The 144179-nt window shown below is 43.7% G+C and overlaps 2 protein-coding genes across 2 annotated transcripts; one reads left to right on the top strand and one right to left on the bottom strand.

Moving 5' to 3' along the window:
- The first annotated feature begins 28651 nt into the window (after nt 1-28651).
- Nucleotides 28652-32225, top strand: LOC120051919 (DET1- and DDB1-associated protein 1-like). Its single transcript, XM_038998803.1, has 5 exons — nt 28652-28951; nt 29846-29926; nt 30023-30074; nt 30247-30308; nt 30536-32225. The coding sequence occupies exons 1-5, from the start codon at nt 28943-28945 to the stop codon at nt 30638-30640; spliced, it is 309 nt and encodes a 102-aa protein (XP_038854731.1). The 5' UTR covers nt 28652-28942; the 3' UTR covers nt 30641-32225.
- A 5644-nt stretch (nt 32226-37869) lies between these two features.
- LOC120052128 (anoctamin-8-like) lies at nt 37870-95748 on the bottom strand. The gene is made up of 18 exons (XM_038998972.1): nt 95586-95748; nt 67448-67558; nt 66834-66966; nt 61933-62071; nt 61702-61798; nt 61237-61353; nt 59096-59223; nt 55836-55997; nt 53079-53231; nt 52544-52670; nt 50152-50207; nt 49940-50014; nt 47274-47521; nt 46567-47026; nt 41589-41780; nt 40132-40263; nt 38886-38996; nt 37870-38553 (listed from the first exon to the last, which is right to left on the bottom strand). Exons 1-18 carry the CDS (start codon nt 95746-95748, stop codon nt 37870-37872), a joined length of 3288 nt encoding a protein of 1095 aa, XP_038854900.1.
- Between the last annotated feature and the right edge of the window lie 48431 nt (nt 95749-144179).

The raw sequence follows: 144179 nt of genomic DNA, 5'->3' as shown, positions 1-144179 counted from the left end.
GGACCAATATCAGATTAGGGCATTGCCAGATCTATGTATAAATTGTCCATTGCCTCTCCTTACAGTGCCAATATTTGTCAGACACAGAAACTTGCATGAGTTTAAATTTCTTAGGGGTCATACATTTTAAATGGATTAATAATATATTCATAACAGAATTGGATAGTTAGCATGTTTTTCCGGATATTTTCCCATGTTTCAGGAGAAAGGCGGACACCCAAATCATTTTCCTAGGTCATTTTCCTAGGTCACGAACCGTCATTGCTGTCTCTGCCTGGCCGGTTCCCCTCCACTGGGATTCTCTACCTCTAACCCTATTACAGGGGCTGAGTCACTGGCTTACTGGTGCTCTTTCATGCCGTCCCTAGGAGGGGTGCGTCACTTGAGTGGGTTGAGTTACTGACGTGATCTTCCTGTCTGGGTTGGCGCCCCCCCTTGGTTTGTGCTGTGGTGGAGATCTTTGTGGGCTATACTCGGCCTTGTCTCAGGATTGTAAGTTGGTGGCTGAAGATATCCCTCTAGTGGTGCGGGGGCTGTGCTTTGGCAAAGTGGGTGGGGTTATATCCTTCCTGTTTGGCCCTGTCCGGGGGTATCATCGGATGGGGCCACAGTGTCTCCTGACCCCTCCTGTCTCAGCCTCCAGTATTTATGCTGCAGTAGTTTGTGTCGGGGGGCTAGGGCCAGTTGGTTATATCTGGAGTACTTCTCCTGTCTTATCCAGTGTCCTGTGGGAATTTAAGTATGCTCTCTCTAATTCTCTCTTTCTTTCTCTCTCTCGGAGGACCTGAGCCCTAGGACCATACGTCAGGACTACTGGGCATGATGACTCCTTGCTGTCCCCAGTCCACCTGGCCTTGCTGCTGTCCCAGTTTCAACTGTTCTGCCTGCAGTTATGGAACCCCTACCTGTCCCAGACCTGCTGTTTTCAACTCTTAATGATCGGCTATGAAAAGCCAACTGACATTTATTCCTGATTATTATTTGACCATGCTTGTCATTTATGAACATTTTGAACATCTTGGCCATGTTCTGTTATAATCTCCACCCGGCACAGCCAGAAGAGGACTGGCCACCCCTCATAGCCTGGTTCCTCTCTAGGTTTCTTCCTAGGTTTTGGCCTTTCTAGGGAGTTTTTCCTAGCCACCGTGCTTCTACACCTGCATTGCTTGCTGTTTGGGGTTTTAGGCTGGGTTTCTGTACAGCACTTCGAGATATTAGCTGATGTACGAAGGGCTATATAAAATAAACTTGATTGATTGATGGTCAGTTCTACACCGTGGTAAACAGAATATCTGGAATTATTAATGATTTTATAAAGTTGACTAGCTATGTGTCTTTTGGACTTAAAAATGTAAATAAGTTTGTTTTGAAATTCAGTAGACTTTGGAGGGTAGATCTTGTCTCACAGATGTTTTGAAAAAATGAGTAGGAAGTCTTTGTTTAGAAATGTATTCAATTTACCCAATAATCTCATATTGTTGTCAAAGAGGGGCTTGGGGGGATTATATTCCAACAAAGCCCATAGTTTTATGTAAATTGAAAGCAATCTTATGACAGGATTCTTTATCCCTTCCCAGTATTTCGGATTGTACCACTTAGCCTTGAAGAGACAAAGAACATGTGTTCATGTCTAAGACTTCTTGTTCTATGATCTCCCAAGGAGTGGGAGTGAGATCGTTGTTATAAGCCAATTTAAGAGGGTACCTTGCATTAAATGCCAAATAGTATTTCTGAATATCAGGAAGGCCCAGGCCACCTCCATTTCTGTCCATTGATAATTTTGAGCAGCTGACTCAAGGGGGTTTCTCTCTACAGAATAACTTCCTGAATAAAGTATTGAACCTCCAGCAAACATGTCTAAATATTCGGAAATAACTTTAACTTTTTTTTAGAAAGATAAGCTTGAACTGTGCTTGGTGTAGGCTAATTGACTCAACAACAAAATACACATATCTAAGTTTAGCTTTCTTAAGTATCCAGAAAATCTATCGTTATTTCTGGGTTGTTTATTGAAGTTAGCTGGCTAACTCATTGATGCTGCTTTGTAGTATATCCCTCTGCTCTGTGAATTAATTAACCCAGCTGTCTCCATGGAAATGGCAGCCTACACATGATACATTGGGAACAGTGTTCACCTCCTAGCAGACACACTACTGATACAGGGGGAATGTAATCTCTTCATGGATAAACAGTTTCTGAAAAGTACAATTTCAGTAAAAACAGCTAAGTTGTTTCCATTTACAATGGAAAACATTTGCAATTGTAACTGATAAAGCCAATAAATCCCATTGGTTTCCAAACAAGTCTAACAGGAAAATGCAAACTCCCAAAATCTTCCTCTCTCCCTATCCTCCTCAAGCTGACAACTGCTGCTGATGTAGTTTCTATTAATTTTGTTGCTAAGGAACAGTTACCAAGGGTCCAGGTGCCAGAGAGGTGAGACAAGGCAGACTTCCATACATCAGCGGTCACTCAGAGACAGATGTAAGATACCCTGATGATGGCCGATATTCACAGCCGTGTTTCACATAGGCTTACCACAAAAATAATCAAACAGAGCAGCAACATAGGTCTCAAATAAAGTTTAGAAATTCGCTGCAATTATCTTGCGAAGATATTCTGTGATAGATCTATATCAATTTATTCATACAGCATCAATGCACTAGCGAGAAAGAACTGGTAGGTGAAAGCAAATTCTGCATTTATGTTATATATCAATGAGAGGGGACTATTGAGATGCATCACTTCCATCCCTACCTGCCCATTTGTCAACTCCCTCCTCTTCTCCCTCCTGCCCCAGACTGTAATCTCAGCCAACCACCCACAGTTAATATCATCCAAATTATAATCCTACCTGATTTCCAAAGGAATATGAAGAAATGTAGGATGGGACCTGCAGGACTTTTAGCAACATTCAACATAAAATAAAAAAAAATTAGGCTTTGGAAAGATCTAAGGGCAGGTCTGTTTGTAACAGCCCTTTCACAGACTAGTTCACAACCAGACAACCAACCATTCCACTACAGGAGTATCCCCAGCATCCTTCAGGCTGGGATAAGCTTCCAGGGTAACCCTCCATTTTACAGCCTGATAATAGGTAAATACATAGTAGCAAAAACGAAATATGTACTAACAATTTAGTCTTAAACGTAGTAACTAGGAACCAAGCAAGTAAGTACTACATATTTAGTATAGGTAAGTACAAGTACGTACCAGTGAGCCTACCAGATGAGCTAAATGCCTTCTATGCTCGCTTCTAGGCAAGCAACACTGACCCATGCATGAGAGCGCCAGTGGTTCCAGACGACTGTGTGATCTTGCTCTCCGTAGCCGATATGAGTAAGACCATTAAACAGGTTAACATTCATTCGCAAGGCCATGGGGCCAGATGGTATACCAGGAAACTTACTCAGAGCATGCGCTGACCAGCTGGCAAGTGTCTTCACTGACATTTTCAACCTATCCCTTACCTGGTCTGTAATACCAACTTGTTTCAAGCAGACCACCATAGTCCCCATGCCCAAGAATGCCAAAGTAACCTGCCTAAATGACTATTGCCTCGTAACACTCACATCTATAGCCATGAAATGCTTTGAAAGGCTAGTCATGGCTCACATCAGCACCATCATCCCAGACACCCTGGACCCATTTCAATTTGCATACTGCCCCCAACAGATCCACAGATTACAAAATCTCTATTGCACTCAACACTGCCCTCACCCACCTGGACAAAAGTAATAGCTATGTAAGAATGCTGTTCATGGTCTACAGATCAGCTTTCAACACCATAGTCCCCTCACCAAGCTCAGGACCCTGGGACTGAACAACTCCCTTTGCAACTGGATACTGGACTTCCTGACGGGCCACCCGCAGGCAGTAAGGGTAGCCAACAACACATCTGCCATGCTGACCATCAACACGGGGGCCCGTCAGGGGTGTGTACTTAGTCCCCTCCTGTACTCCCTGTTCACCCACGACTGTGTGGCCGTGCACGACTCCAACACCATCATCACGTTTGCTGATGGTAGGACTGATCACTGACGATGATGAGGCAGCCTTTAGGGAGGAGGTCAGAGACCTGGCAGTGTGGTGGCAGGGCAACAAACTATCCCTCAACGTCAGCAAGACAAAGGAGCTGATCGCGGACTACAGGAAACGGAAGGATGAGCACGCCCCCATCCACATCGAGATCCTCAAAAAGTTATACAGCTGCACCATTGAGAGCACTGGCTGCATCACCGCTTGGTACGGCAACTGCAAGGCACCCGACAGCAAGGCGCTACAGAGGGTGGTGAATACGGCCCAGTCCATCACTGTGTTTGAAAGTAACTCCTATAACTTTTCTTACACAAGCTGTATGTGAAAGTAAATTCGGAGTGAGGTTGGGTTCATGTGCTTTTTTTGTTGTTGCCAATCTACAAATAGGTTCCCTTCTTAGTAAGGCATTGCAAACCTCCCAGGTCTTTGTGGTTGAATCTGTGTTTTAAATTCACTGCTCGACTGAGGGACAGATAATTGTATGTGTGGGGTAGAGCGATGAGATAGTCATTCAAAAATCATGATAAACACTATTATTGCACACAGAGTGAGTCCTTGCAACTTATTATGTGTGACTTGTTAAGCAAATTTTACTTCTGCATTTATTTAGGCTTGGCATAACAAAGGGATTAAATACTTATTGACTCAAGACATTTCAGCTTTTCATTATTAATAATAATTTTTAAAAAGCTTTGACATTATGGGGTATTGTGTGAAGGCCAGTGACACACATTTTTGAGGATAAAGTCTAGAGGTGTGAATACTTTCTGAATGCACTGTATGTACATACAGTGCCTTGCAAATGTATTCATCCCCCTTGGTGTTTTTCCTATTTTGTTGCATTACAACTTGTAATTTAAATAGATATTTATTTGGATTCCATGTAATGGACATACAAAAAAATATTCCAAATTGGTGAAGTGAAATGAAAAAAATACATGTTTTTAAAAATGTATGTAGTGGTGCGTGCATATGTATGCACCCTCTTTGCTATGAAGCCCCTAAATAAGATCTGGTGCAACCAATTACCTTCAGAAGTCACATAATTACCAAGGAGCTCTCCAAACAGGTCAGGGACAAAGTTGTGGAGAAGTAAAGATCAGGGTTGAGTTATAAAAAAAATATCAGAAAGTTTTAACATCCCACGGAGCTCCATTAAATCCATTATTAATAAATGGAAAGAATATGGCACCACAACAAACCTGCCAGGAGAGGGCCGCCCACCAAAACTCACGGACCAGGCAAGGAGGGCATTAATCAGAGAGGCAACAAAGAGACCAAAAATAACCCTGAAGGAGCTGCAAAGCTCCACAGCGGAGATTGAAGTATCTGTCCATAGGACCACTTTAAGCCGTACACGCCACAGAGCTGGGCTTTACGGAAGAGTGGCCAGAAAAAAAGCCATTGCTTAAAGAAAAAAATAAGCAAACACGTTTGGTGTTCGCCAAAAGGCATGTGGGAGACTCCCCAAGCATATGGAAGAAGGTACTCTGGTCAGATGAGACTAAAATGTAGCTTTTTGGCCATCAAGAAAAACGCTATGTCTGGCACACACCCAACACCTCTCATCACCCAGAGAACATCATCCCCACAGTGAAGCATGGTGGTGGCAGCATCATGCTTTGGGGATGTTTTTCATCGGCAGGAACAAGGAAACTGTTCAGAATTGAAGGAATGATGGTGGATGGCACTAAATACAGGGGAATTCTTGAGGGAAACCTGTTTCAGTCTTCCAGAGATTTGAGACTGGAGCAGACGTTCACCTTCTCCAGATGACCTGGAGCCAGTGGGTTTGGCGACGAATATGAAGTGAGGGCCAGCCAACGAGAGCATACAGGTCGCAGTGGTTGTAACTGCAGTCTAAGTCGTCCTCCTCCTCAGACGAGGAGAGGCGAGAAGGATCTGAGGACCAATGTGCAGCGTGGTAATTTTCCATTATTTAATTAACACAAAACAAGACACTATACAAAATGACAAAACAAACTATCACAGTCCTAGCTGGTGCAGACAAAACACAAAGACAGGAAACAACCACCCACAATCCCCAACACAAAACAAGCCACCTATATATGATTCTCAATCAGGGACAACGATTGACAGCTGTCTCTGATTGAGAACCATATTAGGCTGGACACAGAAACAGACTAACTAGACACACAACATAGAATTCCCACCCAGCTCACGTCCTGACCAACACTAAACAAGCAAAACACATAAGAACTCTGGTCAGGACGTTACAGTACCCCCCTCCTGAGGTGCGGACTCCGAACGCACCCCTAAAACTCAAGAGGAGGGTCTGGGTGGGCATCTGTCCGCGGTGGCGGCTCCGGCGCAGGACGAGGACACCACTCCACCACTGTCTTTGTCCCCCTCCTTAGCGTCCTTTGAGTGGCGACCCTCGCCCACGACCTTGGCCTAAGAATCCTCCCCAAGGCCCCCACATGATTTAGGAGGTAGCTCAGGACAGAGAGGTAGCTCAGGACAGAGAGGTAGCTCAGGACAGAGAGGTAGCTCAGGACTAATGGCAGCTCCGGACTGGGTGGCAGCTCATGACTGGGTGGCAGCTCATGACTGTAGGGCAGCTCATGACTGTAGGGCAGCTCATGACTGTAGGGCAGCTCATGACTGTAGGGCAGCTCATGACTGTAGGGCAGCTCATGACTGTAGGGCAGCTCATGACTGGAAGGCAGCTCATGACTGGAAGGCAGCTCATGACTGGAAGGCAGCTCATGACTGGAGGGCAGCTCATGACTGGAGGGCAGCTCATGACTGGAGGGCAGCTCATGACTGGAGGGCAGCTCATGACTGGCGGGCAGCTCATGACTGGCGGGCAGCTCTGGCAGCTCCTGACTGGCTGGCGGCTCTGGCAGCTCCTGACTGGCTGGCGGCTCTGGCAGCTCCTGACTGGCTGGCGGCTCTGGCGGCTCCTGACTGGCTGGCGGCTCTGGCAGCTCCTGACTGGCTGGCGGCTCTGGCGGCTCCTGACTGGCTGGCGGCTCTGGCGGCTCCTGACTGACGGACGGCTCTGGCGGCTCCTGACTGATGGACGGCTCTAGCGGCTCCTGACTGGCGGACGGCTCTAATGGCTCGGGACAGACGGGCGGCTCTGAAGGCTCATGGCAGACGGATGGCTCAGATGACGCTGGGCAGACGGATGGCTCAGATGGCGCTGGGCAGACGGATGGCTCAGATGGCGCTGGGCAGACGGATGGCTCAGATGGCGCTGGGCAGACGGATGGCTCAGATGGCGCTGGGCAGACGGATGGCTCAGACGGCGCTGGGCAGACGGATGGCTCAGACGGCGCTGGGCAGACGGATGGCTCAGACGGCGCTGGGCAGACGGATGGCTCAGACGGCGCTGGGCAGATGGATGGCTCAAATGGTGCTGGGCAGGCAGGCAGCTCAGACGGCGCTGGGCAGACGAGCAGTGCAGGCAGCTCAGATGGCGCTGGGCAGACGAGCAGTGCAGGCGGCGCTGGGCAGACGGCCGACTCTGACCTGTTGAGGCGCACAGTAGGCCTGGTGCGTGGTGTCGGAACTGGTGGTACCGGACTGGAGACACGCACCTTAAGGCTAGTGCGGGGAGCAGGAACAGGGCACACTGAATTCTCAAAAAGCACTATAGGCCTGGTGCGTGGTACCGGCACTGGTGGTACCGGGCTGAGGGCACGCACCTCAGGGCGAGTGCGGGGAGAAGGAACAGTGCGTACAGGGCTCTGGAGACGCACAGGAGGCTTGGTGCGTGGTGCCGGAACTGGAGGCACTGGGCTGGAGACACGCACCACAGGGAGAGTGCGTGGAGGAGGAACAGGGCTCTGGAGACGCACTGGAAGCCTGGTGTGTGGTGTAGGCACTGGTGGTACTGGGCTGGGGCGGGAAGGTGGCGCCAGATATACCGGACCGTGCAGGCGTACTGGCTCCCTTGAGCACCGAGCCTGCCCAACCTTACCTGGTTGAATGCTCCCCGTAGCCCGTCCAGTGCGGGGAGGTGGAATAACCCGCACTGGGCTGTGTTGGCGAACCGGGGACACCATGTGTAAGGTTGGTGCCATGTACACCGGCCCGAGGAGACGTACTGGAGGCCAGATATGTAGAGCCGGCTTCATGGCACTTGGCTCAATGCTCAATCTAGCCCGGCCAATGCGGGGAGGTGGAATAACCCGCACCGGGCTATGCACACGTACAGGAGACACCGTGCGCTCTTCCGCATAACACGGTGTCTGCCCGTACTCCCGCTCTCCACGGTAAGCATGGGAAGTGGGCGCAGGTCTCCTACCTGCCCTCGCCACACTACCCTTTAGCCCCCCCCCCCCCCCCCCCCCAAGACATTTTTGGGGTTTCTTCACGGGCTTCCAGCCACGCTTCCGTGCTGCCTCCTCATACCACCGCTCCTGGGCTTTAGCTGCCTCCATCTCCTCCCGAGAGCGGCGATTCTCTCCAACCTTAGCCCAGGGTCCTTTACCCTCCAAAATTTCCTCCCATGTCCAGGAGTCCTGTGTAGTTGGCCGCTGCTGCTGCTGTCGCTGCCCGTACTCACGCTGCTTGGTCCGAGTTTGGTGGGTGGTTCTGTAACGGCAGTCTAAGTCGTCCTCCTCCTCAGACGAGGAGAGGCGAGAAGGATCTGAGGACCAATGTGCAGCGTGGTAATTTTCCATTATTTAATTAACACAAAACAAGACACTATACAAAATGACAAAACAAACTAACCGTCACAGTCCTAGCTGGTGCAGACAAAACACAAAGACAAGAAACAACCACCCACAATCCCCAACACAAAACAAGCCACCTATATATGATTCTCAATCAGGGACAACGATTGACAGCTGTCTCTGATTGAGAACCATATTAGGCTGGACACAGAAACAGACTAACTAGACACACAACATAGAATTCCCACCCAGCTCACGTCCTGACCAACACTAAACAAGCAAAACACATAAGAACTCTGGTCAGGACGTTACAGTGGTTGGTAGTATATGGGGCTTTGGTGACTAAATGGATGGCACTGTGATAGACTGCATCCAATTTGCTGAGTAGAGTGTTGGAGGCTATTTTGTAAATGACATCGCCGAAGTCAAGGATCGGTAGGATAGTCAGTTTTACGAGGGTATGTTTGGCAGCATGAGTGAAGGAGGCTTTGTTGCGAAATAGGAAGCCGCTTCTAGATTTCATTTTGGATTGGAGATGCTTAATTTGAGTCTGGAATGAGAGTTTACAGTTTAACCAGACACCTAGGTACTTGTAGTTGTCCACATATTCTCAGTCAGAACCGTCCAGAGTAGTGATGCTAGATGGTTGAAGAGCATGCATTTAGTTTTGCTTGCATTTAAGAGCAGTTGGAGGCCACGAAAGGAGAGTTGAATGGCATTGAAGCTCGTCTGGAGGTTTGTTAACACAGGGCCAGAAGTATACAGAATGGTGTCGTCTGCGTAGAGGTGGATCAGAGAATCACCAGCAGCAAGAGCGACACGATTGATGTATACAGAGAAAAGAGTCATGCCGAGAATTGAACCCTGTGGCACCCCCATAGAGACTGCCAGAGGTTCGGACAACAGGCCCTCCAATTTGACACACTGAACTCTATCTGAGAAGTAGTTGGTTTGGCAGTCATTTGAGAAACCAAGGCTGTTGAGTCTGCCGATAAGAATGCGGTGATTGAGAGTCGAAAGCCTTGGCCAAGTCGATGAAGATGGCTGCACAGTATTGTCTTTTATTGATGGTGGTTATGATATCGTTTAGGACCTTGAGCGTGGCTGACGTGCACCCATGACCAGCTCGGAAACCAGATTGCATAGCGGAGAAGGTACGGGGATCTGTTTGTTAACTTGGCTTTTCGAAGACTTTAGAAAAGCAGGGCAGGATGGATATAGGTCTATAACAGTTTGGGTCTAGAGTGTCTCCCCCTTTGAAGAGGGGGATTACCGCAGAAGCTTTCCAATCTTTAGGGATCTCAGACGATACGAAAGAGGTTGAACAGGCTAGTAATAGGGGTTGCAACAATTGCGGTGGATAATTTTAGAAAGAGAAGGTCCAGATTGTCTAGCCTAGCTGACTTGTAGGGGTCCAGATTTTGCAGCTCTTTCAGAACATCAGCTATGTGGATTTGGGTGAAGGAGAAATGGGGAGGCTTGGGCAAGTTGCTGTGGGGGGTGCAGAGCTGTTGAGCGGGGTAGGGGTAGCCAGGTGGAAAGCATGGCCAGCCGTAGAAATTATTATTATTGAAATTCTCGATTATCGGGGATTTATTGGTGGTGACAGTGTTTCCTAGCCTCAGTGCAGTGGGCAGCTGAGAGGAGTTGCTCTTATTCTCCATGGACTTTAGAGTGTCCTAGAACTTTTTGGAGTTTGTGCTACAGGATGCAAATTCCTGTTTGAAAAAGCTAGACTTTGCTTTGCTAACTGCCTATGTATAATGGTTCCTAACTTCCCTGAAAAGTTGCATATCGCGGGGGTTATTCGATGCTAATGCAGTACGCCACAGGATGTTTTTGTGCTGGTCAAGGGCAGTCAAGTCTGGAGTGAACCAAGGGCATGCTGTTCTTAGTTCTACATTTTTTGAATGGGGCATGCTTATTTAAGATGGTGAGGAAAGCACTTTTAAAGAACAACCAGGCATCCTCTACTGACAGAATGAGGTCTATATCCTTCCAGGATACCCGGGCCAGGTTGATTAGAAAGGCCTGCTCGTTGATGTGTTTTAGGGAACTTTTGACAGTGATGAGGGGTGGCCGTTTGACCGCGGACCCATTACGGACGCAGGCAACGAGGCAGTGATCGCTGAGATCATGGTTGAAGACAGCAGAGGTGTATTTAGAGGGCAAGTTTGTCAGGATGATATCTATGAGGGTGCCCGTGTTTACAGATTTAGGGTTATACCTGGTAGGTTCCTTGATAATTTGTGTGAGATTGAGGGCATCTAGTTTAGATTGTCGGACGGCCGGGGTATTAAGCATATCCCAGTTTAGGTCACCTAACAGTACGAACTCTGAAGATAAATCGGGGGGCAATTAATTCAAATATGGTGTCCAGGGCACAACTGAGGGGGGTCTATAACAAGCGGCAACAGTGAGAGACTTATTTCTCCTGAACTTATTTCGGCATGCCGTAACGAAGGGTATGAATACTCATTGACTCAAGATATTTCTGTATTTAATTTTCAATAAATTTGCCAAAATTACTAAAAACATGTTTTCACTTTGTCATTATGGGGTATTGTGTGTAGAGGGATGAAAAACAAATGTTTTACTCCATTTTGAATTCAGGCTGTAACACAACAAAATGTGGAAAAAGTCAAGGAGTGTGAATACTTTCTAAAGGCACTGTAAATCCGACCTGTCAGCCCCGTTTCTCTTAAAGATATGTTCTTTATTAAACTCTATTCCTGCATCCCCTTTTCCCTCATACTCATATCTCAGTCTCTCCCTTTCCCTCTCATACCATCCACACTGTATCAGTACATGTTCCGCTGTTTCTGTTTCCTGGCAGTAATCAAACCTTCCAGTTGAATGCTTTCCTATCATAAGGACACAGCTAAGGCTGTGTCCCACCCTTAGCCTTCTAAAGATGGCCTCCTCTCTTCTGTCTCTTCCTGCCGTTCTCCCTGACTTTCCTCTGTACTTGGAATACATGTCTACCTTTTGTGTCTCTGTTCCACTGCTCCTGCCATCTCTGCACCACTACTTCCCATATCAGTCGCTTAGACTCAGCCTTGCTCATTGGCACCTCCACATCCAACTCTCCTAATAGGCTAGTGGCAAGAACTCCAACATTTTGAGATAAGCCTACCCGAGGTATAACAAAACAAAAACATGTTTTCCATATTTCTAATGTCTCCCATATATGAAATGGATGGTTGTGTAAAAATATTTTACTGCAAAGTGGTTAAATTGATAAATATTGTGTTAATCCCCCTTAACTCCCGAATGGCACAGTGGTCTAAGGTGTCATTACAGATACCCTGATTCGAATCCAGGCTGTATCACATCCGGCCGTGATTGAGAGTCCCATAGGGCGGTGCACAATTGGTCCGGGTCTGGCCGGTGTAGGCCATCATTGTAAATAAGAATGTGTTCTTAACTGACTTGCCTAGTTAAATAAAGGTTAAATAAAATAAATAACAAACAAACTGTGGAAAAATGACTGGATGGATTGGGGAAGGGCCACATAAGCTCATGTAACGCAATATTTCAAGCTCTGATATTGCTATTTTTTTTAATACAAGTAGTCAGGTGTCTACCCCACAAACAGAATTAGGATATATTATGAGTTCCCCAAGATGGCGTAGCAGTAGGACGTGTGTATTTGTCTTTGTCTTATCCCGTGTAAATAGCCAGTCTTTTCGTATATATCTTAATCTCACATTCTATTTACAAACTAAATATACTTTCCTGCAACCCGCCTCACCCAATGTGGTACGGATCTGCTATTTTTATTACTTATCACTGGAACTTCCATCATGAGCTCGCCAGCTAACTAGCTACTAGTCTTTGTTAGCCACGGCTAGCGGTCTTCACCGTTTTCTGCACAGCGCGATATCAACCCAGAGCATATCGGACTGCTTCTCTCTACCATATCACCGGATTCCTTTCGCTCTGGATCATTACACCAGATCATTGCAGCTAGCTAGCTGCAAACGAGGTGCTACTGTTAGCTAACGCCTCTGTCCCGAAGCAAGCACCAGCTAGCCTTGAGCTAGCCTCAAACTAGGCCCATATACCAGCTAATTCTAGGTCTACAATACCTAATTTGCCAATTGGCCTGGACCCTTTAATGTCAACCTGGAACCCGCCGATCCATCATGACTGGACTGCCAACGTGATTGCCCGATGTGGTCTCAACAGGCTATTCTGTTACGATTTTGCCGAAGAACCAGCTACTAGCCCCGGACCGCTAGCTTTTCTGAACGCTGTGTCCCCTGCTCGCCTAGCGTAGTAGTGACTACCGAATGGCACCCTGACTCAATTATTGCTGCTCTTTTGACCCTATGATCACTCGCCTACACAGCTGATGCCCCCTGGACTGTTTCAATAACACGGTACCTCATTTTGTTTACCTGTCAGCCCCAGTCTCGAACTCAGGTCCTGAATGTACCTAACTGACTCGCTCTGCCCATTCATCACCATTTACCTGATGTTGTCTTAGCTCTCCTGATCAACACCTGTGATTGCTTTTTACCTCTCTCTAATGTCAATATGCCTTGTCTACTGTTGTCTTGGCTAGTTCTTATTGTTTTATTTCACTGTAGAGCCCTCAGTCCCGCTCAAAATACCTTAGATAGCTCTTTTGTCCCATCCCACACACATGCGGAGAGACCTCACCTGGCTTAACTGGTGCCTCCAGAGACGAAACCTCTCTCATCGTCACTCAACTCCTAGGTTTACCTCCACTATACTCCCATCCTACCATACCATTGTCTGTACATTATCCCCTGAATCTATTCTACCATGCCCAGAAATCTGCTCCTTATATTCTCTGTCCCCAACGCACTAGACGACCAGTTCTTATAGCCTTTAGCCGTACCCTTATCCTACTCCTCCTCTGTTCCTCTGGTGATATAGAGGTTAACCCAGGCCCTGTAGCCCCCAGTTCCACTCCTATTCCCCAGGTGCTCTCATTTGTTGACTTCTGTAACCGTAAAAGCCTTGGTTTCATGCATGTTATCAGAACCCTCCTCCCTAAGTTGATTTTATTCACTGCTTTAGCACACTCCGCCAACCCTGATGTCCTAGCTGTGTCTGGATCCTGGATTAGGAAGGCCACCAAAAATTCTGAAATGTACATCCCCAACTACAACATTTTCCGGCAAGATAGAACTGCCAAAGGGGGTGGAGTTGCAATCTACTGCAGAGATAGCCTGCAGAGTTCTGAGGGCATGAGACAAAATAATGTGTAGTTTCAGTGGAGAAAGTTGTGTGTGTTAGTTGTGGGGTTGCCCATGGGGCTGGAGCTCAGAGGTGTCCGGTGAGAGAAAGGCAGGTTGAGGTTGCTAGGGTCAGATTAGTACAGAAAGTGTTGTATGCTGAAGCAGTGAAGAGAGTGGTAGAGGAAGATGGGTACAGGGTGAGGGACCATGAGAGAATTCCTGTGAGTAGGCAGAGACTAATAGAGAGTGATGGGAAGAATATTTGCTTCAGTAAGGTAGGTTTCTTGGCAATCATAGCTATGGTTGTCAATTGTACTGCAGAAATTGATCAAAAGTCACAGAAAATAGAGGTTGTCTTGAGATTGTGGCAGCAGCAGAGAAATACTTGGGATTGTGAAGTTTTACTGCAGAACAGTTCAGGGGGTGTTGAGTGGTAGTGTTCTGTCCTCCCAGACTGTTGGGCTGGAGTAGGATTAGATAGGGTAAATAATGGAGTGGTGTGTGTTTTTTTTTTTTTTTTTTTTTTTTAGATAGGGCTAATAGTTGGCATGATCATTTTTCCTTTTCCCCAATTGTATAGTACTGTACCACAAATAATTTAATGTCAGTAGGCCGTGAATGGCGTCACACTCCAGTACATTAGGGTGCGGTGTATGCACCTTAAATTGGATGCGATCCGCGAACACAATCTCAAGACTTTCTCCAACTGCTAACATCAGTGGAATCTAAGGACGATTGCTGAGACGTGGGTTGATCGGCGCTCCGGTATCAATCGTTGATAAACAAACCATCAAACTTTTCTCTGTGTGGCGGCGGTTCGGCACGGCTGTGCTGTGACTGGGTCAGAGATGGTATGAGATAGTGATAAAGAAGAAAGTCAAGCAAGTATGGACCAAAGGGGTACAAGGGGGGGATTAGGAAAGAGAAAAAGAAAGCGGGAGAGAAAGGGAGTAAGGGTTTTAAGGGGAGCGAGAGGTTTATGGAGGCAGAAAAATAAGTTTGATGAGAGCAACAGTTTCCAACACTAGCGGCAGTTTGGAGGCAGAGCGCAGAGGGGAGCGATTCTGAGTTTAGGGAGGAAGGGGGAGTTGGGTCGATGAGTCTGATAAGGTTGACGGCAGTGAGAAAATAGTTGATTGGGAAAGTTATCAATGCTAAAGAGATGGGAGCTTGTTGGTGTTCTGTAAGGACATGGAGCAGAGGGAAAAAGCTCTCAATGTGAAGCAAATAGGGAAGTGTAAGGTGGTGTTGAGCTGCTGGAATGTTCAAGCAGGGAAGCAGTGGATTAAAGGGGTGATAACAGGAATGCCTGTCAGCGTTAGCACTAAAGAGGTTAGCAACAAATTGAGAGGAGATGTTCTCGTGAATGTTCAAAGATTGCAAGCAATAAAGGGGTGGAATTAGGGTAGACAGCCTGTCTATTCTGTTACACTTCAAGGACAGGGTACTGAAAAAAAAGTAAACATAGGATATGAGTTATTATGAGAGGGCGTATGTACCGAAGCCTTTAAGATGTTTTACTGCCAGAGATTTGGGCATGTGGCAACAGCTTGTAAAGAGAAAAAGAGGTGTGCCAGGTGAGGAGTGGAGCATGAGCATGGGAAGGGTGGGGATGGTGTATAACCAAAGTGTTCCAGCTGTGGGGGTGCTCATAGTGTGGTATATGGTGGGTGTGGGGCAATGAAGCAGGCAGTGGAAGTGTAACAAGTGAGAGTGGAGAGAAGGGTGTCATATGCTGAGGCAGTGAGGGTGGTCCAGGGAGATACAGGTTCAAATGAGAGATGGGTAGGAGCGTCTAGACAGAGGATTACGGGGCAGGTGGACGGCGATATGGCATACATAGATAGGAGAAAGCTGTTGACGGTCATAGCAGGAGCAATCAATAGCACTGCTAAAATAGAGTCTAAAACAGAGAGGATTCAGCTAATAGTGAACGCGGATGGGAGGCGTCTGAGAATGACAGGGTTGACATGGGAAGAGGTCAGAGATTACCTCAACTACTGGATATAAAAGCGACGTCAACTTACCAACATTACGATAAGGAATACGACTTTTCCGAAGCAGATCCTTTGTTTGGACCTCCACCCTGGACATGGGATCTTATCACAGAGGCCAACCCAAAAGAACGCGGTCGCCGCAGGAGTGGTAGACGGAGCAGTCTACTGGTCAGACTTAGAAGGCGAGCACACCATCCACTGCTTCCGAGCATACTACTCGCCAATGTCCAATCTCTAGACAACAAGGTGGACAAAATTATGGCACGAGTTGCCTTCCAGAAAGACATCAGAGATTGTAACATTCTCTGTTTCACGGAAACATGGCTCACTTTGGATATGTTCTCAGAGTCAGTACAGCCACCCGGTTTCTTCACGCATCGCGCCGACAGAAACAAATATCTCTCTGGTAAGAAGAAGGGCGGGGGTCTATGCCTTATGTGTAATGACTCATGGTGTAATCATAACAACATACAGGAACTCAAGTCCTTTTGTTCACCTGACCTAGAATTCCTTACAATCAAATGCCGAACGCATTATCTACCAAGAGAATAATCTTTGATTATAGTCACAGCCGTGTATATCTCCCCCCAAACAGATACCTCGACGGCCCTGAAAGAACTTCACTGGACTTTGATGTAAACTGGAAACCATATATCCTGAGGCTGCATTTATTGTAGCTGGGGATTTTAACTAAGCTATTCCGAGAACAAGGCTTCATAAATTCTATCAACATATCGCATGCACGACACGAGCTGGTAGCATTCTGGACCATTGCTACTCTAACTCCCGCGAGCCTATAGACAGAAACTAAAACAGGAAACGCTCGTGCTCAGGTCTATCCAAGGCTGGTCCGACCAATCGGATTCCACGCTTCAAGATTGCTTCGATCACGTGGACTGGGATATGTTCCGGGTAGCCTCAGACAACAACATTGACGTAGACACTGACTCAGTGAGCGAATTTATTAGCAAGTGGGTCGGTGATGTTGTACCCACTGTGACTATTTAAACCTTCCCTAACCAGAAACCGTGGTTTGTTGGCAGCATTCGTGCAAAACTGAAAGTGCGAACCACCGCTTTTAATCATGGCAAGGCGACTGGAAACATGACTGAAAACAAACAGTGTAGCTATTCCCTCCCCAAGGCAATCAAACAAGCGAAGTGTCAGTATAGAGAAAAAGTAGAGTCGCAATTCAACGGCTCAAACACGAGACGTATGTGGCAGGGTCTACAGTCAATCACGGATTAAAAAAAGAAAACCAGCCCTGTCGCGGACATCGACGTCTCACTCCCAGACAAATTAAACAACTTCTTTGCTTTCTTTGAGGAAAATACAGTGCCACTGACACGGCCCGCTACCAAAGCCTGTGGGCTCTCCTTCACCGTGGCCAACGTGGGTAAAACATTTAAACGTGTTAACCCTCCCAAGGCTGCCGGCCCAGACCGCATCCCGAGCCGCGTCCTCAGAGCATGCGCAGACCAGCTAGCTGGTGTCTTTACAGACATATTCAATCAATCCCTATCCCAGTGTGCTATGCCCACTGCTCAAGATGGCCACCATTGTTCCTGTTCCCAAGAAAGCTAAAGTAACTGAACTAAATGACTATCGCCCCGTAGCACTCACTTCTGTCATCATGAAGTGCATTGAAAGACTAGTCAAGGATCATATCATCTCCACCCTACCTGTCACCCTAGACCCACTGCAATTTGCTTACCGCCCCAATAGGTCCACAGACGACGCAATCACCATCACACTGCACAATGCCCTATCCCATCTGGACAAGAGGAATACCTATGGAAGAATGCTGTTCATTGACTACAACTCAGCATTTAACACCATAGTACCCTCCAAACTCGTCATTAAGCTCGAGACCCTGGGTCTCAACCCCGCCCTGTGCAACTGGGTCCTGGACTTTGATGGGCCGCCCCCAGGTGGTGAGGGTAGGAAACAACATCTCCACCCTGCTGATCCTCAACACTGGGGCCCCACAAGGGTGCGTTCTCAGCCCTCTCCTATACTCCCTGTTCACCCATGACTGTGTGGCCATGCACACCGCCAACTCAATCATCAAGTTTGCCGACGACACCATAGTGGTAGGCTTGATTACCAACAACGACGAGACGGCCTACAGGGAGGAGGTGAGAGCCCTCGGTGTGGTGTAAGGAAAATAACCTCTCACTCAACGTCAACAAAACAAAGGAGATGATCGTGGACTTCAGGAAACAGCAGAGGGAGCATCCCCCCATCCACATCGACGGGACAGTAGTGGAGAAGGTGGAAAGTTTTAAGTTCCTCGGCGTACACATCATGGACAAACTGAAATGGTCCACCCACACAGACAGCGTGGTGAAGAAGGCGCAACCTCAGGAGGCTGAAGAAATGTGTCTTGTCACCTAAAACCCTCAAACTTTTACAGATGCACAATCGAGAGCATCCTGTCGGCTGTATCACCGCCTGGTATGGAAACTGCTCCGCCCACAACTGCAAGGCTCTCCAGAGGGTGGTGCGGTCTGCACAACGCATCACCGGGGGCAAACTACCTGCCCTCCAACAACCACCCGAGCCATTGCCTGATCACCCAGCTTCCATCCAGAAGGCGAGGTCAGTACAGGTGCATCAAAGCTGGGAACGAGAGACTGAAAAACAGCTTCTAACTCAATGTCATCAGACTGTTAAATAGGCATCACTAACAGAGTAGCTGCTGCCAACATACACTCAAATCTCTGGCCACTTTAATAAATGTTATAAATTGATTTAACAAAAGGTATCACTAGTCACTTTAAATAACGCCACTTTAATAATGTCTACATATCCTACATTACTCATCTCATATGTATATACTGTATTCTATACAATCTACTGCATCTTGCCTATGCTGCACGGCCATCGCTCATCCATATATTTATATGTACATATTCTTATATTTTCCTTTACATTTGTGTGTATAAGGTAGTCTTTGTGAATTCGTTAGATTACTTGTTAGATATTACTGCATCGGAACTAGAAGCACAAGCATTTCACTACACTCGCATTAACATCTGCTAACCATGTGTATGTGACAGGAAACATGTCTCAATCCGACTATGGAGGGATATGTAGGGGTTTCTAGGGACAGATATGGGGGGGGGTGAGCCACCTTCATAAAGCAAGGACTTTATGAAGGTGGCAAAGGTATTGAACAGGAATATGTGGTGGTGAAGGTGTGGTTGAGACTGCGAGGAGGGGGCTAGTAGTAGAGAACTACTATAATCTTTGTCAGATATTGGACTGGGAAGTGCTGGAGGGGGTGGAAGGTCAGGATTTAGGATTGAAGTAAGGTATTGTGGTGTGGGGATTTTAATGGATAAAATGGCCAAGTGATGTAAAATATGATAGTAATTAAAGATATGGTGTGCCTGAATGATGGCAGAGGAACCAGGATCTATGTAGCCAGAAGGAAAGAGTCTGCCTTGGACCTCACTCTGGTATCTAGTGCGATGGCAGGAATCTGTGAGTGGGAGGTATGGGAGGAGTCGACAGTAGGGAGTGATCATTTCCCCAGAGTATGCACAGTAGGCCGGAGGGAGGAGGAGGTGTCAGTGGATGTACTCAGGTGAATAAGAGAGGGGATGTGGATAGAATGAATAACTTGGTGAGAACAGCATTAGTGGGGGAAGCTACTGGGGCTATACCTAAGAGTTCAGGGAGGAGGAGGAGGAAAGCAGTCCCATGGTGGACAGAGGATTGTGGGGCAATGGTGAGGAGTAGGAACAAGGCATTTAGAGTACTGAAAAGGACGCATAACGTCCAACATCTGATTCAGTATAAGCAGGCCCAGGCCTTGGTGAGGAGAACTTTCCGTCAGGCAAAGGGGTCATGCTGGCGTCAGTTCTGTGACACCATTCGAAGGGCAACACCTGTGGGAGAAGTGTAGGGGATGATTAAGAGGATGAGTGGGGTCAGAAGAGAATGGGATTATCCAGTGTTGACACGTGGGAAGGATGTGGCAGTAACAGATGAGGAAAAGGCAGAGATGATGGCAGAGTTGTTTGTCCAAGTGCATAGCTCGGCAAATTTGTCAGAGGAGGGCAGAGGGGGAGAGAGAGAAAGAGAGGAGCACCCTGGGGTGCTACAAAGGAGGGATGATGTAAATTATGCGTTGAATGCACCATTTACTATGGCAGAGGTGAAAAGGACAATAGATAAGCCTCGGGTAACTTCACCTGGGAAAGATGAGGTGTGCTATGTTATTTTGGCCCATCTTTGTGATGAAGCACTGGATAAGGTATTGTTGTTGTACAACAGAGTGTGGGAGAAGGGGAAACTACCAGGCAGCTGAAAGGAAGCAGTAGTGGTACCAATCCGGAAGCTAGGGAAGGACCCAATGCTACATCAGAGTGGGTTCAGGAAGGGTAGGGGAACTATAGACCCAGTGCTCTGCTTAGAAGCAGATGTCAGTAAGGCTCAGGTGAACAAGAAGACCGTTGTAGCTGTCTTTTTTGATGTGGAGAAGGCTTATGATATGATGTGGAAGGAGGGATTGTTAATCAAGCTTGATATTATGGGGGTAGGAGGAAGACCGTACAAATGGATAAAGGATTTCATGTTTGGAAGATCTATCCAGGTGAGGGTGGGGACGTCTCTATCAGGCAGCTACCTGGTGGATAACGGTACACTACAGAGGAGGATGATTAGTCTCTGTTGTTCTCAATCATGATCAATGATGTTTACTCTCAGGTACGGACGGATATTGGTAGGTCGGTATTTGCAGATGATGGGGGCTTATGGAAGAGGGGAAGAAATGTGCCATACATAGTCAGGAAGGTACAGGAAGCAATTAATGAGGTAGAGCGGTGGGCATTCATGTGGGCATTCAGGTTCTCTGTAGCGAAAACTCAAGACAGTGTTCTTTACCAGGAGGAAGGTGGGAGATTAGATATGCGGGAGATGAGGTATGCTTGAGGTTATATGGAAGAAACTTGGAGAGGATAGGGTCCTTCAGGTTCCATGGGGTATACTTTGACACCAGACTGACCTGGGCAGAACACATTGAAAGTGTGGTGGGAAAGTGTAAGGTGCTAAATGTGATGCGCTGACTAACGGGAAAGGAGTGGATAGTATGGGACTATGTATGTTGCATTGATCCAAAATATATCCTTTTTCGATGCAGACTAAAAATTAAAGCAAAAACAAGCAAGTTTTATAGCCATACTATGGTTCACATTTTGCATATACAGTATCTGTACATTATTAGGTTATGTGGCATATGCTGCTCTACAATGATTCAACTGCTTTGTATTTCGTTAGTGTAAATTCAAACAAAAGCAACTAGCTAAAACATTACTGTTATTCAGCAAATACAAGTTAATGGTTTAAATGCAGTTTCTGCTTTTTTAACTTTGTTCTGTGGGGTTAACATGGAGTCAAGTGAATACTGTTTTTTGTGCTTTAAAAATTTGGTTAATAATAAAAAAATAGAATAAATAAATAATCCACAAAAATGAGAGTTGGTCCGGGTGCAAAGTCAAAGGTCAGATATATTATCCTCATGATGCCCATACGTCAGTGTTTCACATTTACTTGTGTGTTTTGTATATTTCTGTTTTTGTGAAGTGTAATATACTATGGCAGTATAGCGTATGATTCGGCAGCCCAGACCTCATTGGAAAGGCTAGATGTCATACATGGGCAAGGATTCAGAATATGTAGTGGGGTGTTTCGGACCTCCACACTGGCTGCACTACAGGTGGAGATGGGGGATATGCCATTGCAGATTAGGAGACAGCAGCTGGCAATGAATATTATTGGGTCAACCTACAGGGACATGGGGTGTCTCATCCTGCGAAAGGGATTTTACAGGCATGCTGGGAACATGAGCGAGAACAGATCACAAACTTTGGGTGGTTGGGCGAAGGAGATGGGACTGTATAGAAGGGAGTTTAGTCCAACGATAGCTATTCCTGTAAATCCACCATGGCCAATCCCACCTCCCGTAGTTGATCTGTGTTAGAAATGTTGGAGAGATGTTGGTCCATCTGATTTGTTTAATAGACATCATGATACTCTGAATCAGGATTTTGTGGCCATTTACACAGATGATTCAAAAGATCCAAGGACAGGACGCACTGGGTCAGCATTTGTAGTGCAGGAATGTGGGGTGGCGGGCAGGAAACATATTACAGATCATCTGGCTGTATATACGGCAGAGCTGATGGTCATACTGTTGGCCTTGCAGTCGGTGGAGGAAGTCAAGCCAGACAGAGAAGTTATTTGCTCTGATTCATGTGCAGTGTTGAGGAGTCTGCAGTCCTTTAGCTCACGAAGCAGACAAGACCTGCTTTATGAGGTACAAACCCACTACAAACCCATTGCAGGATCAGACAGATGGGTATACAGATACGATTTACTTGGGTCCCAGCCCATGTGGGGGTGGAGGAGAACGAGGCAGTTGATGTACTGGCTAAACAAGCACTTAGTAGTGGGGATGTTGATGTTGTAGTTTCAATGAGCAAGGGAGAGGCAAAAAGCCTGAAATTGACAGTGATGGTGCAGAGACGACAGGAGCAGTGGAATAGAGATACTAAGGGCAGGCATTTATTTCAAGTACAGAGGAAAGGGTAGGATGGCAGGAAGGGAAAGAAGAGAGGAGACTATTTTTAGAAGATTAAGGGTGGGACACAGCCAGTTGAATAAGACTTTAAATGTGATAGGAAAGCATCCAACAGGAAAGTGTGATTATTGCCAGAAAACAGAGACCGTGGAGCGTGTATTGCTACAGTTTGGGCAGTATCAGCGGGAAAGAGAGGATGAGATCTAGTATGAGAGAGAAGGGGATACGGGAAATTAGTTTATAGAGTATATTAAGTAGCAAGTAGGATTTAGTTTCTCCGTGTCTGCCCCACACTCCAGTACATTAGGTGGTGGTAATGCACCATAACGTTGGATGCCAACCACCGATAAAACCCATCGAAGAACACAAGAACACAAGAACGCTAAAGACTTGGCCACGAAGCTAGCTAGGCCGTTTACTTGTATTATAGCCATGACCATGTGCCTTACTGTAGATTGTGACAGCCGGTTAAATGGCGTCCCTTGAGAAGGCAAGAACAAGATGTATGTCAGAAGAAGTGCACTATTATCATAAGGATATGTATATTTGGAATATGGAAGAGGAATGGAGGGAAAAAGAGAGGCAGAGGAGGTCTAAGAGAGAGAGGGTGGAAGAGGGTGAGCTTGAGTCAGTAAAACATTGCGGGGAAAAGGGAGATGGTTTGTTAAAGAAGAATGGTAGAAAGTGTAAGCAGCATGAGCTGAAGACAGGAGGAGAAATGGAAGTTAATGAGGGCGAAGTATTGGAGGTGGTAGGTGTGGTGAAGTTCTCGGAGCCCGATGCTTGCAACAAGGGTCATGAGTCTGTGACAGTAGGAGTGAAGTTTAGAAAAAGTGGACCCTTGCCTTTTGGCTAATCCATTTGTGATTTCAGGGTGGGTGAAAACAGAGATGGGTGCTGTGGAATTGGTGAGGGTAACAAGAAGTGGTCTTGTGATAATTGTTAGTGTTTCTGCTGGTCAGAGGGAGAAGGCGCTCCGTGTTAAAAGAATGGGGGCAAGAAATGTGAATTGTTTTGCTCTCAAGAAAAGAGCGCCATTGAAAGGAGTGATTACTGGGGTAGCAGTACATGTAAAAGTTGACCAACTGAAGGGGAAGATTCCCGGTGTTTGTGGGTGGCGTGATTGGTGAAACAGAAGAATCATTGTCTGTTCTTTTGAGTTTTGGTGTTGAGTCTGCCCAACAAAGTGATGTTAGGACCTATGATTTATCATGTACGAGCTTTTATGCCGAATACATTACATTGTTACAGGTGTCAAGCTTATGGGCATGTGGCAGCAGTGTGTAGGAGGGAGGTTCCTAGGTGTGAGAAGTGTGCAGAAGGGCATGAGACAAAGGAATGTGTAGCATTGGGTAAAGTAGTGGTATCTGTTCGTTGTAGGGGTGCCCATGGAGCTGGGGATCAGAAATGTCCCGTAAGTAAGCGACGAAATAGGCGCCCTTGTTATTTTCGGTTCCACCAGGTCTTGTTTGTGACTACGTCACGCATTTTCATATCTGAGCGAGGGGCCCATCCTGCGGACAGGCTCATCCCCTCAAACCCCAGAGGCAAGAGACAGTCCTCTGACATGGGAGTCCAAATACCAAAGTACTTTCCCACTTTGGTTTACTTTATTATCGTTCTTGAATTTTCGTTCATTTTTAGGTTCATGATAAGCAGGCAGAAATGGTGCACAGTTTTTTTTATTTATATCGATGCATCATCGGGAATTTAAGGTCATAAGTCTCAATGTAAACGGACTGGGGAGTGCCATCAAGAGAAGTAAGGTAATAGCAAAGATGAAACGGGAGAGAGTTGACATACTATTCTGGCAGGAAACTCACTTATCCACACCTGAACACGAGAAACTCAAGAAAATGGGATATAGGAACACTTTTTTTTCTTCTTACAAAATGGGTAGAAGGGGAGTTGCAATCTTGATCCCAAATTCAGTTAATTTTGAGTTTATATCAGAAATAAAAGACAAGGAGGGTAGATTTATACTTGTTATATGTAAACTGGATAACAAGGAAGTTACATTATTTAATGTATACGCACCCCCAGGGAGTGACATGGTCTTCTATAGGAAGGTGTTTGATTTAATTGACACAGAAACCTCTGGCACTCTTATCTGTGGAGGGGATTTGAACACAATTCTAAACTCAAAATTGGACAGCACAAATCAAAATAGGAAAATGAGCCTAGTTGCCAAAAAGATCAATAGGATACTGCAGGATCTAGGACTGCTCGATGTATGGCGTGACACCCACAAGACCAATAAGGAATATACTTTTTACTCAGCCCGCCACACTGAATACTCCAGGTTAGAATACTTTTTATGTACAGTGCAGATAGACACAGGCTTAAGGATTGTAGGATCGGGCAGAGTGACTTATCAGATCATAATGGAGTTTACCTCACTCTACACCTTGATAGCAAACCAAGAAATACTATATGGAGACTTAATACAAGCATGCTGAATGATCCAGCATTCAAGGAATCAATAAAGACAGAATTGAACATCTATCTGGAGAATAATGATAATGGGGAAGTATCTCCTGCTATATTGTGGGATGCAGCTAAGGCGGTTATTAGAGGAAAGATCATAGCCACATCGTCTCTCAAGAAAAAGATTAAAGCACAGAAACTGCTGAAATTACAGGAAACCCTAAGAAACTTAGAACGATCTCATAGTCAATACAAAGACCCTCTTATATTACGAGAGATTCAAAAGGTAAAACAGGAAATTGACCAGATTTATAGAGAAGAAGTAGAGAAAAAGCTTAGGTTCCTGAAACAACGATATCATGAAGCAGGCTCAAAGGCAACCAAATTACTAGCATGGAGACTCAGGAAACAACAAGCACAGAATACAATTTTTTAAATAAAAGACCCCAAAACAAAAAAGATCACATGCAAATTAGATGAAATACAGAATGCATTTGAATCATATTACACAAATCTGTACAAGCAACCAGAGAAGGCAGATGCACAGACAATAGAGCACTTTTTGAACTCACTTGATCTCCCCTCAATTGGGACAGAGCAAAATGATAGACTAACTTTAGAAATATCCACCGAAGAAATTAATAAAGCAATATCTCAACAAAAAGTCAACAAGTCTCCAGGCACTGATGGCTTCCCTTCAGAATGGTTCAAGACCTTCAGAGAACAATTAGCACCTCTACTTAAGGCCTGTTTTAACTGGACTCTGAGGGAGGGGGGTCTCCCACCGTCATGGAGAGAGGCCATCATATCTGTAATCCCAAAAGAGGGTAAAGATAAGAAAGAATGCAGTTCATATAGACCTATCGCAATTCTTAACACAGATTATAAACTATATGCATCAATAATAGCCAAAAGAATGGAGAACATAATCCCAGAATTGATTGACGGAGATCAAACTGGTTTCATACAAAATAGGCAGACACAGGACAATATAAGGAGAACACTACATGTCATGGACCCCATTACTCAGAATAAGACAAGTGCAATATTAATCAGTCTAGATGCAGAAAAAGCATTTGATTCAGTGAGATGGGATTACCTATTCCAAGTTATGGAAAGATTTGGTTTCAACAAAGAAGTGATACAGTGCATCAAAACACTATATTCATGTCCGACCGCTAGAATAAAGATAAATGGACATTTGACACCAACAATAAAATTAGAGCGAGGGGCAAGACAAGGCTGTAATCTTTCACCCACGCTCTTCTCCTTGTACCTCGAACCATTAGCACAGGCAATAAGACAGGACCCAACCTTAGAGGGAATAACAATAAGAGATAGTGAACATAAGATATGCATGTATGCTGATGACGTTCTGTTATTCCTTAAAGACCCAGGCTCAAGCGTACCTAGATTGATGGATGTTCTACAAACATTTGGAACATATTCAGGGTATGTGCTTAACGTACACAAGACCCAAGCCCTAGTATATAATTATACCCCACAGGAAGAGCTGAAGAGTAGGTATAACTTCACCTGGACCTCTTCATCCATTAAATATCTTGGAGTATACCTACCAAAAGATACACCCAAACTTTATTGCATGAATTACGATCACATCAACAAGAAAATATATGATGACCTAGACAGGTGGAACTCGCTTCCCTTAGATCTTAGTAGTAGAATTGAAACAATCAAAATGAACATCCTGCCAAGGTTACTGTATTTGTTCCAATCACTGCCCATAGAAATCCCACCTAAATAGTTTAGGGAATGGGATAAACAGATATCAAGGTTTATCTGGAACAGTAAGAGACCAAGAACTAGATATACAACATTACAATTACCAAAAAACTGTGGGGGTATGGCCTTACCAAACCTAAAAGATTATTATGTGTCAGCCCAATTGAGACCTCTGGTTTGTTGGTGCAATTCAGAATACGAATCCAAATGGAAAGACATCGAGACTACTTTGACAGAGATACCCATACAGTCAGTTTTGGGAAATAAGGACATGGTAAAAGAAATATACAATAGACAAAATCAGTGGATTAATTTCACTCTGAAGACATGGTTTATGGTAGTTAAGCAAAATAATTTAGACAGAGAGATTAAACTGCTGAGTTGGCCCGCATACGACCCCAGCTTCATCCCTGCAACTCAGGACAGCAGATTTAAACAATGGACGCAGAAAGGTATCACATCATTCAGTACAATTATAAGGAATGGGAACCTAGATAACTTCCAGGACCTAAGTAAAAAACATGGCTTGGATAAACAAGATTTTTACAGATACCTACAAGTCCGACACTATTTCTTAAGGGAGATAAAAGTGACTGACCCTCGAGCACCTCCAAAACTAATCCAAGTATTCACTAACGCATACAACTTGGGGAGTAACAAAAAAACGATTTCAAATCTCTACTTGGGTATTCAATCCTCAAAGAAACATTCTACAAACTATATTAAAAAGAAATGGGAGGAGGAACTTAACATTGAAATAACTGATGAAACATGGTTGAACATATTAGAGACTCAACAAAGCTCCACCAACTCAAGATCATGGAGAGAATTATGTTGGAAGAATGTTATACGTTTCTTCATAACACCTAAACTGAAATCAAAACAGACTGGCTCACCACACCCTTGTTGGAGAGAATGCGGTCTATTGAGGGCGGACCACTCTCATATCTTTTGGTCCTGCCCCGCAATCGAAACTTACTGGGGAGAAATAAGATCTAACATTGGAAAAATAATGGGATTTGACATAGAACAAACATTCATTTCTTTGTACTTGGGTGAAATACCTTACACAATAGAGAAAAGTACCTCTTGAAGGTCCTACTGGCAGCCAGTAAAAAGGCTATCACTAGGAAATGGCTAAAAAAAGACCCTCCCACAGTGACACAATGGATAGACATTGTAGAAAAAATACACCACATGGAGCGTATGACCTTTGCTTTAAGAACTCAACAGGAGAGAGGTCAGGAATACTGGGAGAAATGGGTTTCATACTTGGAAAAGGTCTAATTCAAAGATGCTAATGTAACTAATATGATGATGAAGGTATGAAGTGCACTGTAACTGCCATATCTTTTTTGTTCTTTTATTTTACTTTATTTGTACTTTCTTTGTGTTCCTACAATAAAAACAAAGTATAAAAAAAAGAAGAAATGTCCCGTGAGAAAGAGGCAGGTTGAGGTTTCCAGGGTTAAGGTAGTGCAGCATATGCTGAGGCAGTGAAGAAAGTAGAGGAAGATGGGTCAAGGGGGAGCGATCCTGAGAGGAGTGGTGTTTGTAGTATATATGTACCAGCACAGAGGGATAGGCCAACAAGTGATATATGTTTCAGTAAGATTGGATTTGAGCATTTATAGCAATGGTTATCATCTGTACTGCAGGGATGGAAAGTAAAGTCGCAGAAAATTGAGATTGTGGTGGCAGCTGCAGAGAAGTATTTGGGTGTGCGAGACTTGATATCAGAAGAGTTACAGGGTGTGTTAAGTGTTGGTGTCCCATCCTTTCAAGTTGTTGGTCTGAGGTAGGACTAGATAGATTTAAATAGTGGAGTAGGGTGGTGTTTTATTATTTGATTTATTAATAATTATTTTATAAGTTGTGTAGATGATCGTTTTTTTTAAAAGCAAAGTATAAGGGAGTTCTACTCCAGTCTAATAGGTGGCGGTAATGCAAACATTTTTTGGATGCCAACCGCCGTTAACCCTAATCGAAGAAGTGCCTCACTGTACTTGTGGTTTTTCATGATTACAGAAGATAAAGTTGAACGCAAGAATGTATACAACAGCGTGCTTCAAATAACAAGTGACTGTGGAGCATTTCATAAACATTGGCTAGTAGGCTGGAGAGCAGCTAGCAATCTAACTAGCTAAAACAGCAGTCTAACGTTCGCTGGCTTGATAACGTGAACTGTTTTAACTTTACCTAGCTACCTGCCACATTATCTATCCAGCTGCAAGATATTGTGCAAAGCATTCTGCGTTTCGTCTTGCGACACAAAAAGGGAACATCATGGACAAGGTAATTTACCGGCAAAACATTTTGCTTAGAGAAAGCAGCTACCTAGCTGGCAGCTTAGCAAGATAACGTTAGCTAATGTCAGTTCAGTGATCTCATCATATGGCTGTTAATTTTTCAGTTATTTAATTGTATGATCTGAAGTAGCTTGCTCGTTATCTGTCTTATTGGTAATGTTCATGTGTTGCCATTAAATACTTAGTTAGCTAGCTTGTATCACAGAACAATGAGACAGATATTTCACCAGATGTATAAATGTGAAGCATCCGGTTGGCGTTTCCACTCACTATCAAATATGGTAGTGAGAGGAAGCCCAGTGGCCGGCAGTGGGAGAAGATGGAACGAGATGGATTTTGGCTGATATTCTGCTAATATACTAATCGATGAAACATTTGATCTCAATACTTTTCTGCAACCAAAACAAAAGTCTGTTACAAACAGAGTGGGCTTTTTTGTAGACTTTACCCTTTTAAAGTGTTTTAATTTTTTTAAATTGCGTTTAGACGGGGTGGAAAGGCGACTTGAGCCAATTGGATCTCGCTAACTCGTGCTTTTGGGTCTTCCCACCTTGCTTGTTCTGCCCACTATGGCTCATTTGTTCCCATTTGAAACGACAGACCACAGCCTATCTTGTTTTAGTTATACAAATCTATGCTTGTATCTCACCTGCCACAGATAGAATCCTCCACTTGTTTCGACCATATGACAGGGAACGCCCAGGGTGTCAGCCACATGGCATCAGCCCCGGTTTCAGGCAGAGGTGTACCCCACCCCATGGTGTCTTGGAGGTCACTTATTCCAGAACATACAGTCCTTTGTTTCTCTGTAGTTTTTAATAAAACGTTAATTAAATACAACCACCTTGGCGCTAATGCTCTGAATAATATTTTTCTACAGGCTGATTTCTTAAAGGGTCTCCCTGTTTACAACAAGAGCAATTTCAGCCTGTTCCATGCAGACCCTGTGTGTAAAGCATCGGTAAGCACTTACTCATCTATCAGAACATTTGTAATATGACAGATGAACATCATCAGTCTTGCCCCACCTGAAACGCTTTTAAATTACTTTTTACAGAACCGAAGACCGTCCGTGTACCTCCCGACATGCGAGTACCCCTCAGAACAGAGTAAGTTCCTTCATCCTTACTGGAGAGCACAGACTTCATCGATAGTCTTTATTTGCTTTGTCTTGGGAAACATGTACTGCTAGAAATTTAAAAATGTATTTTAAACTCAAGCCATTTACCCTTCCAAAACAACAAAATTATTCTTCATAAATGGATTTCTTTTACTTCCTAGTCATTGTCACGGAGAAAACAAATATCCTCCTTCGCTACCTTCACCAACAGTGGGACAAAAAGGTGAGTTGGTGGGGGCTTCCCATTCCTGAATGAATAGATACATTTATGAATAGCATGGTGTCATGTTGTAAATGTAAGGTGTCATGCAAGAGTAACAGGTGACCTGTAACAGACCAGGAACTGCTTAAAGCATGGTCAGCCATGCTCACTCAAACTGGAACATCAACTTTGTTCCAGTTGTCAATCAGGTGAGTGAAAGCACTGATTGTCCTCCTCTGTTGGAACAGAATGCAGCAAAGAAGAGGGAACAGGATCAAGGAGAGGGAGGGAGTCCAGCACCTCCACACAAAATTGCAAGGACAGATAGCCAAGAGATGAACGAGGACTCTTAGGAGTGTGTGTACGGATGCGTGCATCTGGAGGAAGTACAGGCACACAACAGACATGACTATAAAGACATACGAGACACTCACACTTTGACAAACAACCTGAGAAAATGTCCACCCTGGTTTGGGAAAATGAAAAAAGTGGCTTTTTTTTTGTTACCTTCAAAGAGTTTCCTGCCTTGTCTAGTGCCCTGTTTTCAGCTTCACTGGCTAGCCCTGACCACATGGGGCGCTGCAACATCTTTCCACACAGTTTGCTTCAGCAGACCCAATACACTGAACTTCTGCCTGCCACAGGAGGGGAGGATTCCAAGGGTGTATATAAACCCTGGATTGATGATGCACTGTATTGGCCATTGAGAGGCTTTGAAGCCACTGGTCTGCCATATTGGCACTCTCCAGTAGAAGCAGTCCGCCGTAGGAATTAATGGAATTCAACAGTATTTCAATTAAATGTTTGAAGAACAAAATTACATGCATTTCATGCTTTTTTTGCTGTAATGGGGACAGTAACCCTAGTACTCACATAATATAATTTAAAAGTATGCATTCAAGTGTTTAATAGAATAAGTGTCAAAAACAAATGTGGCTTCCACAATCTTTTTTTTTTACAATGGAGGATTACCAAGATGGCTGTGCTGAGGCTTCAATACAGTGCCCCGTCAGTCATCCAGGGTTTATACACATCATTGGGAAGAACCCTCCCCCTGGACATAATGTTCAACGTGCATTATCTTCCATTCTGCTCTGGATTTGTTTGTGTTTGAAGTTTGCTGCTTTGTTTTACTGTCAATTTTAGTTCTGAGATGTTTACTAGGACAAGTCAGTTAAGAACAAATTCTTATTTACAATGACGGCCTACTCCGGCCAAACCTGGACGATGCTGGGCCAATTGTGCGCCGCCCTATGGGACACAGCCTGGATGACAAGTGACTCAACAGTTTACTAGCTTAGTTTGAATGTTTGCTGCTTTCTGGCAAAGTATCCCTGTTAAAAAAAAAAAGTATAATGGAATGTCAAACCAAATTGTTTTAGTCACAGGTGTTGACTACTCAGTTTGCTAGAATTGCTTTTCAATTTGTTTACACTGCAATCGATGGACCCATTTAGGTATTTTTGTGAAACTCAAAAGTTATAGCACCGGTAGAACAAAGAATAGTAGCCTACATCAATATGAGGGGTAGAGAGAATGTTGTATTCAGTATGAAGACCTACAGTGCCTTGTGAAAGTACACACCCCTTGCACATTCTTCACATTTTTGCTGCCTTAGAATCAAATCTAAAAACGAATGAAATGGGATTTTTTTTCTCTACCTTGTAGATCGGTTGGAAAATAAAATGTAATCCTGTGTTGTCTTTTTTTTTTTTTTATAGCAAAATGTGAAGACTGCAACGGGTATGTAGACTTTCACTAGCGACTGTATGTAAATATAATAGCCAGTGCCTGCTGTTAGATATTAAGGTCTTGGCTTGATATTTATCAAAAATAACTGACTTTGAATCTGCCTTTTGTAAAATGAATACATGTAGCTACATGGATATTATACTAGATGCTGTTATTAAATGTTAAGAGAAGCACTGCTACCCAATGTTTGTGATCTTGTATAAAAAAAAAAAAGTCAAACTTCCTGAGCTGGGGGGGGGGGGGGGGAGATGTGTGGAGAAGAGGATAAAGATGGTATGAGACGTAACAGACCACTTGCCATGGAATGCAAAAATAGGTGCAGTCGCCAACCTGCCTTGTTCCAGAGATTTAGTTGGTACTAGTACTGGTAACATTCACATCATTGAAGATAAGATAGTAATGAAAAGAGATGACATGATTAATATCTGCTCTAGAGGTCGACCGATTGATTAATTAAGGCCTTTTTGGATGCCGATTACATTGCAATCCACGAGGAAACCGCGGCAGGCTGACCACCTATTACGCGAGTGCAGCGTCAAAAGGACCTTGTGGCTGCAAGAAGCCAAGGCAAGTTGCTAGCTAGCATTAAACTTACCTTATAAAAAACAATCTTCACATAATCACTATTAACTACACATGGTTGATGATATTACTAGTTTAACTAGCTTGTCCTGCGTTGCATATAATCAATGCGGTGTCCTGTTAATTTATCATCGAATCACAGCCTACTTCAACTTTGTCAAATGGGTGATGATTTAACAAAAAAACTATTGTTGCACAAATGTACCTAACCATAAACAGCAATGCCTTTCTTAAAATCAATACACAGAAGTATATATTTTTAAACCTGCATATTTAGTTAAGAAATTCATGTTAGCAGGCAATATTAACTAGGGAAATTGTGTCACTTCTCCTGCGTTCAGTGCAAGCAGAGTCCGGGTATATGCAACAGTTTGGGCCGCCTGGCTTGTTGCGAACTGAGCTAATTTTCCAGAACCTTACATTATTATGACATTGAAGGTTGTGCAATGTAACAGCAATATTTAGACTTAGGGTTGCCACCCATTCAATAAAATACCGAACGGTTCCGTATTTCACTGAAAGAATAAACGTTTTGTTTTCGAAATGATAGTTTCCGGATTTGACCATATTAGTGACCAAAGGCTCGTATTTCTGTTTATTATATTATAATTAAGTCTATGATTTGATATTTGATAGAGCAGTCTGACTGAGCGGTGATAGGCAGCAGCAGACTCGTAAGCATTCATTCAAACAGTACTTTACTGCGTTTGACAGCAGCTCTTAACAATGCTTGATACACAGCTCTGTTTATGACTTCAAGCCTATCAACTCCCGAGATTAGGCTGGCAATACTAAAGTGCCTATAAGAACATCCAATAGTCAAAGATATATGAAATACAAATGGTATAGAGAGAAATAGTAGATGCGTCATAATTCCTACAACCTAAAATTGGTCGATTAATCGGTATCGGCTTTTTTTGGTCTTCCAATAATCAGTATCGATGTTGAAAAATAATAATCGGTCAACCTCTAATCTGCTCTATATAATACATTTCTATACATTTTCTGTAACGTTGCACCCTTCAGAACAGGCCCCAGACCTTTGTTAATATTTACACTGCTCAACAAAATCACTGCAAATGTATTTTCCAGATGCGCAATCGAAGTGAGTTGACTGTTGTCAGTGATCTTCCTTTTGTAGGTATACTTGCCATCCTCTGACTTTGAAGCATAAAGACATGTTATGCTTCTACTAGACTCGTCAATATACACGCTACGCCTAGCCCTGTTTTATTGTGTATAGATGGGTTGGCTGACATCATGAAAATTATGTGCATCGATGTGGCCGGAAGGTGCACGTTATGATTGTGAATAGTCAGATAGATTGCAACACTGAAAAGAAGCTGCCTTGTGGGGGATCGTAGGTGGCTTGTTTCAGTTCATATCTTGTTATTGAAACCATGTCTTGTTTTGACTGATGTCTATGCCTATATGGCAAAAATTCGCTAGCTAGCGAACCAACAACTGTAAACATGTATTTGAGAGACAAATGCTCATTGTGCAAATGTATTTGTTTTCAATAAACATTTGGAGATTAAATATAGTTTACATGTAAACAGTCTAAGCCCCATAGTTGCGTATGTGTCGAAACAACCAACCTATGTAGGTCAAATGTTCTTTTCAGCTTCGCTCAAATATATTTTTTTTTTATTGAAAAGTAGACCGCTGCTGGAAACTAAGACATTGCAGTGCTTGAGGCATCTCTACAGACCAGGGTTCGATCCCAGGCTGTGTCGCAGCTGGCCATGACCGGGAGACCTATGAGGTGGCGCACAATTAACATGGACACCGTTAGGGGAGGGTTTGGCCAGCCAGACGTCCTTGTCCCATCGCGCTCTAGCGAATTCTTGTGGCGGGCCGGGCGCATGCACGCTGACTTCGGTCGCCAGCTGTAGGTGTTTCCTCTGACACAATGGTGTGGTTGGCTTCCGGGTTAAGCGAGCAGTGTGTCAAGTAGCAGTGCGGCTTGACAGGGTCGTGTTTCGAGGATGCATGGCTCTCGACCTTCACCTCTCTCGAGTCCGTACGGCGATGGGACAAGACTGTAACTACCAATTGGATATCTCAAATTGGGGAGAAAAAGGGAGTAAAAAGTACCCAAAAATTATAATACTTTTTTTAAAAAAGTTGTTTCCGTTATGTAATTGAAACAATGTAAATGTACATTTGTTTCATACTTTCATGTTTCAGTGAAGAAAGAAATGAACATTTCAGTTTACATTTGTTTTATTATCTATTTTCAAATCTTACAAAAAATATGACAAAATAAAATAAATAATCCCATTTCCCAGTATTATATTTTTCTTGAAAATAAAGTTTTTTTTTGTACAGTGGTACATTGGAAGAGAACATGATGTCTTGTCAGTTAGTGAGGCTGTTGTGAATATGTTTTTTAAAAATTTAGTTAAGAGGTTTAAGGGAAGGGTTCTACATACTGGTAGCTGTACAGTACATCTCACCTCCACTTCACGGCATCATCAGCACTCCTCCCACAAGTCTCCAGAAAACGTATGTTTTGGGAACGAGAGGGACCTTTTCTTTATAAAGTTGGAGGAAATACATTCCTAGCGTAAATCAGAGAAACTCCATTTAGTATGATATGTTATGTATCGTATGGTATGAATTAATTTGTGATGTCCATCACCAACTTTGTATGATATGTTACAAATTACAATTCGTATTATATGTTAGAAATTTGCAAAACGTACAATATGTTACGAATTTGCTAGATGTATATGTTACGAATTCTAGCTAGGTGTCTAACATTAGCTAGGCTAGGGGTTAAGGTTAGGAGTTAGGTTAAAGGGTTAGGGTTTGCTAAAAGGATTAAGATTAGGGGAAGGGTTAGCCTAAAGGGTTAGGGGAAGGGTTAGCTAACATGCTAAGTAGTTGCAAAGTAGCTAAAAAGTAGTAAGTAGTTAAAGTTGCTAATTAACTATAAATTGTCCATGATGAGATAAGTAACCATACTAAACATAATATATCATACTAACTTGAGTGTCCCGGATGTACATGTACTATGTTATGTCTAGTCTATGAGACCAGGGTGAAATACCATATTGAGTCTCATTGCAGAAGCATGACATTATTCTGTAGCTTGTATAGTTACAGCTAGGCAATCCATGCAAAATGAAAGTTTATGCATGTTTTTTTGCCAAAATTCATATTTGATAGGCATTTTAGGTAACCTCTTCTCCTATTTAAAGCACAGAGAGAGATGAAAAGAAGAGTGTACCAGGGAAGCTTCCTTAGATTAGGTTTCCTATTTCAGAAGGGAGACCGGTGTGTGTCTGGTTCAGCCCAGATGGAGAGAGGAGAGATGGGATGTTAATACCCACACTGAGAAGCCAGGTAAGGTGGAGATCGAAATATTTGGGTAGTGGAACTAGAGATGCAGTTGGCTAAGGCACGGACCAGTAGAAGACTAGTGTATATGGCTGTGCCACTATGTCCCTCCAATACTATATTATTGCAAAGATCCTAGCCAAATAGGATGACGCAGAGGTGCAAAGTTAATGTTTACTGCATGTCTCTGTGCTGAATCTCTGCTGTGAAGTGCAGTGGTTCGTTCTTCTTTTCAATGAGGAAGACTGGATGTACTATGAGTTTATAGGCACAGATCTAATATCAGATTACCTTCCCCAAATCCAAAACTTAACAGTAGGGGTGGGGGACACACAACTGACTGCTGATCAGTATCCAAGGACAATGCCATCATCCTCTAAATTAGAGACGTATAAACCACTTTCTTGTTCTCTGGCACCATCCTCTGGCCACATTATAGAAAATAAAGATGGTTGATTAATCCCTTTGGATTTGCTTATAAAAAGGAATTTAGAAATCTGGGATCTCGAGAAATGTAACTATGTTCTCACATGCCAGTGTACTCAGAAAGGTACTGGTTTGGCAACATCCCAAATGACATATATCCCAAAAGACACAAGGGGAAATAAAATATATGCCAGCTCTCGAATGATTGGGAACAGCAGCCATCCAGATGAAATAACAACAGCATCAGCATAAGATACTAGCGATAAGAAAAGCAAGTGTTTGCATATGTTAGGTTGTGTTATGAGGCAGGCTGGTATGGTCCTTCCTTATACCTGCAGAACAAGCTCTGCTTGTCTCAGTGCAGGACTTCGGGGTTCAGTGCAAATGCTCTCTCTTTCTATCTCACTAATCTAGTCAGATCTTTGTGTTGAAATGGAGTGCCATGATTAGTACACTGTCTATAATGTGTCTCTCTGCAGGCTTGAATGGGGAGAGATTAGAATGGCACACAGTAACCCAAACTCTCCATAGCACATACCGTATACTGTCTACACACACATCCATGTCAACATCCTGTGGCATCTTCCTTCATCGGACTCTCAGTTTCCTGGGCAGGCATCAGTCAAAACAGCTGTCATTCTCTCTCCCTCTCTTTCTTTTCCTCTCTCCCTCTCTCTAGAACACATACTGATACGAGACAGTATGTGTTGTCTTTTATCAAACGACTTTCATCTCTGCATTACACAACATCCACTCTCACTGTCAGACATACACTTCAGATATTCCTGTTGTTTTCTTGGGAGGTATATACTAAGCTCGGGTGGTTCTTTTTGCTTTGTAAATAAAGCTCATGGCACTTTATGTATGTCTTTAAAATGGGAGATTAGGCTGATGAGAATGAACTTCACGTGTTTTGCAGTACTGCTCAAATTTTAAACACCGATTGATATTGCACGGCTAGCAAAGCCGCTTCGTTTAAGTAGAAAAGCTGATAGGCCTTCAGTTACAAATGTGTATGAGATCAGGCGACCATTTTGTGGATGCTACGAAAGGTCTCGTTATGCGTTTGATTCACACACACCAATAAATGTTTTTTCTTCTCTCCCCCAAAACCAGGCTATTATGTTTCAGTGGCAAGATGGCCACCAAGATGATTTCAATTTTCAGATGAGAATAAATCAAGATAAACTGCTCTCCCTTTTTTCCCGAAAAGTTTTAGAAACACAGCTCATGCATGTCTATATGTATTGCAGACAAAAGTGAGGTATGTGTGTCTCTATACGCGCACGGTTATGTTTTCATCATCATTACCATCAGCCCATTCCCCTCACAGCCTCTAGGCAGGGTCTACATACACAACCTCAGACCCAGACAGCATGGAGAGAGGCTTGGCCTTTTCACCCCACTTATTTTTCCTTGTAGTAGATATATCAAGTTAAGTTCTCACAGCAGTTTGTCATCTCTTTCCAAAGAGAGACTAGACTATACGGTCCGGGGAGTCTGTGTGGTGTTTGTTCTCCCCTGCGTCCCCTCCAGGTGAACGGCTCTCGTCCGTCACCCCATTCAGGTTAGACTTGGTGGGCTGTTTGTCAGATGCCTGGGACCCCTCTCCTGGTCGGGGTATCTGGGTCCCATTCACACAGGAGCCCCCCTCCGACTTCCCAAAGTTAAACAGTTTCCCCGGGTTGAATGACTTGCTTGGCGACTGAGACCACTCCTGGTTACCACTTGGGACGGTCGCAGACATCGTGGTATTCGTTGCCGTGGCTGCCGCTTCCTTCTTATTCTCGGGCGACTTGAGGAACTTGAAGCTAAGGAACCCGGGGAGCTTGGGTTCGTTTCCGGTGGGAGACTGAGGGGAGCGCACGCTGCTTGAGGAGCACTTGTTCTGTAAAGGGATGATCTGTTTGAGCTTCATCACGTTGTTGTTGGCCAGGAGGGAGCTGGGCCTCTTGGGCTTGTCCCCCCCTCCACCCCCCCCAGTGCGGGACTTCCCCCCATGGCTCTTGTCGTGGTGGTGGTCTCCCCCGGAGGAGTCCTTCCCCTCATCTCTCTCCCTTTCCCTGCGAGCCTGGTACTCCGCCTGCCTCTGCCTCTCCTCCTCCTCTCTCTTCCTCCTCTGTAGCTGTTGATAGTGTTGCTGTGCTTGCCGCTCGTGCCTCTGTAGGGAGAGAAACAACCGTTACAACAACTCATTCAATCACAGTCTGACAGAATTGTGCACACTCTGAACCGAGAAACTATCTATTCACTCTTAACCTCTACCAGGTACAGCCAGAAGAGGATGGTTTCTTTTCTGGGGAGTTTTCCTACCCAATGTGCCTCTGCTTGCTCTTTGAGGTCTAGGCCGGGTTACTGTATCACTTTGGATTACTGGGTCACTTTGTGACAACTGGTGATATAAAAAGGGCTTTCTAAATCAATTTGATTGATTATTGATTGATACAATGAACTCCTCACAACATCAATGTGATTCAGGCATGGACAATTTACCTTAAAGGCCTCCCTGCGTTGGTACTCCAGTTTTGCTATCTTCTCTCCTACCCAGCTGGGGACATCTGGGATCGCTACGTGAATGATGTACTTCAGCAGGATGGCAAAGTGCTGAGAGAGAGCGAGCAAGAGAGAACGTGATAACATTTAAAAGACCAGGCTGGTCAGGCTGTTTGAGTTAGCAGGCCAAGCCAGAGAGCTGTTCACCTGTGAGCTGTTTACTGGCTGCAGTGCTGTGTTGTGTTTATTTAGTATGTTGAGACTCTCCTATTCTGTCCACCCCCCCCCCCCCCCCCCCCCCTCCCTTTTACACCTCACCACCAGCAGTGTGACAGAGTGGTGGAGATGTCCAGAGATCATGTAACACTTGAGCTTTCTTACAGGTACGTACAGTCTCTGGCTGGGAGTAGGGTTCACATCACTCACCACACATCTGCCCTGTCAACAATCACAGAAGTAGCCAGGAATGATCCGCCTCATTTCACACTTTATAATTTTTACTGCTATGGGCACTTAGCTGAAAGCTGCCTCAGAGAAGAATACATTTCATTGAGGTAGCTGTGGTTAGCGTTAAAATAGTATTGCCTGTTTCTAAGCTTTCATAGGGGCTTAAGACACACCTGCTGCTGACTAGTGAGCAAGACTAGCTTCAACATGGTAGATACCATTCTAACGAAAATCCCTTCTCTGGGATGTAAAACAACTTTGACATCTTTACTTACGAAAGATTTAAAGAAAGGAGGAGGTTCATATGAAATTGCAAATGACATGCCCAGCAGTCTCCAAAATATTTGTCATATTTATTATTTTGACCTCATTTTAATCTCATCTGAAAGCCTGCTAGTATACTGCACACTGAGGACGGCTTGATGCCAAAACGCATTGGTGCAGCTGCAGGTCACAATAAACATTTGAAATATGTCTTGGAAGACACTACTATGACCACAGCTCACCGAGGTGACTTTTAAAGAGACAAGTCTATAAGGCCTGCTGGGCTGCTGTCAGTTTGAGAGGTTGAGCTGCTCTGAGATCAGTTGACCAGCCATATATCCTCCCCTCAACTATTAGAAGACGTCAATCAAATCTGACTCTGGATCAGTGCTGAGAGTTAGTCTACCACCTACAAAATCCCTATTTAAACCCTGCCAACACTGAAACAGAGTGAGACTCAAAACCCCATCAGCCAACTGAGCTAAAGCCTAGGCATTAGCTGATGTCAGGTGTGTGACTGTAGTAGAGTCTGTACTTCGAGGATGACAATGGAGATGATGGCCATCTCAGGGCTGAGCCAGGGGAAGAGTCGCTGCAGCTGACCACACTGACCAATCAGGTAACAGTTGACTATGATGGCGATTAGACCCATGGCTTCCATTGCTGTCTGCAGAGAGAGACACACACACACACACACAACAGACAGGCTTACTGTATTTACATGCAGTATAACACAAAACCTCATGCTTTCAAAGCTTACACAAGGTAAATTCATGATTAGGTTTATACTAAAGGACAGGGCTCTGTTTATGAAATATTAGTGCTGGGCTGCAAAAAAAGCCTGTGAACACTGTGGCCTTCCATAACCAGAGTCCCCCGTTCCCACTGCCGGTCTAAGAACTGTCCTTTAGTCCTACCTGTCACTGGCCCTTAGTCCAACCTGTCCTTGTCCTACTTGTTATTGTCCCTCAGTCCTACCGGTCGCTCAGTCCTACATTCCACTGTTCGTCCCTCAGTCCTACCTGCCACTGTCCCTCAGTCATATCTGTCACTGTCCCTTAGTCCTACTTGTCATTGTCCCTCAGTCCTACTTGTCATTGTCCCTCAGTCCTACTTGTCCTGTCCAGTAGTCCTACCTGCCACTGTTCCTCAGTCTTACCTGTCCATGTCCCTCAGTCCTACCTGCCACTGTCCTTCAGTTCTACCTGTCCCTCAGTTCTACTTGCCACTGTCCCTCAGTTCTACTTGCCACTGTCCCTCAGTCCTACCCGTCCTGTCCCTCAGTCCTACTTGTCCCTCAGTCCTACCTGCCAGTGTCCCTCAGTCCTACCTGCCAGTGTCCCTCAGTCCTACCTGCCACTGTCCCTCAGTCCTACCTGCCACTGTCCCTCAGTCCTACCTGCCACTGTCCCTCAGTCCTACCTGACACTGTCCCTCAGTCCTACCTGACACTGTCCCTCAGTCCTACTTGTCATTGTCCCTCAGTCCTACTTGCCCTGTCCCGTAGTCCTACCTGCCACTGTTCCTCAGTCCTACCTGTTCCTCAGTCTTACCTGTCCATGTCCCTCAGTCTTACCTGTCCCTCAGTCCTACCTGCCACTGTCCTTCAGTTCTACCTGTCCCTCAGTTCTACCTGTCCCTCAGTTCTACTTGCCACTGGCCCTCAGTCCTACCCGTCCTGTCCCTCAGTCCTACTTGTCCCTCAGTCCTACCTGCCAGTGTCCCTCAGTTCTACCTGCCAGTGTCCCTCAGTCCTACCTGCCAGTGTCCCTCAGTCCTACCTGCCAGTGTCCCTCAGTCCTACCTGCCAGTGTCCCTCAGTCCTACCTGTACTTCAGTCCTACCTGCCACTGTCCCTCAGTCCTACCTGCCACTGTCCCTCAGTCATACCTGTACTTCAGTCCTAACTGCCACTAAGTATCATTTCTACTTTTTTTTGTAAGTTCTTTCAATTTGACATATTAAGTACTGAGCTTGAACAGACTGTTCTACCTGCCACTGTCCGATGCTCTCCACCCTCTGACCAAAGGGCCTCTGCAGGCCGGTACAGAGCTTTAAGGCGTCGCTGCGGATCTCTATGATGTTGTTAATGAGAGCACACATGGCCGCCAAGGGGAAGGCTGAGGAGAAGAGAACCACATAGCCAAACTGGACAAACATCTCCTGGTAGTCCTGGAAGGTGTCCTGGAAGGGACAAAATACATAACAGACACTGTCAGCACTGTGACATGGATAGATGATTATCACAGTGTTTAATATCTTTATTGTTTCAGTAAGGGCCAGAACAGAAGTTGTGTAAATGTAGTTGTACATGTATGGGAAGTTAGCTAGTCATGGCTAACTTTGCCTCGCACAGTGACGTCAAAAGACCTAAAGTAATATCTTACTGATTCTGAGTGCAAGATACAGATACCATGTATTTACTTTTCTTGGTGGTAATACATACTGTATCTGCACTGTAGGGTTGTGCCACGAAAAGAGTGCCTTTTGCGTCCCTTTGATATTTTAATACGAAATTGTGCACCAATATATTGCATTTTAAAAGCTAGTTATATTAGGGGCCACCCAAGTAGCGCAGTGATTTAAGGCACTGCAGTGCATCGTAGTGCTATCGTATGGACATTTCAGTCGGCGCATTGCGCTGACAGAAACAAACATCTCTCTGGCAAGAAGAAGGGTGGGGGTGTATGCCTTATGATTAACTTTTTGTGGTGTAATCATAACATACAGGAACTCAAGTCCTTTTGTTCACCTGACCTATAATTCCTTACAATCAAATGCCGAACGCATTAACTACCAAGAGAAGTCTCTTTGATTATAGTCACAGCCGTGTATACCCCCCGCATTCTGGATCATTGCTACTCTAACTTCCGCGACGCATACAAAGCCCTCCGCCGCCCTCCTTTCGGCAAATCTGACCACGACTCAATTTTGTTGCTCCCTGCCTATAGACAGAAACTAAAACAGGAAATGCCCGTGCTCAGGTCTGTTCAATGCTGGTCCGACCAATCGGATTCCACGCTTCAAGATTGCTTCGATCACGTGGACTGGGATATGTTCCAGATATCCTCAGACAACAACACTGATGTAAACGCTGACTCGGTGAGCAAGTTTATTAGCAAGTGCATTGGTGATGTTGTACCCACGGTGACTATTAAAACCTTTCCTAACCAGAAACCGTGGATTGATGGCAGCATTCGCGCAAAACTGAAAGTGCGAACCACTGCTTTTAATCATGGCAAGGCGACCAGAAACATGACCGAATACAAACAGTGTAGCTATCAAACAAGCTAAGCATCAGTATAGAGAAAAAGTAGAGTCGCAATTCAACGGCTCAAACATGAGACGTATGTGGCAGGGTCTACAGTAAATCATGGATTACAAAAAGAAAACCAGCCCTGTCGCGGACACTGACGTCTTGCTCCCAGACAAATTAAAACAACTTCTTTGCTCACTTTGAGGACAAGACAGTGCCACTGACATGGCCCGCTACCAAAACCTGTGGGCTCTCCTTCACCGTGGCCAATGTGAGTAAAATATTTAAACGTGTTAACCCTCGCAACGCTGCCGGCCCAAACGGCATCCCTATCAGCGTCCTCAGAGCATGTGCAGACCAGCTGGCTGGTGTGTTTACGGACATATTCAATCAATCCCTATCCCAGTCTGCTGTGTCCACATGCTTCAAGATGGCCACCATTGTTCCTGTTCCCAAGAAAGCTAAGGTAACTGAGCTAAATGACTATCGCACTGTAGCACTCACTTGTGTCATCATGAAGTGCTTTGAAAGACTAGTCAAGGATCATATCACCTCCACCCTATCTGATACCCTAGACCCACTCCAATTTGCTTACCGGCCCAATAGGTCCACAGACGACGCAATCACAACCACACTGCACACTTTCCTAACCCATCTGGACAAGAGGAATACCTATGGAAGAATGCTGTTCATTGACTACAACTCAGCATTTAACACCATAGTACCCTCCAAACCCGTCATTAAGCTCAAGACCTTGGGTCTCAACCCCGCCCTGTGCAACTTGGTCCTGGACTTTCTGACAGGCCGCCCCCAGGTGGTGAGGGTAGGAAACAACATCTCCACCCAGCTGATCCTCAACACTGGGGCCCCACAAGGGTGCGTTCTCAGCCCTCTCCTGTACTCCCTGTTCACCCATGACTGAGTGGCCATGCACGCCTCCAACTCAATCATCAAGTTTGCAGACAACACTACAGTTGTAGGCTTGGTTACCAACAACGACGAGACGGCCTACAGGGAGGAGGTGAGGGCCCTTGGAGTGTGGTGTCAGGAAAATAACCTCACACTCAACGTCAACAAAACAAAGCAGATGATCGTGGACTTCAGGAAACAGCAGAGAGAGCATCCCCCCTATCCACATCGACGGGACAGTAATGGAGAGGGTAGAAAGTTAAGTTCCTCTTCATACACATCACGGACAAACTGAAATGGTCCACCCACACAGACAGTGTGGTGAAGAAGGCGCAACAGCGCCTCTTCAACCTCAGGAGGCTGAAGAAATTCGGCTTGTCACCAAAAACACTCAAACTTTTACAGATGCACAATCGAGAGCATCCTGTCGGGCTGTATCACAGCCTGGTACGGCAACTGCTCCGCCCACAACTGCAAGGCTCTACAGAGGGTGGTGCGGTCTGCACAACGCATCACCGGGGGCAAACTACCTGCCCTCCAGGACACCATTACCCGATGTCACAGGAAGGCCAAAAAGATCAAAGACAACAACCACCCGAGCCACTGCCTGTTCACCTCGCTATCATCCAGAAGGCGAGGTCAGTACAGGTGCATCAAAGCTGGGACCGAGAGACTGAAAAACAGCTTCTATCTCAAGGCCATCAGACTGTTAAACAGCCATCACTAACATTGATTGAGTGGCTGCTGCCAACATACAGTCTCAAATCTCTAGCCACTTTAATAATTCATAATTGGATGTAATAAATGTATCACTAGTCACTTTAAACAATGCCACTTTATATAATGTTTACATACCCTACATTACTCATCTCATATGTATATACTGTACTCTATACCATCTACTGCATCTTGCCTATGCCACACGGCCATCGCTCATCCATATATTTATATGTACATATTCTTATTCATCCCTTTACACTTGTGTGTGTATAAGGTAGTTGTTGTGAAATTGTTAGATTACTTGTTAGATATTACTGCACTGTCGGAACTAGAGGCGAAAGCATTTCGCTACACTCGCATTAACATCTGCTAACCACATGTATGTGACCAATAAAATTTGATTTGATGAAGGCATGACCTGAGTAAGCATGGGGTAAATCAAGGTCCATGGTAACAGGAATCCATGCTCAGCAAGCACTTGATCAGCTACACATGGCCAGCTACGTTACTCAGTATGGCAACGCAAATAGAACTACAGCACTGATGGGGTTTGCTTCTCTAGTTGGTTTAAGTCCCATGGATATATGATGATGGAATAGTCTATTTAGAGAGTTGGCATTGTTGACATATTTCACATAGTGAGTGAGCATGTTCATTAGTTAGTTTGTGTGTGTGTGCATGCGTACATACAGTTGAAGTCAGAAGTTTACATACACTTAGGTTGGAGTCATTAAAACTCATTTTTCAACCACTCCACACATTTCTTGTTTAACAAACTATAGTTTTGGAAAGTCGGTTAAGACATCTACTTTGTGCATGACAAGTCATTTTTCCAACAACTGTTTACAGACAGATTCATTCACTGTATCACAACTCCAGTGGGTCAGAAGTTAAATACACTAAGTTGACTGTGCCTTTAAACAGCTTGGAAAATTCCAGAAAATGATGTCATGGCTTTAGAAGCTTCCGATAGGCTAATTGACATCATTTGAGGTGTATCTGTGGATGTATTCCAAGGCCTACCTTCAATCTCAGTGCCTCTTTGCTTGACATTATGGGAAAATCAAAAGAAATAAGCCAGGACCTCAGAAAAAAAAATTGTTGACCTCCACAAGTCTGGTTCATCCTTGGGAGAAATTTCCACAAGCCTGAAGGTACCATGTTCATCTGTACAAACAATAGTACGCAAGTATAAACACCATGGGACCATGCAGCCGTCATACCGCTCAGGAAGGAGATGCGTTCTGTCTCCTAGAGATGAACGTACTTTGGTGCAAAAAGTGCAAATCAATCCCAGAACAACAGCAAAGGACCTTGTGAAGATGCTGGAGGAAACAGTTACAAAAGTATCTATATCCACAGTAGCCTATATCGACATAACCTGAAAGGCCGCTCAGCAAGGAAGAAGCCACTGCTCCAAAACCGCCATTAAAAAATCCAGACTACGGTTTGCAACTGCACATGGGGACAAAGATCGTACTTTTTGGAGAAATTTCCTCTGCTCTGATGAGAACTGTTTGGCCATAATGACCATTGTTGTGTTTGGAGGAAAAAGGGGGAGGCTTGCAAGCCGAAGAACATCATCCCAAAAGTGAAGCACGGGGGTTGCAGCATCATGTTGTGGGGGTGCTTTGCTGCAGGAGAGACTGGTGCACTTCACAAAATAGATGGCATCATGAGGGAGGAAAATTATGTGGATATATTGAAGCAACATCTCAAGACATCAGTCAGGAAGTTGAAGCTTGGTCGCAAATGGGTCTTCCAAATGGACAATGGTCCCAAGCATACTTCCAAAGTTGTGGCAAAATGGCTTAAGGACAACAAAGTCAAGGTATTGGAGTGGCCATCACAAAGCCCTGACCTCAATCCCATAGACAATGTGTGGGCAGAACTGAGGAGGCCTACAAACCTGACTCAGTTACACCAGCTCTGTCAGAAGGAATGGGCCAAAATTCACCAGCAGGGAATTTTTTACTAGGATTAAATGTCAGGAATTGTGAAAAACGGAGTTTAAATGTATTTGGCTAAAGTGTATGTAAACTTCCAACTTCAACTATATCTATGTAAGTGTTTGTGTTGTCCTACCTCATAGGTCTGCATGCAGCTCTCAATCTCAGCCTGTGCCAGAATCGTACTCTCCTGCTCCTCTGGCGGGTCGATCCACGACTCCCTCTTGGTATCAGAGTCTAGTCTCTCCAAACTCCTCTGCCGTCTGTGATGACGCACCCTCACCGTGCTCTCCTGCCCAGAAGGCAGTGGGGCAGCCGCCACACTTTCATTGGCCGAACCATCCGTTTCCTTCATCTCATTGTCATCGGCATCATCATACGTCTCGAACACCGAGGCCGGGTCCATCCCCTTCTCCACCATGGTGGGGCTGCCATCCTCCAGGAAACTATCCTCTATTGTGGGGACGCAGCCCCCTCCAGATGACTTCCTGTCCACCTTCTCTATGAAGCTAACCTTCCTCAGCTTCAGGCCACAGTCTATCAACTCCTCGTTCTCTCCCTCACTGAACCTCCCGCTGTCTCCCTCCTCCCTCTCCCTTTCCTCCTCGTCAGGCACCCCACATCCACCGTTCAGACATTTCTTCTCCCTATAGAACAGCAGAAAGGTTAGGCTTCCACTTACTTTAGTCTAATCAACACTATTGTATCTAATAATGTGAATAGGTCACACATCCTCAAACAAATCAAAATATAGACTTGTCTATACTCAAAGAAACATGCCCTAAAAAAAAGCTCTAATTTAACTTATTCATGAATGAATATAAGCCGTTGTGTCAGCATTACCTGGGGTCAGGCTGTCCCACCCCGGATCTGGTTCCCCTCAGGCCGTGGCCCGGTACGGCCTGGTCAGTGGGTGAAGCATGGGCCTTTCCTGCGGCCAGCCGGCAGTACTTGAGCAGGGTTGAGAGGAGCAGGTCCCAGACGCCGCGCAGGGTGAGCTCGCCCAGCTTGTGGCGCTCGTACAGGTAAGGCTGCAGCACCTCTTTCACGTTCTGGACAAACTGCCGGGTGATCAGAAGGGTGGCCAGCATCTGACAGGATCAAGGGTTAAATAAAGTAGAGGATCAAGGCTTAAAGGTCAGAGTTGTCATGATCGGTCACTGGGTTTAAATACCATCGGTGGAGCTTTCCATAAGTAGGCACCACACTAAACAAATAAAATGGTAAAAAATATAATTTCTTTGCAGAAATACACTGAGTATACAAAACATTAAGAACACCAGTCCATGACATAGACTGACCAGGTGAATCCAGGTGAAAGCTATGATGTCACTTGTAAATCCACTTCAATCAGTGTAGATGAAGGGGAGGAAACGATTTATACATGGATTGTGTTTGTGTGCCATTCAGAGGGGGATTGGGCAAAATATTTAAGTGACTTTCAATGGGATATTATAGTAGATGCGAAGCGCACCGGTTAGTGTCAAGAACTGCAACGCTGCTGGGTTTTTCATGCTCAACAGTTTCCTGTGTATATCAAGAATGGTCCACCACCCAAAGGACATCCAACCAACTTGAAACAACTGTGGGAAGCATTGGAGTTAACAAGGGCCAGCATCCCTGTGGAACGCTTTCAACACCTTGTAGAGTCCATGCCCTGACGAATTGAGGCTGTCCTGAGGGCAAAACTCAATATTAGCAAGGTGTTCCTAATGTTTGGTATACCCAATGTATAATATTCACTCGGTACTATATATATGATGGACTGAAAACAATCCTCTATATAAACCGCAAGCAGTTCACGCCCATTCAAATACAGTAGATACACACACTACTCTGTATGCAGCCTAGTCAAATGTGCTACATCAAAACCATGACATGTAAAACTACTACTGCAGGAATAACTACAGGGCATTGTGCTCAGGCCCAGAGGTAAGACCCAGGACACAGACACAGTGTCCTTTCACTGCAAACCATGACCAAGTCAAAGCACAAACCACAGATAGCACATTTACAGACAGCCTATAGTCAGTCCATCAGTTTACACAAAGGCTCACTCAGTGCTTATACATGTTCCTTAACACGAACAGAAAGTGCAGTATGAAAACATATCCCAGACATTTTTGGCTTTCAGAAATAAAACACTGAGAATATACAGTAAACACCCAAAGACAGTAATAACAGAGTGGCTGAACGAAACCTAACCTAAACATATAAAAGCTTTCTATGCAATGCCAACGATGCATAAAGATGCTACAGACTACAAGCACAACAAACGAACAGACTACAACTCTAAACAAATAAGCACGGGTGAAAGTAAGGTGGTTCGGTACGGCGTCCTGGCAAAACATGAGCCTATCACAGTAGTGGACACATAAAATCTGGCCTAATGTCAATCGGCAAATGGCATGACACTTTTTGGTGTTTTGTGTAACAGATGTCTCTTTCCATTCACCAGTGTTTGGAGGCTGGAAATATGTTGCGAGTGGATGAACATGCGTGGGTAGCCTAGTAAAGGAGCCCGTTGAAGTGAGTGATTGACAATCATATGAAAAAGCATGATGGGTTGTGTTTATGCCACAATAAAAAGGTAATAATTTTAAAAGTTAAAGACAAATCTTCACTACTAGGCCCACAGAGATCATATTGAATAAATAGGGATTCTATATGTAATTCTATGATTAGGCCCATAGAAAATATGGGGTGCTGGGCAGGTAATGTCAAGATGACTCTAGAGACAGCAGGAGCGGTAGAGATACTCTGAATGATCGGCTATGAAAAGCCAACTGACATTTACTCCTGAGGTGCTGACCTGTTGCACCCTCTACAACCACTGTGATTATTATTATTTGACCATGCTGGTCATTTATGAACATTTGAACATCTTGGCCATGTTTTGTTATAATCTCCACCCGGCACAGCCAGAAGAGGACTGGCCACCCCTCATAGCCTGGTTCCTCTCTAGGTTTCTTCCTAGGTTTTGGCCTTTCTAGGGAGTTTTTCCAAGCCAGCGTGCTTCTACACCTGCATTGCTTGCTGTTTGGGGTTTTAGGCTGGGTTTCTGTACAGCACTTTGAGATATCAGCTGATGTACGAAGGGCTATATAAATAAATTTGATTTGAAATACATTTGAAATTTGATTTGATGACTAACCCCTGACCCCACGGTGGGGGGCGAAGTCATACTTTGGACCTAAAAGAGGCCCTGATGACCCAGATGGTGAAGACCAGCAGCTGGATCTTGAGAAAGAGATATGGCAGCACATTGTCCTTCAGCTGCCCGAGAAGACTCTGGCCCAGTGAGAACACCAGTAACATCTAGGACCACACCACAAGACCAGCACCAAAGACCCACACAACATAGAGACAGATGGAGAAATAGGCAGAATGGAGAGAGAGCAACATGTGAAGAAGGTAGTGGGATTAAGGAAGGAAGACCAGGGAGGTGAAAATGGTTTGGGTAACTTTTGGAAGGAGAGGAAACATGGTGGGATTTCAGTCGCTTTTACCTCTTTCAGACGCTCCATGTCTCTGAGGTAGAATCCAATGTAGAAAAGACTGAGGTAAGAATTTACAAACTGAAACTGCAGATAAAGAAACAAAACATGTGAGTTGAAAAACTTGAGAGAAAGTATAAGTGTGGATTCTGTATTTCAATCATTTGTCATGTGAAAAGTGAGTCCAATTTCCATGTAATAAGGAAGAAGATGACACCACTCACAAGAACCATTTTGATGATGAGATTTTTCTCATAGGCACTCTGGAGTCTGTAGTTTTCTGTGGGGGAAGAAATATAATGTCAGCATTCACAGAAATAATCATCATCACCTGAATAAAAACAAATATATATATATATAAAAGAAACGTCCTCTCACTGTCAACTGCGTTTATTTTCAGCAAACTTAACATGTGTAAATATTTGTATGAACATAAAATTCAACAACTGAGACATAAACTGAACAAGTTCCACAGACATGTGACTAACAGAAATGGAATAATGTGTCCATGAACAAAGGGGGGGGGGGGGGGGGGGGCAAAATTAAAAGTAACAGTCAGTGTCTGGTGTGGCCACCAGCTGCATTAAGTACTGCAGTGCATCTCCTCCTCATGGCCTGCACCAGGTTTGCCAGTTCTTGCTGTGAGATGTTACCCCACTCTTCCACCAAGGCACCTGCAAGTTCCTGGATATTTCTGGGGGATGGCCCTGGCCCTCACCCTCCGATCTAACAGGTCCCAGACGTGCTCAATGGGATTGAGATCCGGGCTCTTCACTGGACATGGCAGAACACTGATATTCCTGTCTTGCAGGAAATCACACACAGAACGAGCAGTATGGCTGGTGGCATTGTCATGCTGGAGGGTCATGTCAGGATGAGCTTGCAGGAAGGGTACCACATGAGGGAGGAGGATGTCTTCCCTGTAACGCACAGCGTTGAGATTGCCTGCAATGACAACAAGCTCAGTCCAATGATGCTGTGACACACCGCCCCAGACCATGACGGACCCTCCACCTCCGAATCGATCCTGCTCCAGAGTACAGACCTCGGTGTAACGATCATTCCTTCGACGATAAACGCAAATCTGACCATTACCCCTGGTGAGACAATACCGAGACTCGTCAGTGAAGAGCACTTTTTGCCAGTCCTGTCTGGTCCAGCGACAGTTTGTGCCCATAGGCGACGTTGTTGCCGGTGATGTCTGGTGAGTACCTGCCTTACAACAGGCCTACAAGCCCTCAGTCCAGCCTCTCTCAGCTTATTGCGGACAGTCTGAGCACTGATGGAGGGATTGCGTATTCCTGGTGTAACTCGGGCAGTTGTTGTTGCCATCCTGTACCTGTCCCGCAGGTGTGATGTTCGGATGTACCAATCCTGTGCAGGTGTTGTTACACGCGGTCTGCCACTGCGAGGACGATCAGCTGTCCGTCCTGTCTCCCTGTAGCGCTGTCTTAGGCGTCTCACAGTACGGACATGGCACATCTGCAGTCCTCATGCCTCCTTGCAGCATGCCTAAGGCACTTTCACGCAGATGAGCAGGGACCCTGGGCATCTTTCTTTTGGTGTTTTTCAGAGTCAGTAGAAAGGCCCCTAGTGTCCGAAGTTTTCATAACTGTGACCTTAATTGCCTACCGTCTGTAAGTTGTTAGTGTCTTACCGACCATTCCACAGGTGCATGTTCATTAATTATTTATGTTTCATTGAACAACCATGGGAAACAGTGTTTAAACCCTTAACAATGAAGATCTGTGAAGTTATTTCAATTTTTACGAATTATCTTTGAAAGACAGGGTCCTGAAAAAGGGACGTTTATAAACGCACTACCGGTCAAAAGTTTTAGAACACCTACTCATTCAAGGGTTTTTCTTTATTTTTACAATTTTCTACATTGTAGAATAATAGTGAAGACATCAAAACTATGAAATAACACATGGAATCATGTAGTAACCAAAAAAGTGTCAAAATCTAAATATATTTAATATTTCAGATTATTCAAAGTAGCCACCCTTTGCCTTGATGACAGCTTTGCACACTCTTGGCATTCTCTCAACCAGCTTCACCTGGAATGCTTTGCCAACAGTCTTGAAGTAATTCCCACATATGCTGAGCACTTGTTGGCTGCCTTTCCTTCATTCTGCGGTCCAACTCATCCCAAACCATCTCAATTTGGTTGAGGTCGGGGGATTGTGGAGGCCAGGTCATCTGATGAAGGACTCCATCACTCTCCTTCTTGGTAAAATAGCCCTTACACAGCCAAATGTGTTATTTCATAGTTTTAATGTCTTCACTAGAAAATAGTAAAAATAAAGAAAAACCCTTGAATGAGTAGGTGTTCTAAAACTTTTGACCAGTAGGGTGTGTGTAATATAATATAATATATATATATATATATATATATATATATATATATGTTGTTCTGCCTTAGTACTCAGGAATCAACTGTCAAGCTTGACAGATGAGTGCTCTGCGTGTGTGTGTGTGTGTGTGTGTGTGTGTGTGTGTGTGTGTGTGTGTGTGTGTGTGTGTGTGTGTGTGTGTGTGTGTGTGTGTGTGCGCGCATACATGTGTGTGAGTGCATACGTGCGTTCATGTGTGTGTTTGCCTGCGTGTTCTCACCCATGTTGTTGAGCCAGCAGGCTATCTTCCGGTACACCTCGTCACAGGCGGTCACAGTGATGGCCAGCATGATCTTAGGGATGAACCTGGCCAAGCGAGGTACCTCCTTGATCCCCATCACAAACTCCTGTGAGACAACAACAGCTGCCTAATATTGTTGCAATATGAGCCATGTTACGATTCCCACCAAGTGGGATAACTCTATTGGCACTATGCATAGGGTGTTGACATTTCATGGCAGCGACCCGTTACAATCAATTCCACAGGTATATTTCCCTTCAAATCCTTTCTGCGGTTGAAGGAAATGTTATTTTGTAGGGTTGTTAAATTCAATTCAACTTTCTCAAAATTCCCAGGTTTTCCAGAAATCAGAGTTGGAAGCTTTCCTGGAATGATGAAGGAATAAGCACAAAATCCGCAATCCTCCAACCAGGATTCTTGGAAAACCTGTGAATTTTGGGAAAGCTCCCTAGACACTAGGAAGGCAGTTATGTAGGTAGAGCAGCAGCAGCCAGAAGGAGCAGTACTGACATACCTGCAGCTCGAAGCAGATGAGCATGGCCAGGAAGACAAAGCAGAGACAAAGGAGACAGATGGGCAGGCTGACCAGCCACCTGAACATCCTCCTCCTCCACGGAGGGTAGTATAACTCCTCACAGCCTGTTATGGGACTGCACCGCTTCACGCCCTGCAGGGGGGAGGGGGCGAGAGAGGAGATGGAGGGGATGGGGCAAGAGGGAAAGGGTGAGAAAGAAGGTAAAGGGTGGGAGGAGAAAAGTGGAGGGAAATGGAGAGGGAAGAGAAAAGCAAGAAAGGGTAGAGCTGCCGCTTTCAAGGAGCGGGACTCTTTTTTTATTTAACCTTTATTTAACTAGGCAAGTCAGTTAAGAACAAATTCTCATTTACAATGACAGCCTACCCCTGACGTGCTGCTGTGCGCCGCCCTATGGGACTCCCAATCACGGCCGGATGTGATGCAGCCTGGATTTGAACTTGACTGCTGCGCCACTCGGAAGCCCCTAAAGCTTATAACCCGGAAGCTTATAAGAAATCCCGCTATGCCATACGACGAACCATCAAACAGGAAAAGCGTCAATACAGGACTAAGATCGAATCGTACTACACCAGCTCCAACGCTCGTCGGATGTGGCAAGGCTTGCAAACTATTACAGACTACAAAGGGAAGCACAGCAGAGAGCTGCCCAGTGACACGAGCCTACCAGGCAAGCTAAATTACTTCTATGCTCGCTTCGAGTCAAGTAGCACTGAAACATGCATGAGAGCATCAGCTGTTCCGGACGACTGTGAGATCAGGCTCTTTGCAGCCGATGTGAGTAAGACCTTTAAAAAGGCCAACATTTACAAGGATAACCAGGACGTGTACTCCAAGCATGCGCTGACCAACTGGCAAGTGTCTTCACTGACATTTTCAACCTCTCCCTGTCTGAGTATGTAATACCAACATGTTTCAAACAGACCACCATAGTCCCTGTGCCCAAGAACACTAAGGTAACATGCCTAAATGACTACCAACACATAGCACTCATGTCTGTAGCCATGAAGTGCTTTAAAAGGCTGGGGTAGTGCATACGGTCCAGTACATCACTGGGGCCAAGCTTCCTGCCATCCAGGACCTCTATACCAGGTGGTGTCACAGGAATGCCCTACAAATTGTTAAAGACTCCAGCCACCCTAGTCATAGACTGTTCTCTCTGCTACCGCACGGCAAGCGATACCGGAGCGCCAAGTCTAGGTCAAAGAGGCTTCTCAACAGCTTCTACCCCCAAGCCATAAGACTCCTGAACAACTAATCAAAGGCCTACCCAGACCCCTCTTTTACGCTGCTACTCCTCTCTGTTATTGACTATGCATAGTCACTTTAACAACACCATTATCCCAGAAACCCTAGACCCACTCCAATTTGCATACTGCCCTAACAGATCCACAGATGATGCAATCTCTATCGCACTCCACACTGCCCTTTCCCACCTGGACAAGAGGAACACCTATGTGAGAATGCTACTCATTGACTACAGCTCAGCGTTCAACACCATAGTGCCCTCAAAGCTCATCACTATGCTAAGGACCCTGGGACTAAACACCTCCCTCTGCAACTGGATCCTGGACTTCCTTACAGGCCGCCACCAGGTTGTAAGGGTAGGTAACAACACATCCGCCACACGGAGGCCCCACAGGTGTGCATGCTCAGTCCCCTCCTGTACTCCCTGTTCACTCATGACTGCACGGCCAGGCACGACTCCAACACCATCATTAAGTTTGCCAATGACACAACAGTTGTAGGCCTGATCACTGACAACGACGAGACAGCCTATAGGGAGGGAGTCAGAGACCTCGCCGTGTGGTGCCAGGACAACAAACCCTCCCTCAACGTGACCAAGACAAAGAAGATGATTGTTGACTACAGGAAAAGGAGGACCAAGCACGCCCCCATTCTTATTGACGGGGCTGTAGTGGAGCAGGTTGAGAGTTTCAAGTTCCTTGGTGTCCACATCACCAGCAAACTAACATGGTCCAAGCACACCAAGACAGTTGTGAAGAGGGCACGACAAAACCTATTCCCCTTCAGGAGACTGAAAAGAATTGGCATGGGTCCTCAGATCCTCAAAAGGTTCTACAGCTGCACCATCGAGAGCATCCTGACTGGTTGCATCACTGCCTGGTATGGCAACTGCTCGGCCTCCGACCGCAAGGCACTACAAAGGGTAGTGCATACGGCCCAGTACATCACTGGGGCCAAGCTTCCTGCCATCCAGGACCTCTATACCAGGTGGTGTCACAGGAAGGCCCTAAAAATTGTTAAAGATCCCAGCCACCCTAGTCATAGACTGTTCTCTCTGCTACCGCATGGCAAGCGATACCGGAGCGCCAAGTCTAGACAGCTCAATAGCTTCTACCCCCAAGCCATAAGACTCCTGAACAACTAATCAAAGGCCTACCCAGACCCCTCTTTTACGCTGCTACTCCTCTCTGTTATTGACTATGCATAGTCACTTTAACTCTACCTACATGTACATATTACCTCGACTAACCGGTGCCCCCACACATTGACTCTGTACCGGTACCCCCTGTATATAGCCTTGCTATTGTTATTTGACTGCTGCCATTGAATTATTTGTTACTTTTATTTTCTATTTCTTACTTAACACTTATTTTTCTTAAAACTTCTTAAAGCATTGTTGGTTAAGGGCTTATAAGTAAGCATTTCACTGTATTCGGCGCATGTGACAAATAAAATGTTATTTGATTTGAAATGTTCTCATGTCCTCCTCACCATAAACTGTGTCCGTGGTTCCTCTAGGGACTCGTTAGGGGTATCCAGCGTACCCCACTTATAGGCTAGCTCCGCACCCCTCCTCTTCCACCTCTCCAGGAACAGCGTGGCCCACACCACGTTGAAGAGAGCAAACACTACACAGCAGATATCACGACTTGTCTGAGAGAACACACAGAGAATACACAGGTCAATCTTTAAATAGGAAACGTGTAACCTCTATAACACCTGTGTAAAAACTAAAGGAGTACTGGAGGAAAAGGAAAACGTCTTAGGAAGAAATGGGATCATCATATCTGAGGTTACTTCGAAACACTTTCTACATTTTCAAGTGTCAACAGTTCGATATCTCACTCTGTGATTCAGTTGAAAAGGCTTAACATTGTTAGAGAACGGCATAAGTATGTTAGAGAGCAGATGAGTGTATCACAATTAACATCTGTGTGTCTATGTCCTAAACGTGTTCCAGACAGTGCACTTGAAAAGTAAGTGGTAAGTAAGCCTTGGACAAGTAAGGTTTGTCCGAGCCAGAACTGCCCATAGGGGCAGAATCTTATAGTGCCTTCAGAAATTATTCATACCCCTAGACTACCATATTTTGTTGTGTTACAGCCTGAATTCAAAATGGATTATACACGCAATACCCCATAATGACAAAGTGAAATCCAGGGGTTGGAACCGGTTCAGGAAACAGAACAGAAAACCGTAAAAGAACAACATTTTTCCAGTAACAGAAACGTAACCTGAAACGAAAGTGATCCATACTGTTCCCGGAACAGAACCGTTAATTTTAAAGCATGGGAACCGGTTAACAACATTGTTTTACGTTTCAGACATTTTTTCTAGTCCCACAACAAAATACAACGAAGCACCTATGCAAAGCCCTCCCTCTGTCACTCAGAAACTTATACCAGTGTGTCACGTCTTGATCTGTTTCACCTATCCTTGTGATTGTCTCCACCCCCTCCAGGTGTCGCTGATTTTCCCCAGTGTATTTATCCCCGTGTTTCCTGTCTCTCTGTGCCAGTTTGTCTTGTATGTTTCCAAGTCAACCAGCAGTTTTCCCATTCTCCTTTTTCAAGTCCAAGGGTTTTGACCCTTGCCTGTTTCTGGACTTTGTAACTGCCTGCCTGACCATTCTGCCTGCCTTGACCACGAGCCTATCTGCCACTCTGTACCTCCTGGACTCTGATCTGGTTTTGACCTTTTGCCTGTCCACGACCATTCTCTTGCCTACTCCTTTGGATTAATAAACATGTTAAGACTCCAACCATCTGCCTCCTGTGTCTGCATCTGGGTCTTGCCTTGTACCTTGATAAGTATCTGCCTGCAAGCTGAAAATCTTTGCCTGTGCGTGTTTAGGCTACCTGCTCCTCCCCCTTCCGAAGCATAGGCTACTATACTTATACAAGCTTGATTCAGAAGATAGGGAGAGATATTTGTAATTAAGTAGAGAAAAATGGATTCACTTTTTCAATATTAGTTAAGGATACAATAGGTCTATTTATCACATTGGATTTATTAACTAAAAAAAGGTAAGACGTGTTTTTAATTCTTGTGCTGGTCTGCACACACAAGCTTGTTAGTTAGCTAGCTCAAGCTTGTAAGCTAGCTAGCTCAAAGGACATTCAAGGTTCCTCCATAGAAGCCGCTCCTTCTAGGTATAATTCATATAATGCATGTCATAACAAGATGCCCAGCGATTCAAACCTCCTCCTCAATCCTCATTCACTCTCTCCCCACCCACAAAATTTAAGTCGCATATTGCAGCATAGGCTACACTTGTCTGTCCATCATGTATGTAAACAACTAGCTTGCCTGCTCTATCCGCACGGATTGAAGTAATTTAATGAGCTAAATGTAAAAACCTGTTGATTTCACAGGTTAAAAAAGGAACAGAATGGAACAATATAAACGGGTACTTTTTTGGGGTCGAACCGGTTCAGGACTTTATTTTGCCTGTCGGAACAGTGGAACGAACCCCCCAAAAATGGTGGTTCTGTTCAGATCAAAACAATTGAAAAATAATTTTTGTTCCAACCCCTGCTAAAAACGTTAGATTTTTTGTGTGCACATTTATTGAAAAATAAATACAGCAATATCTAATTTACATACGGTATGTATTCACACCTCAATACTTTGTAGAAACACCTTTGGCAGTGATTACAGCTGTGAGTCTTTCTGGGTGAGTCTTGAAGAGTTTTCCCACACCTGGATTGTGCAACATTTGCCAATTATTATTTTCAAAATTATTCAAGCTCTGTCAAATTGTTTGTTGATCATTGCTAGACCACCATTTTCAGGTTTTGTCATAGATTTTCAAGTAGATTTAAGTCAAAACTGTAACTTGGCCAATCCAGAACATTTATTGTTTTGTTGGTAAGCAACTTCAGTGTCGATTTGGCCTTTTTTTAGGTTATTTTCCTGCTGAAATGTGAATTAATATCCCAGTGTCTGGTGGAAAGCAGAATGAACCAGGTTTTTCTCTAGGATTTTGCCTTAGCTTCATTCCATTTATTTTTTATCCTAAAAACTCCCCAGTCCTTAACGATTACAACAATATCCATAACATGATACAACCACCACTATGCTTGAAAATATGGAGAGTGGTATTCAGTAATGTGTTGTATTGGATTTGCCCCAAACGTAACACTTTGTATTAAGGCCAAAAATGTAATTGCTTTACGATTTTTTTGCATTATTACGTTAGTGCCTTGTTGAAAACAGGATGCATGTTTTGGAATATTTTTTATTCTGTACAGGCTTCCTTCTTTTATTTCTGTCAATTAGTTTGGTATTGTAGAGTAACTACCATGTTGTTGATTCATCCTCAGTTTTCTCCTATCACAGCCATTAAACTCTGTAACTATTTTAAAGTCACCATTGGCCTCGTGGTGAACGCCACTGGCCTCCTCTCCGGCAACTGAGTTAGGAAGGATGCCTGTATCCTTGTTGTAACTCTGTATTGATACACCTTCCTAATTGTAATTAATAACTTTACCATGCTGAAAGGGATATTCAATGTCTGCTGTTTTTTTTTTACCCATCTATTAATAAGTCCCCTTCTTTGCAAGGCATTGGAAAATCGTATCGTGTGAATCCATTTTAAATCAGGCTGTAACACAAGAAAATGTGGAAAAAGTCAAGGGGTGTGGATACTTTCTGAAGGCAATGGATCTCCTGTTTCTGTAGTGAGGCAGCTTGATATACAAGTACACGCCGTGGACAGGATGCTAGAAAAGGCCCAGTGTGAAAGTCACCTGATCAGACTCCGTCAGAATCCAGAGCACAAAGCCTATGATAGCAGGATACAGCATAGATGTGGTGTAGAATCCCAGCCAGGCAAAGTACATGGCTATCTTCACCCCAAAGTAATCATGAATATCATCTAGTTACACCACAGAGGGAACGAGGGAGAGAGACAGTTAGCAATGAAACATTTATAATTCAAATCAAAATACAATTATGTGAGTGAAGAAACTTTTTCTGGTGAGTTTTGGCCTCGGTTGACCTTTAAGGTCAGGTTTAAGGTCACATGAACCACATATACAGTTGAAGTCTGAAGTTCATACACCTTAGCCAAATACATTTAAACTCAGTTTTTCACAATTCCTGACATTTAATCATAGTAAAAATTCCCTGTCTTAGGTCAGTTAGGATCACCACTTTATTTTAAGAATGTGAAATGTCAGAATAATAGTTCAGAGAATGATTTATATATCAGCTTTTATTTCTTTCATCACATTCCCAGTGGATCAGAAGTTTACATACACTCAATTAGTATTTGGTAGCACTGCCTTTAAATTGTTTAACTTGGGTCAAACGTTTCGGGTAGCCTTCCACAAGCTTCCCACAATAAGTTGGGTGAATTTTGGCCCATTCATGACAGAGCTGGTGTAACTGAGTAAGGATTGTAGGCCTCCTTGCTCGCACATGCTTTTTCAATTCTGCCCACACATTTTCTATAGGATAGAGGTCAGGGCTTTGTGATGGCCACTCCAATACCTTGACTTTGTTGTCCTTAAGCCATTTTGCCACAACTTTGGAAGTATGCTTGGGGTCATTGTCCATTTGGAAGACCCATTTGCAACCAAGCTTTAACTTCCTAACTGATGTCTTGAGATGCTGCTTCAATATATCCACATAATTTCCCTTCCCCATGACGCGGTCTATTTTGTGAAGTGCACCAGTCCCTCCTGCAGCAAAGCACCCCACAACATGATGCTGCCACCCCCGTGCTTCACGGTTGGGATGGTGTTCTTCACAGCTCCCCCTTTTTCCTCCAAACATAACGATGGTCATCATGGCCAAATCGTTCTGTTTTTGTTTCATCAGACCATAGGACGTTTCTCCAAAAAGTACGATCTTTGTCCACATGTGCAGTTGCAAACCATAGTCTGAATTTTTTATGGTGGTTTTGGAGCAGGGGCTTCTTCCTTGTTCCAGGTTATGTCGATATATGACTCGTTTTACTGTGGATATAGATACTTTTGTACCCATTTCCTCCAGCATCTTCACAAGGTCCTTTGCTGTTGTTCTGGGATTGATTTACACTTTCGCACCAAAGTACGTTCATCTCTAGGAGCCAGAACGAGTCTCCTTCCTGAGCGGTATGACGGCTGTGTGGTCCCATGGTGTTTATACTTGCGTACTATTGTTTGTACAGATGAACGTGGTACCTTCAGGCGTTTGGAAAATGCTCCCAAGGATGAACCAGACTTGTGGAGGTCTACAATTTATTTTCTGAGGTCTTGGCTGATTTCTTTTGATTTTCCCAAGATGTCAAGCAAAGAGGCACTGAGATTGAAGGTAGGCCTTGAAATACATCCACAGGTACACCTCCAATTGACTCAAATTATGTCAATTAGCCTATCAGAAGCTTCTAAAGCCATGACATCTTTTTCTGGAATTTTCCAAGCTGTTTAAAGGCACAGTCAACTTAGTGTATGTAAACTTCTGACCCACTGGAATTGTGATACAGTGAATTATAAGTGAAATAATCTGTCTGTAAACAATTGTTGGAAAAATTACTTGTGTCATGCACAAAGTACGTGTCCTAACCGACTTGCCGAAATTATAGTTTGTTAACAAAAAAATGTGTGGAGTGGTTGAAAAACGAGTTCAACTGTACATCATGAAAGATTCACCCAGCACAGCCTGACTGCACTCACAATTCACTTACAGCAAACACTAGTCTATCAAGACGGAGGAAAAGAACACAACCAGTTCTGTGTGTGTGAGAGTGTTAATTGGGGAGAACGGGCTTGTGATAATGGCTGGAGAAGAAAAAGTGGAATGGTATCAAACGCATGGTTTCCATGTGTTTAATGCCATTCCATTCACTCCATTCCAGCCTTTTTTATGAGCCGTCTTCCCCTCAGCAGCCTCCACTGGTACTGACCTAGTGGCTGTTTCTCACACACGGCCTGCACCCAGGACTTCATCAGCTGACTGAGGATCCTCTGCTCGTGGAGCGGAAACACCTTCTGGATCACGCCCCGCACACTTAGCTCTGGGACTGGTGGAACACACATACAAACATGAATTCTTATTTTCAAACACACAGAGTACAAAGTGGTACACATAGAAGCATTCAGGAGCACACACACACACACACACACACACACACACACACACACACACACACACACACACACACACACACACACACACACACACACACACACACACACACACACACACACACACACACACACACACCACACACACACACACACACACACACCGGTATACAGTATTAAGTATGTTATTGGGATTAACACAGTGCTGGGTATAAACAAGTTACACAACATTATTTACTTCACAGTGACTAACAAAGGCAAAACAAACAACAAATGCTGCTCACTGATTGGCTGTCCCTCCAGGAACTGTATGTTGTGAAGCACCTCTCCATTCTTGGCACGTAGATTGTCGAGCCAGTACTTGATGATGCTTTGCCTCTCCTGAGGAGAGATAGGGACCGACTGGTCAGACAGAATCAAATCTTCAGGTTCTCAGACAAGGTTATTTATCACACAAGTCTGTGTGTGTGTGCGTGCGTGCCTGCGTGGGTGCGTGCGTGCGTGCGTGCGTTGACCTGTGATGTGAAGAAGCATAGTTCACTCTCAATGTTCTCATAGATGTAGTCTTCTTCACAGGAGAAGCTGCGTGTTCCTCCCCCAAACTCTGGCTTCACTGATTTCCTCAGACCCATCTCCTCTGCCCCACGCAACAGACTGAGACACAGGGAGAGAGAGTAAGAGGGAGAGAGTTAGGGAAACACACACAGGCTTCCACAGGCCCACAAGGCTGGAGCAGAGTTGGGATGGAGAAACACACACTCACAAACCAACAGAGGGGCACAGAGTGACAGACAAGCAAACAGACAGGTGTTAGACACTCACACACACACACACTCACACACATACAATAAAAACAAGAACATACACACAAAGATTGGAATACATGGTCTAATGTGAATAAGACCTGGCCTGGCATGCCACGCATCTGATAAGAATTCCATATGACACATCCCATGATAGATGCACATGAAGGGACCAAATAACACTGAACAGAGCAGCAAAGGAAAGCCTGAGTAAACTCTGAATGACAGCATTCTAGAATGACAACAGTATCTATTCTAGGTTCTACTTCGCCTCTCCTCTCCTCCTCCTATCTCTAGAGGCTGACTATGCAGTTGTGCTCTGTTCTCTCTGCAGAATGATAAGCCCAACTCACACAGCTACACACACACACACACACACACACACACACACACACACACACACACACACACACACACACACACACACACACACACACACACACACACACACACACACACACACACACACACACACACACACACACCTGAGTGAGGCCACACTTCTATTAGCTGGCATTTACCAGCACACATCTATCATACTGTTATGGCCCTCTCGGGTCGTGAATGAAACAGCTTTACAATATAGTCCATAGTACTGAACTCAACAATGACTGAAACCGATCAACGATCTAAGAAGAAGGATTATATCTATTTATAGGGTAACACAGACTGCATTTACTCAAATCCACAATTTCTTATCCAGATGAAGCCAGTATGTTTTAGAGAGGTATCCTGCTACTGCCAAGACTCTTTACGAGGGGTCGTGACTGAACACGTCCAAGCACCCAAGCTTCTATTGGATTAAAAGTTAAAATAGCCTTATTTTCCTTTCAATTCAAGAAGTCTTTACCTGCGTGTAGTGTCCCGTTGTCATTGGCCACTGCTAACCTGGGTTAAATAACCAAGTCTAATACTGCTGAGAGGGCTAGCCTAGCCAGTTGTACTCTATACAGCTTGCTCTATGCTAATTTAGACAATAATATATCACCAGTAATGAAAAATCCAGCCCTGCTTGCGGGAAAAAACAGCGAACTCAGACCTAGTGAATGGATTGATGAATGTTGCCATCTGCTAGAAGATAAATACGATAAGCAAGAATTTCAATAAGCATTTTTCTATGGCTGGCCATGCTTTCCACCTGGCTACCCCTACCCTGGCCAACAGCTCTGCACCCCTCGCAGCAACTTGCCCAAGCCCCCTCCCCGCTTCTTCTTCATCAAAATCCAGATAGCTGATGTTCTGAAAGAGCTGCAATATCTGGACCGCTACAAATCAGCTGGGCTAGACAATTTGGACCCTCTCTTTCTAAAATTATCTGTCAAAATTGTTGCAACCCCTATTACTAGCCTGTTCAACCTCTCTTTTGTTTCGGCTGAGATCCCTAAAGATTGGAAAGCTACCGCGGTCAGACACTCTAGACCCAAACTGTTACAGACCTATCTATATCCATCCTGCCCTGCCTTTCTAAAGTCTTCGAAAGCCAAGATAACAAACAGATCACCGACCATTTTGAATCCCACCATACCTTCTCCATTATGCAATCTGGTTTCAGAGCTGGTCATGGGTGCACGTCAGCCACGCTCAAGGTCCTAAATGATATCATAACCACCATCGATAAAAGACAGTACTGTGCAGCCATCTTCATCGACCTGGCCAAGGCTTTCGACTCTGTCAATCACCGCATTCTTATCGGCAGACTCAACAGCCTTGGTTTCTCAAATGACTGCCTCCCCTGGTTCACCAACTCCTTCTCAGATAGAGTTCAGTGTGTCAAATCGGAGGGCCTGTTGTCTGGACCTCTGACAGTCTCTATGGGGTGCCACGGGGTTCTCAGGCCTACTCTTTTCTCTGTATATATCAATGATATCGCTCTTGCTGCTGGTGATTCTCTGATCCACCTCTACGCAGACGACGCCACTCTGTATACATCTGGCCCTTCTTTGGACACTGTGTTAACAAACCTCCAGACAAGCTTCATGCCATACAACACTCCGTCCGTGGCCTCCAACTGCTCTTAAATGCTAGTAAAACTAAATGCATGCTCTTCAACCGATTGCTGCCCACACCTGCCCGCCCGCCCACCTAGCATCACTACTCTGGACGGTTCTGACTTAGAATATGTGGACAACTACAAATACCTAGATGTCTGGTTAGACTGTAAACTCTCATTCCAGACTCACATTAAGCATATCTGTAACGGCTGTCGTCTTCCTCGTCTGAGGAGGATAAGTTAGAAGGATCGGAGGACCAATGCGCAGCGTGGTAATTGTTCATCTTACTTTAATAAAGGTGAACACTCAAAATACAAAACAACAAAAGTGACAACCGAAACAGTTCTATCTGGTGCAGACACACAAAGACTGAAAACAACCACCCACAAAACCCAAAACAAAACAGGCTACCTAAATATGGTTCCCAATCAGGGACAACGATTGACAGCTGCCTCTGATTGAGAACCATATCAGGCCAAACACAGAAATAGCAAAACATAGAAATACAAACATAGACTGCCCACCCCAACTCACGCCCTGACCATACTAAATAAAGACAAAACAAAGGAAATAAAGGTCAGAACGTGACAATATCCAATCCAAAATGAAATCTAGAGTTTGCTTCCTATTTCGCAAACAAAGCCTCCTTCACTCATGCTGCCAAACATACCCTCGTAAAACTGACTATCCTACCGATCCTTGACTTCGCCGATGTCATTTACAAAATAGCCTCCAACACTCTACTCAGCAAATTGGATGTAGTCTATCACAGTGCCATCCGTTTTGTCACCAAAGCAAAATATACTACCCACCACTGCGACATGTATGCTCTCGTTGGCTGGCCCTCGCTACATATTCGTCACCAAACTCACTGGCTCCAGGTCATCTATAAGTCTTTGCTAGGTAAAGCCCCGCCTTATCTCAGCTCACTGGTCTCCATAGCAACACCCACCCGTAGCGCGTGCTCCAGCAGGTATATTTCACTGGTCATCCCCAAAGCCAACACCTCCTTTGGCCGCCTTTCCTTCCAGTTCTCTGCTGCCTATGACTGTAACAAATTTCAAAAATCACTGAAGCTGGAGTCTTATATCTCCCTCACTAACTTTAAGCCAGCTGTCAGAGCAGCTTACCGATCACTGCACCAGTACACAGCCCATCTGTAAATAGCACACCCAACTACCTCATCCCCATATTGTTATTTATTTGCTCCTTTGCACCCCAGTATCTCTACTTGCACATCATCATCTGCACATCCATCACTCCAGTGTTAATGCTAAATTGTAATTATTTCACCACTATGGCCTATTTATTGCCTTACTTCCCTAACCTTACTACATTTGCACACATTGTACATAGATTTTTCTATTGTGTTTTTGACTGTACGTTTGTTTATCCCATGTGTAACTCTGTGTTGTTGTTTGTGTCGCACTGCTTTGCTTTATCTTGGCCAGGTCGCAGTTGTAAATGAGAACTTGTTCTCAACTGGCCTCCCTGGTTAAATAAAGGTGAAATAAAAATAATTTAAAAAAATAAGTGAACGCGTATCATTTTCTTTGAACCTTCTATCTCACGACTATTAGCATTTCCATATCACTTTCATGGTTCAACACACGTTTAAATCGTTTCAGCAGCAGTAAATGAGATTACATACATTAGCTTTTCTATCACATTCATTTGGGTGATCCAATACACCTGAGATTGAGCGTGCAAGTATGTGTGACTGTGTGTATGTGAGATTGTGTGCACACACATGCTGGTACAGCCATCTGCCTTGAGCATTTCTTCAGTAACGCACACTGACACACTTACAGAAAGCTCTCTCTCTTTCTCTCTACTCCGTTCTCTTGTTAAGAGGTGAAAGCCACCCTTAAATCACTCGGGATAGCATAGTCAAGAGCCCTTGAAAACAGATCAGTCAGCACAGCAGTCTGTCAGCACAGCAGACATCATCTAACACAGAGTGAACAGCATTGTGGGGTAGTGTGGCTAATGCCCTCTGCGCTGTTACTTTGGTTGTTGAGTATTTACCCAGAGTCATCTCTAAATCCCCTGGTATTTACCCAGAGAGGTAAGATACAGCATAATAGTATCATGTACAGTACAGCGTTTAGAAAGAGTTGAAGCTATTGTAGAATGTAAGTCCTTCCAACATTCTACAATGAAATTCTTGTAAACTTTCCCCAAATTCCCTGGTTTCCCAGAAATCCTGGTTGGAACATTCCTGGAATAATGAGAAATTAAGGAGGTAATCTGGGAATCCTCCAACCAGGAGTTCTGGAAAACCAGGGAATTTTGGGAAAGTTACCAAATCTAGGTCCAGATCTCTTAGCAGTGGTTGTAATACACTCACATACAGCAAAGGGAGGCCACACTAGTATTGCTAATACACTAACTAACCTTCTGCTGTTGATGTAGGAAATGTTCTATTTATGGTCAGTCAAGACACTAATTCAAACAGGTTTACTAAAGCCTCGGTAACTACCCTCTATCCCAGGATCCATTTAGATGCTAACAATAATAAATGACAATTATTTCATACTGCAGCACACAAGGTCATTGTCTATGCTGTACATTAGCTGGCCATGCCCCCCGCCCCCCCCCCCCCCCCCCCGGGGTTCTTACTTCTCATAGGTTGCCGTAACGAAGAAGGCATGGACGCGCGTGCGTTTGTGATGTCGGATCTGGATGTTGAGTTCTGGAATGCCCAGACGCAGGTGGTTCAGTAGCCATAGCAACGTGTGGTCATCTGTCTGGTCTGTCACAGGAAAGCAATAGAATGGAGATTAAACACACACAGTACATGCATGTTTAAAAAAAAAATACAATTATTTGGTTACATCATCACAATAACGGTTTTAATGAAAATTCCAACCTTCGAGATATTAACAACAGTTTTACTGTGAAATTGTTCCACATAAACCAACACAGAAACACTGTTTTTAATTAAACTCAGACGTAGCATCATTATCTCAAAAGAGTAAATAACCCATATTAGTATCATTACTTTCACACTAGCCTGGAGCGATGAATGCGTGTTGTCTAATGAGCATTATGTTCCAGTAATGACTGAGAAGAGTAGCACAAGCATATCTATGTACTGGGATGGCTAATGTTGCTATTACACTATCACCATTCATAAAGTCAGGCCACAGAGACCAACATGAAAAATGACTTCTGCTTTTCAAAGTGCATGGATGGCCGTGCAAACGTGTAGGTAAACAAAAACAAAGAGACACCTGAGAAAGTCATGAGGATGTCACAGTTCTCAGTGGGCACGGTCTTCATCCAGGACTTATGAGACATTATGTACCTCCCAGCCTGCAGCAGCCGCTTCCCAAATAACTTATCTAGAGAGGAGAGAGAAAAGAGACATAGAGAGAAAGAGAATCACAACGACAGTCACCTTTCAATAGTGAAGCAGACAGACAGATTAGGACACTTCTTTTCGAACTGTCAGTCAGTGCTTCCCCCCCCACACACACACACATCCTTTCCACACACATCCTTTTCCTCTACCACACACACATCAATTTCCTCTACCACACACACACACACCCTATCTGCCAAACACACAGTGCATTTGTAAAGGATTCAGACCCCTTGACTTTTTCCACTTTTGTTACATTAAAGCCTTATTCTAAAATGGATTAAATATTTTTTTCCCCTCATCACTCTACACACAATACCCCATATTGACAAAGCAAATACAGTTTTTTTATGTTTTATGTTTTCAGAAACACATAATTTACATAAGCATTCAGACCATTTCCTATGAGACTCGAAATTGAGCTCAGGTGCATCCCGTTTCCATTGATCATCCTTGAGATGTTTCTACAACTTGATTTTTAGTCCACCTGTGGTAAATTCAATTGATTGGACATGATTTGGAAAGGCACACACCTGTCTGTACAAGGTCCCACAGTTGACAGTGCATGTCAGAGCAAAAACCAAGCCATGAGGTCAAAGGAATTGTCTGTAGAACTCTGAGATCTGGGGAAGGGTACTAAAAAAAATCTGCAGCATTGAATGTCCCCAAGAACACAGTTGTCTCCATCATTCTTAAATGTAAGAAGTTTGGAACCCCCAAGACTCTTCCTAGAGCTGGCCATACGGCCATACTGAGCAATTGGGGGAGAAGGGCCTTGGTCAGGGAAGTGACCAAGAACCAGATCTTCACTCTGACAGAGCAAAATAGTTTCTCTGTGGAGATGGGAGAACCTTCCAGGACAACCATCTCTACAGCACTCCACCAATCAGGCCTTTATGGTAGAGTGGTCAAACGGAAGCCACTCCTCAGTAAAAGGCACATGACAGCCCGCTTGGAGTATGCCAAAAGGCACCTAAAGGACTCAGAAATTCTCTGGTCTGATGCTGTGGGGAATTTTCCAACAGGACAACAACCCTAAGCACACAGCCAAGACAACACAGGAGTGGCTTCGGGTCTCTGAATGTCCTTGAGTGGCCCAGCCAGAGCCCGGACTTGAACCCGATCTAACATCTCTGGAGAGACCTGAAAATAGCTGTGCAGCGACGTTCCCCATCCAACCTGACAGAGCTTGAGAGGATCTGCAGAGAAGAAGGGGAGAAACTCCCCAAATACAGGTATGCCAAGCTTGTAGCGTCATACCAAAGAAGACACAAGGTTGTTATCGCTTCCAAAGGTGCTCCAACAAAGTACTAAGTAAAGGGTCTGAATACTTATGTAAATGTGATATTCCGAGCTGACAAGGTAAAACTCTGTCATTCTGCCCCTGAGCAAGGCAGTTAACCCACTGTTCCCAGGGCGCCGATGACATGGATGAAAATTAAGGCAGCCCCCCGCACCTCTCTGATTCAGAGGAGTTGGGTTAAATACGGAAGACACATTTCAGTTGAATGCATTCAGTTGTACAACTGACTAGCTATCCCCCTTCCCATTTTCACTTTATTTCCTTTTTTTTGCTATAAATAAATAAAAATAACTGTTTTTGCTTTGTCATTATGGGGTATTGACAAAGCAATTGAATCCATTTTAGAATAAGGCTGTAACGTAACAAAACGTGGAAAAAGTCACGGGGTCTGAATATTACGGCATTGTACACCCGTCCCCTCTCTATCTGCCAGAATTAAATGTCACCCTACTTCCGTCTGCAAAATAAGAGCGAGCGAGTCAAACTTAACCCCTACCTTTCTGGGAGACATTGTCAACACTCTCTTTCTCCTTCTACATTGTCAACACTGACTATCTCTCTCTCTATTACTGTGTATGTGTGTGCGTGTTCATGCACATACATGCGTGCATGCATTCATTCCTATAAGTGTGCCTGCATGTGTGCGTGAGACCATACACACACAATGTGTGGCAATTTGCATATACTCCAGAATGTTATGAAGAGTGATCAGATGAATTGCAAAGTCCCTCTTTGCCATGCAAATTAACTGAATCCCAAAACAACATTTCCACTGCATTTCAGCCCTGCCACAAAAGGACCAGCTGACATGTCAGTGATTCTCTTGTTAACACGGGTGTGAGTGTTGACGAGGACAAGGCTGGAGATCACTCTGTCATGCTGATTGAGTTCGAATAACAGACTGGAAGCTTCAAAAGGAGGGTGGTGCTTGGAATCATTGTTCTTCCTCTGTCAATCATGGTTTCCTGCAAGGAAACACGTACCGTCATCATTGCTTTGCACAAAAGGGCTTCACAGGCAAGGATATTGCTGCCAGTAAGATTGCACCTAAATCAACCCTTTATCGGATCATCAAGAACTTCAAGGAGAGCGGTTCAATTGTTGTGAAGAAGGCTTCAGGGAGCCCAAGAAAGTCCAGCAAGCGCCATGACCATCTCCTAAAGTTGATTCAGCTGCGGGATCGGGGCACCACCAGTGCAGAGCTTGCTCAGGAATGGCAGCAGGCAGGTGTGAGTGTATCTGCACACACAGTGAGGCGAAGACTTTTGGAGGATGGCCTGGTGTCAAGAAGGGCAGCAAAGAAGCCACTTCTCTCCAGGAAAAACATCAGGGACAGACTGATATTCTGCAAAAGGTACAGGGATTGGACTGCTGAGGACTGGGGTAAAGTCATTTTCTCTGATAAATCCCCTTTCCGATTGTTTGGGGCATCCGGAAATAAGCTTGTCCGGAGAAGACAAGGTGAGCGCTACCATCAGTCCTGTGTCATGCCAACAGTAAAGCATCCTGAGACCATTCATGTGTGGGGTTGCTTCTCAGCCAAGGGAGTGGGCTCACTCACAATTTTGCCTAAGAACTCAGCCATGAATAAAGAATGGTACCAACACATCCTCCGAGAGCAACTTCTCCCAACCATTCAGGAACAGTTTGGTGACGAACAATGCCTTTTCCAGCATGATGGAGCACCTTGCCATAAGGCAAAAGTGATAACTAAGTGGCTCGGGGAACAAAACATCGATATTTTGGGTCCATGGCCAGGAAACTCCCTAGACCGGAATCCCATTGAGAACTTATGGCCAATCCTCAAGAGGCGGGTGGACAAACAAAAACTAACAAATTCTGACAAACTCTAAGCATTGATTATGCAAGAATGGGCTAACATCAGTCAGGATGTGGCCCAGAAGGTAATTGACAGCATGCCAGGGCAGTTTGCAGAGGTCTTGAAAAAGAAGGGTCAACACTGCAAATATTGACTCTTTGCATCAACTTCATGTAATTGCCAATAAAAGCCTTTGACACTTTTGAAACGCTTGTAATTATACTTCAGTATTCCATAGTAACATCTGACAAAATATCTAAAGACACTAAAGCAGCAAACGTTGTGGAAATTAATATTTGTGTCATTCTCAAAACGTTTCTGTTTCTCAAACTAGACAAACTAGCAACGGGTGTGGCTGAAATAGACGAATCCACTAATTTGAAGGGGTGTCCACATACTTTTGTATATATACTGTATCTTCTATAAATCATATATCATGAGTTGAACTAGATACCACAGCCCTATAATCACCTGCCACATTAAAACACTTCTTCTCTGACCAGTCCACCGTGACCTCTAGCCACATATCTGATTTATACCAGCACTAGTCAAACAGTCAACTAAGCTAATCACCAAGCCCTTGACCAGTTGAATTATGTGGTCTAGAGTGTATATTTGGAATATATACAAAATATGTTGAATAGCTAGGTGTCCCCATGGAACTGGTTTGAGAAATACACTGTTCAGCTCTGTGTGGTTCTGCTTCCTGGAACAGACTGAGGATGAAAGAGGGGCAGAGTAGGACTACTTCCTGGAAAGAATGCCCAGGGGGTGTTCCAGAGAAATAAAAATAGCCCCATACTGTCAAGGTGTACATAGCAAAGGTAAAATAAGGTTCAGATTGTTCATCTGTAACACTAGATAACCTTCATGCATGCATCACTTTGATACATAGGCAGTCTGAACATGCAGAGTTGAATTTGGAGTTCTTACAGAGATAGTTAAGGAATTTCATCCAACTGGGCACACTGGTTGAATCAACATTGTTTCCACATCGTTTCAACGTGGAATAGACGTTGAATTGACATCTGTGCCCAGTGGGATTTTGTTTCAGGATGTTATTCTATTCCAAATAGTGATTTAACAAATGAAAACAATAGAAACAAAACGTAAAAAACATTTATGTTTCAGTTTCATCTTAAGAGTTATTATTCACAGTCTCTAAATCCATCCTGTTCCCCATGCAGTTGCAGTTTGGCAGAAAAAGAACAGCCTGACAAGCATTCTAATGAGGCCTGTATTCACTGCTCTAGACACACACACACACACACACACACCTTCTGAAAGCCAACACCTCCACAATACCTCGATTTATGAACCTCACTGACAGGCACACTGCTGTGCATCTTACGTGTGTGTGGGTTTTAGTGTGTGTGTTCGTCTCTGTGTTTGGGTAATGCTCATAGGAAAACCCATTTCACACTGGTGGTGTCTCCATTTTTATTTAACTAGACAAATCAGTTAAGAACAAATTCTTATTTACAATGACGGCCTACGCCGGCCAAACCCGGACGACGCTGGGCCAATTGTGCGCCGCCCTATGGGACGCCCAATCACAGTCGGTTGTGATACAGCCTAGAATCAAACCAGGGTCTGTAGTGACACCTCTAGCACTGAGATGCAGTGCCTTAGACCGCTACGCCACTCAGGAGCCCCCATTTGCCCAGACATTGCCCATCAGGGCTTAAGTGGGGACATTTTGCCGGTCCCCACAAGGAAAAAGGTTAGGCTTAGGGGTTAGGTTTAGGGTTACAAGTAGGGTTAGGGTTAGATTTAGGGTTAGGAGTAAGGGTTAAGGTTAGCTTTAGGGAAAATAGGATTTTGAATTGGAATCAATTGTTTGTTCCCAACAAGGATAGTAAAACAAATGTGCGTGTGTGTGTGTGTGTGTGCTCTGCTCACGTGGCTCCCCTGCAAGAGGAGGTCGTAATTTCCACCAAAATACCATGGCGAGACAAGCGCACCTGACACCATGCTGCTGAAGAGACAGAGGAAAATACAGTCCCTATCAACAGACCCAGGGTCAGCAGTCACAGACAAACTCAAGCATTTTACTGGGAAATCACTGTTCTAGGAACAGGGCTTATCTAGCGACAGCTAGGCCAAGGCACCTGCTCTGTTATGTGTACTCAAGTATGGGCTCCACTGATCTCTCACCTTTCCGGTATTGTTGAATAATATTACATACGGTACCAGTCAAAAGTTTGGACACACCTAATCATGCAAGGGTGTTTTCTTTAGTTTTACTATTTTCTACATTGTAGAATAATAGTGAAGACATCAAAACTATTAAATAACACATATGGAATCATGTAGTAACCAAAAAAGTGCTAAATCAAAATATATATATATACACATTTTAGATTCTTCAAAGTAGCCACCCTTTGCCTTGACAGCTTTGCACACTCTTGGCATTCTCTCAACCAGCTTCACCTGGAATGCTTTTCCAAAAGTCTTGAAGGAGTTCCCACATATACTGAGCATATTGTTTTTCCTTCACTCTGCAGTCCAACTCATCCCAAACTATCTCAATTGGGTTGAGGGATTGTGGAGGCCAGGTCATATGATGCAGCACTCCATCACAGCCTGGAGGTGTGTTTTGAGTCATTGTCCTGTTGAAAAACAAATGATAGTCCCACTAAGCGCAAACCAGATGGGATGGCGTATCACTGCAGAATGCTGTGGTAGCCATGCTGGTTAAGTGTGCCTTGAATTCTAAATAAATCACTGACAGTGTCACCAGAAAAGCACACCCACACCATCACACCTCCTCCTCTATGCTTCACGGTGGGAACCACACAGGCGGAGACCATCCGTTCACCTACTCTGCATCTCACAAAGACACGGCGGTTGGAACCCAAATCTAAAATTTGGACTCATCAGACCAAAGGACAGATTTCCGCCGGTCTAATGTCCATTGCTCGTGTTTCTTGGCCCAAGCAAGTCTCTTCTTCTTATTGGTGTCCTTTACTAGTGGTTTCTTTGCAGCAAATCGACCATGAATGCCTGATTCACGCAGTCTCCTCTGAACAGTTGATGTTGAATTGTGTCTGTTACTTGAAGCATTTATTTGGGCTGCAATCTGAGGTACAGTTAATTCTAATGAACTTATCAACAGCAGAGGTAACTCTGGGTCTTCCTTTCCTGTGGCGGTCCGCATGAGAGCCAGTTTCATCATAGCGATTGATGGTTTTTGCAACTGCACTTGAAGAAACTTTAAAAGTTCTTGACATTTTCTGGATTGACTGACCTTCATGTCTTAAAGTAATGATGGACTGTCGTTTCTCTTTGCTTATTCGAGCTGTTCTTGCCATAACATGGACTTGGTCTTTTACCAAATAGGGCTATCTTTTGTATACCACCCCTACCTTGTCACAACACAACTGTTTGGCTCAAAAGCATTAAGGAAAGAAATTCAACAAATTAACAAGGCACACCTGTTAATTTAAATGCATTCCAGGTGACTACCTCATGAAGCTTGTTGAGAGAATGCCAAGAGTGTGCAAAGCTGGCATCAAGGCAAAGGGTGGCTACTTTGAATAATCACACAAATAAAATACATCTTGATTTGTTTAAAACATTTTTGTTTTCTATATGATTCCATATATGTTATTTCTTAGTTTTGATGTCTTCACTATTATTCTACAATGTAGAAAATAGTAACAATAAAGAAAAACCTTGGAATGAGTAGGGGTGTCCAAACTTTTGACTGGTGCTGTGTATATATATATAATAATATATAGATAGAAACAATATAATAATAGAAAAGCAAGGCATAGGACTAAATGGAATATAATGTATTATTGTAAGACCTCACGAGGAAAGAGCTTTTTTTTAGGGGGGGGGGGGGGGGTAATGCTGAAGGAAATGCAAACAAACATGTAAATTCACTAACCTCAACCTCCCCCCACCTCCCACTGCTACAGTAAATTCACTTCAAACAATGGTTACATAGACTACAGTAGTTTAAAAAGGCAAATGTTGAGGCCTAGGCCTACATGTAAACAAGTAGGATCGTTTACATGTTAGCTAAGCATCTTGCAGTGACATCAGCCAAAGTAATTCACTTTTCACTGAGACTTTAAATACTATCACTCTCTGAGCACTACAGCTCAGGTTTCTGTGGTTTAGCTGTATTCACAGACACTTCAGAGTATATTAAGTGGTTGAGAGCATCATATTGAATCCTGGGGGTCGACTCAGGGGGTGGGCCAGTACATGTGAACAAGCTTTAGGGGTGCTTTCATGGTGTCTATATCCAGAGCGTGATGCGCTGTGCAACGCCAACATGTCACATACTAAATTACTGCATACACAGGACAACACAGATGGGATGTCAACTTTGACTAAACAGACCTGGCACTAACTGCTTAATACACATTTATAACAAAATTCTGACTACATAAATGTGCGTTCACGAACCAAGAACTGTTCGTAACATGTTTATTACACATTCATAACAGCATTCATAAACTACAAATAGGTTCTGCTGGGACTTTTTCCAAGTACATGTTATGTAGTGACCCCCAAAAAATGTCTCCTCTGTCAATACATGCTGACCACACCACTCGCGTTACATGTGTGTGAGCGTTGCAAAATACATTTACACATGCATGTTATTCAATGAATTAATCCAAACTGCTCGCACGTGTTTGCGTAGTTAGGCGATAAAATAGAACTTTGTTCCATTTTTTACGCTTTAAGCCCCGCCTCTCCCATCTCCTCATTGGTTTTTAGGAGCATATACCCACGTGGGAGATTGAAAGCTGAACTGAGGTCCACACTCCAGTCCAGTTGGTGGTGGTAATGCACCTTAAAAAGTCCACAGAAGAAGAGATCATTAGAAACTAACTAAGTTTCCCCTTTTATCTGTGGATTAATTGTTGGAGTAGAGAACACACCTTTTTTTGTGTGGGTCAAAATTCTACAAAGATCAAGGGAAAAAAGGACCTTGTGCATTTCAGGTAAAATAACAACCCAATGTTTATATCCCAGGACAAATTAGCTAGCAACAACAAATTAGCTAGCAACAGCAAACTAGCTAGCTAAATGTCCATGAATGTTTCATGTTTTTCTACCTGTCCCCAAATGAAATAGTTGGTTCAGAGTTCATTTTGATATTTCAACCTGCGTGTCCTGATCGTGTCTGGTGTGGTTGGACAAAATCAACAAGCCTTTTATGGCGCACGCGCGTGCCCAGTGTAGTCGGCATGTTAGTGTTCTTTCTTATCCCATATTCCCCCTAGCAACAGGGACTGTATTACCTCACAGGCAGACCAGGGGGAAGGGAGTGTGTGGAACTGCTTTGAGCGGCACGTGTTTCTCATGGGCTGGTTTTTAGAGGAATGACATATCCCGAACCCCATTCCCTTTAGGCACTACGCTGAAGATCTGAAAGAACTGGACAGCTGCCCATTGATTTGGGATTCAGCACTACCCTATGTACTAGCGTGATTCTGTATGACTGACAATCATGTCCACAGCCACAATACCAGTACAGTGTAATAGCAATGATCCCATTAAGAACATCTGCTCTGTTTCTGGGCCAAATTATCTAATCATGCTCATTTCTTCAATTAGAAGGTCTTCTGTTCCTATAATTCCTCTCTCGCTCTCTCTCTCTCTCTCGCCCGCCCCTACTCTCTCGCTCCCTCGCCCGCCCCCTCTCTCTCTCACTCAGTCACCCGCCCCCTCTCTCTCACCCCCTCTCGCCCCCTCTCTCTTGCTCGCCCCCCCTCTCACGCTCCCTCTCCCCCTCTCTCTCTCTCCCCCTTTCTCTCTCCCTTGCTCCCTCTCTCTCGCCCGCCCCCTCTCGCTCTCTCTCTCTCACCCCCGCTCTCTCTCAAAATGTGGGGCTCTTAAGGTTTTAAAGCCTTTCACTAATTTGTGCTAGTTCAACAACAGTATATTTTGTCAATAGAAAATGGGGGTTCAAGAACATAACTGAGTGTGACCTTCAACACGGTATATTACACTGTATAAAGAGTGGGCTAGATCAGACAGTGAAGAGCAGCAGTATAAGGTGGAGTCTGAACAGTAAAGTGCCAGAGCCACAATGCCTTCTATTCATCCAGGTAACAATCATCAAAGAGTGCCAGTGTGGAGCGGAGCCCCTTTCACACAACTCCATACAGACTTCTTCCCAGATCCACAGACTGCTGGTTATCTAACTGGCTGAATTGGCCATTGTGATGAAGGGGGATTAATAAGCGAGTGGCTCTGAATATAGTTAATGAATAGCAGCTTTTGTGTGTCCAACTCCAACGGACAGCCGTGTTCCATAGTGGTCACAGCGAAAGCCCCCAAACACAAGAGGAAGATCCTCTAATGACCACAGCAACAAAGGGATACAGGATTTACCAGACCAACAGTACAACCATGACGATGCAAGGCCGTTTGGGCATTGCAAGATGTAGCACAATTTTTTGTTACACGCCTATAGACAAATCACTGGGGGAGATACCTGATTGGATGGGGTCTTAACTATTAAGTCTGATGTGATAACCCTAACTCAAGAGAGGGAATTTACAGAAGGGAAAAGTCATGAGATATAACCTACAGTTGAAAACATTTCCATAAAAAGGAGGTATAAGTTTTTGATGTGTTTCTCAAACAAAAAAACGTAAGGAAACCAAAGGGTACCGAAGGAGGTGAGCAGAACTAAACCAAGCACAAGCAGTCTTTCAGTAAGATGCTTAGAGAGAGAGGGCATTAGTGTTGGAGGCACTGACCCACTTCAGACTGACACCCCACTGGGCAAAAACTGGTTGAATCAACATTGTTTCCACATCATTTCAACCCCAAAAGAATCTATGACGTTGAATCAACGTAGAAAACTGATTGGATTTGCAAAAAGTCGTCAACGCAAGGGCATTTCATTTTACCCAACTTTTAATCTAAATCCAATGACACGGTGAGATTTGTTGTTGACTTCAAATATAAATCAAAACTAGATGTTGAACTGAGGTCTGTGCCCAGTGGGACTATTAACAATGACCAACTATTTCAGGAAATAAGGGATTTAAATCTATTTCCATTTTGAGGCAAAGATCTACTAGTGTATTATCTGTATAAAGAATTGAAAAACTCAAGTCCATTTATATTTCTCTCTCTATTATTAGGTTACAGTGAGTAAAAAAAAAACACAATTACAATGCACCCAGCTAGCACATTTAGTTCCTTGGAAGTTGTGTGAACGTACGTTTTTGGTTTCCCATTGGTTCTGGGAACGAAGCCATACATTTCCTGATTGGTAAAACGGAACGTTATTTAAATGTTCTGAGAACGTTCATTTTTTAGGTAGCAGGGAGGTTCTGAGAATGTTTTAATATGATTCCCTGAAAGTTTTCCTGGGAGATTTTATTAACATTCTGAGAATGGAATTGATATATATATATATTTTTAAGTAATTAAAATAAGATTTTTAATAACACTGCTAGCTTAGTTTGGATGAACTGCTTTGAACTCTAAGCACAGATGGGACACATGGAAATTCATTTGCATGAGCATTAATGATGCAAACATTGTTTTTATTATTGTGGCATCAGGGAGATTTGAACCTATGATCTTCTGTTCTCTATCAATGAAAGTAGTCCACTGCGCCATGTTTTTTTTAATTCACACAAAGCTGATAATTTTTGTCTATTCAATCAGCCCCGCTTTCAAAAGGAAACAAGCACTGATTAAGATCAGCTGTGGCCAATTAGTAAGTGCGGCCACCACACCTGAACACACTTACCAAGATAGAGGACAGAGAGAGTTGTGTTAATGCTGCAAATGGAATGTATATGCTTTTAAATAAATTCTTATAATGTTCTTTGGACGTCAATGTTTTGTTGTGTTTTTATAGTCCCGGTAGGTATTCACACAATAATAAGGAATTCCCCTCGACCACGCCCACAAAATTGGGCAAAAAACAACATTCTTTCCTATTGACCCCTACTGTAAAAGAGGCAGCTTCGTTGTTTCTGGTTATACAGAAATAACAAAACATGTCGAGAAGCTGCTGTGTTGTTCAATGTACAGAAACTGATTTATAAAAAATAAAATATCACATTTACATAAGTATTCAGACTCTTTACTCAGTACTTTGTTGAAGCACCTTTTGGCAGCTATTACAGCCTTGAGTCTTCTTGGGTATGACGCTACAAGCTTGGCATACCTGTATTTGGGGAGTTTCTCCCATCCTTCTCTGCAGATCCTCTCAAGCTCAGTCAGGTTGGATGGGGAGAGTTGCTGCACAGCTATTTTCAGGTCTCTCCAGAGATGTTAATTTGGGTTCAAGTCCGGGCTCTGGCTAGGCCACTCAGGTGACTTGTCCCGAAGCCACTCCTGCATTTTCTTGGCTGTGTGCTTAGGGTGGTTGTCCTGTTGGAAGGTAAACTGTCGCCCCAGTCTGAGGTCCTGAGCGCTCTGGAGCAGGTTTTCATTAAGGAACTCTGTACTTTGCTCCGTTCATGTTTGTCTCAATCTTGACTAGTCTCCCATTCCCTGCCGCTGAAAACCATCCCCACAGCATGATGCTGCCACCACCATGCTTCACCGTAGGGATGGTGCCAGGTTTCCTCCACATGTGACGCTTGGCATTCAGGCCAAAGAGTTGAATCTTGGTTTCATTCAACCAGAGAATTTGTTACTCATGGTCTGGGAGTCCTTTAGGTGCCATTTGGCAATCTCCAAGCGGGCTGTCATGTGCCTTTTACTGAGGGGTGGCTTCCATCTGGCCACTCTACCTTAAAGGCCTGATTGGTGGAGTGCTGCAGAGATGGTTGTCCTTCTGGAAGCTTCTCCCATCTCCACATTGGAACTCTAGAGCTCTGTCAGAGTGACCATCGGGTTGTTGGTGACCAAGGCCCTTCTTCCCCGATTGCTCAGTTTGGCCGGGCGGCCAGCTCTAGGAAGAGTTGGTGCTTCCAAACTTCTTCCATTTAAGAATGATGGAGGCCACTGTTTGCTTGGGCACCTTCAATGCTGCAGAATTGTTTTGGTACCCTTCCCAAGATCTGTGCCTTGACACAATCCTGTCTCGGAGCTCCATGGACAATTCCTTCGACCTCATGGCTTGGTTTTTGCTCCGACATGCACTGCTGACTGTGGGACCTTATATAGACAGGCGTGTGGATTTCCAAATCATGTCCAATCAATTGAATTTACCATAGTTGGACTCCAATCAAGTCGTAGAAACGTCTCAAGGATGATCAATGGATTCAAGATGCACCTGAGCGCAATTTCGAGTCTCATAGCAAAGGGTCTGAATACTTATGTAAATAAGTTTATTTTATTTTATACATTTGCAAACATTTCTAAAGACCTGTTTTTGCTTTGTCATTTTGGGATATTGTGTGTAGATTGCTGAGGATATTTTTTGTTTTATCCATTTTAGAATAAGGCTGTAAAATGTGGAAAAAGTGAAGGGGTCTGAATACTTTCCGAAGGCACTGTACATCTAGCCAGGTCAAAAATAACTGACCTACGGTTCGCAATTCTCCCACGTAGGGAAATAGAGCCTGCGAAAAGAGTTAGGCTATTCGTTTGAGAGAGTGGGAAATGTGGGGACGCTGTGTCCAAGTAGTCTACACGTAGCTATGTGTATAGAAAACATTTAATCACAGGTAAGACATTTAACTTGTTTAGTACAGTCTGTTTGTAACTCAACTCACTACTTGTAGGTGTATAGTCCGTTTGTGTTGTTGATCTTGGCTAGCTTAATGTTCCGGTCGGTAGCCATCTAGCACTCACTCACTCAAGTGGCTGCTAGAATCATCATGAAAAGGGGTATGAGGGAAGCCCAGTGGTCGCCAACCTTTTCTGAGTCAAGATCACTCTCCGAGTCAAAATCAAATTAAGCCCAATCAAATTGATGTGGCTTAAGCATTGTTGTGGACTTTTTTTTTTCTATTACAAAAAAGTATGATTTTGAAAGTGAAAATCCACAAAAATCTGTGAAAACTTGTTAAAAAAAATTTGGAAAACATATGATTTTCACACAGGGTGCCTTTCCTTCACTGGGTGGGCCGTTTGGGAACTTTTTGGCAAAATTAGAGTACTCCCACTTCTCCAGGCACCAATACACCACTGCATAGGGCCGATGGAAAGACAGCAATCACACAGAGCATGATGTTGAAGGATATACATACAGTAATAAGCCAGTAGGTCCCAATCATAAGAATACAAAAACACAACCATTAAGCATTTCCCAATAAGAATTTACATAATTACTTCATTGCAAAAAACATGTCACCTTTAGCACACAAAATAATTGGTGACCTAAAGTTTGAATGCAACAATGTTTCACACACATAAGTTATTTTCAAAGAGATGGCTAACAGCTAGCGAGCTGCATTTTTTTTTTTTAAACACAGTTCCACTCACCAGATGATGATAATTTGAAAATTAACTTTTTGTTTTAAGTTATTCTTGAAAAGGGAGAAGCTAACAAATTAGCAATAACATCCTCTTTGATAACACCTGCTACAGATGCTGAAAACTAGCCAACAACAAAAACTAGTTAACTAGACCATGGGAAAACTACTGCTAGTTTATTGCGCAGAGACCGGTGGCCTTCGAGAAGGCAGAAGTATCCATACGTTTTTGTAAAAACGGTCCCATCCATTAAGTCAAAATGTGATTGGTTGATGTCCCAGTCACTCCAAATTGTTGCCCTATTACAGTTGAATGGAAAATGACTTCTATCTAGCTTCTGATGGCCTAGCCAAAGGCTGACTAGATTTAGCTCCCCAGAGACTAGCAAAGAAAAATCAGTGTTAACCCTTTCCTTTCCAACAAAAACTGAAGAGATTAAATCAGAACATTGAAAATATTATTATTGTTATTATTTTATAAATACTTATCCCTTCACTGAAGGCGTAGAAGCCCCATTCTTCCTCACTTTGGGTTAGTAATAATTTGTATATTGGCTCTACTTTCCCTCAGAATGCACTTTTTCACTATTATGAATGTCTTAAGAATTCATATGTTGTTCTGAAATATGAACACAGAAATACTGGACAATTTGACAAAAGTACAATCATGGTCTTGAGTTTTTTTCTGGTCTCGGTCTTGACTCGGTCTCGGACCCCTTGTCCCCCTCCCGGTCTCGGTCCCCCCTCTGGACTTGGTGTTGACTCCAAATCTATTTGTTCCTGTCTTGAAATCTCTCTTGCTTTAAGTGGTCTCGAACACAACACTGCTTCAGACACATGAAATGGTTCAAAATGGGAACACTTTGCCCGGCGTGCAGGGCAGCTGATCGACCGGTTGATGTCCTACAATATTATGTTTTTCTAAGTAGTGAGAACGCTCGGGAGTAGGCAATGTTGAAAAGTAATCTTTAGACATGTTGTACTTTTTTTAAATGTAGTTTTGTAATTGCTAAAACAAGCAGACAAGAAAATTGCATTTGAAAAAGGTAACGTTCTATGTAATACCGACTGAGTCTATGGAACGTTTTCTTTTTGTTCTGAGAACATTACTTTAAATACAACGATGAGGAAACGTGATGCTAATGTATTGAAATTCCCACAGAATAACATTATTTCTTAGCGTTCTCTGAAAAATGTAAGAACGTTACTTCAAATAGAACCATGAGGAAACCTGTAGGAAACGTTAAGCTGAAGTACTGAAATTCCCACCTATGAAAGATATGGTTCTCAGAACGATATGTGCTAGCTGGGTATCCTGCATCATTCCCAGATTTTTGTGCGAAGGTTGTATGCTAAATAAATATAGGACAACCACACTCTCACCAAGCTCCAAGAAACATATGGTTCTCAGAACATTATGTGCTAGCTGGGCATTGTTTGTGTCCCTCATTTCACCTCTCTCATTTCACATCTCATCGGTTTACTTCTCATAAGGTCAATAAGAAATCACATAACTCTTATTACTACAATATTACATATTTACACCCTTTACTGCATTTTCATGTGTATAGCCCATGGCTCTAACAGTCAAATAACATGGTACATTTTACTCACTATGATGTAATGTAATACTATGGTAGACCAGCGATGAGATGACAGACTGTCTAGTAGTGACTTAATCCAGATTCGTTACATTTTTATTTCTGTCTAAGAGAAGAGAGAACATTTCACTTTCACTCTCCTGATGAATTAGTTAAAATTGCCAAACTACTGCTGTGCTCTGTCTCTGAGCAACGCTCATCTCCATACTGTACAACCACACTGATGACAGAATATCTATTTATAGAAAGTCATTCTAGATCTAATTTCCGCTTTTAACTCGGACACACTATCACACATACTATAGTCACGCATAGTATCATACTGTATATCCAGCAACCCTAACCCTCATATCCGTGCTGAGACTGATGCCCTATACCGTAGTAATGATATCCATGTGACGTCTTTGAGGATGTGGGTGTCAATAATAATGGCAGTGGGACACTACAGTCAGTAATTGGACTGCTGATCTCAAGCCCTTATCGCTGCTATTATAGGCCTGGGTTTTATCTGTAGAAAGGTCCTATTGTAGTGGTAGATACAGTACATGTTCATGGACGGTTCCCAGGCAGATCGATACCCTGAGGATGTAGAAATTACAGCCCTTAGATCCACTCGCAGTCGCAGTCGGCGTTCCAATTCACCACAAATTTGTTTGATGGGCTTGAGGTCAGGGCCCTGTGCAGGCCAGTCAAGTTCTTCCACACCGATCTCAACAAACAATTTTTGTATGGACCTCGCTTTGTGCACAGGGCATTGTCATGCTGAAACAGGAAAGGGCCTTCCCCAAACTGTTGTCACAAGTTGGAAGCACAGAATTATCTAGAATGTCATTGTATGCTGTAGCGTTGGAACTAAGGGGCCTAGCCCAAAACATGAAAAGCAGCCCCAGACCATTAGTCCTCCTCCACCAAACTTTACAGTTGGCACTATGCATTCGGGCAGGTAGCGTTCTCCTGGCATCTGCCAAACCCAGAATCATTCATTGGACTGCCAGATGGTGAAACGTGACTCATCACTCCAGATAACTCGTTTCTACTGCTCCAGAATCCAATGGCGGCGAGCTTTACACAACTCCAGCCATCACTTGGCATTACAAATTGTGATCTTAGGCTTGTGTGTGGCTGCTTGGCCATGGAAACCCATTTCATGAAGCTCCCGATGAATAGTTATTGTACTGATGTTGCTTCCAGAGGCTTATAGAGAGTTTGGAACTCGGTAGTGAGTTCCCATTTCCACAGAGGAACTCTAGAGCTCTGTCAGAGTGACCATCGGGTTCTTGGTCACCTTCCTGATCAAGGCCCTTCCCCCCCCCGATTGCTCAGTTTGGCCGGGCGGCCAGCTCTTGGAAAAGTCTTGGTGGTTCCAAACTGCTTCCATTTAAGAAGGATGTAGGCCACTGTGTTCTTGGGGACCTTTAATGCTGCAGAAATGTTTTGGTACCCAGATCTGTGCCTCGACAAAATCCTGTCTCAGAGCTCTAAGGACAACGACTTCGACCTCATGACTTGGTTTTTGCTCTGACATGCACTGTCAACTGTGGGACCTTATATAGACAGGTGTGTGCCTTTCCAAATCATGTCCAATTAAGTTGTAGAAACAGCTCAAGGATGATAAATGGAAACAGGATGCACCTGAGCTCAATTTCGAGTCTCATAGCAGATGGTCTGAATACTTACGTAAGGTAGCTCTGTTGAATTATTTTTATAAATGTGTAAAAATGTCTAAAAACCTGTTTTCACTTTGTCATTATGGGGTTGTGTGTAGGCTGATGAGGAAAAAACTGTGACTTGGGTGACTGGAGTCTTTGACAATTGTCGGGCCTTCCTCTGACACCACCTGGTATAGAGGTCCTGGATGTCAGGGAGCTTGGCCCCAGTTGTGTACGGATGCCGAGCAGTTGCCATACCAAGCGGTGATGCAGCTAGTCAACATGCTCTCAATAGTGCAGTTGTAGAACTTTGATGATCTGAGGGCCCATGCTAAATCTTTTCAGCCTCCTAAGGATGAAGAGGCGTTGTTTTGCCCTCTTCACGACTGTGTTGGTGTGTTTGGACCATGATAGGTCCTTAGTGATGTGGACACAGAGGAACTTGAAGCTCTCGACCATCTCCACTACAGCCCCGTCGATGTGAATGGGGGCGTGCTCAGCCCTACGTTTCCTGTAGTCCACGATCAGCTCCTTTGTCTTGCTGACGGTGAGAGAGAGAGGTTGTTGTCCTGGCACCACACTGCCAGGTCTCTGACCTCCTCCCTGTAGGCTGCCTCATTGTCGTCCGTGATCAGATCTACCACCCTCGTGTCGTCAGCAAACTTCATGGCGGCACGCAGTTGTGGGTGAGCAGGGAGTACAGGAGGGGAAGCACACACCCCCGAGGGGCCCCGCTTTGAGGGTCAGCGTGGTGGATGTGTTGTTGCCACCCCTCACCACTTTGGGACGGCCAGTCAGAAAGTCCAGTATCCAATTGCAGAAGGAGGTGTTTAATCCCAGGGTACTTAGCTTAGTGATGAGCTTCGAGGGAACTATGGAGTTGAACGCTGAGCTGTAGTCAATGAACAGCATTCTCACGTAGGTGTTCCTTTGTCCAGGTGGGAAAGGGCAGTGTGGAGTGCAATAGAGATTGCTTGATCTGTCGATCTGTTGGGGCGGTATGCAAATTAGAATGGGTCCAGGGTGTATGGGATGATGGTGTTGATGTGTGCCATGACCAGCCTTTCAAAGCATTTCATGGCTACAGATGTGAGTGCTACGGGCTATAGTCATTTAGTCAGGTTACCTTGGCGATCTTGGGCACGGGGACTAGGGTGGTCTGCTTGAAATATGTGGGTATTACAGACTGGGTCAGGGAGAGGTTGAAAATGTCAGTGAAGACACTTGCTAGCTGATTAGCGCATGCTCTGAGTACGGGTCCTGATAATCCGTCTGGCCCTGCAGCCTTGTGAATGTTACCTGTTTAAAGGTCTTACTCACATCGGATACGGAGAGCGCAATCACACAGTCGTCCAAAGTCGTGCTCTCATGCATGGTTCAGTGTTGCTTGCCTTGAAGCGAGCATAGAAGGCATTTGGCTCATCTGGTAGGCTTGCGCTACTCAGCAGCACGCGGCTGGATTTCCCTTTGTAATCCGTGATAGTTTACGAGCCCTGCCACATCTGACGAGTGTCAGGATTCAATCTTAGTAGTAGGATTCGATAAGACAAAAACACTTAGACACATTTCTAAAGTGGAAATGTCGGGTGCAGAATCAGGGTATAGAGAAGGTGTTGCACTGCATTTTCCTGACAGCCTATTTATGAGAGGTTCTCATGCAACACCGCACAGTGGCAGGCGACCCTTTTGTTTTGCTGACTTGTACCAAGTGGCACAAGAACCACAGTGTCACGACTTCAGCCGAAGTCGGCTCCTCTCCTTGTTCGGGCGGCGTTCGGCGGTCGACGTCACCGGTCTTCTAGCCATCGCCGCTCCACTGTTCATTGTTCCATTTGTTTTGTCTTGTTTCCCCGCACACCTGGTTTACATTCCCTAATCACACTACATATATATTCCCTCTGTTCCCCCCATGTCTTTGTGTGGAATTGTTCTTTGTTACGTTTTGTGTGACGCGCCAGGCTGGTTCACCCGTAGTACCGTGTTCACCCGTAGCATGTTGACTAGCTGCATCACCGCTTGGTATGGCAACTGCTCGGCTGACGCGCCAGGCTGGTTCACCCGTAGTACCGTGTTCACCCGTAGTATGTTTAATTGTTAAAAAATGTTGCTTCATTTGTGAATTTGTCGCGCTTTACACTTTTGCTTTTGGCTGGAGGTTTGTTTGATGCAGTTGCGTCGACTGTTGTTTGCTTCTGCCAAAAAAGTGTGCGCCTGATCACAACCTGACTTCTACACCAGTAGCGCACAACCTGACAACCAGCAAGGAATTTGGTTAGCAACTGTGTTTTAATCACATTGCCTATGCACCGAAAGAGAACTAATATGATTGTATGTTATCGCTCTAACTAGGGGCCAGAGATTTATGTGTCCAAATGAGAAGAGATGAGATTAAAGTATGTGTTTTTTTTTTATCTCCACTGCTCATTTACCACAAATATAAAATGTATTCAGAACTGAAACTGTCATCTATTTTTGGAATAACCAATTAGGAAAAGAGGAGAGGGTGATGAACTGGTGCTGAAATACTAATGCCTGAAAATGGACCAGAAAGTGTTCCTCTCCCCTGTAGGCCAACTAAAAAGCCCTTCGGTAGAGGGGCTGATCTGGTGATATTCCTCATGTCATGACTGAGGCTAAAAACAGTCTTCCTCTGCATGGCTCCATGGCCATTGTACTTCTACTGGCCTTGCTTAGCAACAACAACAAAAATCCCCCCCTGCTCAGTACACAGGGAGGATAAAGGAGAGGGATTCTCCGTTTCCATGAGAATTGCAATATCTATGACACACACCAAAGTACAGCAGTATTGACTCTGCAGGCAGCGATCACAGGGTGACATGCTCAGGAAAGACATTCAAAAGCCTCTCTGTATTGGCAAGGGGGATGTTTATAGATGAAATGCAAACATTTCTCATGTCTAGAATAGACCTAACTTCTAGGAACAGAGTCCACATGCATCCACAAGCCAGTCAAAATCATAACCACTGGCTCTTGAGTAAGAGGCAGGCTGACTAGATTTCACCCTCAGACATACACGATAAATGTAGGACTAGTACCACTCTTGCATTTTTCATCTCTGGAAGAACGATAGAAACACAAGACAGCAACTTGAGACAGAGAATGGGCATGTATAGGTAGAGACTGCTGGAGGGCCCCACCAGGTTGCGCACAAATACTCTCATCATCCCTAAATATGTCCCGTAGACTACACAGCAACTGCTATCTTTAATCTACCTGGTCTTTGGGTCGTTCCATGTAATTAATGCCCTTTGCTTCCCTTTGATACTTGTAAGTAGAAATTGTGCACCAATATTGAATTTTAAAAGCCTGTTTTATTCAATGAAGTGCCCTTTAATGTAGACATAAATGTTAACCTAAGTATACCTCATAATATCTATAGCTACTTCATCATGGATTTAGCCCAAGTGTAATCTACACACACTATGCAGGCTAGTTTGTAGGCTCTTGTTACCCTGACAATATATGATCACTTCTCATAAGACATTGTAACCAGGTTGTGCAATGGACTGGCTGTTAAAATATCAAAAACATCACTGTGCTTCTCCTATAAAGCAGTAGTCTATGGTGCTATGAGAGGAGAAGTCTGTTAATAGGTCGTTATCAATAAAAACGTCACAATAAGGCACAGTGTTCGATTTGCCTGCTGGGGGGCTAGGAGACCCTCAATTGGCGACTGCACATCGTTTAAGCGATTGTTAAATAAATATGAACTATTGGGTTATAATATCATCATCTCTTGAAGAGCGTAGTCAGAACTACAAATTTCAGATTATTCCAAATTGAGCACTATCATCAGAGTTACACAGCAAGTAACTGCATGCTTTTCATGATCAGTAAACATCAATTGATCATGTCATTTCAGATGTGTGAGTAGCCTTAAGATATCTCTCAATATTGGCCACCATTCAGATACGCGAGAGTAGAACATTCTTATTATATCTCAGTGGGGTCTCAATATTGGCGCATTTGCCGATGTACTGTTAGCTGATGTTTTATTTGCAAGCTACTGGTAGAAACTTTGTACAGTTGGTTTAAAATAGTGGTAATTATACCTAATGTACTTTTTTCTCCAACCAACATAGGCCTACCTAGCGAAGTTAGCTAACATTATCCCCTTGTCAACATTGTTTTTAAGAGTGTTTAATTATGATTGCTGCTGACAGACATGATATACTACATTGAGTGATGGACGATGTCAAATTAGCTAGCTAACTAATAACAGATCACGTCAATATGGCTGGTTAAGAAGCTAACTTTCAGGGGATAAACTAGATGGCCAGCTATTTCCAAATATAGTTTTATTTGCTTGCCATCTACAGTGGTGATGACAGAAGTCCGACTGACAACTTTACCAGGACGAGGATTTACCGGTGTAAATGGATAGGTTACCCTCACGTATCTTAAATGACATGATCAATTGATGTTTACTGATTATGAAAAGCATGCAGTTACTTTATGTATAACTCTGATGATAGTGTAGTTCTGACCATGCTCTTCAAGTGGTGATATTAAAACCAAATAGTTAGCTATAACATTTATTTAACAATCCTTTGAAAACAGCACATAGTTGTCAATGGTTTTTTGAGAAGCTGGTGGTCTTCTTGCTCCCCAGTAGCCAAATCGAATACTCTACACCGTATTGTGACGTTAGAATAAAATAGGATCAGATAGAATTGAATAGAGTAGAATGTCTACAGTAAAAAGTGTAGGCTCTTGCTTCTACAAATGTGGTGGTGAGTTTGATACTTTTGCATAAATTGCTTTGCCTTTCAGTGCTGTCACAGAGGGCTGGTGTACACTACTAGAAAAAAGTGTTCTTCGGCTGTCCCCATAGGAGACATTTTTGATTCCAGGTAGAAACCTTTGTGGTTCCAGGTAGAACCGGTTTTAGTTCCAGGTAGAACCCTCTGTGGAAAGGGTTACAACTGGAACCAAAAAGGGTTCTTCAAAGGGTTCTCCTATAGTCCTAAAACCCGGAAATAAGTTAGCTCTGGTTCGTTCAGCCATCCCTATGGGACAAATGAATGGGGAAAGAATAGGGTTTTGGAATAAATGATGAAATTGAGGTCCTGAGCGCTCTAGAACAGGTTTTCATCATGGATCTCTATGTACTTTGCTCCGTTCATCTTTCTCTTGATCCTGAATAGTCTCCCAGTCCCTGCCACTGAAAAACATCTCCACAGCATGATGCTGCCACCACCATGCTTCACCGTAGGGATGGTGCCAGGTTTTTCCCCAGACGTGACGCTTGGCATTCAGGCCAGAGTTGAATCTTGGTTTCATCAGACCAGAGAATATTGTTTCTCATGGTCTGAGAGTCCTTTAGGTGCCTTTTGGCAAACTCCAAGCGGGCTGTCATGTGCCTTTTACTGAGGAGTGGCTTCCGTCTGGCCACTCTTACCATAAAGGCCTAATTGGTGGAGTGCTGCAGAGATGGTTGTCCTTCTGGAAGGTTCTCCCATGTCCACAGAGGAAATCTGGAGCTCAGTTAGAGTGACCATCAGGTTCTTGGTCACCTCCCTGACCAAGGCCCTTCTCCCCAGATTGCTCAGTTTGGCTGGGTGGCCAGCTCTAGGAAGAGTTGGTGCTTCCAAACTTCTTCCATTTAAGAATGATGGAGGCCAATGTGTTCTTGGGGACCTTCAATGCTGCAGAAATGTTTTGTTACCCATAGTCCTATCTCAGAGCTCTACAGACAATTCCTTCGAGCTTGGTTTTTGCTCTGACATGCACTGTCAACTGTGGGACCTTATATAGGCAAGTGTGTGCCTTTCCAAATCATGTTCAATCAATTGAATTTACCACAGGTGGACTCCAATCAAGTTGTAAAAACATCAAGGATGATCAATGGAAACAGGATGCAAGTGAGCTCAATTTCGAGTCTCATAGCAAAAGGTCTGAATACTTATGTAAATAAAAGGTATTTCTGTTTTTATATTTTATTTCTAAAAACCTGTTTTCGCTTGGTCATTATGGGGTATTATGTGGAGATTGGTGAGGAAAATAAATAATTTCAGAAATTTTAGAATAAGGCTATAACGGAACAAAATCTGGAAAAGGGGAAGGGGTTTGAACACTTTCCGAATGCACTGTACAAAGTAAAAGTGCTATACATCAAATTCCTTGTATTAAGCAAACCAGACTGCACGATTTTCATTTTTTCATTTTTTATTTACGGTCAGCCAGGGGCACACTCCAACACTCTGACATAATTTACAAACACAGTATTTGTCTTTAGTGATTGCACCAAATCAGAGACAGTAGGGATGACAACGCTTTATATTGATAGGTGTGTGAAATGGACCATATTTCTGTCCTGCCCCCGCATTCAAAATGTAATGAGTACCTTATGAGTACTTTTTGGTTTCAGGGAAAATGTATTGGAGTAAAAAGTACATATTTTCTTTAGGAAGTAAAAGTAAAAGTATTCAAAAATATCAGTAGTAAAGTACAGCTACAAAACAAAATACTTAAGTTGTGCTTCAAAGTATTTTTAATTTGTTACTTTACACCACTGCAAAAATATAATGACATCACTGTGCTTATCCTATCAACCAGTAGTCTTTGGTTAGGCTCCCTTACCTACTCTGGCTGGCTATGGCCCCTCTCCAGACAGCCAGGACACACACACTACATCATTCTGCAGCAGGCAGCACAACCATTGGGGGAAGGACGCTGTCTGTGCTCTGCTCTCTCTGCGGGCCCTCTGCCCAGACATATGAAAACAACTCTGTGCAGCTGATGCTGTTCCCCAAATCTCCAGTTCTGGTTCTAACATGCAGTCAGGACTGTATCCACAAAATAACACAGGCCCGGCGCCAATTGCAGAATATGACTGATGTTGCAAATTCAAAAACAGGTTATTCCTGCTATGAGTAGGCTATAGGCTACCCATGCCAAATTAATTCATAAGTCCCACTGGGCACAAACTGGTTGAATCAACTATTGTGGAATCTACGAGGAAAAAACATTGGATTTGAAAAAAGTAATCAACGTAAACTGTTGTTTTGAGGGTGAAATTTCAACCATAGGATTATGTCATCATGGTAACCAAATTTCAACATAGTATAAAATATGTTGAATTTGTTCCTTTAAAACATCAGGTCTTCAACATTATACCCACTATCAGAAGAAAAAAAACAGTCTGGGCAGCACCTACTGGAAAATGTATCAATCTACAGCAGTGGCGGGTCAGTGCCGTTTCAGATGAGGGAGGACGATTCGCTTTTCATGAGCATGGCCTTATTTCTATTACAGTATATTGGATGACTGTCATTCATATTCCATTCACCCAGTTTAAATGTAACAGCGATAGGTTTAGGCTACTACATGATACTCAATGTTCCCTATAACCATCATGAGGTTGCTACAACCTAGCCTATGAATGAAAGTTTACAACGTAGGTGCACACAGGTCGAGAGACAAATTTGATGTGACAGGCAGTGACACATGGTCAGACAATGACATTCAATACCGCCTGGCACACTTTTGCCTGCATCTAGCTGATAGTGGGTGTAATCATTAGTCCAACAGTTGCAAACGAGAGTCTATTGGACAAATTCAGGTATGTTTATCCCCATTTTGTTCCGTTTGCTTCTGTTTAAGAAATGTTTTTCAACAGAATTGGCAGAATGAATACACCCCTGATCACACAAACACAGTTTCATAGCAGCCACGTTGAATTCCTTCTCACATCTACATTATGCACTCTCCTCCTTTCACCTCTTCCCTTCGCTTGTGGGAAAGATGCACAACACATCAGCTGTATGTGACAAGGTGAAAAAACCTTTCCAAGCTAAACCGCTACACATAGCCTACATCGTTCTCACCATATTAGCTAAAGTAACGTCATAGTCAGCATAGCTAACAGAACTAACGCATTAGTAAACCCGCTACAATCATGCAGTAATGTTACAGTGTACAGTCAGTAAGTAGTTACACCGGCGGGCCCCAGTGGCAATAAAAGCTTACCTTGACTTGGAAGAGTTCCAGTGTTGTGTTGGATAGTCATAGCCAGCTAGCTAACATAACATCCCTCGGTTTGAGCAGGGTGTTTCAGTAGGCTAAACTAGCTAGCTGCATTTAAAAAAAGCTAAAAGTCTATTTCTCTTGCTTCTCCTTCATTTAGGAATAAATGAATTTGTTCAAAGTCATTCCAAAGGGCAGGTTTAACAGAACAAATCATGTGACCATACTTTTTCACTCATATATCATCAATGATGCGTTGATTCCGCCTGCACTGATCGGTCTTTAATGGGATAGCTCGAAAGTAGTTTGGCTACAATGAGTTTTCATAACATTAGAAATATAGTACCTAGGTGACATTGCCTAATGAACCCAATTTCACCCTCAAATAGTCCAAATTAATATATGCTAAAACAATAAATCCGTAATTGATTGTGAAGTTTTTTTTGCTGAGGTAGTCTTAGTTGCCTACATCTAGCAAAGAAGTTTGGTGCTTGACAAAGCAGTATTTCTGGAGTTCGACAATGTGCACGACAACTAGCTTACATTTTTCCATTAGGTTGTTAACGTAGCTCTAAGCCAGTCACTTCATATGAAATTAATAGGAAGCTAACCTAGAGCACACACACTCAATGCTGAACACCAAATGTTTCCTCCACAAGCTAGCTAGTTAGCAAGCTACTTTAGCAACAATATTTTATCACAATTGATGAGTTTTGAAGAAGCTGCTAGCGCTGCCTGTTCTGCAGTGAGATCCTCCCGTCAGCTCAGCTTGTGCTGCACTCAGCTGATCCCAACGATCGCAGAGAAACACACTGATCTATGGACTGATTTCTGACAACAGTCACTCTTAACCTCTACTGGATCGGTATTCACCTCTGAAGGTAAATAATGTCCTTACATTCAGTAATCTTGCTCTGATTTGTCATCCTGAGGGTCCCAGAGATAAAATGTAGCATAATTTTGTTTGATAAAATCAAATTTTATATTCAAATGTAGTAACTGTGTTCTACAGTTTGAACCCCTGCTGTGTAATAATTTAGCTAGCTATTCTGCATATTTCATAGAGTCATACAAAAGTGCAGTGATATCAAAGATTGGGAACTAAGTTTACATTTTTGAATAGGGGATGCTCGGGAATCCTAACATTTTAGGATGAGTCCCACAAGACAGATCGGATAAGGGAAGAGCGTTGCGTAGGAGTGATGCCATCTGACATAAGACAATGGGCCTATATAGCGTTTGCAAAATCATCAAAATCTGTTTCAATTCAACCCAGAATTTAACTAAAAATAGACAATAAAATAGGCCTAGGGTTTCAAGCTCTGGTTGATTTCAAATTTAATATATACTGATATTGAATTGTGTTTGGTTGTCAACACAACCAAATATCAATATTTGAAGGAGATGTATCTTCTGCTTGGATAGTTCCATCTGTGACACTGACTTAGTCTGCCTTTAATTCCAGTTTGTCTAGAGATTAATAATTGATATGTTGGATTCAAGTCTCCATCTCAACCCAAAATCATGGTAAAAAATAGGAATAATTCGAACTTTATTTAAAGTGCATTTTAAAAAGTTTGATTTGATTTAGTCCCGATTCTTTCACTTTTTGGGGGGTTGAGATGGAGACATGAATCCAACATATCAATTATTAATCTCTAGACTGGAAGTCTGTGGCACAGATGGAACCAACTATCCAGGCAGAAGACATATCTCCTTCAAATGTTGATATTTGGTTGCATTGACAACCAAACACAATTCAATATAATTTTGAAATACAATAAATAGCCTATTAAATTAGACAAGTTAACAAACTATATGTTGGATTCATGTCTCCAACTCAACCACAAATAAAAGTTAAAGAATGGGATTAAGACAGTGGCTCAGATGGAACTATCAAAGCAGTAGATACATTGCCTTTAAAATGTTGATATTTGGTTGCGTTGTCAACCAAACACAATTAAATATTACTTTTTTTAATACAGTAAATAGCCTAAAGTTAAGGCTAACATTCCACATTAAAATGTCCACATTGAGGTTACTGTAACTATAAATGTCTTCTTAGGTAATTATATAAAGTGTGCATGTTCAAGATTGCATATGTAGGTCGTAGCAGGTCTGTGGAGATCTTCACACTTGCTGTAATAATCTGCGCAGAATCTCAAACGGTATTGATGACTTGCACTCTTGTACTTTTATGTAATCTCAACTGCAATCCAGGCCACTTGGTTCTGCTATTAACACATTGGTAACACAATAAAATGTTGTATAAATAAACAAAATATCTGACATTGTATTCCTTTAAAGTGGTTGAAAGCACAGTGATGGACATTTGGGTGACTAACTAAACCAAAAATCAGATATTGTTTTTCCATTGGAATGAGTTTGTGCTTTTAGATGGTTGAAAGCATAGTGGTAACACATTGGACATTTTTGAATGGGTGAAAAAATATTGTAATCTCATTGATCAACATCTCAACCAAATATTGCCCAATTATCCACATTGAAATAATGTGGTGTGCCCAGTAGGTTGATAGAAGAAGGGGGCACAATGCCAAAGATTCTAGACAAAATACTTCATTTAAATAACAAAATATTCAACTGTCATAGTGGGAAATGCGTTTTAGTTTAAACAGGCTGTGTAGCGTACGTCTTCGTGGTAAACGGTTAAAACCAGACCATTTGAAAACTCAGTAGCCCTAATCCATAAAATGCTTTCAACGTCTAGTTTTTAATTTACTTTTAGTTGAGTTGTCACCTAAGTGAAATCAAGGTGAAATCAACAAAACATCCCACCATGTCATTGGCTGGATTTAGGTTAAAAGTTGGGTGAAAAATAAATGCCATTATGTTGATTACTTTTTACAAATCCAATCAGTTTTCCACATTGATTCAAAGTCCTCACGTTTATATTTTGGGGGTTGAAATGACATGGAAACAACGTTGATTCAACCAGTTTTTGCACAGTTGATGGTAATTCCAGGATGTTGCTGGATATTACAGGCTAAACGACCCACATGTCAAACCTACAAAACACACATATGGAGTGGGTGTTAGTAGGCTAGCCGAGAGAGAGACAGCGACGATGATACTGTGACATTTAAGGACAAAGACATCCTTCTATAAACAATATAAGATGTGGGCTGTTTCTATGGTGGCCATGTGCCTGAAAGGACGGTGCGGCGCCGGTCCTATATTGTGATCCCATGCTCGTCTCGTTTCTCGTCGCGTCTACCCGTCCTATCCGCCCACAAGCCAAACGGACCCTTTGAAATACGGGCTCACCCAGTACACCGGAGGACGTTTGCTGCGAGGAGGCAGCACTTGGATCTGTCTTTTCTCCCTCGCGTTGCGATCGGTGTCTGTGCCAAAAGCCCTCGGTGCCGTCTCTGCCGTCGGAGGAGCTGATACTGGCAGCTGCTGCTCCTGTCGCCCCGGTCTCAGGCATGCTCTTTCAGTGGGGCGTAACGGACGATACTCTCTGGGAAAAGGGAGAACGAAATCGCATCTCAGGCAGGCAAAGCAGGACCGCGACCGACCGGTGGGTCAGAGAGACAGAGGTTAAATGAACGTGAAGTGATGGTTGTTGTGCTGGTGGCTCATCCTGGTTTGCAGCAGAATGCGAGTAGATGGATAGCGCTCGGTTGATTCTTAAGTATCGAGGAGGGACAAAGAGAAAAGGGGAGACAACGCGTAGACTACAGCCAGCCTCATTCACACAGACACATGCACGCTGGAAATAAAATAACGTGATTTTCCTCCTTCCCCTCCAAGAGAGAATTTCAATAAATACACCTTTCACTTTCTCTGACCTCTGCAAGCAGCCAGAGAGCAAATTGTTTTTATAGAACCACTACCCGAAGCAGAAGCGCCACCACCGATCTGATATCAGTCAAAATACTAAACGTTTTATATTTACGTTCCAATCCCACTGGTCACGCTGTCATTTCAACGTAGATAATTGGGTACTATTTGGTTGAGACGTTGATCAATGAGATTACAACCTATAGTCACCCACTCAAAAATACAAAAGTTAGTAAAACGTCCAATGTATTATCATGAAGCTTTCAACCATCTACTGTAAAACCACAACCAAATTCCAATGGAAAAACAATGTCAGATTGTTGGTTAAATTGTCACCCAAATGTCTGTCACTGTGCGTTCAAACATTTAAAGTCACAGCAAAGTTCAAATGGGAATACAATGTTAGATATTGTGTTTATTTATACAGCAGATTAGTGTGATATCACTGTGCTTCATCTAATAGCACAACCAAACGATGCTGGATTGCAGTTGAGATACATTACCGGTACTATTTACTACCTTTCAAGATTTTGTGCAGATTATTACAGGAATTGTGAAGATCTCCACTGACCTGTGATAACCTATGAGTTCTATCTTGAACATGCATGCTTTACATGATTGCATAAGAAGAAATGTAGTGTTACAGTAACCTCAAAATGTGGCTCATTTTCAGGTTGAATGTTACAGTTTATAGCCTTAATTTTAGGCTATTTACTATATTACAAAAGTAAGGCTTAAAAAACAAAATATAGATTTATCAATAATGGCTGTTAATGCCGAAAAGGCTTCGACCATCTTGAATGGCCTTTTCTATTCAAAATTTGGAAGCTTTCAACTTTCCAGCTGGAATAATAAATGTCATAAAAAAATTATATAAATGTCCTTAAGCAAAAATATACACAAATAATACATTATCTGATGAAATTGCTTTAGAAAGTGGCACAAGACATGGTTGTCCTCTCTCCCCATCCTGTTTTCACTGGCAATTGAACCGCTTCCAGAAAGAATTTGACATTACCCAAATGTAACAGGTACAAGTATTGGTAAGCATGAATATAAACTAATCTTATTTGCAGATGATCTCCTGATATACCTGACCAATATCGAAAACTCAATGCCCCACTTGTTAAAAATATTTTCAAAATACTCTAAAATCTCAGGATATACAATGAACGTGAAAAAAAACACGAAATAATGGCAATCAGAAAAATAAAAAGAATAACTCATGATCTACAGCAATCCTTTAAGTTGAGTTTGAGTTTATTTTTACAGGGACAGTGCACATTAATCAACGTTTCAGTAAAAGTGCCGGTTTTAGCCAGCCGGCTAATTTTCAACCGCAGTCCCTGGGCAGGTTATTAAAAACAATTACAATATAGACAATAGCAACATAGAACAAGACATAGCATACAGACATAGCAACATAGGACAAGCAAGACGTAGCATACAGACAGAGCAACATAGAACAAAAAGCAGCAAGACAAAATTCATAAAAGCAACAAAGTGTTTCCACACCTCACAAGTTACAGACAACAGACATGGAAAGCGGCAACACACAGCTAGGGACCATGTTCACAAATCTGATTGACCTTTAGCCATGTCTTCAAGCATTTTGTGAAAGTGTGATATGTGGTGCAGTTATGTGTGTCTGATGGCAGTGTATTCCAGACATGGGAAGCTCTCACAGAAAAAGCGGATTTACTAAAGGTGCTTTTCCTTAGGGGAACTACACAGTCACCTCTCATGGCAGACCTTGTGGATCTGCTGCCATATGTTTGGGTTTTCTGTTTAACAAAAATACTGAGTGGAGGGGGAGCCAAGCCATTTAGGATCTTGAATACAAGACATGCATCGGTGTATTGCACAAGATTTTCCCAACTCAGGAGCTCATGCTTTCTGAGGATGTGACAGTGATGATGGCTATTGGGCTTCCTATCAAGCACTTTGAGAGCCTGTTTGTAGACAGACTGAATAGGTTTTAATGTTGTACAGCAAGCTTGGGCCCAACTAGTCAAGCAGTATGTTAAGTGGGGGAGTATCATAGATTTGAAGTACAGTTTTGCTACCTCTGTAGTCAAACAATTTCGTATAAATCGGAAATTAGCTAGGTTGAATTTGGTTATTTGAATTACCTTTTTCACATGCTTTTTAAAAGAGAGGTTGGAATCAAGTATGATGCCAAGGTACTTAAAATCAGATACCACCTGTAGCTTCTCCCCTGACACATAGACATCTGGCTCAGTAGCATCTGTTGCCCTCTTTGTGAAGAACATGCAAACAGTTTTTTTCACATTGAGATGCAAACACGAGTCACTGAGCCACTTTGTAACCTGGACCATTACAGTAGTGAGTTCTTGTGCAGCTTGTTGTTTGCTCTTTGCATGCACATATATCACTGTATCATCTGCATACATTTGAACTTCAGACCCAGTACAGACAGAAGGCAGATCATTAATGTACAGGCTGAACAGGAGGGGCCCCAGTATTGACCCTTGGGGCACACCCACATCATAGCTAAGAGTGGGCGACAGCTCATTGCTCACTCTGACACACTGAGTTCTGCCTTCAAGGTATGATTTCATCCATCTCAAGGCATCGGGGGAAAAGTTGAACTTGGACAATTTTGTGATGAGAATCTCATGGTTAACAGTATCAAAAGCCTTCCTTAGGTCCAGAAACACAGCCCCAACAACACCCCCTTTGTCCATCTTGGACTTCACATTTTCCAGAAGAAAGCAGTTGGCCGTTTCTGTGGAGTGTTTCGCTCTGAAGCCAAACTGCATGGAATGTAATGTGAAGGGGCTGTTGTTGAGGTGGGCAATCAGTTGTTCTGCTACACACTTTTCAACAACCTTTGACACCACAGGTAGTATACTAATGGGCCTGTAGTTACTCACGTCAGCAGGGTCGCCTGATTTAAAGATGGCCGTTATTATGGCCGACTTCCATACCCTTGGAAACACCCCGAGACCAATAGATGTGTTGGTGACCTTAGTAATGGGGCCAATGAGTGACTCTTTGTAGTTTTTAAGAAAGGTAGAGTCCATCCCAAACACATCTTTGGCTTTAGAGTTCTTTAGTGAGCTGATCACCTTGTCCACCTTTGACTCAGAAACCTCCCTTATGATGAAGACAGGTTGAGCATCATTTACTAGCACTGAGCCCAAGAAACCAGTGGAGGGGTTCTGTGTCAGTACCCTGACAGAGTCAATAAAGTAGGAATTGAAGGCTATTGCTATTTCGACTGCATCCTGTGTTAGATTGTTATTCACCATGATTTCTAGTCTTTTTGCAGTGTTACTATGGTCTTTCCCTGTTAACTTTTTTAGATTCTCCCAGATCAGTTTAGAATTTCCCTTTGCTTCACCAATTATGTTAATAAAAAAGTTTGCCTTGGCCTGTCTGATTTCTTTCATCACCTTATTTCTCAACATGGTAAACCTACGTCTGTCATGCTCTAATTTGGATCTTAGGGCTATTTTTAGATAATAATCTCGTTCTTTCATCAATTTCCAGATTTCTCCATTTAGCCAAGGAAGAGTGCTCTTTTGGCCAGGTTTGGATTTGATTTTCTTTAGGAAACCATTTAATGTAGTCTGGATTGTGGATAGAAAAACTTGACTATCAGCTTCCACGTCTGCATAGGACAAGAGATCATTCCAGTTAATTCCCTTAATTGCGTTTTCAAAATAGCTTAATTCACTCTTAGGTATTCTTAGTTGATCAGGCTTTCTAACAGTAGAGAGGTTAAACCTGCTCTTAGACAGCTTTCTGGCTATAAGTGTCAGATTATGATCAGATAGCCCAGTAACCATATTGAATGATTTAGTCACTCTCTCTGGTTTATTACTGAACACCAAATCAATCTGTGTTTTAGAGCAACAAGTCACCCTGGTTGGCCCTTTAACTAGCTGTGTAAGGTCAAAGGTATTAGTGATCCGTTTGAGGGTTTTCCTACAACACTTGTCTTCATAATTAATGTTAAAATCTCCCATTAAGATGACCTCTTTCCCAAAATCACATTCCCTAAGCATGTTATTAAACTGATCAAAAAACACACTTTTGGTGGAAGGTGGCCTATACATTCCAATGAGGGTAAAATACATTTGGGGAGACAGTGTAATGTTCAGGCCAATACATTCTAGTTCATTATCACATGACCACTCAATTTGTTTACATCGGATATGTTCTTTAATGTAAATCATCACACCCCCTCCTCTTCCTTCATTCCTGTCTCTCCTGAAAACATTGTAGCCAGGCACAATCAAAGCAGCAGATGGAGAGTTTTTATGGAGCCATGTCTCTGAGAGGCAGAGAAAGTCAAGGTTGGAGTCTGTGAGTAGATGTTGAATTTGATCACTTTTTGGAATGACACTACGAATGTTCAAGTGCCCCCCTAGTAGTCCCTTGGGCTTAGCTCGTGGGTCCCAGATGACTCGAGAGTGATTGACACATTGAAAAAAGTTAAATTTTCTGTGTTTTCTGACGGCTGGGTTTAGGCCGTTTTGTTTCGTTTTGATTAGGGGCAGTTCGGTAACGCAATTAACAATCCCTCCCGCCTGCACTGGATGCGGGGAACTAATTAAAACAGCTTGCGTACCAGAAGCAGAGTCAGGGATCGCATATAGCGACTTTGGTATGTTTGAAGAGTCTTCTGTGGGACACAAAAAAGATCAAATACTTAGGGTGCTAAATAAGTGACAAACAAATATATAAAGAATACTAACCCATTACTCAACAATATGAAAACAGATGTATTTAAATGGAACAATCTCCCCATACATCTTACAGGAAGGTAGAATAAACCTCTTCAGAATGGTAATACCAATTAACCCACAGAAGACATCCTTTAAAAAAGTATACTCTGTCATGAAATACTATATAAGGGCAAATATAACTAATATAATAAAATGAGAGTTTTACATCTTGCTAAGTCTGAGGGTGGTATTAACCTCCCAGAATTGTAATTGTATCAACTCACCACCCAGGGCTTTGACTTGCAATTGATAGGTAAATGTACTAAAGAGGAACAATGTGTACATATTGAAGATGCGCAAGCGCATCCCTAAAATCTTGTCGATTTTCAAAGGATAAAGCAAAGAACATTGACAATTTCATAATTAAGAACGCTATAATATGGAAGAAAATTAAACGTATTCTACAATAACTAATATCACAACCCTATTGAACAATCCTTGGATAACGTTTCAGAATTAACTGATAAACTGGTCCACATGGAAAACTGGCCTAAGGCATAGTAAGACTTGATAATATGAAATACATTTTTTTCCATGACAGAATTAAAAAGGAATTTTGGACTGACCAATATAGATATTTTCAAATATAACTAATATAATAAACAGATTTCCACATTTGGGATGACATTTGTTTTTTCCCTCATCAATCTACACACAATACCCCATAATTGTAACGGGTTTCGTCCTCTTCGTCTGACGAGGAGTAGTAGGAAGTATCGGAGGACCAATGCGCAGCGTGGTAAGTGTCCATAATGATATATTTAATAAATCAAAACGAACACTGAACGAAAATAACAAAAGTACAAACAACCCGAAACAGTCCCGTATGGTGAAAACACTAACACAGGATACAACCACCCACAAAACACAAAGAAAAACAGGCTACCTAAATATAACGACTGACACCTGCCTCTGATTGAGAACCATACTAGGCCAAACAAATAGAAACAGACAACCTAGACATACAACATAGAATGCCCACCCACATCACACCCTGACCAAACAAAACATAGAAACATACAAAGCAAACTATGGTCAGGGCGTGACAATAATGACAAAGCGAAAACAGGTTTTTTAGAAATACCTTATTTACAGTTGAAGTCAGAAGTTTACATACACCTTAGTCAAATACATTTAACCTCCGTTTTTCACAATTCCTGACATTTAATCCTAGTAAAAACTCCCTGTCTTAGGTCAGTTAGGATCACCACTTTATTTTAAGAATGTGAAATGTCAGAATAATAGTAGAGAGAGTGATTTATTTCAGCTTTTATATCTTTTATCACATTCCCATTGAGTCAGAAGTTTACATACACTCAATTAGTATTTGGTAGCATTGCATTTAAATTGTTTAACTTGGATCAAACGTTTCGTGTAGCCTTCAACAAGCTTCCCACAATAAGTTGGGTGAATTTTGTCCCATTCCTCCCGACAGAGCTGGTGTAACTGAGTCAGGTTTGTAGGCCTCCTTGCTCGCACACGCTTTTTCAGTTCTGCCCACACATTTTCTATAGGATTGAGGTCAAGGCTTTGTGATGGCCACTCCAATACCTTGACTTTGTTGTCCTTAAGCCATTTTGCCACAACTTTGGAAGTATGCTTGGGGTCATTGTCCATTTGGAAGACCCATTTGCGACCAAGCTTTAACTTCCTGACTGATGTCTTGAGATGTTGCTTCAATATATCCACATAATTTCCCTTCCTCATGATGCCATCTATTTTGTGAAGTGCATCAGTCCCTCCTGCAGCAAAGCACCCCCACAACATGATGCTGCCACCCCTGCACTTCACGGGTGGGATGGTGTTCTTCGGCTTGCATGCTCCCCATTTTTCCTCCAAACATAACGATGGTCATTATGGCCAAACAGTTCTATTTTTGTTTCATCAAACCAGAGGACATTTCTCCAAAAAGTACGATCTTTGTCCCCATGTGCAGTTGCGAACCGTAGTCTGGCTTTTTTTATGGCGGTTATGGAGCAGTGGCTTCTTCCTTGCTGAGTGGCCTTTCAGGTTATGTCGATATAGGACTCGTTTTAGTGTGGATATAGATACTTTTGTACCTGTTTCCTCCAACGTCTTCACAAGGTCCTTTGCTGTTGTTCTGGGATTGATTTGCACTTTTCGCACCAAAGTACATTCATCTCTAGGAGACAGAACGCGTCTCCTTCCTGAGCGGTATGACGGCTGTGTGGTCCCACTGTGTTTATACTTACGTACTACTGTTTTTTTTACAGATGAACGTGGTACCTTCAGGCATTTGGAAATAGCTCCCAAGGAGGAACCAGACTACTGGAGGTCTCCAATTTTTTTCAAAGGTCTTGGCTGATTTCTTTAGATTTTCCCATCATGTCAAGCAAAGAGGCCCTGAGTTTAAAGGTAGGCCTTGAAATACATCCACAGGTACACCTCCAATTGACTCAAATGATGTCAATTAGCCTATCAGAAGCTTCTAAAGCCATGACATCATTTTCAGGAATTTTCCAAGCTGTTTAAAGGCACAGTCAATTTAGTGTATGTAAACTTCTGACCCACTGGAATTGTGATACAGTGAATGATAAGTGAAATAATCTGTTTGTAAACAATTGTTGGAAAAATCCACAAAGTAGATGTCCTAACCGACTTGCCAAAACTATAGTTTGTTAACAAGAAATTTGTGGAGTGGTTGAAAAACAAGTTTTAATGACTCCAACCTAAGTGTATGTAAACTTCCGACTTCAACTGTACATAACTATTCAGTCCCTTTGCTATGAGACTCGAAGTTGAGCTCATGTGCATCCTGTTTCCATTGCAACTTGATTGGAGTCCACCTGTGGTAAATTCAATTGATTGGACATGATTTATGAATAAATAAATAAGTGAATAAATGAATAAAGCTCACAGTTCATTAGAAAGTGCATCGGCGATGTCGTACCCACAGCAACTATTAAAACATTCCCAAACCAGAAACTGTGGATTGATGGCAGCATTCACGCGAAACTGAAAGCGTGAACCACTGCTTTTAACCAGGGCAAGGTGACCGGAAACATGACCGAATACAAACAGTGTAGCTATTCCCTCCGCAAGGCAATCAAACAAGCTAAGCGTCAGTATAGAGACAAAGTAGAGTTGCAATTCAACGGCTCAGACACAAGAGGTATGTGGCAGGGTCTACAGTCAATCACGGATTACAAAAAGAAAACCAGCCCCGTCGCGGACCAGGATGTCTTGCTCCCAGACAGACTAAATAACTTATTTGCTCGCTTTGAGGACAATACAGTGCCACTGACACGGCCCGCTACCAAAACCTGCGGACTCTCCTGCAGCCGACGTGAGTAAAACATTTAAACGTGTTAACCCTCGCAAGGCTGCAGGCCCAGGCGGCATCCCCAGCCGCGTCCTCAGAGCATGCGCAGACCAGCTGGCTGGTGTGTTTAAGGACATATTCAATCAATCCTTATCCCAGTCTACTGTTCCCACATGCTTCATGAGGGCCACCATTGTTCCTGTTCCCAAGAAAGCTAAGGTAACTGAGCTAAACGACTATCGCCCCGTAGCACTCACTTCCGTCATCATGAAGTGCTTTGAGAGACTAGTCAAGGACCATATCACCTCCACCCTACCTGACACCTTAGACCCACTCTAATTTGCTTACCGCCCCAATAGGTCCACCGATGACGCAATCGCAACCACACTGCACACTGCCCTAACCCATCTGGCCAAGAGGAATACCTATGTGAGAATGCTGTTCATCGACTACAGCTCAGCATTTAACACCATAGTACCCTCCAAACTCGTCATCAAGCTCGAGACCCTGGGTCTCGACCCCGCCCTGTGCAACTGGGTCCTGGACTTCCTGACGGGCCGCCCCCAGGTGGTGAGGGTAGGTAACAACATCTCCACTCCGCTGATCCTCAACACTGGGGCCCCACAAGGGTGCGTTCTGAGCCCTCTCCTGTACTCCCTGTTCACCCACGACTGCGTGGCCATGCACGCCTCCAACTCAATCATCAAGTTTGCGCACAACACTACAGTGGTAGGCTTGATTACCAACAACGACGAGACGGCCTACAGGGAGGAGGTGAGGGCCCTCGGAGTGTGGTGTCAGGAAAATAACCTCACACTCAACGTCAAGGAGATTATTGTGGACTTCAGGAAACAGCAGAGGGAGCACCCCCCTATCCACATCGACGGGACAGTAGTGGAGAGGGTAGTAAGTTTTAAGTTCCTCGGCGTACACATCACGGACAAACTGAATTGGTCTACCCACACAGACAGCGTTGTGAAGAAGGCGCAGCAGCGCCTCTTCAACCTCAGGAGGCTGAAGAAATTCAGCTTGTCACCAAAAGCACTCACAAATTTCTACAGATGCACAATCAAGAGCATCCTGTCGGGCTGTATCACCGCCTGGTACGGCAACTGCTCCGCCCACAACCGTAAGGCTCTCCAGAGGGTAGTGAGGTCTGCACAACGCATCACTGGGGGCAAACTACCTGCCCTCCAGGACACCTACACCACCCGATGTCACAGGAAGGCTATAAAGATCATCAAGGACAACAACCACCCGAGCCACTGCCTGTTCACCCCGCTATCATCCAGAAGGCGAGGTCAGTACAGGTGCATCAAAGCAGGGACCGAGAGACTGAAAAACAGCTTCTATCTCAAGGCCATCAGACTGTTAAACAGCCACCACTAACATCGAGTGGCTGCTGCCAACATACTGACTCAACTCCAGCTCACTTTAATAATGGAAATTGATCAAAATGTATCACTAGCCACTTTAAACAATGCACTTTTATGTTTACATACCCTACATTACTCATCTCATATGTATATACTGTACTCGATACCATCTACTGCATCTTGCCTATGCCGTTCTGTACCATCACTCATTCATATATCTTTATGTACATATTCTTTATCCCTTTACACTTGTGTGTATAAGGTAGTAGTTGTGGAATTGTTAGGTTAGATTACTCGTTGGTTATTACTGCATTGTCTGAACTAGAAGCACAAGCATTTCGCTACACTCGCATTAACATCTGCTAACCATGTGTATGTGACAAATAAAATTTGATTTGATTTGAGCCTGTCCTGTCTAGGAGGATTACCTACATTATGATTGATTTATCATTGCAAAAAATGTCTTCACGGATATGGGGTAGCAGGTGGTGGTTAGAGCGTTGGGCCAGTAACTGAGTGGTTGTTAGATCGAATCCTCGAGCTGACAAGGTAAAAATCTGTCGTTCTGCCCCTGAACAAGGCCGTTAACCCACTGTTTCTAGGCTGTCATTGTATGCCTTGAAGCATATTTCTTGGTCTTCATACGTTTTCCATGTAAACACTGTAATAAATGCCATTCTCTTTCGCAAAGCCAAATGTTCTCTAGTTTGTAAAAGCATAAAGGTGAATCGAGACCTAATTTATTTACTTTGTCAAACCATGTCAACATGTGGAGCACACTGTGCAACTCAGTTTCAATATACTCAAACTGTACTTGTCAATAGACAGAGAATTCCTGAAAAACAGCTTCAAAACAAATATTGATGTTAGCCGAATCTTTAACACATATTTTTAAGCTAACAATTATTTCAGGTACCATCCCCAGGATCTGGAAGGCGGCCCATATACTCCCCCTTCAAAGATGTTGACCTAAATAATTATCGCCCCATTTCCAAACTCTCTTGCCTAGCAAAAATTCTAGAATTCTAGAATCCCTCAACTTATACCTAACAAAAATATAAACGCAATATGTAAAGTGTTGGTACCATGTTTCATGTGCTGAAATAAAAGATCCCAGAAATGTTCCAAATACACAAAACCCCTATTTCTCTCAAATGTTGTGCACAAATTGGTTACATCCGTGTTAGTGAGCATTTCCCGTTGGCAAGATAATCCATCCGACTAACAAGTGTGGGATATCAAGAAGCTGATTAAACAGCATGATCACAACCTGGGCAGGGTCGAAGATTCGTTTTGGCCAGTATTCGTTGACGTTTCACATATGCTTTATAGTGCAGATTAGGGTACCAAAAGCTCCAGGATCCGGATCATACATAGATACACTATATATATACAAAAGTATGTGGACTTCCCTTCAAATTAGTGGATTCGGCTATTTCAGCCACACCCGTTGCTGGCAAGTGTATAAAATCGAGCACACAGCCATGCAATTTCCTTAGACAAACATTGACAGTAGAATGGCCTTACTGAAGAGCTCAGTGACTTTCAACATGGCACCGTCATAGGATGCCTCCTTTCCAACAAGTCAGTCTGTCAAATTTCTGCCCTACTAGAGCTGCCCCGGTCAACTTTAAGTGCTGTTGAAATGAAGTGAAGTGGAAATGTCTAGGAGCAACAACGGCTCAGCCGTGAAGTGGTAGACCACACAAGCTCACAGAATGGGACCACCGATTGCTGAAGCGTGTAGAGTGTAAAAAAATTTTGTCCTCGGTTACAACCGAGTTGCCTTTGGAAGCAACATCAGCACAAAAACTGTTCGTCGGGAGCTTCATGGAATGGGTTTCCATAGCGAGCAGCGGCACACAAGCCTAAGATCACCATGCGCAATGCCAAGTGTCGGCTGGAGTGGTGTAAAGGTCACTGCCATTGGACTCTAGAGCAGTGGAAACGCGTTCTCTGGAGTGATGAATCACGCTTCACCGTCTGCCAGTCCGACGGACGAATCTGGGTTTGGCAGATGCCAGGAGAACACTACATGCCCAAATGCATAGTGCCAACTGTAAAGTTTGGTGGAGGAGGAATAATTGCCTGAGGCTGTTTTTCATTGTTAGGGCTGGGCCCCTTAGTTCCAGCGAAGGACAATTTTAACGCTACAGCATACAATGAAATTGTAGACGATTCTGAGCTTCCAACTTTGTGACAACAGTTTGGGGAAGGCCCTTACCTGTTTCAGCATGACAATTCCCCCGTGAACAAAGTGAGGTCTATACAGAAATGTTTGTCAAGTTCGGTGTGGAAGAATTTGACTGGCCTGCAGAGAGCCCTGACCTCAACCCCATCAAACACCTTCGGGATGAATTGGAACGCTGACTGCGAGCCAGACCTAATCGCCCAACATCAGTGCCCGACCTCACTAATGCTCTTGTCGCTGTATGGAAGCAAGTCCCCGCAGGCTTCTAGTGGAAAACTTCCCAGAAGAGTGGAGGCTGTCATAGCAGCAAAGGGGGGACCAACTCCATATTAATGCGCATGATTTTGGAATGAGATGTTCAGCGAATAGGTGTCCACATACCTTTGATCATGTAGTGTATGTGAAACTGCCCAGATTACATTTCATAGTTAAAAAATTATCTACCTAATGTTAACTGGCTAACAAAAGTTTAATGACCAAAAGGAAATAACAAATATTGATTGTGTTGCAACTATGTGTTAACTAGCTTAATTCGCTAAATTAGCTAAAATACAAAAAAATGTGTTCAAACAAGGGCAAAGGGGCGACATGGACTGTCTGTGAAACTAAGACATTACTGGAGATCTGGGAAGATGAGAGTATCAAGGTGGAACTGGCAAACACCCACAAAAAGTACGGGTAAATTTGCGAACGTATGGGGGAAAAAGGCTACTCAAGGAATGCAGAGCAGTGTTGGACATAGATTTTTTTTAAACAACTCACAGTACATTTCAGTTAGGGATGCACTTAGGAAGCTTGGTGGATGAAAAAGACAATGGTCAAAATTTTGACATGATTGACCCTATCATTGGCTCACGACCAACAAGAATCCCAATCGGAACTGTGCATACATTGTCATAGATGAGTCCTGTGCCTACTGCTGCAAATCAAAGTCCAAACCAGACACTGAACAGTTCATCATCTGAAATTGACGATTCCTTCCCTAGTGGTAAATTGACAGAAGGCTATGCATAGCAATGGTAGGTTAACGTGAGCTAGCTAGCAAAATAATTATAACAATGTTAGGCCAAGTAACATTAGTCTACGATTAGTCCACTGATGATGCACACGTCCATTGCTTACAATAAGTAGGCTATGTGAAGCAATGATACATTGTAGCAATTATACACTGTAACAATGGCAATGGTGCAAAGCAATGATACACTACTGTAAGTTACTGGTAGCTAGCATTTAAAATAATAACAGTAGGCCATGGCTTGCCTGTGAATAGTCCCATTGATGATGCAAGTCCGTTGCTTACAATACATAGACCTTTTATTTAACCAACTAGCCAGCTCAGTCACATTTCAACTTATTTTGGTTACAGTAATCAATACTGCAAATGTATTCAAGTATTTCAGGTGATCCTGCTTGTGCTTCAAGGGACATTATCCAGCAAGCGGGGACCTGTACCATCAGTGAGAAAGAGGAAAAGGAAGGCACCAGACACACACAGCACCATGGCAGCAATTGCGGACACAGAATTAACAATTTGAGGAGTGTGTGAAGTTGGAGACTGATCGCCTCTTGAGAGAGAATGAGCAGGTAAATAAAATGGTGGCATGGACAGCAAATGAGGAGAAGAATAGCGAAAGGCAGGTTCAGCAAATGGATGAACTCCTCAGCGAGAATAAGAGCTTTGCTACTGTGTTTCAGCAGCTGTTGTAAAGGACGTCACGCTGCTTGCTTACCGAGTTCCACTTCCTCTTCCTTGCTAGCACACTTGACTGCTCTCCGGAAGCTTCTTACCAGTCAGCGCCACGCGAAAGCTAGCTATTCGTTGGTGCAAGTGGAGACACTTCAGGCTGAGGAGTAAGTTTCACACATCCGCATGTGCTACAGTACATTCACCCCTCAAACTTACTCAACAGCGACCCCAGCATTGTAGATCCGAGTTACTCGGCACCCCTGTAAAGGACGTCATACTGCTTGCTTAGCGAGTAGCACTTCCTCCCGATTCGGCCCATACCTGGCGCAAATGCGGAACCTCTGCCTTGCTAGCATACGTGACCGCCCTCCTGAAGCGTCTTACCAGTCGGCACGATGCGAAAAGCTAGCGATTCGCTTGCGCAAGTGGGGACACTTCAGGCTGAGGAGTAAGTATCACACATCCCCATGTGCTACATTGGCAAACACATTTGAATGTGTGGCAGGAGCCCTTGTCCCACCTCATGAAAGCTGTCCCCCAACAACACAAAGCAGGCCCAAAACACAAAGTGGTATCCCCTTCACAACTCTATTTGGAACTTCAGTGTACACAGCCTCAGATGTGACTCACCTAGAATGCCTTCAAAAAGTATTCATAACCCTTGACTTATTTCACATTTCATTGTGTTACAGCCTGAATTCAAAATTGATCAAATATTGATTTTTTTCACCCATCTATACACAAACTAATAAAAAAGGCAGACATACATACACACACACACACACACACACACACACACACACACACACACACACACACACACACACACACACACACACACACACACACACACACACACACACACACACACACACACACACACACACACACACACAAAACCTTTCCCTCAGCCATCACATGCAGAAACAGTCAGAAAAGTTGGGGGACTTTTATTTGTATTGCTTTTAACCCATAATGACATGAAAACATGTTTTCAGACATTTTGCAAATGTATTGAAAATAGAATCCAGAAATAACTCATTTACATAAGTATTCACACCCCTGAGTCAAAACTTTGTAGAAGAACCTTTGGCAGTGATTACAGCTGTGAGTCTTTCTGGGTAAGTCTCTAAGAACATTTCGCACTTGGATTGTGTAACATTTGTCCGTTATTCTTTATAAAATTATTCAAGCTTTTGTCAAATTGGTTGTTGATCATTGCTAGACAACCATTTTCAGTTCAAGTGGATTTAAGTCAAAAGTGTAACTCAGACACCCAGGAACTTTCACTATATTCTTGGTAAGCACCTCCAATGTATATTTAATGATTATAAGCATACCCATAATATGATGCAGCCACCACTATGCTTGAAAATATGGAGAGTGGTACTCACTAATGTGTTGTTATTTGCGCCAAACATAACAATTATTTTTCAGGATAAAAAGTGAATTTATTTTCCACCAAAAAAAGAACATATTATATATTGTATATTGCGGTATTGTGTGTTTAAATTCAGGTTGTAACATAACAAAATGTGGAAAAAGTCAAGGGGTGTGAATACTTTCTCAAGGCACCGTATACATAATTGACAACGAGCCATCAACATCCACCACAACCACATATCGTCATCTGTAGCCATCCGTTGCAGAAATGTTGTCTGATTTGATCAAATACATCTAAATACATCATTCTAATTAGTTCCATTTTGGTTTTTAGACAGTAAATAATATATGTTATTTATGTGATCAGATTTAACATACATCAATTAATGCAAATGTTTATTATATACAGTAATAATAATATGTTTATGTTACATAATAATAGCATGTTATGTTAACAATGTTGCAGCCAATGATTGCCATCTTGAATAGATAAGGCCCCTGTAGCCTAGTTTATGAACATTGATTACTTAAATACGTTGTTTTTCTAACACAAAAAAACAAGACCAAGCCAAATAAATATTTTGTTCATTTATTTCAATTGATTGTTTGCACAGCCTACACATATTCTATGCTTGATTGTTAAAATACGGGTTCATCGTAATGTACAATGTGAAATTCTATTTGACAGTTTTGCTTGTCATAACAATGAACTTCAGCAACTGATGATTCCATGCTTTCCATGTTCTATTTTGAAGCCTGGCAAAGTATGAGGCGAGTGCATCTCTGACGTCACTGCTGCTGTGGCACCTGGCCCTCCCTTCCAGTTGCATTGCTGAGAATTATTTGTTGTTATACTTCATCCTACTCAAAAGTCTCATTATGAATTTAAAAAAAATGATGCAGCACACAGCATGGTGTAATCAGCTTGTTTATTATGTCAATGTGAGTCATTGCGTTTAAGCAAACACCTCCATCTTTCCTTCAGTTGACCAAAAACCCTCTCTACAGTAATGTGAGAAGTACTGGGCCTCATTAACGTTGGTCTGCACAGGTGTGATTCCTCCTCTCTCTGAGTAGGGCTTCATCAGCGACCGAAGAAGTTGGTAGGCAGATTCTCCTAATAATACATTTGGTGCATTCACTCCATGAAAGGTCTCAATCCATCTTGGGAGTAGTCTGCCCTCCTGACTCTTGGTAAATAGTACTGAATTGATCAGGACATGGGCATCACGAACTGTACCAGCCCAACCAATGTGGATGTCCCAAAACTTACATTTGTGATCTATAACCCCTTGTAGGATCACAGAGTAAAACCTCTTTCTATTATAATAGTCCCCCTTGTCTTGTGGTGCTAAGATGGGTATATGAGTGCCATCGATTGCTCCACAGCATTGAGGGAATCCTGGTTGACGGTCATGGAATCCGTTTACTATGTCTCTGAACTCAGCCTCCGTTGGTTCTCTTGATGTAAACGTTTAACATTTTCTCCCGGGTGAGACCAGCAGTTTGATTAGTGACTGTACATGCAGTTGACAAACCTACACCAAACAATAACGAGATGGTTTCAATCAATCAAATTTATTTATGAAGCCCTTTTTACATCAGACGATGTCACAAAGTGCTATACAGAAACCCAGCCTAAAACCCCAAAGAGCAAGCAATGCAGGTGTAGAAGCACGGTGACTAGGAAAAACTCCCTAGAAAGGCAGGAACCTAGGAAGAAACATAGAGAGGAACCAGGCTCTGAGGGGTGGCCAGTCCTCTTCTGGCTGTGCTGGGTGGAGATTATAACAGTACATGGCCAAGATGTTCAAACGTTCATAGATGATTAGCAGGGTCAAATAATAATAATCACAGTAGTTGTAGAGGGTGCAACAGGTCAGCACCTGAGGAGTAAATGTCAGTTGGCTTTTCATAGCCGATCATTCAGAGTTAAAGACAGCAGGTGCGGTGGAGAGAGAGAGTTGATACTCTATATTAGTGGCAAGTCTCCACAGATAAATGGCAACACGCTGCTCCACAGACAGTGCTTTCCTGTAATGACACTGTTGCTGGACAAGAGAAGGACGAAGAATATCACATAGACTGAGGAATGTTGTCTTCCTCATCCTAAAGTTCGCCCTCCACTCTCTGTCAGTCCAGTTTTCAAATGCAGTCAGTCACCACTGTGCCTCCCTTGGAACAGCCCATATACTCATGGTAAAAGAGAAATACATGGCTGAGGCTTACTACTTCAAATTGTAAACCTGAATGGTAAGCTACAATATAGCAATTCTAGACAAAATAATATGTATAACAAATAATAATGATAGATCTGATAGTGCATGCATGTCAATATCACTTATTTGAAAACAGAATATAAAACAAATTAAATGATATATGCATTCCATCATGTCATTTTGGCTAGTGTTCTTCAATGATATTAGATGGCTGGTGCCATCTAACGGACAACATTGTAACTGCACTTGTGGGTCAATTTTCGGGTCATGGCTAGAAGGAATCCAGCTTTTATCAGAATTGACTTTTCGTAGCAGGTTTTGGAGAATTTACGCGGCAGGTTAGGAGAATTAGGTTAAGTTTAGGAAAAGGGTTAGGTTTAGCGCAAATGTATATAAAAACAATGGACAAAAGCTGAATCAAATCTAGACATGACACAATTTGTGACTGTTATTATAGGCTACAGACAAGTTGCGCAGAAATATCCAGGCATCTTTTTACTCACCATGTTGCATGTTATTGGATGAGTACAGTATGCTGAGAAACATTACATTTCATTAACTCTTGATTCATCATTAAAAACGGTTGGCCTTGGCGTTGTTGTGTGAGCCTCCTGTGTCGGTTTAGGTGGATAGTTTGCTATTGTACTGCTGCTTTTACATAGTTCAATAAATGCATAATGGTCCCGACATTTTGGCAACACTTTTTAACTTGGTTAAAGGAAATCATAAGAGGAAGTTGACATTTTTAGTAAATTCATTCAGGTTATTGACTATGGCGATATCGTCTATATGAATGCAGTTGCCACTGTACTGAAACCATTTGACACAGTTTATCATAGCGCATTGTGCTTTATTACGGGTGATAGGTTCAGTACACATCATTGCGTTTTGTATCAGAAAGTAGGCTGGCCCTCCTTCAAGTCTCATAGATCAATACATTGCACTCTTTTTGTCTAAAAAGCCCTCTTGCATAAACTTCTGCCATACCTTACCTCATTGTTGACCTTCACACTTACAGTATACGTTACCAGACCCGGACTCAAGGATGGCAATATCCACCGAGTTAGGTAAATCTTCTTTTAGTTTTTTTGTGCCTCATGTGGAATGATCTTCAAAAGTCCTTAAAGTTGGTGGACTTGGTGTCTCTATGGCAATTCAGGCGGATGTTAGCTATAATAAACCGTGTCAAATGGTTTCAGTACAGTGGCAACTGCTTTCTTTTTTACTGAAGAATGTGTTTGTTTCATATGATTGTGTTTTGCTTTTCATGTATTGTGTAATTGATGTGTATATAGATATGTATAGTGTAATTGTTGTTTATTGATGTAACGCTCGTCGTTAGGTGGAAGAGAGGAGGACCAAGGCGCAGCGTGGTAAATGTTCATGATGATGAATTTTAATGCGAATCCAACAAACAGAACACTAACAAAATACAAAACAATAAACGAAGGGAACAAACGAACGAAACAGTACCGTATGGCGAACAAACACTGACACGGCAACAAACACCCACAAACCAAAAGTGAAACCCAGGCTGCCTAAGTATGATTCTCAATCAGGGACAACGAATGACAGCTGCCTCTGATTGAGAATCATACCAGGCCGAACACAAAAACCCCAACATAGAAAAACACACATAGACAGCCCACCCCAACTCACGCCCTGACCATACTAAATAAAGACTAAACAAAGGAAATAAAGGTCAGAACGTGACAATTGATGTGTTGGATAGGTCGTCATTGTAAATAAGAATGTATTCTTAATTGACTTACCTGTAAAATAAAGGTAAAAAAATCAAATAAAAAAATAACCATCTCCACACGTGACAAACTCCCCAACCTGTTATCTGTTGTGTGTGTATGTAAGGTGCGCGTTTCATGTTCCACTACAGTGTATACATCAACATTATGACTGCTGTTACTACACATACAGTCAGAGGTACAGTATGAAGACAAAGACTTGGTGCTGATGGCTCAAGTAAGGTGACAGCTGTCCTCTATGGAGCCCACTGAATAATTAAGTACACAGGTTAAATATTGTCCCTCCCCCGCCTTAAGCAATAGCTGCTGGGCACAAACTGGTTGAATCAACGTTGTTTCAATGTCATTTGTTAGATGTATTGTGATGTGGAATCTATGTGGAAAATGCATTGGATTTGAAAAAAGTCATCAACCTAAACTGTTGTTATGAGGGTGACATTTCTACCACAGGATTATGTTATCATGGTAACCAAATTTCAACATAAACAAACCTTGTACGAAGTATGTTGAATTTGTACCTTTAAAACAATGTCACGTCTTCAACGTTATTCCCACTATCAGAAAAATAACTATAGACTGGGCAGCACCTCCTACTGGAGAATTGATCTATCTACAGCTACCCTTTGGTCTCCCATCCAGGGTCTTAACCTAATCAAGTCCAGCCCTGCTTAGCTTTGATATTTGTCACTGATTATTACCAATATGCTGTCATGAGAATGATTTTTGAGAGATCTCCACTTAAAAACGAAATAGATTCACTGTTAATATCATCAAGATATATTGTTTCAATTCAAAACAGGATTAAAATAAGAATAGACAATACATATATGACTGGTTGATTTCAATAATTCTATTTTAGTCATATTGAATTGTGTTTGGTTGTCAACGCAACCAAATATCAACATTTGAAGGAGATGTATCTTCTGTTTGGATAGTTCCATCTGAGCCACTGACTTAGTCTGCCTTTAATCCCAATTTGGCTACAAATTAATAATTGATATTCATGACTCTTTATTTAAAGTGCATTTAAAGTTTGATTTGATTTAGTCCTATTCTTTGACTTAGATTTTTGTTTGAGATGGAGGTGTGAATCCAACATATCAATAATTAATTTGTATTCAAACTATAATTAAAGTCATACTAAGTCAGTGGCACAAGATGGAACTATCCAAGGAGAAGATACATCTTCCTTCAAATGTTGATATTTGGTTGCGTTGACAACCAAACACAATTTAATATTACTTTTGAAATACAATACATTTAGCATATTAACTTGTCCACAAGTAACAAATGATATGTTGGATTCACATCTCCAACTCAACCAAAAATACAAGTTAAAACCTCTTAAGGATCCGTCCAGATGAGTCTGACGACGCGCAGGTGCGCGTAACAATGGTGACAGGTGTGCACCATAACGAGCAGCCTGGTGACCTAGAGGCCGGAGAGGGCGCACAAATGACAGTTAGGGCCTATATAAAGCTGTCCAAACAGCAGGATTAGCCCCTGTCAATTTTCGCCTAAAATGACACACCCAATCTAACTGCCTGTAGCTCAGGACCTCAAGCAAGGATATGCATATTCTTGATACCATTTGAAAGGAAACACTTTGAAGTTTATGGAAATGTGAAAGGAATGTAGTAGAATATAACACAATAGATCTGGTAAAAGATAATACAAAGAAAAAAACAACCGTTCTTTTGTAAAATAAATTAAATGCCATAATGTATTATTCCAGCCCAGGTGCAATTTAGATTTTGGCCACAAGATGGCAGCAGTGTATGTGCAAAATTTTAGACTGATCCAATGAACCATTAGATTTCTGTTCAACATTTTGTAGCAAGACTGCCCAAATGTGCCTAATTTGTTTATTAATAACTTTTCATGTTTAAAATTGTGCACTATCCTCAAACAGTAGCATAGTATTATTTCACTGTAATAGCTACTGTAAATTGAGCAGTGCAGTTAGATTAACAAGAATGTAAGCTTTCTGTCAATATCAGATATGTCTATGTCCTGGGAAATGTTATTGTTACTTACAACCTCATGCTAATTGCATTAGCCTACGTTAGCTCAACCGTCCCGTGGAAGGGACACCGATCCCAAAAAACATAGCTGATATGGCTGACTTGCTTAAACAAATGTGGTTTCTACTGACAATTGAGATGTACAAACTATGGCATAAGGGAACGATGAGCAGATAAGAGGCAATAAATAATAATAAGATAATAATAAGAGGCGTAATTCCGATTAAGACATTAATGAGCGAGCTAAGACAGACGTAGTCAATATAACTATTTGTTCAGCACTTTTGAAATGTGCAACGACAGATTTCAGAACAAGGGCCATTCTTACTGTATTCTCCAGGTACACCAAGATAGAACTGTAGGATAAGTAAAGGTTAAGCAGACAATGAAAGCGCTTACAAGATTTGATGAGGACATTTCTCTAAAACAGGCTATAGGCTACATGTGCATCACCAAGTCAGACCAGTAGGCTAAGTTATGAGGGGGAAAGGGACCAAATTAGTATTACTTTCTTAGATATGGTATACATATCTCCCTGGCATATTACATTATTTATACAGCAGCATACAATACTTTTTTGGACTCACCTTGTTGTGCTGTGCTCACTTGAACAGGAAGGTGGTCCTTCTTGTGGGTTAAATTTGGCATCAAACTTCGTCCTCAAAGTCTGGCATTCCCTGGATTTATGGTGCTTTCAAGACAACTGGGAACTCGGAAAAAAACAAGGTTGAATCATGATGTTAGTGATCTTCAGGTCGGAGCTCTAGAAAGAGTCCCGAGTTCCCAACTTGGAATTCCGAGTTGGATGACCATTCAAAACGTATTTTCCTAGTCGGAGCTCGTTTTTTTTGTTGAGTTCCCAGTTGTTTTGAACTCACTGAAGTTTGAGATTTCCCAGTTCTGAGTTTCCAGTTGTTTTGAACGTGGCAGAAGTCATGCTGAAGTTAACCTTTTCTGGCCCATAGTGTTGAGTGTGAATGTTTATCCTTTTAAGCTTGGAAAAGAGACCCTTAGACACAGACTTGTACCACACATCCTCTCCACTGAATAGCAAGCAGGGTAAGCAAAATCAGGATTGCGCTTGCAGTTTGCCACTGATTCCTTTCAAACCACTCATTGTTGAATTTGCGATTTCCAACTTGTTGTGTAATGTTCATGTCCAATGGCCGATGAGAACCGACACGTTTTATCTATAATTTCTCTTCATATGACAAGGTTTGAAAAGGATTTGCCAGTAGATTGTCGACGTGATTCATAATGATGACTGCTTGTCTAGCTTGCTAGCTAATATTTTGAAAGTATGATGTTGTCATGATCAGTCCAATCAAAGCTACGGTAGATATAATGTGATTTGTGGTAATTTTACCTGTGACCAATGACCTTGAGCCTTCTTGGATAGGCACTTCTAATGTAAATGTATGGCAGCACCCAACGGGGCTTGAGCTTTCAAGCTCTCCCTGTAGATTTTGCGGTAAGGTAGTGTTGCCATGAGAGCCAATCACGGTGCTACTAGAGAAGATTACCAACCCCTACGCTCTGTATTTTCCGCTGGCTGCCAATCCACCACAAGAAGCACTGAGCTACGCTGAAACACTTGCATTCATGAGTTGCCTTACTCAAGAAAGCAAACAAGAGGCTGTTTGTATGCAGCTTTATATATATGATTATATTATATTATTGTTTGCAAACTGATATGTGACACGTATTAATGCCATAATAACAGGCTCTGCCCCACCTGCCCTGAATGACGGGTCGCTACTGATTGAGACACATCCAATGCAAATAACCATATACAGTATATTTAGCTTAAACTGACAGATTTTTATTGGGATTTTTTATTATGTTAACTGATGTTTGTGAGGGTGCGGACATCGACTCTAATGGCTAATTGTAACGCTCGTCCTCCTCCTTGGCTGAGGATGAGCATGGATCGGACCAAAACGCAGCGTGGTTTGAATACATACTTGTTTTATTAAAGAAAGACGAACACGAAAAAACACTTGATAAACTACAAAACAATAAACGACGTTAACAGACCTGAACTTGAGAACATATAACATGAACGCACGAACAGGAAGGAACAACCGGATGAAATAACGAAACGAACGAAAACAGTCCCGTGTGGCACAAACACTGACACAGGAACAATCACCCACAAACAAACAGTGTGAACAGCCTACCTAAATATGGTTCTCAATCAGAGGAAACGTAAAACACCTGCCCCTGATTGAGAACCATATCAGGCTAGTTAACAACCCTAAACATAGAAACAACTAACATAGACTGCCCACCCCAACTCACGCCCTGACCATACTAAACAAAGACAAAACAAAGGAAATAAGGTCAGGAACGTGACACTAATAAGTGACAACACACAACATATATATAAATATAAATTAATCCCATTACTCAACAATATGAAAGTAGATCTATTTAAATGGACAATATTCCCATAAATCTTACTGGTAGAATTAACCTCCTCAAAATGGCATGGCTCCCAAAGTTTTTAGATTTATTCTTGGTAATACCAATTACCCCACCAAAGATATTCTTTAAAAAAGTATACTCAGCCATAACAGACTTTTTATGTGAAAATATAACTCATAAAATAAAAAGGGAAGTTTTATATCTCCTGAAGCCTGAGGGTGGTTTTAACCTCCCAGACTTGGAATTGTATCAACTTGCCACCCAAGGCTTTTACGTGAGACATATTGTTAAATGCACTAAAGAGGAACAATGGGTACATATTAAAGATACGCATTCTCACACCCAGAATCTTTTCATGTGTCTATTTTCAAAGGATAAAGCTAAGCACATTAAGAACTTCATAGTTAAAAGCATTATAACAATATGGAAGAAAATGAAACAGATTATACAAGAATCAATATCACTTCCAAAAACACAACACTATGGAACGATTGTAACGCTCGTCGGAAGGAGACCATGTTCATGCTTCTTTATTAAAAACCGAACACCAAACAAAAACAACAAAAGAACAACGAACATAACGTCTTGAAGGCTCACCAGAGCTAACAAAAACAACATCCCACAACCTAAAGTGGCAAAACAGGCTGCCTAAGTATGATTCCCAATCAGAGACAACGATAGACAGCTGTCCCTGATTGAGAACCATACCCGGCCAAAACATAGAAAACCAAAACCTAGAAATAAAGAACATAGAATGCCCACCCAAATCACACCCTGACCAAACCAAAAAGAGACATAAAGAAGACTCTCTAAGGTCAGGGCGTGACAACGATCCTTAGATAGCTTTTCAGAATGCACCGGATTAGCTGGTCCATATGGAAAACTAAGGCATAGAAACCATAAATGACTTACACGGAACCCAAACCGTCTGTGCGCCATCGTGCGCCATCGTGCATAAATGTATTTTGTCCCCCCACACCAAATGCGATCACAACACCCAGGTTAAAATATCAAAACAAACTCTGAACCAATTACATTAATTTGGGGACAGGTCGAAAAGCATTAAACATTTATGGCAATTTAGCTAGCTAGCTTGCACTTGCTAGCTAATTTTTCCTATTTAGCTAGCTTGCTGTTGTATAAACATTGAGTTGTTATTTTACCTGAAATGCACAAAGTTCTCTACACCGACAATTAATCCACACATAAAACGGTCAACCGAATCGTTTCTAGTCATCTCTCCTCCTAGGCTTTTTCTTCTCTTGACTTTATATTGCGATTGGCAACTTTCATAAATTAGGTGCATTACCGCCACTGACCTCGTTTGTCTTTCAGTCACCCACGTGGGTATAACCAATGAGGAGATGGCACGTGCTTCTATAAACCAATGAGGAGATGGGAGAGGCAGGACTTGCAGCGCGATCTGCATCACAAATAGAACTGACTACTATTTTAGCCCTTGGCAAAGCAGTTGGCGCGCGTGAGCAGTGTGGGCGCAATAGTTGAATAATATAGATTTCAAAATGTATTTTGCAACGCTCGCGCACGCGACGCAAGCGGTGTAGTCATCCTGTTAGTAATAGGAAATACTGTACATTTATTTCCATGACAGAATTAAAAAACTATTTTGGACTGACCCATGTAGATATTTTCAAATACATGCAACTTACAAGTTTCATATCACGAAATGTGGATTTAAAATCTTTCGGACATTATAACAATCTTGAAGGAACCTTGCAGACAGTCTATTCAACTGACAACCTCTTAGGAAAAAAATGTAAACTATTGGTACCAAGACTTAAAAAGAACTGATATTGGCACAAGATGGAGGGACTTTTGGAACATAACTAACTAAATTACAGGGAATGAAAACTCACGCTCAATCCATATATACTAATGTATAGAATATATTATACTAGAGCCAAAATTCACAAATTCTACAGAACAACAACAGAGTCATGTCTTTAAGTGTAAAACTAACAATGACTCAATAATCCATGCCTTCTGGGAACGCTATGAAGTCCAAAAATGATGAGCGGGGTTAGAAATTTGACTGTCAGAAGTATTACAATGTAAATGTACTTTTAATCCGCCTGTCTGCATATTTCAAGACATGTCATGTGTTGGAGCAGTGAGATCCCCGATGGGTTGGACAATACTCTTCTCGTAATTGTTTACTTAAAAACTGTAAATAAACCAATCCTATATCATTAAGTCAATGGAAAAATCATATGCTTCATTATCTGAATATTGAAAGAGCGTGGGCGACGCAAAGTAACAAAATGGTGCAATTTGAGGACATGCGGCGGAGAGTAGTGCAGGCACTGGAGATATGGGTGAGAACAGGTGGGTCTGGGCAGGAGGGATGTTGTTGATGTTTGTGTGCATCTGTATGTTGTCTTTTGTATGTGTATGTTTTGTTTTGTACTGTTAGATAATATATATACACTGCTCAAAAAAATAAAGGGAACACTTAAACAACACAATGTAACTCCAAGTCAATCACACTTCTGTGAAATCAAACTGTCCACTTAGGAAGCAACACTGATTGACAATAAATTGCACATGCTGTTGTGCAAATGGAATAGACAAAAGGTGGAAATTATAGGCAATTAGCAAGACACCCCCAATAAAGGAGTGGTTCTGCAGGTGGTGACCACAGACCACTTCTCAGTTCCTGCTTCCTGGCTGGTTTTGGTCACTTTTGAATGCTGGCGGTGCTTTCACTCTAGTGGTAGCATGAGACGGAGTCTACAACCCACACAAGTGGCTCAGGTAGTGCAGCTCATCCAGGATGGCACATCAATGCGAGCTGTGGCAAGAAGGTTTGCTGTGTCTGTCAGCGTAGTGTCCAGAGCATGGAGGCGCTACCAGGAGACAGGCCAGTACATCAGGAGACGTGGAGGAGGCCGTTGGAGGGCAACAACCCAGCAGCAGGACCGCTACCTCAGCCTTTGTGCAAGGAGGAGCACTGCCAGAGCCCTGCAAAATGACCTCCAGCAGGCCACAAATGTGCATAGCCCGGCTTTTTCTTTATATTAGAATAATAGCGAAGACATCAACACTATGAAATAACACATATGAAATCATGTAATAACCAAAAAAGTGTTAAACAAATCAAAATATTTTTTATATTTAGATTCTTCAAAGCACCACAGGGCTTCCTATCCGAATAATAGATGTCTTTATTAGACTCCAAATAAAGTCCTGTTATTGTTTACTATTGAGCTTTGTCTTTCGTGGGGACTGACTCATGCCCTTAGCTCTGACACCGATTAATGACTGAGACTGGCTGTCAGTTGTTTGGCTGGGCAGTAGGGAGGTAGGGATGCTACCATATAGTACTTTACACTATGTACGTATAGTTTGTCGGACTAAAGCTGAATTAAGCCATGTGAGTCTGGATGAAAATATCCCATGGCAGAAGACGGTTGATGTGTTTGTCGATTATCTTATTTTGACATGTTTCCAAGATGATGAAATAAGATAGATATGGGATATAAAAAATATCTAAAGAATGCTTTCGGTTTCCTTATAGATGCGAATTTCACCGTTGCGAAGCAAAAATGAGATCCTTAGAGATGGCTTAGTTCTCTCTCTTTCCCTCTCTATTTGTATCTTAATCCCTCTATCTCACTCTCTCTCTCCCCATCCCTCTCTCCCTCATCCCTCTCTCTCCCATCCCACTCTCTCTCTCTGTCATCCCTCTCGATCTCTCTTCCCATCCCTCTCCCTCATCTCTCTCTCTCTCCCCCACTCCTCTCGATCTCTCTTTCAAGCCCCCTCTCTCTGTCATCCCTCTAGATCTCTCTCCCCATCCCTCTCACTCGTTGCAGGGACCACCAGGGACGTGGTGGAGACCACACTGGACATTGTGGGGTTCCCTGTCCTCTTGAGTGTCACTGCGGGGCTCAGAGACAGCCTAGACAGCGTGGAGAGAGAGGGGGTCTGCAGCGCCCACCAGAGGTACTGTATAGTAGGTGCTTATCAATCAATCAAGCAATCCATTATTATCAACATATATATATAGTACACCACATAATATATGTTGCACAAGTCTTTATGGTCAAAATGTACGTTTCATTTCAAGTAATTGAATATCTTTGTTATGTAGTTCACCTAAAATGAATACACTTCATTCTTATCTGAGTGAAATCCAGCATACGTGGTGTAATTGGGGGCAATGGGGTTCACATTCACAGATCCGCTCTGTGTGCCCACTCCCCTTGGTTGACTCAGGGTAAGATGGAGTGAGGGGCTAAAAAACAGGCCTTAAACAAAGGATTTCCTGAGAACAGTAGAGGCTCCTTCACCTGTAGCTCTGTCATCCATCAGACACAAGCAGAAAGGAAACTCACTCCTATGCAGTCCAACCAAGATTTATAGTTAGATACAAGCACCTTCAATTAACTATTATGCTCCTCCAAGTGGTTGAATATTATTATGCTCTAGATTCAAATTACCACAACCTTCTGAAGAAAGTCACCATAAACATGGGCGATATATCCTATTTTAAGTTACCTGGTATGGATCCACATACGGTATGGATTTTTAGAATACAGTCTATAACAATGTTTTGATACAGTGCTAAATAAATGAAAAGATTTACAAATTGGACTACTTCACTATCAGTTTTGTCCTAGTTTGTTTGAGTATAAAACAATCAGAATGGAGAAAGCCATTAAAACGACGTAGAATTCATTTGTTGCTATACTGTCATTTTTTTTGCCAACATTCTACACAAAATACTATTTCAAAGTGGAAGAATAAAAAAATTATACAGTACCAGTCAAATTAAATAACACATGTAATACCCTTGTTAAAACCAAGTATAGAGTTTATTTGTTATAATTAATTTGTATTAGATTTAAAAGGTGATCGAATTGCTCCTGAATTGTAATGTCATTAATGCGTTTCTTTTGAAGAAATATTTCTTTAATGTACAAGTGAATAGGTTGGTCTAAATTTAGGTTTAAGTTTTGACTAAAAAAGTCGCTGTGGCCAATGGCAGAGTTGACCTGGTTAACAGGAGGCCTGGGAAAGAGACGTTGAACGAAAGAGGGAGAGACGTTGAAAGAGAGATGGAGAGACGTTGAAAGAGAGATGTGGAGATGTTGAGAGAGAGATGTAGAGACATTATCAGTGTTGGTGAATAAAAACTATGAAAGAAGAGGATAAAAATAGAACAAAACCCATATCTACTGAGTTTGGAAGGTTAATACTGATTTGATTTTATAAGAGAGTATTGTTATTTTGTTTAGAAAGACTTAGCTACCGTCGCTTCGTGGAGGTATTTGACAACTCGAGGTTAGCCTAGCATCGTGCGAGACCTGGAGAGAATTGCTTGTGGAAGATTAACGAGTTCATGTTTCCATGGGATATCTGTTGCTGCTAAGGAGTACTCTGCATTGATAGCTGTGCTTGCTGTGGATCTTGTGAGGACACCTGCACGGAACTGCTATATTTCGCTGAGGAAATATCTACGAGTAGTGAGTAACCACAACAGTGGGGTGCTTCGGGACTTTATGTGTGTCATCATTTTTTTTAGCTCCAACGCGCGCCAACGGGTTTAAGCAAGCTTGCAAGTCATTTGGACATGGGTTGTGAAAAATCATTGGGGTTTATTCTTTTCATTTCTTTTCATGTGGTACATTCAAAATGTGATAATATACATCTTGAACCTTATGTCTGTTTGAGTCACATTTGAGCCTGGTGAGAGGGTTACACACATAAGAAAACATGTAGTAACCAAAACAGTGTTAAACAAATCAAAATATATTTTTTATTCTTCAAAGTAGCCCCCCTTTGCCTCTGGGTTTGGCGGATGCCAGAAACGGATGTGAAATGGCTAGCTAGTTAGCGGTGGTGTTTTAAATATTTTTTTTATTTTTATTAACAACACATCAATACAGAAAGTACATAAGGGAACACAAGTATATATAGATTATATATAATGGACAATCGGGCTAGGGGGTACAAATATCACATTACAATTACACAAGGACCTTAATTAAGGGACACACATACACTTACAATTCTAACAGCTTTTTTGTTAGTAGAGTATTTAATAGTCTTAAAATACAGTTAAATTTCTTTTTGTAGGGTAAGAAAATGTGTTTTTTTGTTAGTAAATTTACATTTGTGTATATGAAATTTGGCCAAAAGAATAATAAAATTAATTACATAAAAATGTTTCAGCTTATTTTTATCGTATGTAAAGAATCCAAGCAGTACATCTCTCCACAATAGTGTAAAATCTTCATAAATGTGTTCAATTATAAATCTACTGATGTCTTGCCACAGTTTTCTTACATGTATACAATGCCAAAAAAGATGCAACACTGTTTCTGGGTGGTCATTACAAAAGGAGCAATTTGAATTTATGTTTTCCTTAAACTTCTTCATATAGTGGTTGGCAGGGTAATATTTATGAATAATTTTAAAGGAAACCTCCTTAATTTTGTTAACCAGTAGGTATGTGTGTGGCAACATCCAAACTTTTTTCCAACAGATATTATCAATAAATCCATTCCAATAAGGCATGACATAAGGTATAGATACAACATCCTGCTGAAACAAGGTTCGTATCGCTCTGTTGTTGAATGGGCCAAAAGAGAAACAAATCTTAGCGGTTAGCGGTGGTGCGCGCTAGCAGCCTTTCAGTCGGTTACGTCACTTGCTCTGAAACCTAGAAGTAGTGGTTCCCCTTGCTCTGCAAGGGCCGCGGCTTTTGTGGAGCGATGGGTAACGATGCTTCGTGGGTGACTGTTGTTGATGTGTGCAGAGGGTCCCTGGTTCGCGCCCGGCGAGGGGACGCCATAAAGTTATACTGTTACATTGATGCTGTTGACCCGGATCACTGGTTGCTGCGGAAAAGGAGGAGGTCGAAAGGGGGGTGAGTGTAACGGATGTGAAATGGCTAGCTAGTTAGCGGTGGTGCGCGCTAGCAGCCTTTCAGTCGGTTACGTCACTTGCTCTGAAACCTAGAAGTAGTGGTTCCCCTTGCTCTGCAAGGGCAGCGGTTTTTATGGAGCGATGGGTAACGATGCTTCGTGGGTGACTGTTGTTGATGTGTGCAGAGGGTCCCTGGTCCGCACCCTTGTCGGGGCGAGGGGGCGGTCTAAAGTTATACTGTTACACCTGCCCAAATGCATAGTGCCAACTGTAAAGTTTGGTGGAGGAGGAATAATGGTCTGAGGCTGTTTTTCATGGTTCGGGCCAGGCCCCTTAGTTCCAGTGAAGGGAAATCTTAACGCCACAGTGTACAATGACATTCTAGATGATTCTGTGCATCCAACTTTGTGGCAACAGTTTGGGGAAGGAGAAATGTGTATATACCCCTCCCTGAGTACACACACATACTGTAGGCCCTGTCAATGTGCACACACACACACACACACACACACACACACACACACACACACACACACACACACACACACACACACACACACACACACACACACACACACACACACACCTCTCCCCCCACAGACTTCGCCCAGCTGACTGCAGGGAGAGAGTGGGGAGAGTTGGCCCAGTAGGAAGTGCAGATAGTTATTGTACTTAAGGTGATTTCTGTGTGTCTGTCAGGGGATCTAGGGCTCATAACCTGTGGAAGGGCAGGAATGAGGTGGTCAGAATAAGCATCCTGCTGCTGCTAATCCCTATGGGTGGGGGAGAGTCCACATAGAGATACAGTAAATGTTCTGATTCAACAAAAATGTACAATTCTAATGTGTTCTGTTCCCTTCAGGGTGTAGCAGGCTGACCTGACACTAGTAGTGGTGGACCACCCAGCTACCCCCAGATCCTCAGCAGGCACTGTGTTGCCCAACCCCAGCCAGGAGCACCCCGATGCGGACATGGAGGCTATCTCAGACAGGGTCTTGCTGGTGTTCAACAAGAGTGACCTGGTACCTGAGGAGCAGAGGGAGAGGACAGGGAGAGAGCTGAGAGAGAGCCTGTTTCCTATCCTGCCCCACCAGTACTTGGCTGGAGGATTTCCTCACTGTGCTGCAGAGAACAAGGTCAAGACTGTGAGTATGGAGTTAATGTCTGCCTCAGTGAATGTTTGTGTATGTTTCTTAGAATGGTTTTAAAATGGATTTCCTATATACAGCTGAAGCTGGACGTTTACATACACCTTAGCCGAAAAACATTTAAACTCCGTTTTTCACAATTCCTGACATTTAATCCAAGTAAAAATTATTTGTCTTAGGTCAGTTAGGATCACCACTTTATTTTAAGAATGTGAAATGTCCGAATAATAGTAGAGAGAATGATTTATTTCAGCTTTTATTACCTTCATCACATTCCCAGTGGGTCATAAGTTTACATACACTCAATTAGTATTTGGTAGCATTGCCTTTAAATTGTTTAACTTGGGTCAAACGTTTCGGGTAGCCTTCCACAAGCTTCGCACAATAAGTTGGGTGAATTTTGGCCCATTCCTCCTGACAGAGCTGGTGTAACTGAGTCAGGTTTGTAGACATCCTTGCTCGCACACGCTTTTTCAGTTCTCCCCACAAATGTTCTATAGGAATGAGGTCAGGGTTTTGTGATGGCCACTCCAATACCTTGACTTTGTTGTCCTTAAGCCATTTTGCCACAACTTTGGAAGTATGCTTGGGGTCATTGTCCATTTGGAAGACCCATTTGCGACCAAGCTTTAACTTCCTGACTGATGTTTTGAGATGTTGCTTCAATATATCTACATAATTTTCCTCCTCATGATGCCATTTATTTTGTGAAGTGCGCTAGTCCCTCCTGCAGCAAAGTGCCCCCACAACATGATGCTGCCACCCCTGTGCTTCACGGTTGGGATGGTATTCTTCGGCTTGCAAGCTTCCCCCATTTTCCTCCAAACATAACGATGGTCATTATGGCCAGACAGTTCTATTTTTGTTTCATCAGACCAGAGGACATTTCTCCAAAAAGTATGATCATTGTCCCCATGTGCAGTTGCAAACCATAGTCTGGCTTTTTTTAATGGTGGTTTTGGAGCAGTGGCTTCTTCCTTGCTGAGCGGCCTTTCAGGTTATGTCGATATAGGATTCGTTTTACTGTGGATATAGATACTTTTGTACCCATTTCCTCCAGCATCTTCACAAGGTCCTTTGCTGTTGTTCTGGGTTTGATTTGCACTTTTCGCACCAAAGTACGTTCATCGCTAGTAGACCGAACGCGTGTCCTTTCTCAGCGATGGCAACAACAACTGCCCGAGTTATACTAGAAACACACAAACCCTCCATCAGTGCTCAGACTGTCCGCAATAGGCTGAGAGAGGCTGAACTGAGGGATTGTAGGCCTGTTGTAAGGCAGGTCCTCACCAGACACCACAGGCAACAACGTTGCCTATGTGCACAAACCCACCGTTGCTGGACCAGACAGGACTGGCAAAAAGTGCTCTTCACTGATGAGTTGCGGTTTTGTCTCACCAGGGTTGATGGTCGGATTCGCGTTTATCGTCGTACTCTGGAGCGGGATTGATTTGGAGGTGGAGGGTCCGTCATGGTCTGGGGCGGTATGTCACAGCATAATCGGACTGAGCTTGTTATCATTTCAGACAATCTCAACGCTGTGCGTTACATGGAAGACATCCTTCTCCCTCCTTGTGGTACCCTTCCTGCAGGCTCATCCTGACATGAACCTCCAGCATGATAATGCCACCAGCCGTATTGCTCATTCTGTGCATGATTTCCTGCAAGACAGGAATGGTCTGCCATAGCCAGCGAAGAGCCCAGGCCTCAATCCCATTGAGCACGTCTGGGACCTGTTGGATTGGAGGGTGAGGGCTAGGGCCATTCCCCCCCAAAATGCCTGGGAACTTGCAGGTGCCTTGGTGGAAGAGTGGGGTAACATCTCACAGCAAGAACTGGCAAATCTGGTGCAATCCATGAGGAGGAGATGCACTGCAATACTTAATGCAGCCGGTGGCCACACCAGATACTGACTGTTACTTTTGATTTTGACCCCTCTCTTTGTTCAGGGACACATTATTTAATTTCTGTTAGTCTGTGGAACTTATGTCTGTTGAGCTTGTTCAGTTTTTGTCTGTTGTTGAATCTTATGTTCATACAAATATTTACATGTTAAGTTTGCTGAAATTAAACGCAGTTGACCGTGAGAGGACGTTTCTTTTTTTGCTGAATTTATATACAGTACCGGTCAAAAGTTTGGACACACCTACTTATTCAAGTGCTTGAAGAGTGCCCAGAGTGCCCCATGGTGGCGGTATGGTATGGGCAGGCATAAGAGACGGACAACTAACAGAATTGCATTTTATCGATGGCAATTTGAATGCACAGAGATACCGAGGCGAGATCCTGAGGCCCACTGTCGTGCCATTCATCCGCCGCCATAATGCACGGCCCCATGTCGCAAGGATCTGTACACAGTTCCTGGAAGCTGAAAATGTCCCAGTTCTTCCATTGCCTGCATACTAAACAACCAGTCACTCATTGAGCATGTTTGAGATGCCCTGGATCGACGTGTACGACAGCGTGTTCTAGTTCCCGCCAATATCCAGCAACTTCGCACAGCCAAGTGGAGTAGGACACCATTCCACAGGCCACAATCAACAGCCTGATCAACTCTTATGCGAAGGAAATGTGTCGCGCTGTACAACGCAAACGGTCACACCAAATACTGACTGGTTTTCAAATCAACGCTCCTACTTTCTTTTTTTTTAAGGTGTCTGTGATCAACAGATGCATATCTGTATTCCCAGTCGTGAAATCCATAGATTAGGGCCTATTGAATATATTTCAATTGACTGATTTCCTTATATGAAATGTAACTTAGTAAAATCTTTGAAATTGTTGCTTGTTGCTGTTATATTTTTGTTTAGTGTACTATTACAATGTAGCACTGTAACCTACCCACTGTAACCTACGTGATATATTTACATTCATTCCATGTTGCTACCTTTTCATCTATGACTATGTGCTTTGGGTGTTAGTGTGTTACTGTGTGCTGCTATATAAACTGATGACACATTTTCCCTGTTTGATTGACAGCGAGGAGTGTGAGGCCTAAGGTGAGTTACTGTCACTGTACAAGGGCAGAAAACAGCAGGTCATACCACACTGGAGACACATAGCAGGTGGCTAAAACACACACACACACGTCACACACTCGCAAATGCACATCACACACACGCCTCGACTGCTGTTTATGGAAAACATACAAACACACACTCTCACAGCAGTTCATTCCTCTTCCCAAGTCTGGTCATGGAGAGACAGCAGCCATGAGTCTGAGGACTAAGGAGCTGTCAACCTCCTCCTGAACACCAGGAGACGCTGTGGAGACATAAACACACATCCAGACAAGGTTACATCACTATGATACTGTGTGTCTGCCTACCTGTCTTTGCATATGGCAGGGGAGTAATCATTAGTAGGAACGTTTTGCTACTAAAACAAGAGTTTCTATTGGAACGTCCCTCTGTTTCGTTCTGTTTGCTTCTGTTTTAAGAAAAATGTTGCAACAGAAACGGCGTCGTGAATACAGCCCTAGGGGCCTCATTTATCAACAGAGCTTAAACGTTTCACTAAATTCAGGAGTACTTGGCGATTCTAGGATTTGCATGCACAACAAATTATTGCCATTTATCAAGCTGTCGTACGCAACATATGCACATGTTTTCTTTGCAGTGGCGATTTTAGTATGTAAATCTTGGTGGGGCAAACTCCCCCCAAAAATGTTAGATGCATGCCAGCAAAGCCCGTACACAACAGAGCACTAAACTATAAATTATTTGCACTATAACGGTGACAAACGGTGACCACAAACTGTTAGGGCCTACATAAAGCCATCCCAACAGCAGAGCGTTCTTTTCAGCACCATAGAGTGGATCTTTCCCACCGCTACACCTGGCTAGCTACCACTGCTACACCTGCCTATCAGCGGAGTCTTGTCTGGCAGCGAAACAGTTCATTCTGCCTCATTTACTGCATTTTTAAAAAACATAGCTGATATGGCTGACTTGCTTAAATAAATGTGGTTTCTACTGACAATTGAGATGTTCAAACTATGGCATAAGGGAACGATGAGCGGATAACAGGCAATCTGTAATTTCGATTAAGACATTAATGAGCAAGCTAAGACGGACGTAGTCAATATAACTATTTGTTCAGCACTTTTGAAAAGGCTATAGGCTACATGTGCACTACCAAGTCAGAACAGTAGGTTACGTTATGAGGGGAAAGGGACCAAATTATTAGGGTGAGGCCCTTGACAGCTTACTACACAACATACACATAGTATTACTTTCTTAGTAACAGTATACATATCTCCCTGGCATATTACATAATTTATGCAGCAGCATACAAGCCATTTTTGGACTCACCTTGTTGTGCTGTGCTCACTTGAACAGGAAGGTGGCGCGGCAGTCGTTGTGGGCAAATTTTGTCATCAAATTCTGGCATTCTCTGGATTTATGGTGCTTTCAAGACAACTTGGAAAAAAGCAAGGTCGAACCATGACGTGAGTTATCTTCAGGTCAGAGCTTTAGAAAGAGGCCCAAGTTCCCAACTTGGAATTCCGAGTTCCCAACATGGAATTCCGAGTTGGATTACCGTTCAAAATGTGTTTTTTTTCCCAGTCAGAGCTCGTTTTGTTTTATAGAGTACCCAGTTGTCTTGAACTTACTGAAGTCTGAGATTTCCCTGTTCCGAGTTTCCAGTTGTTTTGAACAATGCAGAAGTCATGCTGGATTGACAGCATGGCCAATGTATTTAACCTTTTCTGGGCCATGGCATGTGAATGTTTATCCTTTTATCCACCCACTCCACTGAATAGCAGGCTAGTGATTGCTTTGCAACGCTTGCAGTTAGCCACTGATACCTTTCAAACCACTCATTGTTGAATTTGCGATTGCCCACTTGTTCTGTAATGTTTATGTCCAATGGCTGATGAGCACCGATATGTTTTATCTATAATTTCTCTTCATATGACAAGGGTTGAAAAGGATTTTGACTATATTAGCTCACACGGTTACAAGGATTTACTTTCATGCTAGGTTTAGGACCTCATATTGAAGCTTAGAGACCCCAACTGATGTATGGAACAATCTTAAAATGATCTACTTTGGTTTAGATACAAACATCCATGTGGTTTCGTCCTTCACAGACTCCATAAAATGACTTTGTAAATAATTGGTCAAATTATTAATTTTGTGTATGGTTTCCTAGAAACAAGGGTGGCTCAACTTACCTCTTTGGCTCAATTTACCTCACCATCCCCTATACAGTAAATAAGGACGTTATTGTCAGTCCCCATAAAAGTTAAATAATGGCAATTTTTCAGGCGGAGTTATACTGCTCGTTCACACGCATACATATTTGACAGGTCTGATTTATCAACGGGAAACATTCCTATATGGAGTGAGCCAAGATTGTTGTGTCTTTTCAGAAATGGTGCATGCAAATATGAAGTGTAAAATGTAGTTATAAATGAGCAGTGGTGGAAAAAGTACTCAATCAGTACTTTACACCACTGTAAATGAGACCCCAATCATTAAAACTTTGCCTGGAAAACACCCCAATAACACCCTTTATTTGCTGTTTAATTTGCACTATTGGAATTAGGCCACGGGTTTGTAAAAGAAAGAGGAATGGCATATTTCATCACATTTCTGTAGAGCTGTGGGCAGAATGTTTTAATATTTTTCAAACTAAACATGCATGCTGCCTATAGCGAGTGCCTGTCCACATTCTGCAAGATTGATTGTATATTGGAAAAGATTTTAAAAAGTATGTTACAGCCCCCACTTCTATGCAAAGGACTAATTGTTGAGTTTGAGTTTATTTTATATTTACAGTGACAGTGCACATTAATCAACGTTTCGTTAAAAGTGCCGGTTTTAGCCAGCCGGCTAATTTTCAACCGCAGTCCCTGGGCAGGTTATTAAAAACAATTACAATATAGACAATCATTGAGCAGTGAGCACACGCAGAGCAACATAGGACAAGCAAGACATAGCATACAGACAGAGCAACATAGGACAAGCAAGACGTAGCATACAGACAGAGCAACATAGAACAAAAAGCAGCAAGACAAAATTCATAAAAGCAACAAAGTGTTTCCACACCTCACAAGCTACAGACAACAGACAACATGGAAAGCGGCAATACACAGCTAGGAATTATGTTCACAAATCTGATTGACCTTTAGCCATGTCTTCATGCATTTTGTGAAAGTGTGATATGTGGTGCAGTTATGTGTGTCTGATGGCAGTGTATTCCAGACATGGGAAGCTCTCACAGAGAAAGCGGATTTACTAAAGGTGCTTTTCCTTAAGGGAACTATACAGTCACCTCTCATGGCAGACCTTGTGGATCTGCTGCCATATGTTTGGGTTTTCTGTTTAACAAAAATACTGAGTGGAGGGGGAGCCAGGCCATTTAGGATCTTGAATACAAGACATGCGTCGGTGTATTGCACAAGATTTTTCCAACTCAGGAGCTCATGCTTTCTGAGGATGTAACAGTGATGATGGCTATTGGGCTTCCTATCAAGCACTTTGAGAGCCTGTTTGTAGACAGACTGAATAGGTTTTAATGTTGTACAGCAAGCTTGGGCCCAACTAGTCAAGCAGTATGTTAAGTGGGGGAGTATCATAGATTTGAAGTACAGTTTCGCTACCTCTGTAGTCAAACAATTTCGTATAAATCGGAAATTAGCTAGGTTGAATTTGGTTATCTGAATTACCTTTTTCACATGCTTTTTAAAAGAGAGGTTGGAATCAAGTATGATGCCAGGGTACTTAAAATCAGATACCACCTGGAGCTTCTCCCCTGACACACAGACATCTGGCTCAGTAGCATCTGTTGCCCTCTTTGTGAAGAACATGCAAACAGTTTTTTTCACATTGAGATGCAAACACAAGTCACTGAGCCACTTTGTAACCTGGACCATTACAGTAGTGAGTTCTTGTGCAGCTTGTTGTTTGCTCTTTACATGCAGATATATCACTGTATCATCTGCATACATTTGAACTTCAGACCCAGTACAGACAGAAGGCAGATCATTAATGTACAGGCTGAACAGGAGGGGCCCCAGTATTGACCCTTGGGGCACGCCCACATCATAGCTAAGAGTGGGCGACAGCTCATTGCTCACTCTGACACACTGAGTTCTGCCTTCAAGGTATGATTTCATCCATCTCAAGGCATCGGGGGAAAAGTTGAACTTGGACAATTTTGTGATGAGAATCTCATGGTTAACAGTATCAAAAGCCTTCCTTAGGTCCAGAAACACAGCCCCAACAACGCCCCCTTTGTCCATCTTGGACACATTTTCCAGAAGAAAGCAGTTGGCCGTTTCTGTGGAGTGTTTCGCTCTGTAGCCAAACTGCATGGAGTGTAATGTGAAGGGGCTGTTGTTGAGGTGCGCAATCAGTTGTTCTGCTACACACTTTTCAACAACCTTTGACACCACAGGTAGTATACTAATGGGCCTGTAGTTACTCACGTCAGCAAGGTCGCCCGATTTAAAGATGGCCATTATTATGGCCGAAATCCATACCCTTGGAAACACCCTGAGACCAATAGATGTGTTGGTGACCTTAGTAATGGGGCCAATGAGTGATTCTTTGTAGTTTTTAAGAAAGGTAGAGTCCAGCCTAAACACATCTTTGGCTTTAGAGTTCTTTAGTGAGCTAATCACCTTGTTCACCTTTGACTCAGAAACCTCCCATATGATGAAGACAGGTTGCGTGTCATTTACTAGCACTGAGCCCAAGAAACCAGTGGAGGAGTTCTGTGTCAGAACCCTGACAGTCAATAAAGTAGGAATTGAAGGCTATTGCTATTTCGACTGCATCCTGTGTTAGATTGTTATTCACCATGATTTCTAGTCTTTTTGCAGTGTTACTATGGTCTTTCCCTGTTAACCTTTTTAGATTCTCCCAGATCAATTTAGAATTTCCCTTTGCTTCACCAATTATGTTAATAAAAAAGTTTGCCTTGGCCTGTCTGATTTCTTTCATCACCTTATTTCTCAACATGGTAAACCTACGTCTGTCATGCTCTAATTTGGATTTTAGGGTTATTTTTAGAGCATAATCTCGTTCTTTCATCAATTTCCAGATTTCTCCATTTAGCCAAGGAAGAGTTATTCAATATTTATTATTTCTATGTGTTGCCTTGGTATAGGCTCTGACATTAAGGCTCTGACATTAAATACGCTATTGTTCAGCAATACTGTAGCCCACCCATACTGTCAAATATTTGACATAAGCTACTGGTCTATTTACTGTGTTGGCAGATTATTAAAAGTTTTTGCCGTAATTTATGGTGTATTTGGCAAAGGACTGTGACAGTTTCTGAAAGTTTAAACAATGTTTTTGCATCGACTTTTCCCCAAACCCAAATAAGCTGGACTACTAGCGAATTCTGAAACATTGTCTAGGCTAGCTTACAAAAAACAATAGATACTTCAAAATAAAATATAAACTGTCTTGATGTTCACCTTGATGTTAAATTCATCTGTAGGCTATAAACTGCACTGTCTATGGGATCGCATACAGCAAAACTTGAAATGCATAGCCTATATACAGTTGAAGTCAGAAGTTTACATACACTTCGGTTGGAGTAATTAAAACTCGTTTTTCAACCACTCCAAAAATGTCTTGTTTAACAAACTATAGTTTCGGCAAGTTGGTTAGGACATCTACTTTGTGCATGACACAAGTAATTTTTCCAACAATTGTTTACAGACAGATTATTTCACTGTATCACAATTCCAGTGGGTCAGAAGTTTACATACACTAAGTTGACTGTGCCTTTAAATAGCTTGGAAAATTCAAGAAAATGATGTCATGGCTTTAGAAGCTTCTGATAGGCTAATTGACATCATTTGAATCAATTGGAAATGTACCTGTGGATGTATTTCAAGGCCTACCTTCAAACTGCGTGCCTCTTTGCTTGACATCATGGAAAAATCACAAGAAATCAGCCAAGACCTCAGAAAAAAAAATGTATAGACCTTCACACGTCTGATTCATCATTGGGAGCAATTTCCAAACGCCTGAAGGTACCACGTTCATCTGTACAAACAATAGTACGCAAGTATAAACACCATGTTATTCGTATCTCCCATTTACATTGCTAGTTATAGTCAAATGTTAGCTAGCTAGCTGATTCATGCGGGGTAGTAATATTATGAATTGGGATTGTGGGTAATTGTTTAGCAAGCTAGCTACATGTCTGAACAAAAAACTCCACTATGCAAGGTACCATTTCACTATACCGTTTACACCTTCTGTATCCTGTGTGTAGTAGAGTTAAAATGGCAATTCCATCAAACTTCAAATTATTAGAATAGTACACAACGCAGAACAGAACAACCAGGTTGAGGGTCAGTGGCCAAAGCCCGCGAACAGGAATATTCCAAGTTCAGACAGAAGGGGGAGTCAGATCGCCAGGAACTTTACTTTTGGTGTCTATTTTTAATTGTTGCGCTACTGGTGCTGCCTGTTGATGTTAGGTAGGCAGCTACAGTAGCTGAATAATGTTAACATCTTCGGGTTTTGTTTCATTAAATGTATTGTATTTCATCTGGGTGCTTGTGTCACCTACTAACACCCTGGTACTACCTGTAGCTCCCGTTCTCCTCAGTCCGAGAAAACACTGAGAGAAAGGTATGTGTTGCAGATTACTCCTTTGTAGAAGTCCATAACGTGAAATAAATAAAAGATCCCAAGGTTAATGCTGTAGATATTTATTGTTATTAATATAGGTTACAGAGTGTTAAAAGTGCTGCTGTTGCTAGCTAGCATGCCTTTCTGTGATGCAGACGGTTAGCTGAGCTGCCGACTGGTGCTGGCGTTGCATTGTGGGGAATGTAGTTTGGTCCTCTACCGTCTGAATGGAATAGAGGCGATTTCACGTTGTAACTTGTTTAAGTTGCAGTGTTTTTGTACATGAGTTGTTGTATTTTGGTACTGTCAACACTGAAAGCACCTAGCAATGTATTGGGGATGTGAGACAGGATATGTGTTTTACCTTTCTTCATGCTCCTGTGTAGAACAACTTGTCAGATGGTGCTGTCACGATCGTCAATGGGAGAGAGTGAGGACCAAAATGCAGCGTGTGGAAAGTACATCTTCTTTATTTAAGAAAGAAGACGAAAACGAAACGAACACTATACAAAACAACAAAACAGACGACCGTGAAGCTATTCAAACATAAGTGCTGACACTAAACACTTAGACATAGACAATTACCCACAAATGCATGATGCCCATGGCTGCCTTAAATATGGCTCCCAATCAGAGACAAATGAAAGACATCTGTCTCTGATTGAGAACCACTCAGGCAACCATAGACATACCTAGACACATTCACTCAACCATAGACATACCTAGAAACATTAACTCAACCATAGACATACCTAGAAACATTCACTCAACACAAACTCATACACTACACCCAACACCCCCTTTACCATATAACCACCCAAAACGACAAAACACAAACATTCCCCATGTCACACCCTGACCTAACTAAAATAATAAAGAAAACAAAGAATACTAAGGCCAGGGCGTGACAGTACCCCCCCCAAAAGGTGCGGACTCCGGCCGTAAAACCTGACACAAAGGGAGGGTCCGGGGTGGGCCTTAATATGGCGGCGGCTCGGGTGCGGGACGTGGCCCCCACTCCACCATTGTCAATATCCGCTTCGGTGTCTCTGGTAGATCCTGGCTGACTGGCGGCTCTGGAAGATCCTGGCTGGCTGGCGACTCTGGCTGCTCATGGCTGGCTGGCGACTCTGGCTGCTCATGGCTGGCTGGCGACTCTGGCTGCTCATGGCTGGCTGGCGACTCTGGCTGCTCATGGCTGGCTGGCGACTCTGGCTGCTCATGGCTGGCTGGCGACTCTGGACGCTCATGGCTCGCTGGCGGCTCTGGACGCTCATGGCTCGCTGGCGGCTCTGGACGCTCATGGCTGGCTGACGGCTCTGGACGCTCATGGCTCGCTGGCGGCTCTGGCAGATCCTGTCTGGTTGGCGGCTCTGGCAGATCCTGTCTGGTTGGCGGCTCTGGCAGATCCTGTCTGGTTGGCGGCTCTGGCAGATCCTGTCTGGTTGGCGGCTCTGGCAGATCCTGACTGACGAATGGCTCTAGCGGCTCCTGACTGACTAACGGCTCTGACGGCTCGGGACAGACGGGCGGCTCAGACGGCACTGGGCAGACGGATGGCTCAGATGGCGCTGGGGAGACGGATGGCTCAGATGGCGCTGGGGAGACGGATGGCTCAGATGGCGCTGGGGAGACGGATGGCTCAGATGGCGCTGGGGAGACGGATGGCTCAGATGGCACTGGGGAGACGGATGGCTCAGATGGCACTGGGCAGACGGATGGCTCTGGCCGGATGAGGCGCACTGTAGGCCTGGTGCGTGGTGCCGGAACTGGAGGCACCGGGCTAAGGACACGCAGAGAAGGGAGAAGGAACAGGGCATACTGGACCCTGGAGACGTACATTAGGCCTAGTGCGTGGTGCCGGAACTGGAGGCACCGGGCTAAGGACACGCACCTTCAGGCTAGTGCGGGGAGAAGGAACAGGGCATACTGGACCCTGGAGACGCACATTAGGCCTAGTGCGTGGTGCCGGAACTGGAGGCACCGGGCTAAGGACACGCACCTTCAGGCTAGTGCGGGGAGAAGGAACAGGGCATACTGGACCCTGGAGACGCACATTAGGCCTAGTGCGTGGTGCCGGAACTGGAGGCACCGGGCTAAGGACACGCACCTTCAGGCTAGTGCGGGGAGAAGGAACAGGGCATACTGGACCCTGGAGACGCACATTAGGCCTAGTGCGTGGTGCCGGAACTGGTGGTACCGGGCTGGGGACACGCATCTCAGGGCTAGTGCGGGGAGCAGCAACAGGATGCACAGGACTCTGGAGACGCACAGGAGGCTTGGTGCGTGGTGCCGGAATTGGTGGTACCGGGCTGGAGACACGCACCATAGGGCGAGTGCGTGGAGGAGGAACAGGGCTCTGGAGTCACACTGGAAGCCTGGTGCGTGGTGTAGGCACTGGTGGAACTGGACTGGGGCGGGGAGGTGGCGCCGGAAATACCGGACCGTGCAGGCGTACTGGCTCCCTTGAGCACCGAGCCTGCCCAACCTTACCTGGTTGAATGCTCCCCGTCGCCCGACCAGTGCGGGGAGGTGGAATAACCCGCACCGGGCTATGTAGGCGAACCGGGGACACCATGCGTAAGGCTGGTGCCATGTATGCCGGCCCGAGGAGACGCACTGGAGACCAGACGCGTTGAGCCGGCTTCATGGCACCTGGCTCAATGCCCAATCTAGCCCTACCAGTGCGGGGAGGTGGAATAACCCGCACCGGGCTATGAACACGTACAGGAGACACCGTGCGCTCTACTGCGTAACACGGTGTTCGCCCGTACTCCCGCTCTCCACGGTTAGCCTGGGAAGTGGGCGCAGGTCTCCTACCTGCCCTCGGCCCACTACCTCTAAGCCCCCCCCCAAGAATTTTTTTGGGCTGACTCACAGGCTTCCTACTGCGTCGTTGTGCTGCCTCCATTCGCCGGTATCCCTCCTCGCACTGCGCCAGAGAATCCCAGGCGGGCTCCGGCACTCGCCCTGGGTCGATCGCCCACCTGTCGATCTCCTCCCACGTAGTGTAGTCCAGATTACGCTCCCATTGCCATTCCTCCTTGCGCTGCTCCTGTTGCCGCTTATCACGCTGCTTGATCCCGCATTGGTGGGTAATTCTGTCACGATCGTCAATGGGAGAGAGTGAGGACCAAAATGCAGCGTGTGGAAAGTACATCTTCTTTATTTAAGAAAGAAGACGAAAACGAAACGAACACTATACAAAACAACAAAACAGACGACCGTGAAGCTATTCAAACATAAGTGCTGACACTAAACACTTAGACATAGACAATTACCCACAAATGCATGATGCCCATGGCTGCCTTAAATATGGCTCCCAATCAGAGACAAATGAAAGACATCTGTCTCTGATTGAGAACCACTCAGGCAACCATAGACATACCTAGACACATTCACTCAACCATAGACATACCTAGAAACATTAACTCAACCATAGACATACCTAGAAACATTCACTCAACACAAACTCATACACTACACCCAACACCCCCTTTACCATATAACCACCCAAAACGACAAAACACAAACATTCCCCATGTCACACCCTGACCTAACTAAAATAATAAAGAAAACAAAGAATACTAAGGCCAGGGCGTGACAGTACCCCCCCCAAAAGGTGCGGACTCCGGCCGTAAAACCTGACACAAAGGGAGGGTCCGGGGTGGGCCTTAATATGGCGGCGGCTCGGGTGCGGGACGTGGCCCCCACTCCACCATTGTCAATATCCGCTTCGGTGTCTCTGGTAGATCCTGGCTGACTGGCGGCTCTGGAAGATCCTGGCTGGCTGGCGACTCTGGCTGCTCATGGCTGGCTGGCGACTCTGGCTGCTCATGGCTGGCTGGCGACTCTGGCTGCTCATGGCTGGCTGGCGACTCTGGCTGCTCATGGCTGGCTGGCGACTCTGGCTGCTCATGGCTGGCTGGCGACTCTGGCTGCTCATGGCTGGCTGGCGACTCTGGACGCTCATGGCTCGCTGGCGGCTCTGGACGCTCATGGCTCGCTGGCGGCTCTGGACGCTCATGGCTGGCTGACGGCTCTGGACGCTCATGGCTCGCTGGCGGCTCTGGCAGATCCTGTCTGGTTGGCGGCTCTGGCAGATCCTGTCTGGTTGGCGGCTCTGGCAGATCCTGTCTGGTTGGCGGCTCTGGCAGATCCTGTCTGGTTGGCGGCTCTGGCAGATCCTGTCTGGTTGGCGGCTCTGGCAGATCCTGACTGACGAATGGCTCTAGCGGCTCCTGACTGACTAACGGCTCTGACGGCTCGGGACAGACGGGCGGCTCAGACGGCACTGGGCAGACGGATGGCTCAGATGGCGCTGGGGAGACGGATGGCTCAGATGGCGCTGGGGAGACGGATGGCTCAGATGGCGCTGGGGAGACGGATGGCTCAGATGGCGCTGGGGAGACGGATGGCTCAGATGGCACTGGGGAGACGGATGGCTCAGATGGCACTGGGCAGACGGATGGCTCTGGCCGGATGAGGCGCACTGTAGGCCTGGTGCGTGGTGCCGGAACTGGAGGCACCGGGCTAAGGACACGCAGAGAAGGGAGAAGGAACAGGGCATACTGGACCCTGGAGACGTACATTAGGCCTAGTGCGTGGTGCCGGAACTGGAGGCACCGGGCTAAGGACACGCACCTTCAGGCTAGTGCGGGGAGAAGGAACAGGGCATACTGGACCCTGGAGACGCACATTAGGCCTAGTGCGTGGTGCCGGAACTGGAGGCACCGGGCTAAGGACACGCACCTTCAGGCTAGTGCGGGGAGAAGGAACAGGGCATACTGGACCCTGGAGACGCACATTAGGCCTAGTGCGTGGTGCCGGAACTGGAGGCACCGGGCTAAGGACACGCACCTTCAGGCTAGTGCGGGGAGAAGGAACAGGGCATACTGGACCCTGGAGACGCACATTAGGCCTAGTGCGTGGTGCCGGAACTGGTGGTACCGGGCTGGGGACACGCATCTCAGGGCTAGTGCGGGGAGCAGCAACAGGATGCACAGGACTCTGGAGACGCACAGGAGGCTTGGTGCGTGGTGCCGGAATTGGTGGTACCGGGCTGGAGACACGCACCATAGGGCGAGTGCGTGGAGGAGGAACAGGGCTCTGGAGTCACACTGGAAGCCTGGTGCGTGGTGTAGGCACTGGTGGAACTGGACTGGGGCGGGGAGGTGGCGCCGGAAATACCGGACCGTGCAGGCGTACTGGCTCCCTTGAGCACCGAGCCTGCCCAACCTTACCTGGTTGAATGCTCCCCGTCGCCCGACCAGTGCGGGGAGGTGGAATAACCCGCACCGGGCTATGTAGGCGAACCGGGGACACCATGCGTAAGGCTGGTGCCATGTATGCCGGCCCGAGGAGACGCACTGGAGACCAGACGCGTTGAGCCGGCTTCATGGCACCTGGCTCAATGCCCAATCTAGCCCTACCAGTGCGGGGAGGTGGAATAACCCGCACCGGGCTATGAACACGTACAGGAGACACCGTGCGCTCTACTGCGTAACACGGTGTTCGCCCGTACTCCCGCTCTCCACGGTTAGCCTGGGAAGTGGGCGCAGGTCTCCTACCTGCCCTCGGCCCACTACCTCTAAGCCCCCCCCCAAGAATTTTTTTGGGCTGACTCACAGGCTTCCTACTGCGTCGTTGTGCTGCCTCCATTCGCCGGTATCCCTCCTCGCACTGCGCCAGAGAATCCCAGGCGGGCTCCGGCACTCGCCCTGGGTCGATCGCCCACCTGTCGATCTCCTCCCACGTAGTGTAGTCCAGATTACGCTCCCATTGCCATTCCTCCTTGCGCTGCTCCTGTTGCCGCTTATCACGCTGCTTGATCCCGCATTGGTGGGTAATTCTGTCACGATCGTCAATGGGAGAGAGTGAGGACCAAAATGCAGCGTGTGGAAAGTACATCTTCTTTATTTAAGAAAGAAGACGAAAACGAAACGAACACTATACAAAACAACAAAACAGACGACCGTGAAGCTATTCAAACATAAGTGCTGACACTAAACACTTAGACATAGACAATTACCCACAAATGCATGATGCCCATGGCTGCCTTAAATATGGCTCCCAATCAGAGACAAATGAAAGACATCTGTCTCTGATTGAGAACCACTCAGGCAACCATAGACATACCTAGACACATTCACTCAACCATAGACATACCTAGAAACATTAACTCAACCATAGACATACCTAGAAACATTCACTCAACACAAACTCATACACTACACCCAACACCCCCTTTACCATATAACCACCCAAAACGACAAAACACAAACATTCCCCATGTCACACCCTGACCTAACTAAAATAATAAAGAAAACAAAGAATACTAAGGCCAGGGCGTGACAGTACCCCCCCCAAAAGGTGCGGACTCCGGCCGCAAAACCTGACACAAAGGGAGGGTCCGGGGTGGGCCTTAATATGGCGGCGGCTCGGGTGCGGGACGTGGCCCCCACTCCACCATTGTCAATATCCGCTTCGGTGTCTCTGGTAGATCCTGGCTGACTGGCGGCTCTGGAAGATCCTGGCTGGCTGGCGACTCTGGCTGCTCATGGCTGGCTGGCGACTCTGGCTGCTCATGGCTGGCTGGCGACTCTGGCTGCTCATGGCTGGCTGGCGACTCTGGCTGCTCATGGCTGGCTGGCGACTCTGGCTGCTCATGGCTGGCTGGCGACTCTGGCTGCTCATGGCTGGCTGGCGACTCTGGCTGCTCATGGCTGGCTGGCGACTCTGGACGCTCATGGCTCGCTGGCGGCTCTGGACGCTCATGGCTCGCTGGCGGCTCTGGACGCTCATGGCTGGCTGACGGCTCTGGACGTTCATGGCTCGCTGGCGGCTCTGGCAGATCCTGTCTGGTTGGCGGCTCTGGCAGATCCTGTCTGGTTGGCGGCTCTGGCAGATCCTGTCTGGTTGGCGGCTCTGGCAGATCCTGTCTGGTTGGCGGCTCTGGCAGATCCTGACTGACGAATGGCTCTAGCGGCTCCTGACTGACTAACGGCTCTGACGGCTCGGGACAGACGGGCGGCTCAGACGGCACTGGGCAGACGGATGGCTCAGATGGCGCTGGGGAGACGGATGGCTCAGATGGCGCTGGGGAGACGGATGGCTCAGATGGCGCTGGGGAGACGGATGGCTCAGATGGCGCTGGGGAGACAGATGGCTCAGATGGCGCTGGGGAGACGGATGGCTCAGATGGCACTGGGGAGACGGATGGCTCAGATGGCACTGGGCAGACGGATGGCTCTGGCCGGATGAGGCGCACTGTAGGCCTGGTGCGTGGTGCCGGAACTGGAGGCACCGGGCTAAGGAC

This window comes from Salvelinus namaycush, chromosome 8 (assembly GCF_016432855.1).
Source record: "Salvelinus namaycush isolate Seneca chromosome 8, SaNama_1.0, whole genome shotgun sequence".
NCBI classification, from domain to species: Eukaryota; Metazoa; Chordata; class Actinopteri; order Salmoniformes; family Salmonidae; genus Salvelinus; species Salvelinus namaycush.
Note: the sequence above shows the minus strand (reverse complement) of the source record. Positions and strands in the feature narration are given on the sequence as shown.

Excerpts from the sequence above, each read along its gene's own strand:
- LOC120051919 (XM_038998803.1), top strand. Across the intron at positions 29,927-30,022 it reads ACCCTGTGTGTAAAGCATCG|AACCGAAGACCGTCCGTGTA; the intron begins GTAAGCACTTAC and ends TACTTTTTACAG. Across the intron at positions 30,309-30,535 it reads ACCAACAGTGGGACAAAAAG|AATGCAGCAAAGAAGAGGGA; the intron begins GTGAGTTGGTGG and ends CTGTTGGAACAG.
- LOC120052128 (XM_038998972.1), bottom strand. The coding sequence starts at position 95,748 with ATGCCTGAGACCGGGGCGACAGGAGCAGCAGCTGCCAGTATCAGCTCC. Across the intron at positions 47,027-47,273 it reads GTGGGACAGCCTGACCCCAG|GGAGAGGGAGGAGGGAGACA; the intron begins GTAATGCTGACA and ends CGAGGAGGAAAG. Across the intron at positions 38,554-38,885 it reads AACGCAGGGAGGCCTTTAAG|AGGCACGAGCGGCAAGCACA; the intron begins GTAAATTGTCCA and ends CTCTCCCTACAG.